The sequence below is a fragment of the Zophobas morio genome, unplaced genomic scaffold (genome assembly GCF_036711695.1).
Source record: "Zophobas morio isolate AGI-343-1 ecotype UQ-CSIRO unplaced genomic scaffold, CSIRO_AGI_Zmor_V1 ptg000006l, whole genome shotgun sequence".
NCBI lineage: Eukaryota > Metazoa > Arthropoda > Insecta > Coleoptera > Tenebrionidae > Zophobas > Zophobas morio.
Genome location: NW_026972111.1, coordinates 8,456,185 through 8,600,363, shown reverse-complemented (window position 1 = coordinate 8,600,363; position 144,179 = coordinate 8,456,185). Strand labels below are relative to the sequence as shown.

Genomic DNA, 144,179 nt, shown 5'->3' with positions numbered 1-144,179 from the left:
CTGACGATTCGAAGATTCCGGTATTCTGTGGATTTGAGGATTATGATGTTCTGAGGATTTGAGGATTCTGGTGTTCTGAGGATTTGAGGATTATGTTGTTCTGAGGATTTGAGGATTCTGGTGTTCTGAGGAAATGAGGATTATAATGTTCTGAGGATTTCAGGATTCTGGTGTACTGAATATTTGAGGATTTTGATGCTCTGAGGATTTGAGGATTATGCTGTTCTGAGGAATAAAAAAAAACATCACAATCGAGGTGGGGTGGGTAGGCGGGTCTTATATCTTTTGACTTTTGTTGTTTCTTAATATTCGTAATCCTCTTTCCACAACAAGAAACTTGAAACATGGTAAAAATGGTAACTTTTTGTACAGAAATATATTTAAAAAAAAGCCAAAATATAAGCCCCGCCCACTCGCCCTCCTCTCAATTCCGATGAATTTTTCATTCGTTATCAGTCCATGGAGCGGAACGTAATTGCAAAACCCATATTTGCTTACAAAAAATTACTACTTTGATCAAGTTTTAGGTCTTCGGTTACGTAAAGAAAGTAAGACAGTACAGTAAGAAAAACAAGGCAAAAGGCAATCCCCGCCCACCCGCCCAATCTCAACTGTGATGATTTTTTTATTCGTAATTTTCTTTTCATAACAATAATGGGAAAATTTTGTAGGAAATACGGACTTTGCAATTAAGCTCTGGCTCACGATGAATGAAAAAATTATCACAATCGGGGTGGGGTGGGTGGACGGGGCTAATCTTTTGACTTTTGTTTCTTTCTTAATATTCGTAATCTTCTTTCCACAACAAAAAACATGATAAAATGGTAAATTTTCGTAGAGAAATATATACAAAGGCAAAATATAAGATTTCCAAATTTAAAAAAATGTCTCAAAAATTTTGAGTCTCAAACCAAATTTTTAATTTTTCCAAAAATTTTAAAGTTACAAGTGACGTTCGAAATCTGCAAAAATTAAAAAAAGATCTTCTGGTACTGCTCCAAAATTTTCTTAACCTTGAGAAGTACAAAAATTCCAAAAAAAGCAACAAATTTTCGAAGTTTAAAAAATTCTCTTATATAAGAATAACTGGATTCTGTTTAATAAAGTAACAAAAAACTCCAAACATTGTTTACACTTTCCAAAATCTCTGGCATACATACCATTTCATTTTTTCCGAAATTGAATTAAGGTAACGTGAAAACTTTAAAATAATGAATAGTTTGTTACATACCATCACTTGAATAAAATTCTAACACCTGTGTTGGGTGTTTTTAGTTGTATTTTCAAAAACAAAAAATTAATCGTGAATAAAATGTAGCGTGGAAATACTACGCTGTGGAGAAAACATGAAATTACCCATTCGCCGGATGGACACTATTATTTATTATAATTAAAATATATACCTATCAATTTTTCGAAATAACACACCTATAAATAGAGAGACTTTTTTCATAACATTAGTATATTTAATAATAATAATAATAATACATATATTTACGGAATTATATCCTTGTACAAGTCAAAAGAGATGAACAATACATACATACATACAGACATTATATATACATTGTACACTTTAGTCAATACATTACTTCGTCAAAAACAAAAAACAAAAAACAAATAAGTTACAAATAATTTACCAGCTCAGGATGGACTTCACATTTGCTTTAAAACATTTAGGTGGTACATTAAAAAGGTCAAGACAGGGATACTCATTTAATAGTTTGCATAATCTGCTAATAGAAAAATGAACCCCATAATTTGTTCGATGATTTGAGACATAGAATAAGTCATTATGTCTTACCGAATAGCTTGGCACGTGTAGATAAAATTGTTCCAATATACTGGGGAGTCAATATGATTGTTTAATAGATTAAAGGCAAAGCATATATCAAGATATTTGTGTCGCGTTTCTATCGCAGGTATACCAAAATATTCTAAAAGTTTTACGTAGTCGCTGTTGTTGTAATCTATGTTAGATTTGAATGCTAGGGTTTTTATTATTTTCATTTGTAAGCGTTCTAATCGCTTTTTAGCAGTCTTATAATAAGGTGTCCATATGACTGACCCATAATCAAGCAACGATCGTATGAAACTAACATATAATATAATGATTGGTCGCGTATTAGAGAACTCTTTAGTAATTCTGGTTATGAAACCTAGACGCTTATTACATTTATTGACAACATCATCCACATGCTGTGAATAACTTAGAGACCTGTCAAAATATACACCTAAATCACAGAAAACATCGACATGCTCCAATTTATTACCTTCAATGATATAGTCAAACAGCATGCGCATTTTTTTGCGTGAAAACCTTAAGATTTTACATTTGCTTATGTTAATTTCTAAACCGTTTATTTTACACCAGGCAACAAATCCATCCAGCTCTTTCTGTAGTAAGGCGCAGTCAGTATCTGTCCTGATAACGCGAAACAGTTTTAGATCGTCCGCGTATAACAGAAATCCCGTCTTATCTATAAACTCTTTAAGATCATTTATACAGGGTTAGTCACGAGAGAATTACTTCTGAAAATTATTTTTACGCAACCCAAAATACGAATACCATGTACCATTTGATACTAACTGAATTTAAAATGAAATGCCTAATCCATGATTGCTTTGACTTTGGCAGTGTCACTTTGACGTTAATTAATTTTTAACATTTTTTTTTCATCGTTGACTCGCCTCTAGAGCCCCATTGGATCGACGACATACAGTCAGATCAATCTGGGCTATACTGAAGCCGTAAGTGCTCTACCAATGTTGTCCGCCGCTAATGTGCATGTGTTAATTCGCCATCTCTGCGTCACCTAGAGCCTCTTCGAAGTGCAAATCTGCAACCTCTGGACTTCTTCGGCCATCCATTTACAAAAAAGCCGTAGCATCCCCCTAAAATGCCCAACATTTTCAACAGATTAGTAGTTAAATTATTTACTTACTTGTTTGAGTTTGTGTTGTAACCTTTGAATAAAATGCCGTAAAAGGAATTTTTAGAAATAATTTTCTCGTGATTAATCGGTTCCAAAAGATCAAGAGGCACACTGACAAATTTATTAGCGGCTCCGGAGGAGATTTCCGACTGGATGCGGTACCACCATGGACACTCGCGTAACCTCCTTTTCCACAATTGTCAAAATAAGATTGTCAAACTCAAAGCAATCATGGATTAAGCATTTCATTTTAAATTCAGTTAGTATCAAATGGTACATGGTATTCGTATTTTGGGTTGCGTAAAAATAATTTTCAGAAGTAATTCTCTCGTGACTAACCCTGTATATATATTGAAAAGTAAAGGTCCCAAATGAGACCCTTGTGGGACGCCTGAGGTTACTTTAATATTTTGTGAAAAAAATCCCTTTACCTTGACAATTTGTTCTCGTTCTAATAAATATGAGGCTATCCATGATAAGAGAGGATCCCTGATACCAGCTGCGTGCAGTTTAGATACTAGTATATTGATATTGACTCTGTCAAACGCTTTGGTTAGGTCTGTGTAGATAGTGTCTACTTCGTTACCATCTTCTAACGCAGTACTTACGAAGTTAACAAATTTGTATAAGTTGGAGCTAGTAGATTTACCCTTACAGAAGCCATGCTGTTCCTCCATTATAAAATTTTTTGTAATTTTCTGCAATTTATCATAAATAATAGCTTCAAATAATTTTGGTATAGCTGAAATAATAGAAACACCCCTGTAATTCTTGACATCTGATTTAGAGTTACCCTTGTGTATTGGAAATACATAAGACTGTTTCCAGACTTTAGGAAATTGTAATAATTGTATAGATTTATTAAACATCACATAAAGGGGATACGCTAACGATTCTGCACACGCTTTCAAAAAAACTACGGGGATTTTATCAGGCCCGGCACTGGTCTTATCATTTAAAGTGCGGATTTTATTTACAATATCTTCAACCGTAATAACAAAATTGCTAACATCTAATAAATAACCCTGGGGTTCTCGTACATAGTCAGAAGTAGCAGAGAGATTAGAATAATTTGACTGAAAGAACGTTGCAAATAAGTTAGCAATGTCCTGACCTTCTGCCGCTTGAACGTCCTCGAGATGAAGTAAAGAAGGCATAGTATGTTTATCATTCTTGGTTTCGTTTACAAAGTGCCAGAAACTTTTACTATCATTTACCACATCATTTTCAACTTTTTTAATGTAAAGCTCTCTGTCGTTTAGAACCGATTTTTTACATGCTTTGCGTAAATTTACAAAAATATTATAATCGGACTGTAGGTTGGAAATTTTAAATTTCTTGTGGGCAAATTTCTTTTGTTTGATTAAACATTTTGATTGATCACTGATTTGATGAGATTTAAAAGAGCTTTGGTAGATTGTTAACCACACAAAATTCGAAAAGGCCAAAATTTGTACGGTCCTTGGAGGACTATACTCTAGAATTATTTTTACGATACACAGTGTTCTGGTTTTAAAGCGTAACAGAAAACTTCGTTTTTTTTAATGAAACATCCTATATATTTTTACATATTTTGATGGGCCTCTTCTCAAGCTCTACAACTAAAGTTTATTTTTGAAATATTGATGCAACGTTGACACGTTATTCCAATTTCCTTGAATTTTTTTAGCAAAGTAAGGGTTCACAAAAAAAATCGCAGTAGGGTTATTTTTTACATTTGTGTTATTACAATTTTCAAATCTCGATATTTCAAATTTTTTTTTTCAAATATAGCACCCTATATTGTATTAGTACATCTTATTCTATATTTAGTTCTCTTTCCTTTTTCTTAATTATTTTCTATACATTAAGTTGACAGTTACTGCCATTTTTTATTTTGTTAAGAGACACATCGACACATTAGAAGAATGAGGACAAAAAATTGAGTACGATACAATAATAAAATACAGGGCTCTATTTGAAAAAATCGAAATATTTGAAAACTGTCAAGTTTAGATTTTTTTAAACACTCTGTATATTAAAATTTTATTTAATATTGATATCAAAACAAAGCGCGTGCCGTTATTTATTCTTCGACAAAATATTGTAAAACATAACCCCAAAACGACTTTTTTGTGAACCCTTCCATTGCCAAAAAATTAAAAAAAAAATTAAATAACATGGCAACGTCGTATCCGAATTCCAAAATAAACTACTGTTATAACACCTAGGAAGAGGCTAATGAGAACATGTAAAATTATACAGGATGTTTCATTAAAAAAACTAAGTTCTGTGTTTTTTCTATCTCTAACAATAATTAATGAGATATCGAGCACCGCGCGCTTAGTAACTCACCCTGTATATATATTTTCATTCAAATTTATATTTATTACTTCGCGAGTGTAAGCTAATTGTCACTTTCATATTTTCTCGACGTGTCATGACCTCTAGAGCACGAAAAAAGTGGTCTTCCGTTCCCGTCTGTCTGGTGTATCCATTATTATTAGACAAGTAATCTCCGAAAGTACCGATTGTTCTCACATTTTGTATGTATATTAAGAATAGTCATCTTTGCTAATCATCCCCACCACCAATGGGATGACGTCATCTCCAAAATTTGTAATAAAAGTTTTTTTTAAATTTCGTAAAATTAGATACTCCGGCACTTGTGGTGCGTTAATCTGCGTCGAATTTTCACCCTAGACATCCAGAATTTTTGGACAAAAATTCAAAACTGAATAAATTTTGATGACTTCACCACATATATTTGGAACGTACTTTAACCTTACATACATATTGTCATGTTAGACAGGTATTTAAAATCAACGTGGGTAAATTCAACAATTTATTTCTTAGTATGTAACTCAAATTTACACGACTAATTACACAGCGATTATGTACAAAATAATTCCGGCGCAACTTGATTGAAATCATTCACTGGACTCGACTCGCTGATTGAATAATAATAATCGTTCCTGTGGCCTCTATTTAAACCCATACTCTCGTTCTAGAGGTTTCGTGATCGAGGTATTTCACGATAAGTCACCCATCATTGCCGTGCATACTAAAAAGCTCTCAAATTTTATAATTTTTCGAAAAAGCTGAATTTGATGAATAACAATTTCTAGTTTCATAAGTTTTGTACTTGATTATGTTTGATTTTTTCGTTTCTCTTTTCTTTTTTTGTGTAATAGTCTGTCTGTCTAAATTGATACTTTATTTTTGTAAGTAAACGTCAAATTTACGCAAAGAATTTTTTAATGTTTTTTTTATAACTTAGACTTGTGAACTTATTTAAGTTTCTATGTTTGTACACTCTCTTATTTTTTTTTTTAACAATTATCCTGTAACTGGGTCAATTATCTCGAAGAGTACCACACTACACCATGTGAAAAAACTGTCTAAAAAATTTCATTAAATACAATAAAACAAGAAATTATTTGAAAATTAAAAACAAAGTTAACTTCTATCATTAAAAATTGCTTTGTTTTTGTCATAACATTATCTTTCGTCTTCGATAAACTTATTTAAACATAACTGCCACTTAATTTTGAAAATATCGCCACTGCCTAGATAATTTTTCCACTCGGATTTATCTTCAAGAAACAGGAATTTATGAAATTAGTAATCATAATTTGCGTGTTTATGTGACACCCGAGGACGAAAGATAAACACTTAATTATAAAATTTTAGGACGATCAAATCTGTGGAAATATCCTGCATATTAAAAACTCGTAAATTAAAGTCTAAAAATTCGATAACGCAAATCCATTTCCAAACAATTTAAAAATAATGTATTGTTTGTAAAGTTGTTTATTGAAAAGTGGTAAGAATATTGAGTGGTCGATTAAAAAATGTGGTACTTACCATTCCAATTATCAATTGAATATATTTTTTTATTTTTAACATTATAGGTACTTGCAACTTGTTTATGTACTGCTATTTATGTCAACCACAACCTATTCACACAATAAAGAAGATTATTTCGTTATTAGAAATCCACATTCTGGACTTGTTCTAGATGCCAGCGAAGACTTCATAACATTACAGGAGTTCACTGGTTTTAGTACACAGAAATGGCGATTAGAACCTACCAAAGATGGATCATTTTACATCATCAACAAAAGCACAGAGTAAAACTTATTTTCAAAAGCTAACAAAATTCACGCTGACACTTCTTATATTTCAGAAAAGTATTAGACATAGACTACAGATATTCCATTAAGAACAGTTGGGTGGTTGTAAGTCATAAGATGGACGATTATTATGTAAATTGTCGGTTTAATAATGGCACCATTACACCTGCTGCTAAGACGATTCATGCCTGTCAGAAATGGTTTGTCCAATATGGAAGTTACATTATTAACGCTTGTGATTACTACGTTGTGGAAATTAAAAACGAAGTTTACAAATCTGGAGTGTATTTGGAAACAGGAGCTGTTGATTGGAAAGCAAATGAAAGATTTAAATTGCAGTATATTTAAATCTTTTGAAGATTTTTGTAGAAATAAAACATTTACATAATAAACTCATACATAATCAAGTTTAAACTTTTGGTCACCATTTCCAGACACACCCCAAGTTTCCAAGTATACACCAGGCTTATAATTGCTGTTTTTAATAGTTATAGCAATATAGCTGCAAACATTAACAAAAACCCCATTATAGTGAATATGCCATTTCTGACAAGCGTCCATATTCATGGTAGTCGTGGGAATTCCATTATTTATCTTACAATTGATATGGTAAGGTCCAAGTCTTTCGCTTACCACAAGCCACGTATTCGCTGGAGAATAATTGTAATCCAGGTCCAACACCTTGCTGCAAAGTCGATAGAGTAACTCAGGAAATGTCTTAAAGCAACAAACTTACTCGTTAGCCTTGTTAACAATGTAATAGGTGCCTCCTCTGGCAACTTCCAGCTTCCAATGTTGTGTACTATTGCCAGTAACAGGTTGAAGAGTCACAAACTTCTCACGAGCATCTAACACCATCCCTGATTGTAGGTTTTTAATGAGAAAATATTCTTCGTCCGATTGGAGTGTTTCAAAAATTCGGGCACAAATTACTATGTAAACAGACAGCAAAAACCTGAAATATTTGTTTATTTGATTGGTGTGTACTATGTTATACCTTACATACTTTGGTTTTTGAAAAAAATGCATTTTGGTGGTAGACAGAGTCAACTAGTTGTACTCAAGTAGGATATTCTTTAAAAATACATTATACCTAACCGGTATCACTTCTTTATGAAGTGATCGATTTTTAATGTGTTATATATTGTTATATGTGATAAATACACAGTGCAACAATTAAAATAGTCAGTCATAGTTCATAAACTGACGCCATTGGCTTGACTATTTCTAAATAACTTTAGCCTAACTTCATTCAGTATCTACATTATCGCAAATTTTTGCGCAGTGGAAAGAAATTTTCAAACCTTCACTGTTACGTACCTACTAGAAAAGCTTGTTGTTTTATAAATTTTGTATTATACTTAATGAATGACGAAACAATACTGTTCAAAATTAAATTTAAACAAAGTAACTTGTTGAAATACAGAATGTGTATTATATCCACTTTCACTGAATGATGCAACCTGTTTAATGATATATCTAAACAAACACTATTTTGTAGATTCTTCAGTGAATAAACCGTTTATTACAGGTAGTTGTTTTGAAGCAAATTTAACGAATCAGTTGAAATGAAACACCTGTGGGCCAGGTGTAGCATACTTCTTTGTGTAAATATTTGCATTATCCAAATATAATGGTTTCTTAAATAGTCACCCTCTACTAGTCGGCTCTAGGGTTTCTCATTGTCCCATCACGTATTTTTTTTTAAATCACGAACCAAGTGGGTGATAAAATAGCCACTAACTGATATTTAACCAACCAAATACAACCATACAATCGCATTTACAGCAATCAAATAACAGATTTATTTATTATATAAAGAACATGGCTAGAAAGTTCAAACGACGACTGTCAGGAGATACCGTCGTATTACAATTGTACAATTTACAGAATTACATTTAGATAATAAGAAACAACAAATGTAATAACATAGTTCAAATTTAATACAAAAGTTATAAATTATTCTATAAAAAAAAAATATCACAAAAACTTACTTCATAAAGGTCAAAATGATTAAACTGAAAACTATCCTGTGCTATTTTATATATCAAACTCAGTTTTTCTCAATTTTAGAATTGCAAATTTTTTTATTATGTATTTCGTCTATTTTAAAATCTATTTCTTTTTCAGGACTAATAATGGCCAGGCTTATCAATTTATCTTGACCGCAGATATATTTTTACTTCCCGAGCGTAAGCAAAGGAAGTATTGCGTAATCGAGTCCGTCGGCCGACTCTCTACTTTTACGTTTTCTCGATCTTTCATGACCCCTAGAAGACGAAGAAATAGGTCTCCCATTTCCGTCTGTCTGTCCGTCTGTCCGTCCGTCTGTCCGTCTGTCCGTCTGTTGTCCCGGATTTTATTAGACAGATAATCTCCGAAAGTACTCGACCGATTGTTGTGAAATTTTGTACTTATATTAAGAATATCATGTAGATGGTAAAACGCTAACCAAAATTTGTCTAATCATCCCCACCACTAATGCGATGACGTCACTTCAAAATTGTACATAGTAAATGGGTTTTCAATTGTATAAAATAACATAGTCCTACACGTGTAGTTTACAACTCTGAATCGACTTTTCACCCGAAACGAACAGATTTTTGGAAAAAAAATCAAAATTATAAAACAACATTTTGAAATTTAATTTTTAATCTGCTAACCAGAATGCTTTGAAATGTTGCAGATGTTTTAAGGCTATAAAGAGCATCATAAATCTTTAGTCAAAAAATATTTGCTTATCCCCTCCAAAAACTTGATGACGTCAGCTCAAAAGTTTGTGGAATAAATCATGTCTAAAATGTACAAAATATGATGAGCCTGTACTTGTGATCTATCACTCCATTCATATTTTTTGGATTTGCATATACAGGGTGACTCAAAAAAATTAATGAATGCGTAAATATATTTTATTGATTTAATCAGGAACTACAGAACCGAATGCTCTGAAATCTTGCAGATGTTTTAAGGTCATAAAGAGCATAATAAATGTTTAGTCAAAATATATTTGCTTATCCCCTCCAAAAACTTGATGACGTCAGCTCGAAAGTTTGCCGAATAAATCATATCTAAAATGTACAAAATATGGTGAGCCTGTACTTGTCATTTATCACTCCATTCATATTTTTTGGATTTGCATATACAGAGTGACTCAAAAAAATTAATGAATGCGTAAATATATTTTATTGATTTAATCAGGAACTACAAAACGGAATGCTCTGACATCTTGCAGATGTTTTAAGGTTATAAAGAGCATAATAAATGTTTAGTCAAAATATATTTGCTTATCCCCTCCAAAAACTTGATGACGTCAGCTCGAAAATTTGCCGAATAAATCATATCTAAAATGTACAAAATATGATCAGTCTGTACTTGTGATCTATCACTCCATTCATATTTTTTTGATTTGCATATACAGGGTGATTCAAGAAAATAAATGAAAGCGTAAATTTATTTTACTGATTTACTCAGGAACTACAAAACCGAATGCTTCGAAATCTTGAAGATATTTTAAAATTATCATAAGCATGGTAAATTTTTGATCAAAACGTATTTGGTCATCCCCCCTAAAAAATTTATGATGTCACCACAAAATTTTGCTGAAAAAATCCTATCTAAAATGTACAAAATATGGTGAGTCTCTTCTTGTGATTTATCATTCCATTCAAATTTTTTCGATTTGCATATACAGGGTGACTCAAAAAAATTAATGAATGCGTAAATTTATTTTATTGATTTAATCAGGAACTAAAAAACCGAATGCTTTGAAATCTTGCAGATGTTTTAAGGGTATAAAGAGCATAATAAATTTTTAGTCAAAATATATTTGGTTATCTTCTACAAAAAACTGATGACGTCAGCTCAAAAGTTTGCCGAATAAATCGTATCTAAAATGTACAAAATATGATGAGTCTGTACTTGTGATTTATCATTCCATTCATATTTTTGTATGCAGGGTGACTCAAAAAAATTAATGAAGGCGTGAATTTATTTTATCGATTTAATCAGGAATTACAAAACCGAATGCTTTGAAATCTTGTGAATATTTTAAAGTTATTATAAGGATGGTAAACTTTTGTTCAAAATGTATTTGTTCATCCCTCCTAAAAAAATTGATGACGTCACCCTTAAATTTTGCTGAATAAATCCTATCTAAAATGCAAAAAATATGATGAGTTTGTACTTGTGATTTATCATTCCATTCATATTTTTTAGATTTTCTTAAGAGGTGGTTCAAAAAAATTAATGAATGCGTAAATATATTTTATTGATTTAATCAGGAACTACAGAACCGAATGCTCTGAAATCTTGCAGATGTTTTAAGGTCATAAAGAGCATAATAAATGTTTAGTCAAAATATATTTGCTTATCCCCTCCAAAAACTTGATGACGTCAGCTCGAAAGTTTGCCGAATAAATCATATCTAAAATGTACAAAATATGGTGAGCCTGTACTTGTCATTTATCACTCCATTCATATTTTTTGGATTTGCATATACAGAGTGACTCAAAAAAATTAATGAATGCGTAAATATATTTTATTGATTTAATCAGGAACTACAAAACGGAATGCTCTGACATCTTGCAGATGTTTTAAGGTTATAAAGAGCATAATAAATGTTTAGTCAAAATATATTTGCTTATCCCCTCCAAAAACTTGATGACGTCAGCTCGAAAATTTGCCGAATAAATCATATCTAAAATGTACAAAATATGATCAGTCTGTACTTGTGATCTATCACTCCATTCATATTTTTTTGATTTGCATATACAGGGTGATTCAAGAAAATAAATGAAAGCGTAAATTTATTTTACTGATTTACTCAGGAACTACAAAACCGAATGCTTCGAAATCTTGAAGATATTTTAAAATTATCATAAGCATGGTAAATTTTTGATCAAAACGTATTTGGTCATCCCCCCTAAAAAATTTATGATGTCACCACAAAATTTTGCTGAAAAAATCCTATCTAAAATGTACAAAATATGGTGAGTCTCTTCTTGTGATTTATCATTCCATTCAAATTTTTTCGATTTGCATATACAGGGTGACTCAAAAAAATTAATGAATGCGTAAATTTATTTTATTGATTTAATCAGGAACTACAAAACCGAATGCTTTGAAATCTTGCAGATGTTTTAAGGGTATAAAGAGCATAATAAATTTTTAGTCAAAATATATTTGGTTATCTTCTACAAAAAACTGATGACGTCAGCTCAAAAGTTTGCCGAATAAATCGTATCTAAAATGTACAAAATATGATGAGTCTGTACTTGTGATTTATCATTCCATTCATATTTTTGGATTTGCATATGCAGGGTGACTCAAAAAAATTAATGAAGGCGTGAATTTATTTTATCGATTTAATCAGGAATTACAAAACCGAATGCTTTGAAATCTTGTGAATATTTTAAAGTTATTATAAGGATGGTAAACTTTTGTTCAAAATGTATTTGTTCATCCCTCCTAAAAAAATTGATGACGTCACCCTTAAATTTTGCTGAATAAATCCTATCTAAAATGCAAAAAATATGATGAGTTTGTACTTGTGATTTATCATTCCATTCATATTTTTTAGATTTTCTTAAGAGGTGGTTCAAAAAAATTAATGAAGTCAATTTATTTTATTGATTAAATTAAAGGCAACACTTATTATTAGTATTACACCCCAACCAACCCAATTTGGTAGACACAAAATTTGTTAAAGGAAAAACTCGGTTGAAACATAAGGGTAGCACGCTTATTTACATCGACTTTAACATTACAGACCTGCATTTGTTTTATGCGCTTACTTGGTTCCGCGAATGTGAAATAGACATGTTTATAATCAACCAATTATGAATTTCACCGTCAAGAATTAAAATAAAACCCAATGTTTTATATAATAAGCGGAAGTCGAAGCAATAAAACCGATGGTCGTTTTGTTTACAGTTTCTCTGTTTGACTCTCACGTATGCTGTTACGCCTGTCATCTTAAATTAAGAATGTTTATACATACACGATTTTCAGTTGCCTCTGATACGTAGGTATACGTGAGTAAATTGTTTCGTTATTTTATTGATTATTACAAATCAATATTCAAAACGACCCAATTCATTTTCCCGAAAATTTGAGAATATAATAATTTTATTCTTAGTATTACACTACATCTATCCCAACTGATATACGTGTCCTTGCAAAAATGTTGATGACGTCATCGCAATTTTTTTTTAAATTCCCACTACAAAAATGTAATGAGAAAAAAAACACAATAGGCATGCAGTCGTCAAGTTTCCGACAGCGAGGGAAGTACTGTCTAAACTCTTTAGACCAATTTTTTTAATTTCAATTTAGAAAATGATTTTTCGCTTTCAGCTATTGTCACTAGAGGAGTTAAATATAATTATATGTCGAGATGTTGAAAGATTTTGGAATACGGATAGTGAATTAGTGGAATATACTCGTATATAACTTAAAGTGTCACGTGGGGTTATGTCCTTATTTATAAAAAATATTGGCAACAATTCTAACTCATGGAATATATCTTCCCCATCTACATCGAATCTATTTCTACTTATAAGTTCATTTCTGTTGTAAGTTGACACACTGTGCTCTTTTGCACTGCCGATTTCCTCCAGTTTTATATATTTTTTAAAAATGAAAAATTATTATTGTGTTCTATCAACAATTCGAATATTTCATTGATTTTTGCAATTGCTGTGTCGAATAAAATAAATAATAATAGACAATTAAAAAAAATTGTTATTTCCAATAAGCTTTTAGCATTATTATTTACCACTAAATTAAAACCGTGGGCCTCACAAAGAACATAAAAAGCACGAGCACTCATGTCTAAAATTTTTTTTGGAGGCCTATATTTTATTATTTCATGTTTGCTCCATTATACTCGTATTATATCTTTGTCCTCTCAAATCATCCAGTGCAGTATTATATGTATTGATTTTAAAAAATCTAGCAAATATGTTGCTAACCCTTGACCAGTCGTATGAGTAATCGGTAAAATCCATAAAAAATGCTTTCTAACTTTAGCAAGCTCTGTGGACGCATGATATAAACAAACCTGGAAGTAACAGTAACAATTCTTTGTGTGAAATATCAAGTGTACAATCTTAAATTATAGAATAATATTTAGATTGTTTTAGAAGATCAACTACAGTTTTAATTTTTTCAGAAATTATATTAATTAACTAATTTTGAATATTATGGCCAAGATAATGGGGCATGAGATGTTGAGCACTTCGAATTCGACAAATGTGTTCTGATAGGGTGTTATGAAAATTAAAAATGTTCATTATTTGATTCATACAACTTTTCAGTAGTTCCCCTTAAAGCTAAATTTTGACGAGCTAAAAAAAATTTAATTATTTATCTCGCTTATTCTTTCCAAAACCGCCGTCCATGTCTTTTTTGCGTTCAACTGCATCTTGATTACCAGCGTCTATCGTGTGCCCTTTTAGTAAGTTATTTTTTAGGTCTAGATATTTTTTTACGAAAAACAAATGACCAGAACTCTTTCCATGTCTTTCTAATGTTCTCGATAAATGCCTCCAGGCTTTGAAACGTGAAAAGATTTGTGAAAAGTTAAAATCCATATAAAATCTTGTTCTTGTCCACGTCCTGATACATTTTACCTGCTCTTTTTAGGAACTCGTTATCATTTCTCTTGTACATTATAGTGAAACAATCATTTCAATTATTGGAACTACCAAAAGACTGGAAAATCGCCTATTCACAAAAATCGAAGTATAGGCTTAATGTTGAAAATTATAGACCTAAAAATTTAACATCGCCAATAGTTAAAATTATGGAATCCATTATTGTAGAATATTTAGATAACTTCCTTAACAAATTTGCAATCATTCCTAGGGAACAATTTGGCGTTATGAAGGGTAGGTCTGTCGAATCAAATTTACTCGCTTGTCTTAATGGTTGGTCCTTAGTTGCAGACAGTCTAAAACGTATCGACGTCATCTACTTAGATTTTGCTAAAGCGTTCGACAAGATACCTCTAAATCAGTTTCTGCTGAAGCTGAAAGCTTATGGAGTTAGTGGACTTCTATTTGCTTGGATAGACATAGAGATAGAGATAGACAAACTTTATGTGTGGCAATAATTTGATGGGAAGATTTCTAGAAAGTAATATAGCTCACTAGAGCTCTACTCAATTACGACCAATAATAATAATAATGACTACCTGAAAAGGAAAATGCCATGGATCCATTATCACGCATTATTACTACACTAAAATAAAAGCGTTTAAAATTGTTGAAAAGTCCTACTGTCGTGTATTTATTAAAATGAACTTACCGTTTTGAAAAAAAGTTTTAATCGATCTAGGCAAGGCAGCTTTTTCATTTTTTCTCTCCAGGTTCCTTTTTCTATTTTGATGGTCTCTTTTTACCATCTGCTAATTTACAACAACCTTATGCCTCCCTTATGGATTTGTTTGCTAGAACAGCCCTTTAAATTCATTGTCAGTTGATATTTCAAGAAGTTCTTGTTTTATCTCTTGTAGCTAAAATTGAGTAGTTTTAAAGAATGAAATCAAGCTGACCACCGAGTGACATTAATTCTTTTAGGAACAAATGTTGATTGCCACTTTTTTCATTTTCTAACATCCCATCGGTAGCCATAGTGGTGTATATTCGACTTACAAATTGTGTCAACAGTGAGAATAAATACATATAAGGAAAAATTTCAATTAAGATAAAACAATCCAACCGATCAAGGAGTATCCCTAAAATTCGAAGAAAAAGACCCTAACGTGGAATACACATCTGGAAAACATCAAAAAGAAAATCATGCCGCTAGTACAATCGCACGCAAATCTTTTGAGCCTATGGGCGGATCGTTTTTGCCTGCCCTCACCGAAGAAAGCGGTCCAAATCTTTCAAGGGCAGAATTTGTAGGTAGGCTCAAACTACAACGAAATTTACATTTGGTAAGAAATATTTATGGCTCACACCAGTTCTCTCGAATTTGTCGGAGAAGATTTAGCTGGTAGTTGTTCCCATAAAATAATGGTCACTTTCGTTCGTGAGTAACGATGGTCCGGACATGAATTATTTTGCTTTATAACATCTTTCGACCAATTGTTCCGTATAAAAAATTTCATCACATTTTCAAATAAAATACTCTTAAAAAAAACGATATTGTCGTTGAGTCACATGTAACTGGCATAATAATAAAAACGTGCCATTTTTGTTAACTGATATTTTTTTCATAAATGTCGCAAATTTATTAAATTTGTCTAACCATCCCCACCAATAATGGTGATGACGTCACTTCAAATTTATGCATAGGAAATGGGTTTTAAATTGTATACAATAACATAGTCCTACACATGTAGTTTATGACTCCGTGTTGAGTTTTTATCCGAAACGTCCAGATTTTTGGAAAAAAAATCAAAATTATAAAACAATATTTTGCAATTTAATTTTAAATTTGCAAAATCGAATAATTTGAAATCTTGCAGATGTTTTAAAGTCATGATAAACATAATACATTTTTAATTAAAATATATTTGCTTATCCCCTCTAAAAAATTTATGACGTCCCCTCAAAATTTTGCAGAATAAATCCTATCTTAAATGTATAAAATATGATTATACTTGTGATTTATCACTGCATTAATATTTTTTAGATTTGGTTATACAGGGTGTCTCAAAAAAGTTAATGACTGAGTCAATTTATTTTATTGAAGAAATCAGAATAGCAAAACTGAATACTTTGAAATATTGTAGATGTTTTGAAGTTTTTGTAAGCATGATAACTTTTTCGAAAATTTGATTAATCAAATATGCGCAAAATCAAAAATCGGAAAAACTGAAATTCACTAATGCAAAAAACAGAAAATCGAAAAATACAAATCGTAAAAATCGAAAATCTAAAAATGGCTAATCAAAAAATCGAAAATTCAATGAATCAAATACCTAAATCGAAAATTGAAAAATGGGAAAACCAAAAATCGAAAAGTCAAAAATTTGTAATATTGAAAATTAAAAAAATCAAAAACAAAAATAAAAAAAATCGGAAATTAAAATAATCAAAATATATAAAGTAGAAAAAAATTGCAAAGCCTAAAAATTGAAACGAACAGAAAAATCGAAAAAGCAAAAAATTAGAAAAACAAAAATTCGAAAAATCTAAAATCGAAAAAGTGGAAAATCGAAAATCTGAATAAAGAAACTTGGAAATTCTGAAAATTGGAAAATCGAAAACAAAAAATCGGGAAGTAAAAAAATTGAAGTCTAACCGTTGAGAATAGAAAAACTGAAAAACCGAAAATTCTAAAAATCGACAATGGACAAATTGAAAATCGCAAAATTTAAATTGAAAAATTGAACATAGAAAAATCGATGAATTGAAAAATTGAAAATTCGACTACTCAAATTTTCTAAAAATCGAAAAATCATAAAACTGAAAAATCCAAAATTTTAATGATCGAAAGTCTGAAAACTGAAAATCGAAAATTCTGAAAAGCGGAAAATAGAGTAACGAAAAATTTAAAAGAAAGAAAATTGAAGTCGAAAAGCCGAAGAATGGAAAAATTAAAAATCAAAAATTCGTAATATCAAAACCGAAAAATTCAAAGATTTAAAAAGAAAATCGAAAAATCAAACATCTGAAATTTGAAACTCGAAAATTTGGAAAATCGAAAAGTAAAAAAATTGAAGTCTAAAAGTTGAAAAATGGAAAACTGAACAATCGAAAATTCGAAAATCAAATATCGAAAAATCGAAAAGCCGAAAAATCGATTTAATACATCAGATATGCGAAAAACAGAAAATCTGAAAATACAAAACTGGAAAATCAAAAATTTAAAAATGGAAAAACCAAAAATCGAAAATTCAATGAATCTAATACTTAGGTCGATCGAAAAACTGGAAATTCACAAATCTGAAAAATCGAAAATTTGCAAGATTGAAAAACCGAGAATTGAAAAATCAAAAAACCGAAAAATGGAAAAATCAAAAATCGAAAAATAGGAAAACCGAAAATTCATAATATTGAAAACTCTATAAGTCGACAATTCAAAAATCAAAAAATTGGAAAGTAAAATAATCGAAAAATCGAAAAGTAAACAAATTGCAAAACCTAAAAACTGACGAACAGAAAAATCGAAAAATCTTAAAATCAAAAAGTGGAAAATCGAAAACTGGAAATTGAAAAATCGAAGATTGGAAAATCGAAAAATCTAAAATCGGAATATCGAGAATCGACAAATTAAAAAACCGAAAAATCGAAAAATTAAACAATCGGAAATCGAAAAATGAAAAAAAACGAAAATTCAAAAATCGAATAATCCGAAACTAAAATAATAGAAAAGTGGAAAAGTAAAAATTGCAAAGTCTCAAAACTGGCGAACAGAAAAATCGAAAAATCAAAAAAAATCGAAAAATATCTCAAAATGGAAAATCGAAAAATCGAAAATCGGAAAATGGAAAAACCGAAAAATCGAAAATCGAAAACTCGAAAAATCGAAAATTCGATGAAACAAATACTCGAAAAAACGAAAAGTAAAAAAATTGCAAGGCCTAAAAATTGAAAAATCAAAAAATCGGAAAAATGAAAATCGAAAAAACGACGATCGAAAAAAAATAAAAAAATCGAAAAGTGGAAAATCGGAAAGTAACAAAATTGAAATCTAAAAGCTGAAGAAGGGAAAATCCTAAAACGCAACAATCGAAAAAAGCAAAATTAAAAATTGAAAATTTGAAAAATGGAAAATCGAAAACTCGAATATCGAGATTTTGAAAAATCGTAAAAATGATAATCTAAAAATCGAAATGCTCAAAAATCGAAAATTCGATTAATCAATATTCTAAAAATCGAAAAAACGGACACAAATCCACAAATCTGAAAAATCGAAAATCGAAATACGAAAAATTAAAAAACCGAAAAATTGAAAAATCCCAAATCGAAAAATGCAAAAAAATTGCAAAATCTAAAAACTGACAAACAGAAAAATCCAAAAATCTAAAAATGGAAAGACGAAAAATCGAAAATTGAAAGAATGGCAAATCAAAAAATCGAAACATCGAAAAATCAAAAAAACGAAAAATTAAAAAATTGAAAAACGAAAAACTAAACACTCGAAAATTCAAAATACCGCAAATTTGAAAAATCAGAAAATTGGAAAGTAATAAAATCGAGAAGTTGATAGAAAAATTGAAACTGAAAAATCTAATTCGATGAAATGGGTGGTCGAAAAAACGAAAAATCGAAAATCGAAGTGACCTTTTTTTGAGACAGGCTGTATAAGTAAATCTAAAAAATATTACTGCAATGATAAATCACAGGTATAGACTCATGATATCAAATTTTACGATGACGTCATGCATTTTTTGGCGAAGATAAGGAAATACATTTTGATCGTAGCTTTGAAAGTATTCTTCGACTTTCGTTCCATTTCAAAATTTACTCTTTGTATATTTTAGTGGTCACAACGAGTTCACTAACTACGCTGAAGTATGCGAAGATTAAATTTGTCACCGAAAAGATGTCGGAAGTAATAAATTATCCTATCGGTCGAAGAGCGTTCGGTCCGGTGTTACACCTCGACTCAAGAGAGACCGCAGTAAAGGATAACAAATGGAACGGATAAAGTAAAGCGTCAAACATGATTGATAAACTTTAAACCAAAATTATGAAGTTTATAAACTGAACATTTTTTTTGTTTTTTGAAATGTAGTACACTTCAAAAAATGTCCGTGACTTATTTTAATATGAATTTTATAACTATGGTTGGCACAATTAGACCTAATATTAGTGTGATTTTGAGCATATTCTCGATTTTATTAGAGCAGAATAGGTTTTTTTTTCTAATTTTATAACTTACGGAAACTAATAGCACATCACAGATATTGCAAAAAAAAATGGGCTCAGGTTCCAACTAATTGACAAGATTTCAAAGTATTCAGTTTTGCAATTCTTGATTTCTTCAATAAAATAAATTTACTCAGTCATTATTTTTTTTGAGTCACCCTGTATGTATAAACAAATCCAAAAAATATAAATGTGATGGTAAATCGCAAGTATAGACTCATCATATTCTGAACATTTTAGATAGGGTATTTATAACATTAAAACTAATTCAGAGTAAGAATTTGGTCAACACGTAAATTTCGTTGTAGTTTGAGCCTACCTACAAATTCTGCCCTTGGACGATTTGGACCGCCTCCTTCGGTGACGATAGGCAAAAATGATCCGCCCATAGGCTCAAAACATTTGCGTGCGATTGTACAAATGCTTCGCCAGTGACTGTATATAATATATATAGTCACTGGCTTCGCCAAATTACTGCAATCTGGTGGAGCCTCATCTCAGATATGTATGAACCTAACATGAGGGCACACGCCCCGAAAAACCAACTAAAACCAATTCAAACTTTAGAAAATCGAGTTCTGACAGCAGTCTTTCAACTATCATAAAGATCTCTACACAAATTATAACATAGCCTATATAAAAAACCATCACATCTCAGTCACATATTTGCATACACAGCTTACATCAAGGAAAAAACTACTAGAAAACAATACTATGTACACTACAATGCGAGATAACGAAGCACCATTCAACAAAATTAGGTTCCCACAACAAAAAATGGAACAAACTCACTACTGAACGAAGGAATTAAAGCATGTAATCACTAACCTCTAAACATCAAAGCAATAGAAACAAAATTTAGAAGGACGGCATCATATAATAGAAGCATTGTTTATAGACGCAATGGATATAGTAACTGATAATAATAATTCATTAAGCATTACTCAACAAAATTAAACCGTACAATTTTGCTCAAAGATGGTTCATAAATCTGGAATTAATGGCACCAAGATTATTTGAGCCAACTACAACTCTGGTCCAAGGGCCTAGGGATTTTATAAGGGCCAGCAATCGAAACACCCTGTCGGGACTTTAGTCGTACTCGTGGAACTTCGACGATGGAAGCCGGGAGGCACTGTAGAAGTGGATTCTACGACAACTGGTCGCAAACAACTGATCGCAAACAACTCGTCGCAGCACAATTGGTCGCACGCGACAATTGATTGCGGCGACAATTGATCGCACGTAAATTGATCGCAGCGACAATTAATCGCACGTAAATTTATCGCAGCGTCAATTGATCGCAAGGTAAAATTCATCGGGAAGTATTTTCTTTTATTAAAACTAAACATTTTGTATTCTGAATTTTAAGTTGCAATAAATTTAGCAATCAGGTAAGGTGTAAATATCGAATTAAAAACAATTTGAATATAGATAAGTGACGAATTTTGTAGTTGCACTTTAAAAATTAAAAAATACGAGCCTAAACACCTTGTTACATAAGATTTTTTGTTAATAAATTGTCACTTTGGTTATTTTTTTTAAGAGATTGTTACCATTTATGTCGTTGCTTATTTTACCTATTATATTATAGGAACTAGCTTCATTATAATAAGTACTCAACATAAAAAAAAAGTGTTTATTGTTCTTAACTAGATTTATTATGCGATTATTTAAAAAATCATATTTTTAACAACCTTCAAGTTTTAACACATTTTGATGCAGAATTGCCTCTATTGTCTGTTCTTGTCTTTATACACATGACCGAACAATAAAATTTATGAACTAATAATACATCTAGGGCCGGTTTATAGAACAGCGAGTTAAATATTTAATCCTCGATTAGTTTAACACATAATTAAAATGTGGAATGTGAGCCCGTGATTGGTTAAAATATGTGCGTTGCCTGGCAACGAACCTCAGTTAAAAGTTAATCGCGAATTAACTTTAACATCGCTTTCTATAAATCGGGTCCTAGAGTATCCATATGCAGCGAATGTAAATTCCACTGGACGGATATAATACTTATTTTAATCCCTTGTAAATTGCAACGGATCTTTTACAGGGTTTGAGAAAGATTTACGTGTATTGTAAATATACATTGCAAAAACTTTTGTTAGAGCGTCAAGAATAATTTTGTGCTACCGGGAAATCTAAGAAATATAGGTACTTACGCAACTAAAAACTTACTTTTTAATTATTATTATGTGACTAGTATTGTACTGAAGAAAAATTCAGTTGTACCATATGTGGGTGTAAAAAATACATATACAGGGTTAGTTACGAGAAAATTACTTCCGAAAATTATTTTTACGCAACCCAAAATACGAATACCGTGTACCACTTGATACTAACTGAATTTAAAATGAAATGCTTAATCCATGATTGCTTTGAGTTTGGCAATGTCATTTTGACAATTCTGGAAAAGTTAATACAATAAGTTTGTCAGGGCTTGCTTCGACTACCTCTTGATCTTTTGCAACCGATTAATCACGAAAAAATTATTTCTAAAAATTCCTTTTACGATAGATATTTCGGTGACGTGTAAAACAGCTCTTAGATCTAAAAAAAAAAGAAGAAATAATTGGTTCGCAGTTGTCCATGAATGACCCTGCTACGGGCTGCTACCTGATTTTTTATTCTTCCCACTTTGCATCTTACAAACATTTGCAACATGGGCTGGAGAAGATTAAAGCCACAGTTTACATCTACCCACCTACATCCGGCAGATTAGGCAAATAATTCTGAGTGAATAGTCGGCCTTCCGAGTGAAATGCCCCTGAATAAACTTTTCAAACTTCCCAAGCTAAAAATTAGTCACGCCATTGCGAATAACCACTACTCAGTGGCGTCGTCATCCTGGTTGTTTCTACATTTTAACGGTATTCACTGTTTGTATTACTTGTTACTCGTGATGTATTGATTGATTTAAATATTTTAAATAATATTAATTAAAAGATAATATAAATCTGTTATGTGCGTTGTTTTATTCAACAATTTTTATTCCATGAACCGCTTCAAAAAAAAAAAACAAACTGTACGTCACTGTCATCGGCAGTATTATCTGGGTAATCAGGGGTACTGTTTATGACACTTTACCGGTTTGGCTCGAAACCATCATTTTAAGTTTGGCACTTCTTCCAGTATGAGTATATTCTATCTATTAAAGCAATTTTTTTTCACTAGTTTAATTGACAAACTTTAAACTTGTGAGAAAAAAAGCATGAATTACTTACTTGAGTGTCTAATTAATAAGACGAATAATCCAAATGAACGTTACAGTAGCATACCGACGAAATATGTGTCAACATTAAAAACATTATTTTACAATATTTTCACTTTTTTGCATTTTGGTTTAGTCGGAAATGAGCCTAATTGTTACCGTTTTTATGGAACTCGTATATATTTATTTTGACACTTTTTTAGAAATAATGAAATTTTTGAGAATATAGCACTTTATTTTATTTTCCTCATTCATAACAATTACTTATTCTCTCTATAAACGCTATCATTTTTCGCTTGCGATCAATTGTCCCATGCGACCAGTTGTACTTGCGGCGAATTGTGTTGCGATGAATTGTAACTGCCACCAGTTGTCGCTGCCACCAATTGACGCTGCGATCAGTTGTCTGCGATCAATTGTCGCGCGACGAATTGTACGCGACGAATTAACGCGGTACCAGGTAAGATATGCCTAAAATGTTTTCAAATTATTTTAATTCTTATTTTTCCCATGTTGCTTTAATAATTGGCATCGCTGTAGCTTGCAGAAAAAAAAACTCACTAACTTGCTCCTAGAAAATGTTAAACATGAAGGGTTGGTTTTCCATATACAAATCCCGAACACCAAAACCAAAATTTCCAGAGAATTTTTATAACGGTTGGTGACATACAGGAACTTGATATGGCGGAAACAATCAGGAAATGTAAGCAGGTTTAGGAGTAAGCCAAAAAACATCGCTACATTTTTTAATTTATCAGGTCCTAAACACTGGGCATTGCTTCAGACGTTCTTCCACTTCGATGCTTGTAGACTCTGGAACAGACCTCTTACTGCCCATTCACAATGGACATAAGAAATAAGAACGAGCGCATAACATAATTTACGTTTTTGGTCTGTGTCTGGCTTATGCTTATCTACGTTCACAGTGGACAGAGTGAACTCTGTAAGAATTGTTAAACTGCGCAAACGCAGAACGGAATAACTCCTGGCTAAACATAGAAACGGCTAACCTCAAACTGAGTCAATCAAAATATCTAACCTACAATTTCATACGATATTCGAACTTGACAACTCGCGGTACAGAACAGACTCGCAGTGTGAAGCTTTGATTATAATTTATATAATATAATCAAAGGTGTGAAGTGCCAAGTGCCAACTGTCAAAGGGAATTCAATAGCAGCATTCAAAAGTCCCTAGATTTTAACATAATTTTGACATAATTCGTGCACAAAGTTGAACTTGTTTCAACTTTGTGTACGCACACAAGGATTACATAAAACGTTCATAAGCATAAGAATTACGTTCGTCCACTGTGAACAGGGGTACACGTTTTCCATCGTTTCAACTTTATGTATTTACTAGCTGACCCCGTGAACTTCGTTTCACCTAAAATTTAATTTTGAATCTGCAAAATCGAATGCTTTGAAATCTTGCAGATGTTTTAAACATATGATAAGCATAATAAATTTTTATTCAAAACATGTATATTTACTTATCCCCTCCAAAAAATTGATGACGTCAGCCCAAAATTTTGCCAAATGAATCCTATCTAAAATGTCCAAAATAGGATGAGACTATACTTGTGATTTATCATTCCATTCATATTTTTTAGTTTTACTTATAGGGGGTGTCTCAAAATTTTAATCACTGAGTCAATATATTATATTGATTGAATCAAGAATTGCAAAACTGAATTTTGAATTATTGCAGAGGTTTTGAAGTTACTGTTTGACATGGTAGGTTTTCAATCAAAATATATCTGTTTATCGGTACCGCGTCAATTCGTCGTGCACAATTCGTCGCGCGACAATTGATCGCAAACAACTGATCGCAGCGTCAATTGGTCGCAGCGACAACTGGTCGCAACGACAACTAGTCGCAGTCACAATTGATCGCAACACAATTCGTCGCAAGTACAACTGGTCGCATGCGACAATTGATCGCAGGCGGAAAATGATAGCGTTTATAGAGAAATAAGTAATTGTTATGAATGAGGAAAATAAATTAATGTGCTATATTCTCAAAAATTTCATTATTTCTAAAAAAAGTGTCAAAATAAATACATACGAGTTCCATAAAAACGGTAACTATTAGGCTCATTTCCGACTAAACCAAAGTGCAAAAAAGTGAAAATATGTATTGTAAAATATTTTTTTTAATGCTGATACATCTCGTCGGTATGCTACTGTAATGTTCATTTGGATTATTGGTCTTATTGATTAGACGCTCAAGTAAGTCATTCAAGCTTTTCTTCTCACAAGTTTAAAGTTTGTCAATTAAACGAGTGAAAAAAATAGCTTTCAAAACGTGTTAGACGTCATTTTTCTTTAATAAAAAATGCTTTTAAAATTATTACAACTGTCAAATTAAAAAGTTATAGATAAATCGTGATAAAACTCTCGTTACAGTTTTAAGGGAAAAAGTATTATTTTCATTACGTTTGATAGTTTAAAAAATGAAATATATATAGTTTTTAATAAATTTGGTGCAAAGAAATTTGAATTTATATATTAACAATTAATCTTGAACTTTATTGCATTCTTTGCAGACAATTTTTTGCTCACTACAAATTAGTTCTGCATTATCTTTAATCCATGATAAAACCAAAGATGTTTATTCATTCAGAACTTTTTTGAACGCTCACACTGTTAATAAGGCGCTTGTAGATACGACAGAATGAATAATTTATCTCGTTCCCTTTGCTAAGTACCTACATACCAATCTCCACTTTTACGCCATTTCTGTAAACAAGATCGTAAAAAGATTAGTTTTGACCATGGAGCAAAGGAATATACTCATACTGGAGGAAGTGCCAGACTTAAAATGATGGTTTCGAGCCAAACCGGTAAAGTGTCATAAACAGTACCCCTCATTACCCAGATAAGACTGCCGATGACAGTGACGTACAGTTTTTTTTTTTTTTGATGCGGCTCATGGAATAAAATTTGTTGAATAAAACAACGCACATAACAGATTTATATTCTCTATTAATTAATATTATTTAAAATATTTAAATCAATCAACACATCACGAGTAACAAGTAATACAAACAGTGAATACCGTTAAAAAGTACAAACAACCAGGATGACGACGCCACTGAGTAGTGGTTATTCGCAATGGCGTGACTAATTTTTAGCTTGGGAAGTTTGAAAAGTTTTCACTCGGACGGCCGACTATTCACTCAGAATGATTTGCCTAATCTGCCGGATGTAGGTGGGCTTCTCCAGCCCATGTTGTAAATTTTTGTAGGATGCAAAGTGCGGAGAAGAATAAAATCAGCTGGCAGCCCGTAGTAGGGTCATTCATGGATAACTGCGAACCAATTATTTCTTCCTTTTTTTTAGATCTGAGAGCTGTTTTACACGTCACAGAAATATCTATCGTAAAAGGAATTTTTAGAAATAATGTTCTCGTCATTAATCGGTTGCAAAAGATCAAGAGGCACTCGAAGCAAGCCCTGACAAACTTATTAGCGGCGCCAGCGGAGATCTCCAATTGGCTGCGGTACCACCATGGACACTCGCGTAACCTCCTTTTCCAGAATTGTCAAAATGACATTGCCAAAGTCAAAGCAATCATGAATTAAGCATTTCATTTTAAATTCAGTTAGTATCAAGTGGTACATGGTATTCGTATTTTGGGTTGCGTAAAAATAATTTTCAGAAATAATTGCGATCAATTGACGCTGCGATAAATTTACGTACGATCTATTGTCGCTGCGATCAATTTACGTGCAATCAATTGTCGCTGCGATCAATTGTCGCCGCGATCAATTGTTGCGTGCGACCAATTGTGCTGCGACGAGTTGCTTGCGATCAATTGTCGCGCGATCAATTGTTTGCGACCAGTTGTCGTAGAATCCTGTTTATCAAGCCCAAAAACTTGAAGACGTCATCTCAAGATTTTGCCGAATAAATCCTATCTAAAATGTGGAAAATATCATGAGTATATTTTCGTAATTTATCATTGCATTCATATTTTTTAGATTTGCTTTTACAGTGACTCAAAAAAATATGTGGATCAGTCAATTTATTTTAGTGAATAACTCAAGATTTGCAAAAATGAATACTTTGAGATCTTGCAGCCGTTTTAAAGTTATTGTAAGCATGGTAAATTGTTAAGAATATTTATCTATTGCTCCCAAAAAATTGATGGAATGGCTCACTCGATTTTCGCAGATAATTTTGGGAATACAATACAGTTATTTTTAGTATTACACTGCACCAATCCAAGGTGGTATACGTATTGATCGTAAATCTTGGTCATCACAAAATTGTGTGAAGAAAATACTCAACTCGAAAATGCTGAATATGTTTCATTATACTTTTGGTGCGAAGGAAGCTCTGTCAAACAACGTTCGATCAATTTTTTGACAATGGTTGATATAAATAAAACTCAATAGATGCTCATACTCGAAATACGAAGTATCTACTCGAATATCAAATCAAAATATTTCTAGTTTTTCTAGATGATATTAATACTTCAGTAGGTAACAGCTGATGCTCAAATAGCATATCGATACAACAAAAAAGGACAACAGTGACAGTGTTCAACCATCAAAGCAAAAATCGAGTCACCAAAATATAAGTTAGTATGGGGTAGACACCTTGAGATGGGAATCTCTATGGCCAGTGTTATAAAAAACGCACTGCACAATTTATGCATAAATAAGAGTTAATTACCTGAAAAGTTTTCGATATTCATGCTCCTAATGTGTTTTTCAAACTGAATGCACCTTTTGACGACGTTCCACGTTCATGAAAGTCGCCATGTTTAGTTAAAATTCACTCTTACAACGATCCTACTCGTTTTCTAAGCTGCTTTACAGACAGCTCAGCTATTTGCCACGCCGATCCTCATTTTTAGATTAAATGCTCACAAAACGCGTAGATGTTCAATTTGTGTCCGGGGATATACAATGTTTCCAAGTAGGTACTCAGTACATAGAGTAGATGCTCAGGTATATAAGAGTAATAATGAAGAATCTGTAAATTTTGTCTTGAGAATTTTAAAATATTGAAAACTTCAAATTAAATCCTCAAATAACGGTAAAGTTTGAGGTTTTGTCGAAACCAACAAAGTGAATATAGGTAAATAGAATGGCAGATCAAAATTAATAAGAAACTTTCGCAATGTTTAATTAAATTCACTTTAACCAAGACTTTTCTTAAAATAAACGACGTTTTTTTGACGAAAAACAAAGAACGATTTGAAATGCAATATACTTTTCACAATTGCACGGAAGAATTAGTTTTGTATGACACGTCAGTTAGACGACAGGTCCGTCAGAAATGCCAACTATTGAAATTAATTCGAAGTGGCGATTCCCATACAAAATTTTTAGATTTTTTTTATTTTTTAACTGTTCTTTTAACTTTTCTTTATTTTTTTTATTTATAAACCATCCCCGTAATATAAAAAATTCTTCAAATCGTGTAAGCCGTTTTTGAGTCTTAGCGAGACTAACAGGAACAGCAATTGATTTTTATTATATAGACGATTAAAAAATGGGGGTTGGTGGTAGAAAGGTGAAAATTTAGGGTTATGTGTATTTTTTGATGCCAATTCTTAAAAAAATAAAAATAAAAAGTGTTGTCCAAAAAATAGACCAACATTTTTTAGGGTGGGCCACCCTTATCACTTAGGGGTTTAAAAAATAGTTTACAACCTATTCTCAGACCTACCGAATATACATAAAAAATTTCATACAAATCGGTCAACCCATTTCGGAGAAATTCGGTTACAAACACTGTGACGCGAGAATTTTACACATAATGCATTATTATTTTAGAACAAATTTCACTACCATAAAAAAGGTTATACTGAGTCGACTTTAAAAGATAGACATATGCTGTCGGGGACTTTTCTCTAGAACTTTTAGAGGGGAACAATTTCGTCATACATGATTTTTACGTAACTTTAACCGTTTAAGCAGCGTACGCAACGGAAGCTCTCAAAGGAGGAATAATTTTCCCGTTTTCCGAATTTTTCATTGCTACTTCGCTCCTAATGATCGTAGCGTGATGTTATATAGCCTATATGTAGATATGATACATAGACTGTCCAACACAAAAAGATTTTTTGAATTTGAACCAGTAGTTTCTGAGATAAACGTGTTCAAATAAACAAAAGCTTCAGCTTTATTATATAAGTATAGATGTAAGCTTTATGTACTTGTTATGCATTATGTCCATTGTGAATGGGCAGTTAACCGTACAGCGCCATGGAGGCTGGAAATTGAAGTCAGTGGCGAAGGGGTACATTGATACATCAAAAGAAAATAAAAAAAGTTGCCACTAAAATTTTAGGAGAAATTATGGCAAATAATTCTTGTAGGAACAATACATCACTACAAAGAGATAGTAAAAACACGGCACAGCTAACCACATCAGCCGGTAGCAATATATCCAATTGCGTTTTATTGCTTGTAATTTACTTGAATAAAATATTCCTACTCAAAATTTATAAATTTATTCTTTCAATGAATTTCATTTCACCCCTAGTGAAATAATATTGAAGATTACATAACTAAAATGGCCGTCATAATAAGTGATTATCATGTAGGTCGCATATACCATAATTCGAGAGTGTTGTTATTATGAACATTTTATTTTTTATTTTATAATTTTCTTATCTTTAATATTAATTTTGAACTTGACTAACTTCAATGCAGCCGGGATGTTATAAATCTGAAGTGTTTATTCGGGGTCAGCGTTTTCTGTCTGTTCTTGCCGCCCTTTGTAGGCTGGTGCCGACTTCGTGGAGGGCTGTGCTGACTCACCCAGTTTTCTAAATAAAACCAAAGAGTAAAGACGTACTTTGTTCTTCTTTCGAGTGCGACACTGGTCCTTCGAGCCCTCAGAATCAAAACACTGAGTGACATGGTGAATCAATAAGTGCGTCAATCATAAGCGAGAACTCAAAACAATAAAAACCGAAGGTTCAAAATCGAAGACTCGAACAATATAGAGAGATTTATTACACTATTTTAAAAATAAATGTTGTCTCCTCTTCTAAATATAGATTATCCTTAAGACTACTTGGTAGCATGATTTGACATTGTTTTTATGCCTTATTCTCCTGACAATAAATTTGTGTAACAAATAAAGGAGCTACCAAGATAATAAATTTGTGAAATCTTAAAATTCCTCATTTTAAGGAAACCTCGTTCTCTTCAATAAGACGCAACCATGACGCTCGACAACAGCCAAATCAAACTTACTTTCAAAAAGCAGACGCTTTTCTTGACTGGAGCAACAGGGTTTCTGGGTAAAGTCATGATGGCAAAACTGCTAACAGACTGTGACGATATTAAAAAGATCTACATACTTCTGCGATCCAAAAAAGGGAAGACCACTGAGCAACGTTTTAAAGAAATTTTTCTGCAGCCTGTGAGTATGGACACTTTTCTTTAAATTGTGTCTATTTTGTTCAGTGTTTTGAGGTTTTAAGATCCAAAACTAGCAAATGGGAGGAAAAAATTTCGTTCATTGCAGGAGACTGCGAAGAACCTTACTTAGGAATAAGCAAGGAGAATTTGAAAATTTTGAAGAATGAAGTTAATTTTGTTATCCATCTTGCGGCGAATGTAAGGTTTGATCAGAGTTTGAAGAAGGCTGCTAGTAGTGTTAAATCTACTGTAGATCTTTTAGAACTGAGTAAAGACATGGTTGATTTAAAGGTAGCACGCTTTTTAGGTATTATTCTGAAAAATGTAACTTTTGAGTTTCAAGTGTTTCGTTCTTGTATCGACAGCTTATTCCAACTGTATAAATTTTCACATTAAGGAAGAGATATACGATCCGCCCATGCAACCCGAACTTTTATTCAGTATGGTGAATGGACTAGACGAAAATATTTTGACAAATCTTACTCCCGCGTAAGTTAATCTATATCTGTTTTAAAACAATTTTCGATCTTATTTAAAAGTAAATTTTTTCAAGGTTATTAAAGAAATGGCCGAACACTTACGTGTACACCAAATGCATCTCTGAACACTTAGTGAAAAGTGCAGTGAAACACTTTCCAGCCACTATAGTTAGGCCATCAATTAGTAAGTAACTTTCCATTATTGAAGCAACCAAATCTTAATTGACCTTGTAGTAATGAATTCAATCAAAGAACCAGTACCAGGATGGATTGATAACACGTATGGACCCATTAGCGTGGTGATAGGAGCAATGCTTGGTATCATTAGAACTATGCATGGCGATAGTAACGTGTTGGGACATGTCGTACCAGTGGATTACGTTTGTAATTGTATTTTAGCTGCTACGTGGAAAACCGCAACTGAAAAAAAATCTAACACTACAGTTTTTAATTATATCGGTTTTAACAGGAAGCAGCTTAATTGGGGTACCTATACCTTAAACCTACACTTGATAAGATATGAGAAATTTGGTTTCAGGACAGTTTTATTCCTATATAAATTCATGTTACTGGAGAATGCCCTTCCAGAACTTAATTTGGTATCAGATTTTCAAATTGAGAGGAAAATTGGGCAACCAAATTTTCACGTTCTTGTTGCACACTATTCCAGCGTACCTTATTGATGCTGTTCTCTATTGTATAGGAAAACCAACCAAGTAAATTTTTCTAAAATAACTACTTAATTCTAGATCTTTCGTGTCATTTTAGAGCTGTCAAAGCCTACGCAAAAATCGATAAAGTTCTCATGCTTATGTCGTATTTTGGTACACACAATTTTGATTTTGATGAAGATAACGTACGATATTTGTGGACGGAGATGAGCGCTGAGGACAGAAAGTTGTTTAATTTCTCAATGGAAGACTTACAGTGGAAAAATTATCTTTACACGTGTACTCTAGGATTCAGGCGCTACCTCACAAAGGATCCACCTATCGTCAGGAAAAAAACATACGTAAAATTATACAGTGTTATGGTAGCCCATTATTTAATTGTTGCAGTTTTCTGTTTTTTGTTGTATAAATTCGTAACAATTTTTTTTAATTCCTTATGGTAAAAGATAGCGATAATGTACTAGTTTCATTGTCTACTATCACCTTTTTTGAGTACTAACTATATATAAATTTTTGAGGGTAATACACATTACTTTGTTAGGTTGGAACGACCTTATATATTTTTTGCTATTCTATTGGACTTGTTTTATAGAATTTAAAAAAATATTTTGTTTTTGAAATTCCAATCCGACGTTGTCACTTATTTCACTAAATACTAGACACGTTGTTGTTATATATTGTATGTACATATATTTGGAATATTATGTAGCTAGTGAAACGATAACTAAAATTTGTTTTTTTATAGAATAAGGTACTCCTCCACTTGTAGTTTATAAATCCGTGTTGAATTTTTTCCCTAGGTATCCAGATTTTTGTAAAAAAATTTATCCGTTTACAACACCCCTAAAATTGATGACCGGTTCACATAAATTTATGTTTCTGTGTGTTGTTTGCGATTAAAAAAAATAAATTTAAAAATTACCCCTCTCTGAAGTGTGCATGTTACGCTACTGACTGACAGTCCGTCTCAGATTCTGATGACTCACCATGTTGAACTTAAAATAATCCATCTCTAACAACCCTTGTCCTTCAACACTAGGTAATAGCAATCTGACGCTCAAGTGTTTATTTATGTTTATACATCGAAAGAATGTCACGTAGAAATTAGTTTGATTTGAATGAGTTTGTCTTCTCAAAACACTGGACTAAAATTATTAATTCAACCACCATCGAACAAAATGTTAATTTGTTTGAGACACCCCGTATAAATCTAAAAAAAATGGCCGAAAGTTATTTCGACAGGACTTCCCTCGCTCCCAAAGTGCAGTGCTTCTTTGAAAACTAAAAATTGATTTTGCGAATTCGTATTCAATAAACATTTTTGAGATGTCATGACATTGATAGGGAGCTTGGGCAAATTTTGGTTACCGTTTTACAATCTACACGGTATTTCTAACATTCCTAACACACATATTAAATACAATGGGTCCGGTAGTTTTGGAGAGTATCTGCCTTATAAAAATCTGAACAGACGGTACACAGACTGACCACGAGACCTAATTTTCCATACTCTATGGGCCATGAAACGTTGTTGGTGTTCTATTTTTGGAAAATTGACCTGACCTGTTTTTGAGTCAATACTGAGACCCCGTTTTTTTTGAAAAATTTTAAACAATCTAGGTATTTCTGCTTGGAAAAAAATTGAAAGTACTTTGGACCCTCTTGTGTCCTTTTATATAATAATTTAATTCATTTTTTTAGACGATACGTCATTTGCTAAAATCAGTCTTACCTTAGCAAATACTAGCCCCGCCCAACCGCCCTCTTTTTTCTTACAGGGATCTCATTTGCCAAAATCACTCTTATCTTAGCAGATACTTACCCCCCCACCCTGCGTTTCTTTTCTTAGAGAGTATGTTATTTGCCAAAATCAGCCTTATCTTAGCAGGTATTAGTAACGCCCACCCTCCCTCACTTTTCTCATCATCAGATTATTGGTGGGGATGATTATACAAATTTTGGTTAGCGTTTTACCATCTTCATGATATCAAAGTAAAAATCCGGGACGGCAGACAGACAGATAGACGGACAGACGGACAGACAGACAGATAGACGGACAGACGGACAGACAGACAGACCGAAAAAACGTAAAAGTAGATACTTCCTTTGCTTATGCTCAGGAAGTAAAAATACAGAATGTTTTTACATTATTACATTTTCGCATTGATCTAGCGTGGGCTTTGTAATTATAGTTTATTTTTGAAAACCCCATGAGAGGTTGCCACGTTGTTCCAGTTTTCTTGAAAATATTTAGCTATGCAAAGCAATCTATTTAAGGAACCAAGGGCAACTACTTAGAGATGCGTAAAATTCAAACATTTTTGGTTAATATTTTTAAATACTTACATTTTTAACTTAAATTTTAAACTGACTGGAACGGATAAATTGCGACATCCCATATTTTGCAAAGTAGACTTATCTGTAAAATGTATAAATGTCATTTTCATACACCACTTAATTTATTATCAAACTTAGCTTTCACCCCATTCTGAAACCTCAGTTAACGCATGAGAAAATCTAGAGCACTGTTATTTGTTCTCATTTGTAGTATTGTATTAAAAATAGAATAGCTGTCAATTAAGGACTACATTTTTTGTTTTAATTGAACATAAAATCAAAATGTCAAATTTTAATATTTTTTAGTTCACTTACCGTCAGGACGTGAATTTATGAGTGTTTCTAATAAAAATCATAGGATAAAACACGTAAAATTCCAATATTTAAATTTTAAACGTTTTGAATAAAGTTTGTACAGAGATGCTATTAAGTGTTAATAAAAAAGTAAATGTACTTTGACTCATTATTAAAGAATGTTTGGCAAATTCTCTATAGACAAATTATTTTAAGAGATAATTATTTTGTTCTCCTGGGCGAACAACCGAAATTTGTTTCGTATTTTCGTCCATCACATTTATTTCTGTGTGTGTTCTTTCAATAGAAATAAAAATAATATGTGAAAGATTTCCCGTAATAATAGAAACAGAAATCGGACTTTCGGTCCACTTAAAATAAATTTAATAATCGATGAACTCGCTTCTATGCCGGCAAAATGTCGCGACTTATATTTAGAATAAAACCCGACAATTACATCAAAGCAAAAAAAGAACCAATTCTATAATCCCGTCGCCGTACAATCCTTAATTAAAAATAGAACCGTTTGTACGACTATTATAAGCCCCCTGTCCTTCCCAGAATTCGGCGCCTATGACCAAAAATAACACAAAAAGTATTTTCCGCCACTATTAACTCCACAGACCCACTTCCAGCATTCCAACAAACAAGAGCTCAAATTTAACGACCCAGCTTGAAAAACCCTTCCCGGCTCGAACGTTGGCAAAGGTCGCGACTCCATCAATGGAGATCGACAATTCGGTCAATTACAACCGCAAAATGTGCTTGCACAAGCCGGCTCTGTGCAGCGGCACGCGGCCTTGAAATGGGCACGTGCCCATCGCCCCAGCCCCTTTCCTTGGTCCCGAAATGAATGAAGCGGGCGCTCGTAGCCGAATGCGACCCACTGGGTGAACGCACTGGGCCCCCTCCCCCTACCAAAAAGAGCTGGCCCCTCGTCCCGCCAAGTAGTATTTCTAGCCCATCTGGCTGTCATATCCCGACTCCCCGTGCCTAAAAAGGTAGACTGACCAGCTTGTAACGCGATTGGCGATTGGTCGCGGGCAAGCACCAACCCGGGAGCTCGACACATTTCAGGATCTGGTTGCCCACATTTATATCTTGTGTCAGAAGCATTTCCTCGTCCAGAACGCCTTTCGAACGTAAGTGAACCACAGCGTCCTAGTGTGTTGCTACCCTTAGGACTACGGACTGTGTGAAGTGGTTTTGTGCATTGTGAACGTGTGTTGTTGCAGTTGTTGCAGTTCCGGACTTGGCCCTAGTGTCATACTAGCGTGCAGTGCCGGATTAGCCCTTTCAGTGGTTTGTGCCCACCCTGTGCTAGTATGACACTTGGGTGTCATCCCCGAGCCTAAATCCGCCGGTCCCCTAACCTAGCCGAAAAGCCCGACTCAAACAGTTACATAACCGAAATCGCCATGCAGCACGTGTGGAACATGTGGCAGCCATGTTGCATTTTTCATCTGTCACACCTTACATGGATGCGTGCTCGGGCTATTTTTGGAACTGGGGCGATGAGGAATCGCGAACGGACTTTGAGTTAATTTGGAAGAATGGAGTTTCTTCGATTTCGGGATTGTTGAGGTGTTACGCAACCAGTGCCGGCTTGTCCAACAATGTTTGGCAGAGCCCCGTTTTCGTATTGGAGCTAATTTTGCTTGCCACAAATTCTTACACTATTTTCGGAACGGACTATATTTAGCACCAGCATGGCTTAGGAGTTTAAAATTGTTTGGCGGAACGGTGTTTGTAGGAATCGGCGGGTGGTCGCGGGGGAGGGGGAGAAACAAAGCTTTAATTGGATAAGAGGACGAGGAAACAAACAAGAGAAAAATTTATCAATTCGAATGAACCGAGAAAGATTGGATTACCTCGACGTGGATAGAAACTAACGGACTTTTTGTAATTTTAAAGTTGTTTGGTCGTCATTAACTACTTATTTCAAATTAGATAAGATTTCGAAGACAATCAACAAAATATTTAATGCTTCACTGAAGTCAAACACGAAGGGCCAATATTTAAATGTAACATTTACAGCAGTTTCTTTTACTATTATATAACTTCAAAAAAAAAAAAACATTTCACTTCTGTTGATTGTCAAAGTGGTCTAAATTTCGTTCAGAATATTTCCTTAAAAACAAAATACGCCAAATTTTCAAAGTGACGGTTTCCAAACAGTATCTGTTGTGTTAGAACCACGTTTTTGCCAAGACCACATTTTCTGTTTTAGTAAAAATACGAACTGCACAAAATTCAAACAATTTGGAATTTTCAAAAATTCGGCCCGCCAACATTTTGACGAACTTATAAACATCACGCCATTCTATTTTTAAAATTACATTAAGAATATCGAGTAACACCTCGTGCTATTTAATTTTCAGACAACACATCTGGTGCCAAATAGTATTACGTAAACTTTCTTTTTTCGAAAGCTGAATAAAAATACTTCGGCAAACGGATTACTCCAAATTTGATCATTTTGAAACCAAACAAAGATTTTTAATCACCGAAGTAGGCTGCTACTGATGAAAAACAATGGCCTAAAGTACGAAATACTGAACATTGAATTGAATTATCAGCTATCAAGTTGATATTTAGAACTATTTTGACTTTTTTTCGGACTCTATCATGACTCTAAGAGCCGGTTTAATTCGAATTAAATACGAATGTTTGATTAACCTGTGGATTTAGAATTTGATTGGTTGAATGTGCCCACGTGATTAGATTAATGGCCCGGTTCAGTGCTTCTACCGAAAGATTTTCAACTTTTCAAATTTTCGGTAATCTGGCAAGACCAAAATTCTATCAAAGACAAGTCTTTAAAAACCCATTGCTACCTTTACATCGCTCTAAAAGATTCCGTTTTATTTGATCCACGGTGCATACGAAAAATAAACTAACTTTACTTTTTCGAACACCTTTTAATGACATTTGAGGACATTTGGAGAACTGTGTAGCAAATGGTTCTCTGGAACGATTTTAGAACGTCGTTTTCTCGATAAAAACGCTTCTCAGTAAAATTTTAGCTTGCTTGTGGATCAGTAGTCAAAAATTCAGCGTAGAAGTGTGTATAATTTGATAAATTTTTCTCTTTACACAATTTTGTTACGTAGCTGTGCGATTTGCTACAGATACCGAGACGCGAGTTAAAGTTAGGCATTTCTATTGGTGACCTTGAAAATACTTAACGCAAAACGTTTCGGCTACTTCGATGGGCACCTTCACCTTGGACATTTATCATTTTGTTCTGACAGATTGTTTCTAAATTGTAAAAACTGTTTGCTTGAACTTGAATTGAAGAAAAAATAAAAGGAAATAGTACATTAAGTGAATTGTCTTCAATATATTTTTAAATAATGTTGATATAGTTTCAGTTTTGTAATATGAAGTGGCATTTTGGAAATATGATTGGATTTTATAGTACAACAGTTTCAATTTAATTAATTAACTCTTGATAGATAATAGTCCGAAACTAGCAAAAACATTGACTGTATTTTATTTTAGTTTAATTGTTTGAAAATATTCTGTTATTTATTTGAGTTTCTTAAATATTAAAGAAAAACTTCAACCTTTTGAAAACATCACTTGTTATATTATCATGGGTACATTATGTCACTGTGGGCTTTATAACTATTAAATTACAATTGGTTATAAGGACTCAATTTTTTTTTTAAATGTCAATTTCATGTGACAGTTCAATAAAGGTACAATTCAAGTTTAAAGATGCACAGCCAACTGCAAACGTGCAACTTTTTGATCAAACCGTTTTGCAGATTTTTTTACCGCACTTTGAATTGTAAATGTAGACTGTAACAAAATTATTGAGATCACACGTGCATAAGTGCAATAACATACATATTGACAACAGTGTTTGCAATGTTGCCAACAATGTATAAATAGCGTTACTTGGGTGATGTAAATTTAGTTCGTCGTTGCACCCGTTTCAGAGCAGTTCGTGGTTATCGACAAATTCATATTTCATTTAACTAAGGTAGATACGTTTTTTATTTTCTAAAATAAAATTAATTGTCAGAAAGTTTTCAAAAAAAAAATCTGTGCCAAGTATTTTTATTTTAGCGTTACGTTAACTTGTAACAGTGAATACACAATTATAGTATACTATATGGACCCAGTTTGGGTTAGGTTGGGTTAATGTTGAGACAAAAATGACGCAAATGCAGACTACTTACACCTCTAAAACTATATTGTCTGAATAACGATGCCATAAAAATCGTTTTCCGTACTATCATCCGACAGACCTCAAAGTCATTTTGCATAAAATTAGAAATTAGAAACAAACGATTTACCATTTTACATTTTGCGTGGTTTTAGAAAAAACTTTGTTGAAGTCTGTCCGGTAAAAATGCACACGTGTTTCCTTTACCTCGGTGTGAATGAGTTCCACTTCGCACAGACCTCTGTCCCTTTGCAACGCTTCTCACTCCGTTTTTGTTACAGGAAGGCTCTAGGGCTGTATTACGTGTCTCGATAGCCCCAGGAACGTCCATTAACAATGCCTAAACCGCCAGCAGCCGATAAGGAGGATCCCGATCCTACCCCATACTTGTTCGTTTCTCTTGAGCAGAAGCGTATTGACCAAACTAAGCCCTATGATGCCAAAAAATCTTGCTGGGTCCCGGACGACAAGGAGGGTTTCTTACTTGGTGAAATCCGAGGAACGAAAGGTGATCTCGTCACCGTTGCGGTCGGCGGTGGAGAGGTAAATTAATTCACGCACAATTTGTCCCCTTATTGCACACACCCCCTACACTCACACTCCCCTAAACCGATCACACATTAAACTATTTTGTGAGAACAGGAGAAACAATTCAAAAAGGATCAAGTTCACCAAGTGAACCCTCCGAAATACGAAAAAGTCGAAGATATGGCCGATTTGACCTATCTGAACGAAGCTGCCGTCTTGCACAACTTGAGGCAGAGATACTACATGAAACTTATTTACGTAAGTGTCGAGAGACGGTTTTAATGCTCTTTTCTTTGCGTACAGGAGAAGAATTTCAAGAAGGAACAAGTAACTCAGGTGAACCCCCCCAAGTACGAAAAATGCGAGGATATGTCCAACTTGACATACCTCAACGACGCTTCCGTATTGCATAATCTCAAGCAAAGATATTATAACCAACTTATTTATGTAAGTCGAGGCCTTCGAGGTCTTGTGCTAACCTTCATCTCTGGGGAACACGGCACACACCGTCCCAGGACCGTTGGACCATCGTTTTCACAAACCAGTACCTTACGTACTTGGTTTTTAGATTAGATCTTGATCCTCTGTACAACAACCGGCACCGACAACGTGCTTGGTCTCTTATCAATGTGTCTAAACTCCCTTATGTACCCACCCAGGAGTCGTACCCGACTCAACCAACCGGCACCAACAACGTGCTTGGTCTATCTATTGTAATTAAGCCCCATTTTTCATACCCCTTTTACTATCTCCAACTAGTTTTGTGTGTAACCCTCTGTAGATTAGCACCAGGAGTGCTAATTTTCTACCTATCTCAGTGTATCGTGTGTAATCCTCCTCAGTATCAGTACCAGGACATTCTGAAAACTGAAAGTTTAAAAACCCGGAGCGCGTCCCTCACAAATCTCATTGTTCGTGTTGTTTTTATAGACTTACTCTGGTCTTTTCTGCGTCGCTATCAACCCCTACAAGCGCTTCCCCGTCTACACGAACCGTTGTGCCAAGTTGTACCGTGGCAAGAGGCGTAATGAAGTGCCACCCCACATCTTCGCCATTTCTGACGGTGCCTACGTTAACATGTTGACTAGTAAGTTATAAAAAACGACTTGCCACGACACAACTAACGCCTCGTTTTCTTTTCCAGACCATGAGAATCAATCTATGTTGATTACGTAAGTACTATCGCTAAAGTTACCTTTATTCGTTACTAATTCCTCAATCAACCCCCAGTGGTGAGTCTGGTGCCGGAAAAACAGAAAACACGAAGAAAGTAATTGCCTACTTCGCCACTGTCGGCGCCTCAACAAAGAAAACTGAAGAGCAGACCAAGAAGGGTAACTTGGAGGATCAAGTCGTCCAAACTAACCCTGTACTTGAAGCCTTCGGTAACGCCAAGACCGTGCGTAATGACAACTCTTCACGTTTCGTAAGTTCGGTCGCACAGGAAAAGAATTAACAACTAAATGGGATTGTTTAGGGTAAATTCATCCGTATCCACTTCGGTCCCACTGGTAAACTGGCCGGTGCCGATATTGAAACTTGTAAGTTTTGCCGTTGACACTTTGAAGTTGTTCTAAATGGTTTGCATGTTTACAGATCTGCTCGAGAAGGCCCGTGTCATCTCTCAACAGCCTCTTGAAAGATCCTACCACATCTTCTACCAAGTCATGTCTGGTGCCGTTAAAGGACTTAAGGGTAAATTTTAAAGCCACTTGCGATATTAATTAATCATTTCAAATATCAAAATCTCTTAAACGTTCTCTTCGTGGTTCTAATTTATTCTCCAATTTAGAAAATTGCTTGCTTTCAAACGACATCTACGAGTATCACTACGTGTCTCAAGGCAAAATTACTATTCCAAATGTCGATGATGCTGAAGAATTGACGTTGACAGATGTAAGTGGGTGAAGGCTCTTAAGCCCCCACGAGCTTTTCTCTTTTTCAGTTTTTCTTCGTACTCACAAGTCGGTTTTAGAGACACCGATTGTATCGGACAAGTTTCATTTGAGACAAACTTTGTCCGCATGTGTAGTAGTATTTAAACCTCCAGTAAAAGAGCGACAAATTCGTTGAGACGTAGTTTGCTCCTTTGTTCCCTAAGGTTAAGAGACCCCAAGGAGGTCGGACAAATACATAGAGACAAATTTGTCCGACCACATCTATGTTTGTATTGTTTTGACTTTTATCCTTTAACCCCCAGAACAATGTTTACTTTCTAACAACATCAGCGAATACTATTTCGTCGCTCAAGGCAAAACTACTATTCCCAATGTCGATGATGCTGAAGAACTTCAAATCACCGACGTAAGTCCCTAACCTTAAAGCCAACCCTCGTCGTGTGACTTGTGTGTGAACGAAAAAACACCTGTAGTGGGAACTAAGGAATTTGTAGTAAAAAACACGTTTCGTTCCCATACAGGTGTATTTTTCTTATTGACTCTTTGTTAACCGCTCACCGAACTTGTATTACTCTGGGAAAAGCTTCGTGCACCTGCAAATTTATCGTTTCTGGCGAATCACAGCAACTCCTAAACTTGAAGCGCAGCTAATATTTTCTTTCCGCTAACCTCCTCGCTTGTTCCACAGAAAACTGCTTGCTTAGCGACAACATTTACGACTACAACAACGTATCCCAGGGTAAAGTTACGATTCCTAACGTCGACGATGCAGAGGAATCAGAACTGACTGATGTAAGTAACGCAAAGAAAAACCCTCTGCACGTGACGTTAAAGTATTCGTTTCGCAAAACCGTCGCTACCGTTAAAAATTAACGTGTTTTTATGTAAACAGCAAGCCTTCGACGTCTTGGGTTTCACCCAAGAAGAGAAGGATAACATCTACAAGATCACAGCCGCCGTAATGCACATGGGTTGCATGAAGTTCAAACAGAGGGGTCGTGAGGAGCAGGCCGAGCCCGACGGTACTACGGTTAGTCTTCGTTTTTCTTGCGAAAGAAACGTTGCAAAAATGAAGGTTGCAGGAAGGTGAGCGCGTCGCTACATTGTTGGGTGTTGAAGCTCCCGCTTTGTACAACGCCTTGTGCAAGCCCAGGATCAAGGTCGGTGCCGAGTTCGTCACCCAGGGCCGTAATGTCAACCAGGTCAACTACTCCGTTGGTGCCATGTCAAAGGCCATGTTTGACAGGTTGTTCAAGTTCCTTGTCAAGAAATGTAACGAAACTCTGGATACCAAACAGAAGAGGCAGCACTTCATTGGTGTACTGGATATCGCCGGTTTCGAAATCTTCGACGTAAGTTTTAAAGAAAACTTGGTTAAAAAGCACTGATATTACACCTCATATTTTGATGAAGGGTGAATCACAACACACACTTTATATTTTATAGCACTCTAGCACTTTCAGGACTGGATGACGAGTTCTGTTTTCACTTTTATTCTAGTTTAACGGCTTTGAGCAGCTTTGCATTAACTTTACTAACGAGAAGCTGCAGCAATTCTTTAACCATCACATGTTCGTTTTGGAACAAGAGGAGTACACCCGTGAGGGAATCACTTGGGCGTTTATCGATTTCGGGATGGATTTGCTTGCTTGCATTGAACTTATCGAAAAGGTTAGCTTAACTCGCTTAGCTCTAGCTTTAGCCTAACGTCTGCATGCAGGGTAAGCTTAGTTTTGCGTTTGGTGTGGTAGGTTTGAGGGTTCCCGGAAATGTCGTTCCACTATGTTAATGTACCTTTTTCCCTCCATCTAGTACAACGGTTTTGAACAGCTGTGTATTAACTTTACCAATGAGAAACTGCAACAATTCTTTAACCATCACATGTTCGTACTCGAGCAAGAAGAGTACAAAATTGAGGGTATCCAATGGACCTTTATTGATTTTGGCATGGATTTGTTAGCCTGTATTGAGTTGATTGAAAAGGTAATTTCAGGCGACGGTTCGACCAAATGAGGTTTGGATTATCGTAGGGTTTTGTTGTACTTTGATCACTGTTGTTCGAGCACTCTGCAGCAGCATCAGCAGCAGCGGAATTGTCTGCTTCTTGTGTAGTATTGTTCCACATGTAGCGGTATTTGTCGATTATTTATGTATGTGTATTATGTAGTTGTGTTGTTGCGATTCCACCCACATAACTGGTGAATTGCTGTGTAGTACGTTGTGTGGCTAATGATTTGTCTCGTTTTGTTACACTTGTGTAGTTCAACGGCTTCGAACAGCTCTGTATCAACTTCACTAATGAAAAGTTGCAACAATTCTTTAACCACCACATGTTCGTACTAGAACAAGAAGAATACCAAAGAGAAGGTATTGAGTGGTCCTTCATTGATTTCGGCATGGACTTGTTAGCCTGTATTGAACTGATTGAAAAGGTAAAAGGAACTGCTGAGGCGATGAAAACAGCATCCCCTCAAAAAATATATCTATTAGAACAGCTTAAAATCGTCCGCGTCTGCTTCATGTAGGTGTCCGAATAGAGCTTCTAATCTTAAAACCTTTAAAGACGAGGTGCTGTAGTTGTAGCTCTCTTTATTATACTAACTTGCAGTATAATGGCTTCAATCAACTGTGCATAAACTACTCGAACGAAAAACTTCAACAATTCTACAATCATCATATGTTCATATTAGAACAAGAAGAGTACGAAAGGGAAGGGATAGCGTGGACCTTTATCGACTTCGGTCTGGATTTGCAACCGTGCATTGACCTAATCGAAAAGGTATCCTCTTCCCTCAAAAAAACCTTTCCTAAAAACACAATAGTCTATGCACAGTTCTTAGCGTAGCTTATTTCGCACCGGCACTCCCAGGTAAAGTAAAATAAAATACCTATTCCGACGTCTCCACGACGAAATGCTAACACAGATTATTCGATATACAGCCTATGGGTATCTTGTCCATCCTTGAAGAAGAGTCTATGTTCCCCAAGGCCACCGATAAGACCTTTGAGGACAAGTTGAACACCAACCACTTGGGCAAATCTCCCAACTACCAGAAGCCCAAACCACCAAAGCCCGGTCAAGTGGCTGCTCACTTCGCCATCGGCCATTATGCCGGCAACGTAAGGAGTAGATCGCTGGGAATTTCGCTTTTATCTAATTGCGGAGTTTAGGTCGGCTACAACATCACTGGCTGGCTTGAGAAGAATAAGGATCCCTTGAACGACACCGTCGTCGATTTGTACAAGAAGGGCTCCAACGCACTCATCGTCGAGATCTTCGCTGACCATCCTGGACAGTCTGGCGGTCCTGATGCTGGTGGCGGCAAGGGTAAAGTCACTCTTTCAATAGTATCATATACACAGTAAACACATTTATGTTTCGTCGTTCTTAAAGAATAGCGAAATACTCTTGAATTAAATCTTTTGCAATCTGATTTAGGTGCCAAGAGAACTAAAGGTTCAGGCTTCCAGACTGTATCAAGTTTATACAGGGTAATTGTCGTCACTGTGAAGCTGATAACATTTACACACAAAAAAAACCGTTGCTAATTGTTGTTGCTCTTGCTTGATGTTGCTATTTGTCTTTTTGTTGTATAGGTCGTGGTAAGAAGGGAGGTGGTTTTGCTACTGTATCCTCAGCCTACAAGGTACGTTTAATTGAACAGCACCTCCATGAAATTTCTAGTCACTTAAACAAAAGACATTTTCCGACGACGGAGTAAATGTTTTTAGATTCACCACCACCAAGATCACTTTGTTAGTTAGTAAATTTGGATTAATTCACCGTATGACCCATTACCTGCACCCATGACTATCACTGTTGTATCCACGAAAAGTCTTCGTAGGAACAACCACATCTCATCCGAACCATTGAATACGTAATGGTGACTTTTACTCGAACACGTTTGTCAAACTAAATCACCTCCACTCAAACCTGGTTATGGTGACGAGATACATTGACGTTTATAACATTTACAAGTAGAAGCTAATTATTATAAAGCACTGCGCCAAAGCTTAACGTAACAATACTAACATGAACTGCCAGCTAAAGAATTTTTGCTGACTTGTGGGGTTCTTTAGGAACAATTGAACAACCTGATGACCACCCTGCGTTCCACCCAACCTCACTTCGTCCGTTGCATCATCCCCAACGAGTTGAAACAACCCGGTCTCATTGACTCCCATCTAGTAATGCACCAGCTGACTTGCAACGGTGTACTTGAAGGTATCCGTATTTGCAGAAAAGGTTTCCCCAACAGGATGGTTTACCCCGACTTCAAACTTCGGTAAGAGTTTATTTGATTTTAAGTTAAAAATACTCGTACAAATAAACCACTTTGGTGCTGTGTAAGTAATAAAGCGAACATCAAAGTGGCTTAAGTTAGATTCCTCTAGTGCTCTAAAAAGATTTAAATATGTTCGTATTATGGTGTAGCTACATGATCTTAGCACCTGCCACTATGGCAGCAGAAAGTGAACCCAAGAACGCAGCCTCGAAATGTCTCGAAGAGATCGGCCTAGACCCAGAATCTTACCGCATAGGACACACCAAGGCAAGGGTTAAATGTTAACCCCTGTCACGTCACAAATGCACGTCGCCCGTTGTTACTTGTTTAATAATACCCCTTTACTCTTTAGTTACAAAATCTTGAACCCGTCTGCCGTCGATAAGGAGTCTGATCCAAAGAAGTCCGCCGGTTTGGTTCTTGAATCCACCGGTCTTGACCCTGACCTTTACCGTTTAGGTCACACCAAGGCATGTTTTCCTTTGTTATTATGTCTTGTATTTTTTCCCTAGTCCGGCGTCAAAAAGTGACCGACGTCCGGTTTTCAGCTGGGTGTCCCTAAACTGGGACCAACAGACACCCCACTAACTCCACTGTGCACTTGTTTTGTTCACTACTAATAGTTCTTGCGATCAAACAGATACAAAATTCTGGCCGCAAGTTCTATTAAAGATGACATGACCCCTGAGAAAGCCAGCCAAATTGTTTTGGAGACTGTGAACCTCGATGCTGAACAGTTCCGTCTCGGTAAAACCAAGGTACTTGTTCGATACGTACATGTACAAATATGGACGCTTCTAGTAGATACTGGCAGCCGTGTAAAAAAGTCGATAACACAGTAGTTCAACGTAGATTTGCTAATCGATAATTTGCAGCATCGCTCCGGACAAAAGATCAAACTCGTAAGATGTTGGGACACCCTCCGTTGTCCATCATCGACGCTTTAGCTTGACTTGTAATCCGGAAAACTCAAGTTTTCTTGGCAACTTTGATCGAAAGTTTAAATCGGACGTTCGTTTCTAGAAAAAAAAAAGCTTCAGCTGTTTGTAAATTATGCTCAAAAAAGTATCACTGCCAAAATTGTAGAAGTAGATAACTCTCTGTCATCTAATGCTGGCTTGATTTACCGCAAACCTCCAAGACTTGCATATTTTCGTGGCTTTAACACTGAAGTTATAAATTCGCTTTTGGAATAATGACGCGTGATGACGTGGCGTCATGTAATTTGCTTGGTTGCGCTTCGGCTCCGCACTAAACGCCCGTTAAGGGAAAACGCTTCGCTTCCAGAGCGTCCATGCCCCGTCTAATATGGTCGCGTTGTATATAGGTCTTCTTCCGCGCCGGTGTCTTGGGTCAGATGGAGGAACTTCGTGACGAACGTCTTGGCAAGATCGTCACCTGGATGCAATCTTGGATCCGTGGTTACTTGTCCAGAAAGGAATTCAAGAAGTTGCAGGAGCAACGCTTGGCCCTCCAAGTGTGCCAGAGAAACTTGCGCAAATACCTCAAGCTCCGCACCTGGCCCTGGTACAAGTTGTGGCAGAAAGTCAAGCCTCTCCTCAACGTCACCCGCATCGAGGATGAGATTGCGGTAAGTTTCGCCATATTTAAGCCGTGTTTATATTACGCATATCATAAATATCGGATTTTACGACTACTTACCTGATGTCCTAAATTTCACGATCTATTTATACGAATTTATCCCTCCTCAATCTGTCAACGTATGAAACATCGCGTACTTTTTTTTAATCTTTCATCGAATCATCTCGTGCCTACGCATTCTATTTTTCCACAAACATGAAAGTTGTACTGACTGCACCAGTCTTAGTCGAGACGCAGCGCGGTGCAGACCCTGAACTGGGCGGGTGTCTTCTGGTTATTTTCATTTGACCGAGCGAATCGAACGAAGTTAACGAATTTTAACAATGGTTGATATCGACCATACGTGCCCTTCTAAGCAAGAGATTTTACAGAAACTGGAAGAAAAAGCTGCCAAGGCACAAGAAGCCTACGAACGCGAAGCCAAAGCCAAGAAAGAATTGGAAGGACTCTACTCCAAACTCTTGGCAGAAAAGACTGACCTTCTCTCCAGTCTTGAGGGAGAAAAGGGATCCCTCTCCGAAATCCAAGAGAAAGCCAACAAACTTTCGGCCCAGAAGAGCGATCTAGAATCACAATTATCCGTAAGTAATGCCGTCTGGAATTTATTCCTGGACTTGATTATTTTCTCAAATATGAAAATATGAGTCTATTTGTTTATGGAATTGGTGAGAAAAGACCACTTCGATATAAATAGTTCTTCCATTTGATGGTGTAAATTGTTTGGATACCTCGCAAAGGTTTATTTTACGACCAAATTATTATTAGATATCAATAGTTTATCTTTGTACATCTGCCAGTTTATTAAATTCTTTAAATGAAAGAATCTTTTCATACCTATCTATAGACGTGCAACCGTTTACTTTCTTCGCTTTCGCACTCTTTGGCTTACGTTCAACTTCTCATGTAGGTGAAGCAATTTATCAAAATTTCTTAATAAGAAAAAAGTGCGAACAACATTTTATTGGATTAGAGCCAGGCTCTAATGATGTTTATCCACCCGTTATTAAATACTCCAATTAATTTAGGAAACCCAAGACCGCCTCAGCCAAGAGGAGGATGCTCGCAACCAACTCATGCAACAGAAGAAGAAACTCGAACAAGAAATCTCCGGATACAAGAAAGACATCGAAGACCTCGAACTCAACGTACAGAAGGCCGAACAAGACAAGGCTACCAAGGACCACCAGATCAGAAACTTGAACGATGAAATCGCCCACCAGGACGAACTCATCAACAAGCTCAACAAGGAGAAGAAACTCTCCGGAGAAAGCAACCAAAAGGTCGCCGAGGAACTCCAAGCCGCCGAAGACAAAGTCAACCACTTGAACAAAGTCAAGGCGAAACTCGAACAGACCCTCGACGAACTCGAGGACTCTCTCGAACGCGAGAAGAAACTTCGCGGTGACGTTGAGAAGTCCAAACGCAAGGTTGAGGGCGACCTCAAGCTCACCCAGGAAGCCGTAGCCGATCTCGAACGCAACAAGAAGGAACTCGAACAGACCATCCAACGCAAAGACAAGGAAATCTCATCTCTCACTGCCAAACTCGAAGACGAACAATCCGTTGTCGGTAAGCTCCAGAAACAGATCAAGGAACTCCAGGCCAGGATCGAGGAACTCGAAGAGGAAGTCGAAGCCGAACGTCAAGCCCGCGCCAAGGCCGAGAAACAACGTGCCGATTTGGCCAGGGAACTCGAAGAATTGGGCGAACGTTTGGAGGAAGCCGGTGGTGCTACCTCTGCCCAGATCGAACTCAACAAGAAACGTGAAGCCGAACTCGCCAAACTAAGAAGGGACTTGGAAGAATCGAACATCCAACACGAAAGCACTCTCGCCAACCTCAGGAAGAAGCACAACGATGCCGTCTCCGAAATGGGTGAACAGATCGACCAACTCAACAAACTTAAGGCCAAGTAAGTACCGCTTTCGCTTCAGCAAGAGCAGAGAAATTAATTCGTCACTATAGGGCTGAAAGAGATCGAGCTAGTATTTTTACCGAGCTTCAGCAAACTCGCAGTGCGGTGGAAGTGATCGGTCGCGAAAAGGTACAAGGGTTCTGAGAACCTTTTGTAGTTTTTGACCCCCACCTGCACTACACCTTTTTTGTTTGTTTCGTTTTGTCACTTTACACGTTTTGTTTCGTCCCCTAGGGCTGAAAAAGAAAAGGCTGCATACTTCGGTGAACTTAACGACCTCCGCGCCTCCGTCGATCATTTGGCTAACGAAAAGGTACTTTGCTGGGTTGAACAAGCGCATTCGCTTTATTTCAGCTAATCGTTAAACTATGCAGCAGCTTCTTTCAGTGTGACCATAATCTTCCGCCCTGTAACAAAAAAATGTGTATAGCTGTACTGTGTCGTTTTTGTGGTTTCTATTAATCTCGAGTGGAGCTTTACGAGCACTTGTTTTAGGCTGCCGTCGAAAAAGTGTCCAAGCAGTTGCAACAGCAACTCAACGACGTCCAGGGCAAACTCGACGAAACCAACCGCACCCTCAACGACTTCGATGCCGCCAAGAAGAAGCTCTCCATCGAAAACTCTGACCTCCTCCGCCAACTCGAAGAAGCCGAATCTCAAGTTTCTCAACTCAGCAAGATCAAGGTCTCCCTCACCACCCAACTGGAAGACACCAAGAGGCTCGCCGACGAAGAAGGTCGCGAACGCGCCACCCTCCTCGGCAAATTCCGCAACTTGGAGCACGATTTGGACAACATCCGTGAACAAGTTGAAGAAGAAGCCGAAGCTAAAGCCGACATCCAGCGCCAACTCAGCAAAGCCAACGCCGAATCCCAACTCTGGCGCCAGAAATACGAATCCGAGGGTATCGCCCGCTCCGAGGAACTCGAGGAAGCCAAGAGGAAACTCCAGGCCCGTCTCGCCGAAGCCGAGGAGACTATCGAGTCCCTCAACCAGAAGGTTGTAGCTCTGGAGAAGACCAAACAGAGGTTGACCACCGAAGTCGAAGATTTGCAAATCGAAGTCGACAGGGCTAACGCCATCGCCAGCGCCGCCGAGAAGAAACAGAAGGCATTCGACAAGATCATTGGAGAATGGAAACTCAAGGTTGATGATTTGGCCGCCGAACTCGACGCCAGCCAGAAGGAATGCCGCAACTACTCCACCGAATTGTTCAGGCTCAAGGGTGCCTACGAAGAGGGACAAGAGCAACTCGAAGCCGTCCGCCGCGAGAACAAGAACTTGGCCGATGAAGTCAAGGATCTCCTCGACCAAATCGGTGAGGGTGGCCGCAACATCCACGAAATCGAGAAGGCCAGGAAACGCTTGGAAGCCGAAAAGGACGAACTCCAAGCCGCTCTGGAAGAAGCCGAAGCCGCTCTGGAACAAGAAGAGAACAAAGTTTTGCGCAGCCAGCTCGAGCTGTCTCAAGTACGCCAAGAAATCGACCGCCGCATCCAAGAGAAGGAAGAGGAATTCGAAAACACCCGCAAGAACCACCAACGCGCCCTCGACTCCATGCAAGCTTCCCTGGAAGCCGAAGCCAAGGGTAAGGCTGAGGCCCTCCGCATGAAGAAGAAGTTGGAAGCCGACATCAACGAGCTCGAAATCGCTTTGGACCACGCCAACAAGGTGAGTGTTTCGTTCGGTGATTAGGAACTAGTGGTCATGGTTTTTGTTTAGGCTAACGCTGAGGCCCAGAAGACCATCAAACGCTACCAGCAACAGCTCAAGGACACCCAGACCGCCCTCGAGGAGGAACAGCGCGCCCGTGACGAAGCCCGCGAACAGCTCGGCATCTCCGAACGTCGCGCCAACGCCCTCCAGAACGAGCTCGAAGAGAGCCGCACTCTTCTCGAACAAGCCGACCGCGCCCGCCGCCAGGCCGAACAGGAACTCGGCGATGCTCACGAACAGCTCAACGACTTGGGAGCCCAGAACTCTTCGCTCTCCGCCGCCAAGAGGAAACTCGAGACCGAACTCCAGACCCTCCACTCCGACCTCGACGAGCTCCTCAACGAGGCCAAGAACTCCGAGGAGAAGGCCAAGAAGGCCATGGTCGATGCCGCTCGCCTCGCCGACGAGCTCCGCGCCGAGCAAGACCACGCCCAGACCCAGGAGAAGCTCCGCAAAGCCCTCGAGACCCAGATCAAGGACTTGCAAGTCCGTCTCGACGAAGCCGAGGCTAACGCCCTCAAAGGAGGCAAGAAACTCATCCAGAAACTCGAACAGCGCGTGAGGGAGTTGGAGAACGAGTTGGACGGCGAACAGAGGAGACACGCCGACGCCCAGAAGAACTTGAGGAAATCCGAGCGCCGCATCAAGGAACTGAGCTTCCAGGCCGAGGAGGACCGCAAGAACCACGAGCGCATGCAGGATCTCGTCGACAAGTTGCAGCAGAAGATCAAGACCTACAAGAGGCAGATCGAAGAGGCTGAAGAGATCGCCGCATTGAACTTGGCCAAATTCCGCAAGGCACAGCAGGAGCTGGAGGAAGCCGAAGAACGCGCCGACCTCGCCGAGCAGGCTATTGCCAAATTCCGCGCGAAGGGACGTGGGGGATCCGCAGCCAGGGGAGGCAGCCCAGCGGTAAGTTCGACTCATTATCGTCAAAGTTCCGTCTCGAAAGTGCGACTCGCGTCGCAATTCCGGGACCGTTGAATCATTTCTCTCATGCTGAATATCTCTTATAGCCGGGAGCAAACAAACCTCGTTTGCCTATTGCGTTGGAGTAACTCGACTCTTGTAAGTGAGGGTTCCCCGCATTAGAACTCCTCGTGTTTAGCAACGCACTTTTTAAAGTGTTTATTTCCCCCAAAAATCTAATTTGTAAACGCGTATTTGTCCACCTAATAATTGTCATGTCTTGTCCCGTTTTGATTTTTTGTTTTTGGCGATTTGGAAGCATTGGTGGTGATGGTGTTTTTGCTTTCAGCCCCCGACACGGCGCCCCCAGTTAGCTGACGGACTTACCTTCCCACCACGATTCGACCTGGCTCCTGAAAACGACTTCTAAATTTTATTTTTTAAGCGCTGTGTTAAATTTTACGAACTTTACGCGGAACAAGATCGAATCCGCTTTTTAATTTATTACAACATTCATTTTTCTTTTATTTTTTATTTTTTGTTTTCACAATTTAGGATTGTATTTTGAATGATTCCGTTGTTCATTATGCATACGAGATAGGGGAATTCTAAGGGACACAGAGACACGTACTTCCATCAACAGCCCTTACAGTCTCCGAGTTCTCAGTGCCATCTTTAATTTTATATTAGGTTCTCAAAAATGTATTGTATGTGTGACATGTATGGCTTAAGGCACCAATAAACAAGTTATATCGTTATGTATTTGTTTACGATTGTTCTTTTGCGTTCTCCTTCCATACATATCCGTTTACAACTTCTGTATTTATTTCGATGTCATTGTTAATTATTATTTATTGTAATATAAACAGATTCTATTGAATATCTAGTTTTATTCTCTCCCCTTTTTTACAACATATAAAAAGTCTACAATAAAAAGAATCACAAAGATTTGAAAGGCTTAAGAGGTCTCGGTGGTTCCGCATTGGGATCAGTCTTGATGAGCTGCCTAAATTGCCCTTTCACTAACTCAATCTGGGAACTCAGTTTCCACTCGATCCCAAAATCGGCACAAGTCTTCAAAAAAGTTGGATATAAGTATTCCAAGAGTCCGTGATCGATGGTCGGAAAGAGGTGATGAAGAGCATGGTCCCCAAAATTAGTCAAGACCAAAAAATGGGATCCTGTTATGTCTTTACGGTCCATCACAGCGTCCAGCTGATGTATTCCCCAGTCCATTTCGTGTTTCGGCCTAGAAATTTTGAAATAGTCACAGATCCCATTTCCTTTTAAATCCCTACCTTGGAGTGTCCCCATCATGAAATATGTCCGGATGGTGATGGGCTGCGTTCAATCCCACAGCCCCAAAGTGCAAGCTCCCGGTAAACTGTATGAACCCGAACATCGTCAAAGGGAAGATCACCTCGCCAGAAACCACCACCATAAGTCCCAAAACCGAGAACGCTAGAAAAATGACGGGGGAGTACTTCTTTTCTTTCAGAAACAGCGAGATGATGCTGCGGGATCGAATTTTAAACAATTTTCGACGACTTTTATGGCAAATTACCTCCTGATGAAGGAACCTAAGAAGAGAAACAGATAGACCCCCGGCGAAATGACGATGTGGAGGAACCGCAGAAGTCCGTGCTTGTTCCCCGGTAAGTATTGCAGGAACGGCTCCAGCGCAGAAATTTCCAGATCGTTTATGGTATTGGTATGCAAATGATGACTGAGTGCGTGACTGATCCTCCACTCTCTGTAAGCGAAAACAGGTGTGTCGGCTCAGATAATTTTAAACATGAACTAATTTCGCTTTCGCGGAGATATTTTCGGCGTGTTTGCTATTCCAGTTGGAGATTCCAGGATTTACCTTTGTACTCGGCGTGATTTAGTGCCTCTGCACTGCACACAGGCGTTAATGTTTCCACGAAACGCAAATTTAAAATTTATCAAAAGCTTGACCGTGAACTTGCTTTTGGCCGCGGAAATTGCGTTCGTGATGACAGATAAGAGTAGGTAAATTTGAGAAAACGTGTTAAATAAGATGTGTAACGATTTTTGGCACTGTATGGCAGTAATTTGTTAACATATTATGTGTTTAGCGCTGGATGTGAGGTCTGGCGGCTCTAAATTGACCATTTGTTTTCTTGACAGTTGGAACACAATAATGTGGGAATGAAAGCGATGTTTACAAACATTCGGGTTTTCCACAAAGCGATTTATTTCAAGTTGTTCGGTTTTTTGATAAGTTTCATTCAAGTTTTCGGAGTATGGTTGGAAATGAAAACTGAAAATAGAAGTGAGTGCTGTCCGGAAATACCCCAATCTTCTGAAGCTTTTTCTGTAGACGGCCACATGTGCTTTTTACGTCAGTAATGTTTGATAGTGCAACTCGAGATTTTACCAAGAACAACACCGTTAAAATGATGCAGTCGTATAAAATAGCTTTACGATGTGCATATGAGCTTTGCAATTACTTTTTATGACATGATTGCTCATAAGTAAACGTTCACAAATACAGGTAATGTATATTTGAGCGTCTTTAAATTTCATTTTGACTACCGGAATCTTTGAGAGTAGTAAGTACATAAACAAGCACTTTAAACACTTGAAAATTTAAAGCGTTCAAACAGAAATTTTCAAATATAATTGTCAACAAATTCATAAATAATGTCAGGGAAGTGATTTATGAAACCGTTGAACAGATGTTTTGTTCAATAAAAGTTTCGATTAATCTCGATCAATTTTTTCGACGAAATCGATTTATCTTGTGTTTATGGGTCAGACGAGACCTGCACAGAACTCTGAAGTTAAAAATGGTTCAATAGGCAAAAATATTTCTAATAGTGACATTTTAGTCTAAAAAGTTGCTCAAACTGTACTCTAAGGGTTATGAAACGTCCAGGCCACGGACCCTGTTTACAATACTTCCTTAATCTACGCTCTGGAAATAAAAAATAGTGTAAGTGTAGTTCTCAAAATTCATTATTCCTCTGTTTTTGACGCAATTTTCAATTTACTTGCGGGATATATTTAGCTTTTCCCCATTTTTAAGTGAAAATTAACTTTAAATAAAGTCTGCTTATTAGCATTGGCACGATTAACTCAACAATCGTTTCTTCGGGCAATAAAATTGTTTAGTTACAAATATTTCACCAAAATGATCAAATTTGCGTTTAAAACATTATCCCCAAAAGTTCAAACTCTTTTTTTATATCGAATCAGAGGGACGTCAGAGTGGCGTTGATCCCTAAAATGAAAAGAAGACCTCCCAAAGAGGTTAAATCATACCGCCTATTAGTCTTACCTCCTTTTTCTTAAAAACCATGGAGAAAATTGTTGACAATTATATTAAAGAAGGAGATCTGAAGAAAACCTCTCTATATGGAAACCAGTTTGCCTACTAGCCAGGCCATTGACTATCTATTAACGGTTTACGTATGTGGGGAAAGAAGTGGCCCTGGGAATATTCATTGAGGTAAAAGATGCATTTTAATAATTTAAAATGAAAAAAAATCGAAAGCAAGAATTAAAAAATACGGAAAATTGAAAAATAGAAATATCAACGAACTGAAAAATCGAAACATCGAAAAAACTGGAAAGTTGAAAAATCAAAAAGCTGAAAAGCTAAAAATCTGAAAAATGGAGAAATCGAAAAATCGAAAAATTGAGAATTCGGAATAGATAATTTTGATCTATCGAAAAGTTAAAAACTTAAAAAAATCGATAAATCGATAAATTGAAAAATTGAAAAGTCGAAAAAATGAGAAGTCAAGCAATCAAAAATCGAAAAACCTAGAAATTAAATAATAAAACGATCGAAATATCGAAATTTTGATAAATCAAAAAATTAAAAATTTTAAAAATCGAAAAATCTAAAACCGAAACGCCGAAAAATCGAAAGACCGAGACATCAAAACATCAAAAAACTGAAAAATTGAAAATTTGAAAATTCGAAAAATTGCAAGAAACAGAAATTTTGAAGAATTGAAAAATAGAAAAACTGAAAAATCGAGAAATCAAAAAATTGAAACATCGGAATATCGATAAATCGAGAAATTGAGAAAAGAAAACATTTTAAATATCAAAAAACCGACATATTTAAAAATCGAAAAGGCAAAAAATCCAAAGATCGAGCCATCGAAACAGCAAAAAATCGAAAAATTGATAAATCCAGAAACTGAAAAGTTTACAAACTTGAAATACTGAAAAATTGGGAAATTGAAAGTTTGAAAATTCCAGGTATCTGAAAATCCAAAAATTGTAGAAAATTTTTAAAAACCGAAAAAACGAGATGTCAAGAACTTGCAACTAAAAAATCATAAAATCGAAAAACTGAAAAACAAAAATTTTAAAATTCGAAAAATTGAAAATTAAAAATTTACAAAAAATATCGAATAAGAAATCGAGAAATTGAAAAAAATCAAAAAGTCCAGAAGTCGAAAAAGCAAAAAATTGAAAAATCGAAAATTAAAAATTTAAAAATTAAAAAAAAGTTGTCAATAATCGAAAAATTAAAAAAAATACAAATCGAAAAAACGAGAAACTGAACAATCAAAAAATCGAAACATCGAAATCTCGAAAAATCGAGAAACCAAAAATTTGAAAATTCGAAAAATCAAACATTTTAAAAACCGAAAAATCGAAAGATCAGAAAATTAAAAAATATAAAATTAAAAATTCTAAAAATAAAATAATAGAAAAATTGGGAAATCGAGAAATCGAAAAATAGAAAAATAGATAGGTACATGAAAAAATCTAAAAATTGAAAAATCTAAAAGTTAAAATTTGAGAAACGAAAAAATCGAAAAGTCGAAAACCGGAAAATGGAAGAATCGTAACACTGAGAAAATCCAAAACTAAAATATAGAAAAATCGAAAACCTCTAAGAAAAATTGAAGAAGGAAAATGGAAAAATCCCAAAACTGAAACATTGGAAAATCGAAAAATAGAGAAATCGAAGTCGAAACATTTGAAAAATAAAAAACCTGCAAAATCCAAAAAATAAAAAAACGAAAAATTGAAGAATTAAAAAACTGAAAAATCGGAAAAGCAAAAAATCGAGAAATCAAACTAGGCCAAAATCGAAAAATCGAAAAGTTAAAAATTCGAAAATTCAAAAATTTAACAATAAAAAAAGTCGATAACCCAAAAATCAAAAAACTAACAAATTGAAAAATCCAGAAATTAAATAATCAAAAAATCGAAACACGGAAATGTCGATGAATCGAGAAATCGAAAAATTAAACATTTTAAAAACCGAAAAACCTAAAACCTGAAAATCGAAATGGCGAATGATCCAGAAAAAGAACCATCAAAAAACTGAAAAACCTAAAATTTAAAAATGCAAAAAATAAAAAAAATAGAAATACTTACCGAAGAAGAAATGAAAAACCGAAAAAGCGAGAAATCCAAAAAACTAAAATTTTAAAAATTGAAAAATCAAAATCCATCGAAAAATTGAGAAAGGAAAAAATATATAGAAACATCAAAAAATCGAAAAACTGAACAATCGAAAAATTAAAATTTGAGAAACAAAAATATCAAAAGTCGAAATATTAAAAAATTGAAGAACCGAAATACTACCCAAAACTGAAACATTGAAAAATGGAGGCAAAATTGAATAATGGAAAAATGAAAGAAAAACTAAAGCATCGAAAAACTAGGAAATCGAAAAATTGAAAATTTAGAAATCGATGTCGGAAAATCGGAGTCCAAAAATTGAAAATTGAAAATATCGAATAATCAAAAATCTGAAAAATCGAACAATTGAAAAACCGAAAAATCGAAGAATCGAGAAATTGAGAAACTGAAAAACTGAAATTTTAGAAGCGTCAAAAGTTGATACCTTAAAAAATCAAAAAAATTAAAAATCGAACAATCAAAAATTTCGAAAAACTGAAAAAACCAGAAATTGAGAAGTTCCCAAAATTGAAATGTTGAAAAATTAGGAAATCCAACACTTGAAAAATTATCTAATTTAAAAAAAATTAAAACAAAATAATCGTAAGTTCGAAAAACTGAAAAATCGTAAAAACGAAAAATCGAAAAATCAAAACGTTGAAAAATCGAAAAAGCAAAAACTTAGAAATCGAAATAGGCCAAAATCACATTGAACTCGAGGTATCGAAACTTCAAGCATTTTAAAAACCAAAAAATTAAAATATCGAAAAACTGAGAAATAGAGAAACAAAAAAATCTGAAAATTAAAAATTAAAGTGGAAGAATCGAAAAATTGAAAACAACCCAAAACTGAAATACCGAAAAATCTCAAAATTGAAGAACAATTGAAAAAAGGAAAAATAGAAAAATCCCAAAACTGAAGCATCGAAAAATTGAAAATTTGAGAAATTGAAGTCACACAATCAAAGTAGAAAAATCGAAAATTTAAAATATCGAAAAATCAAAAATTCGAAAAATTGAAAAATTGAACAATTGAAAAACTAAAAATCACAACATTGAAAAGTCGAGAAATCGAGAAATGGGAAAAATAAAAAATCAATTAGTTGAGAAATTGAAAAACTGAAAATTTAGAAACGTCAAAAATTGATGCATTGAAAAATCGAGAAATTGATAAATTAAAAAATCGGACATTAAAATCTGGATATATCGAGAAATCGAAAAATTGAAAAAACGAAAAATCAAAAAATACAAAAATTAAAAAATAAAAAATTGAAAAATCGGAATATACAAAATTTTCAAAAATGAAAAATTAAAATATCAAAAAATTGAGAAATAGAGAGACAAACACAAAAAAAGATCTGAAAGTAAAAAATTTGAGAAACAAAAAAATCGAAAAACCTTAAAAATCCAAAAATTCAAGAGTTGAAAAACTGAAAAAGCGAAATAGGAAAGTCGAGATATCGAGAAATGGAAAAAATAAAAAAATCGGTTAATCTAAACAATGAGAAATTCAAATGTTCAAAAACGCCAAAAATTGTCACATTGAAAAATCGAAAAACTGAAGAGTGGGAAAGTGGAAAAATCGTGAGACTGGAAAGTGAAGAATTTAAAAATTCGAAAAATTAAAAAATAAAAAATCGATAACCGAAAAGTCAGAAAATTGACAAACAGAAAAATCGTGAAATTGAACAACCAAGAAATCTAAAACCCAAGTCGAAAAATCGAAAGATCGAGAAAATGAACCATCAAAAAACTGAAAAATCGAAAATTTCAAAATTCGAAAAATTAAGAAACAGAAAAATCAAGAAATCGAGAAATCAAAAAATCTAAAACTTTAAAAATTGAGAAATAGAGAAATAGAAACACCAAAAAATGTAAAAATTGGAAAATAGAAAAGCTGAAAAAACCCAAAACTGAAATGTCAAAAAATCGAAAAATGGAAGAAAAACTGAAGAAGGGAAAAATAGAAAAATTCCAAAACTGAAGCATCAAAAATTGAGAATTCGAAAAATGGAAAAATCGAGATCTCGAATTCGAAAATTCGAAAAATCAAAAACCTGGAAAATTGAAGAATTGAAAAATTAGAAAATCGAAATACTGAAGTCGAGGAATAGGAAAAATCAAAAATCTATTAATCCAGAAATTCAGAAATTGCAAAAGTAAAAATTCAGAAGCTTCAAAAATTGTTTCATTGAACAATCGAAAGATTTAATCGAAAAACTGACAAGCGGAAAAATGAAAAAATCGAAAAACTGAAAACATCGGGAATTGATAAATCGAAGAATGAATAAATCAGGAAATCCAAAATTAGAAGAATCGAAAATTGAAGACTAAAAAAATATTGGATAATGCCTGTAGGAGATTACCAGATAAATTTCAATTAACGATTTACCATATTTCCGATAACTTTAAGACCTTTGTAAGACTTCAAAGTATTCGATTTGGCAATTTTAAAGTTAAATTGTAAAATTTTGTTATGCGATTTAGATTTTTTTCCCCAAAATCTGGTAAAGGTAAAACTCAACACGTACGTCATTCTTGTTGGTGGAGATGAAGAGACAAATTTTGATTAGCGTTTTACCACCTACCTGATATTCTTAACATACCTACATACAAAGTTTGACAACAGTCGGTTCAGTATTTTCTGAGATATAATAAAAATCCGGACAGATGAGACGGCAGACAGACAGACAGACGGATAGGCAGACGCTCGGAAAGTAAAAATTGTCAAATAAATTTCCGTCGTCTTCACTGGTGGATTTATATCATTGACATACTGTGTTTTCAAAAAAATATAGTGCCATTTTTATAAGCAAGTAATATATAAACTTTTATAAAGGTTTTTCATAGCTTTCGTTCTCTCTTTCTTTCTTTCTGTATTTATTAACGTAAAAATAAATTTGATTTTTTCAGCAACACTTCAAAAAACAAGCAGAATGAGAGATTTTTGGGTACATTGCGACATTTTTGAAAATTTCTGAAACATACAAAAACCTAAATATGTTGTTGTCGATTCTTGTGGAAAGTCATGCTCGAAAATCATCTTGCACCATTAAAACTTGAATCATTTATGCTTAGTTAAACCAGCGATTACATCTTTTGCCAAATTATTACGAAAATATGTTTATCATACATTTGTCACGAGGAAAATTGCCAAAATGTGCAAAATTTGCAGGAATAGTTTTAGATTTTTTAGAATATTCCTATGTAAGTAAAATTACACCTATACAGAAAAGGTTTAAATTCAAGATATTTAAAAAGTTTTGTGGTCTAATTTTCTTCGTTACGCAGGTATTTTTCTAATATTGCTCCAACATACTACAGGTTTTAGTGTTGTGTAACACTAAAACCTTGAACGAAATTACACATTTAGAGGCTTCATTAGGTACATTCCTATAGCATTAATCAGTGCGAATGATTTTTCACATTTATTATATTTTTTTTAATTATAACTACGGTACATTAATCTTATTAAAAAAATAAACCGCCTGCCTTAGCTAAAGTGTACCGTAAAATATTTGTTCCGAACTTAATAAATTTAATTATTTAAGGAAAATGTGTATGTATACTTACGAATAATCCATTAACGTAAAATTGAAATAATACATCCTAATATTATCTTTTTGGTGGAAAAAATTATGTGCTGCAATACACGTTAGACTCAAGAAAATCCCAGACAGCATCCCACAAGTGAAACTCTTCCAAATCACAGCTAAAAGTGCTAAACCTATATAACTAGCAACCAACAAATCGGCAATCGTTTTAGAGCGATCTGCTGGTCTTTTTGGAATCTCCGCCAATTTTTTGGTAATATTAGTTTTCAACTTTCTGTAGAAGCCATCATTTTTAAACGTGAAGGGTGAATTCCGGGGACTCTTAGCATCCCTGATATAAAATTTGTTGAGCATATTTTCCGGAGCTACCGTTAAATGATGTGTTTCGAAGGCCTCTGTAATATCAGTGCCCTAAAACATAGCGTCATTTTTATTTTTTACTATTGTTATTTTTTTAAAGTACCTTGGTCAGTTCCAACCACTCCGGTCCTCCAGGATGCCTCTCGATAAAGTCAGTCAGCTCGTACAACTTATCGTGAATCCTCCACAGCCCTTCCGCCCCATCGTCGGCCCTTTTCCCCGCCAGCCATCGCAGGCCTGTCCTTAAAGGGTCATCTCGTAGACTCGGATAGTTGATACCCAGACTAGATTTAAATTTCGTCGCTTTCACAGTCATCTTCTTCTAAAATTATGGCATTGAATCATCCAAGACGAACAGAGGATTGCACAAGTCTGAAATTATTTTTACCAAGTTATTATTCATGTTTTTCAAAGTGCGTTTGTGCGTTTAATCAACTATAAACAATTAGAAAGTGCTTCATCAGCGCTGAAAGGTCGACTTTATTTTTATCAAAGCGAATTTTATTTTGTTATGATGAGAATGTGACAACGGTTTTGTGGGATTTAGAGCGTGGAAAAAATATGTGGAGGACACGTCTGGTCGGGCCTCCCACGAGATTGTAACCAGAAATATGTGTGTTTTTATTATTTTGTGTAAATTGAATCGGGTTTTGTAGACGGCGAAACTTGTTTGTACCTGATTTGGAAAATTCACATGGAATTGTCAAGATCAACAATGAAATAATTACAAATTAAAATTAAAGTCAATGGACACAATGACACCATTTCAAATTAAGTTAATCCTCAAACTTGTCTTTTTTTACACATTATAATGAGCTCATTCATAAAAAGCTGAAATTCATTATGATAATTTCGGACGCAATATTTCCAAAACAATCCAATCATGAAACAATAACGATACAATAGTACAATAAATTAATCCTTATCTAATATGAAAGGATCAATCTAGGTATGTTAAACGAATCAGAATAATTCATAACAAAAAAAAATCAAAATTATTCCTTGCTACCAACCTAAACATATTAGTATATCATCCTACAGCTCTAAAAAAAAGAATAAAATTTTCATCTGCCAAAATAAATAATAATCAGAATAGATTCGTTTGTGTGAAACTGACTGCGAATTGGATTATTCACACGAAGAAAGATGCCCCGCCCACCCACCCAAACTCCGCCTTAATATAGCAGTCTTTAGCGTTGAAAGTAAGGGCAGAATAATAAACTTCAGGGAGACATTAGAGTTTTAAATTAGAGAAAAACAGAAATTGTCTAATAAAACAGCCTCACCTTTGTTAAAAAGATTACGAAAACTATTAGCAAAATCGATCTATTTCCATGACGTCAATAGAAACGCATTTAAATTTACATTAACTTGTTTCAGGTGTTTGTCAGTTAGTGTACATATTTATCACTCTGGCGGATTATAATTTTTAATTACTTATACGCCGTTTAAAACCGACACTTAAACCTTGTCAACAACATAACGTAAATTTTAATTAACTCTGACAAGACTTTTGCAGTAAATTTAAATAAACGCAATAGTTTTTCCTTTAGCAAAGTTGTAAAAGGGAAAGTTGTAAAGAATTCAAAAAGGCTTCCAAAACCACTTTACCTTGTTTCTATCTTAATTCAGTTCTTAAAAAAGTCAAGAATAAGAGGTTTATTAGCTAGTTACTGTCAGATACTGTCAGGCAATAAAAAATTGTCGTATTGGGTGTTAGTCACATTAAAATAAATAAATACTTGGAGAAATAATTTCACTTTGACACAATTACATACGTATTTATTAATTATCAAACATACCGGGTGTCCCAGCGTACCCGTTCCACTCAAATATCTCAATTATATTTTAAAACATCAAAATTTGAAATTTGTATGTTCAATATATGTAATACAATCTATTAAATGAGTAGACCATTGGCATCGAATTAGCTGCAGTTTCCTCGGAAATGACACAAACTTTTTTTCTAGACCTAAAATAGTACAGTTTGTAGTACAATAAAAGAGAGTATTTTTTCTCTTTTCAATTATATCTGACTCGGTATAACAGTATTCATCAAGAAGCTTTAAAAATATTGTAAACGAACTTCCTGTGTTATTAGTACTTACTAGAAGATGTTCCATTCGTCGTGAGAGAAAGAATGTATTTTTAGAAAGATGGTGCACCACCACACAACGCGCGAATAATAACAGATTATTTGAATGATACATTTCCTCGTAGATGGATTGGCAAAAATGAAGCAAATCGGTGGCCTGTGAGATCTCCAGATCTAACACCTCTCGATTTTTTTGTGGGGTTATTTATAAGCTAGGGTGTATCAAAAACCTCTAAGAGAAGACCTTGAGCAAATAATTAGGGTAGAATGTGACAGGATTAACTCAGAACTGTTACAAGTAGTAACAAGTCAGGGTCTACTTCATGCAGCAGAATGTTGTTTAAAAGTATAAGGTCGTCAATTTGAATATTTAATTTAAAGTTGTTTTTGTATCATTTTATTTTGGCTTGAACTTTGATTTTTAATCGTTTTAAATTTCTTTTTTTTTTATTTTAAGGACGTTTTAAAACATTCAAGTAAACAACATCGTTTCATGTGATATATCATTGAAAAGACAAAAAAGGGCACTATTTAATGTATTGAAAAATTATACCCTCTTGTATTAAAAAAAGAAAATTAATGTCATTTCTTCTAGAACCGTTGAAGTTGCCGTTGATAGTAACTTCGATGGTCAACTTTTGTGGTATTTAAAGGGGTTGTAGAAAAAAGTGGAGAATTACTTTTTTCTTGTTGTCGAAATAAGTTTACACATATTAAGAAAAAAAAGGCCAAATGTAGCCCCGCCCACCCGCCCTGTCTCAATTGTGATGATTTTTTTTATTCGTCGTGAACCAAGAAGGCGGAGCTTAACTGCAAAATCCTACGAGAAATTAAAACATGTTTTTGAGTATCGTGTTATTCAAATAATACTGTGTATATTAAGAAAAAAATAAAGCCAAAGATTAGGCCCCACTCATACCTGCCCCGATCTCAATTCTCAATTGTAATGAATTTTTCATTCGTTGTCAGTTCGAGGGGCGGGGCCTAATTGCAAGATCCATATTTGTCTACAAGAATTTTATCTTTGTTGTATGAATGTTTTAAGTTTCTTGTTCTGAAAAGACGACTAGGTATATTAAGAAAAAAGACAACATATAAGCTCCGCCCACCCGCCCTATCTCAATTGTAATGATTTTTTTTTTAATCGAAAAACTGAACAGTTGCAAAACTAAAAATCGAAACATTGAAAAGTCGAGAAACCGAGAAATGGGAAAAATAAAAAATCAATTAGTTGAGAAATTGAGGAATTCAAAAACTGACAATTTAGAAACGTCAAAAATTGATGCATTGAAAAATCGAAAAATTGAAAAATTAAGAAATCGGACATTAAAATTTTGGTATTTCGAGAAATCGAAAAATTGAAAAATCGAAAAATTGAAAAATTAAAATATCGAAAAATTGATAAGTAGTAAATAGAGAAACGAAAACAAAAAAATCTGAAAATTAAAGATTAAAATTTGAGAAACAAAAAAATCGAAAAATTGAAGAGTTAAAAAATTGAAAAAACGAAACATTGAAAAGTCGAGAAATCGAGAAATGTTAAAAATAAAAAAATCGATTAATCTAAACAGAGAGAAATTCAAATGTTCAAAAACGGCAAAAATAGTCACATTGAAAAATCGAAAAATTTAAAAATCGAAAAACTGAAGAGTGGGAAAATGGAAAAATCGTAAGTCTGGAAAGTCAAAAATTTAAAAATTTGAAAAATTAAAAATCAAAAATTTCGAAAAACTGAAAAAGGACAAATCGAAAAGTGAAAAATTTAAAAACAAAAAATCTATAACCGAATAATCAGAAAATTGACAAAATAGAAAAATCGAGAAATTGAACATTCAAAAAATCGTAACATCGAAATCTCGATAAATCGAGAAATCGAAAAATCAAACATTTTAAAAAAGAAACAATCTAAAACCCAAGTCGAAAAATCGAAAGATCGAGAAAATGATACCATAAAAAAAGTGACAAATATCGAAAATTTCAAAATTCGAAAAATAAAGAAATACAAAAATCAAGAAATCGCGAAATCAGAAAATCTAAAATTTTAAAAATTGAGAAATAGGAACACCAAAAAAATGTAAAAACTGAAATATGAAAAAATCGAAAAATGGAAGAAAAACTGAAGAAGGGAAAAATTCCAAAACTGAAGCATAAAAAAAATTGAGAATTCGAAAAATTGAAAAATCAAGAAATCGAATTCGGAAAATCGAAAAATCTAAAACCTGACAAATTGAAGAATTGAAAAACTAAAAAATCGAAACACTGAAAAGTCGAGAAATCGAGGAATAGGAAAAATCAAAAAATCCTTTAACCCAGAAATTGGGGAATTGAAAAACTAAAAATTCAGCAACGTCAAAAATTGTTTCTTTGAAAAATCGAAAAATTTAAAAATCGAAAAACTGAGAAGCGGAAAATTAAAAAATCGTAAAAATTATCCAAAGAAATTTCTAAGCCGTAATTTATTTTATTGATATACTGTGTTTTCAAAAAAGCGTGGTGCCATTTTTACAAGCAAGTAATATATAAACCAATTAAAATTCCTCTTCCATCCTACTTGATATAACTTGAAAATTTTCCATAGCTTTCGTTCTCTTTTTCTTTCTTTATTTCTTTCTGTATTTATTAATTTTTTCTTCCTTTTTTTACACATATTAACAAAAAAAGGAAATATGTAGCCCCGCCCACCCGCCCTATTTCAATTGTATAATTTTTTTTATTCGTCGTGAATCAAGAAGGCGGCGGAGCTTAACTGCAAAATCCTTATGTCTCTACGAGAAATTAAAACATGTTTTTGAGTATCGTGTTATTCAAAGAATACTATGTACATATATTAAGAAAAAATTAAAGCCAAAGATTAAGTCCTACCCATAGGGGAGACCGGGGCTAGTTGGCTACAGGGGTAAGTTGACTCGGTGGCAATAATTAAAAAACATCGTAACAGAATTCTTTTAAAATTGCACTGTGTCATGCTGACATCTGCTTCCAACTGTATAAAACTCTATAGCATCGTAGAGTCGGTAAGTTAGAAAACACAGCAACTTCTTTGTGTTTGTAGTCAGTGAGTAAATTTCGTCTTCCTTAGAAAAGTTGCTAAATTTTAAGATCTAACGGTATTTGTTTAAATAATTTTAATCAGGTAAGTAGTTCAAAGTGTTCTCAATGTGATACATTGATACAGTATGCAATAATTTTTCAATTGTTGCTGTAAATTAGTCTTCAATGTAGTAAATACTCCAGGGGTTAGTTGGCTAAGTCATTAAGGGGCTAGTTGACTCATTGAGCCAAGTTACCCCAGGAGGTTTAAAACATAGTCAGGTTTAAAAAACCTTGTTGAAGTGAACATCTTTGATTGGCAGACATGCGTAACAACAAAAGAAAGACACAACTAGCAAATGTTCCACCGGATATTGTAGCACAAGCCGTAAAAATAATCAAAAATGAGAAACGATCAATTAGAAGTGTAGCAAAAGACTTTGATATTCCTCCTAGAACATTAACAAGGTACTGCAAACAAGCCACACTAGGTCACGTTCTTCAGCCTGGTTATAAAAAAGTTAGACAGGTAAGAAATTTTTTAAACACCTAGGTAGGCATATACATACACACATACCTACCCACTCTTCTGCTTCTACAGGTGTTCAGTTTAGAACAAGAAAATAACTTGAAAAAATACTTGCAAAAAGCGTCGGATATTTATTATGGACTCACTCCAAAAGAAGTTCGACAGTTTGCCTTCCAATATGCAACTGCGTTAAAAATAAAAATACCTGAATCTTGGAAAACAAATAAATTAGCAGGAGAAGACTGGCTCTCCGGGTATTTGAAAAGAAATGTGGAGCTTAGCATAAGAAAACCAGAGGCTACCAGCTTGGCAAGAGCTTCAAATTTTAATAGAACAAATGTTAACCGATTTTTCGAAAATTTAAAGACAGTGCTGGATCGTCTTAAGCTTGAGTCCGGGGATATATGGAACATGGACGAGACGGGAATAACGACTGTGCAAAAACCGGACAGAGTGATTGGCCGGCGTGGGTATAAACAAATTGGAAAGATTGTCTCGGCTGAACGAGGAACGTTAGTGACATTGGCTTTAGCAGTTTCCGCTACGGAAAATTCTATTCCACCTTTTTTTATTTTCCCTCGAGTACACTTTAGAGATCACTTTTTAAGAAATGCACCACCACCAAGCAGTGCAGGAAGTGCAAATCCGTCAGGCTGGATGAACGCCGAACATTTTTTTGCTTTTGTTAAACATTTTGTTAAACATTCAAAAACATCTAGGGAAAGGCCTTCCCTGCTTATACTGGATAACCACGACTCACATCTGTCCATAGATGCTTTAAATTATTGCAAAGAAAATGGAGTCACGGTTTTATCCTTTCCACCTCACTGTAGCCATAAACTACAACCATTAGACAGAAGTGTTTATGGGCCGTTAAAGAAATATGTGAATTCTTCTTGCGATGCATGGATGACCAATCACCCTGGCCATACGATGACTATTTATGACATTCCTGAAATTGTAAACTCTTGTTTGCCTCTTGCTGCTTCTCCTGCTAACATAAAAGCCGGATTTGCAGTAACAGGAATTTTTCCATATAATGCGCATGTGTTTCAAGATGAAGAGTATATGCCTGGATATGTCACAGACAGACCGAACCCAGAAAATGTTCAAGATGTTCCAGCTAACGTGACCATTGAAGAAGATCCAGCTGAAATAAACTTTAGCGAGCCACAACCTGGTCCCTCATCTCGCAGATCTCCATCGAATACCCCCCCCACCTCCTACACCAGAAAATATACGACCGCTACCAAAAGCAGCACCAGAAAAGCTAAAAAGTACTAGCAGAAAAAGACGAGTAACAGCCATATTAACAGATACGCCAATTAAAGACACATTAGAAGAAGAGCAGAAAAACAAAAGGAAAAAAAACAATAGTGGAGCCAAAGAAAAAGGAATAAAGAGAAATGTCTTTCAAAAAAAAAAAAAATGAAAAGCGTTAACACTAAGAAGCATATAGTTGCTGACGAGGAAACTGATTCCGATGAAGAAGATACTTTCTGTCTTGTATGTTTAGATAGGTTTTCTAACAGCGCTTCAAAAGAGAAATGGATCCAGTGTACTGAATGCCATATGTGGGTTCATGAAAAGTGCACCGATGGTGATAATCATTATGTGTGCCATAATTGCACATCTGACGAAGATTGACATTTTCAGTCAGTAAATTAGAAAAAATTTTGTGTTTTGCTGCTTTTGCTTTTTTTACCAAAGAATAAACCTTGGTTTTTGTTTTATCTATTAATAAATTTTCTGTGACTTAATTATCTATCAATTTAGTCATATGCCAACATGCCTCTTAACATGCGCCTACTTGCCCCGACAATGGGGTAATTTGGCGCAATTGCAAGGCGTTTTAAAAAAAATCAAAACAAATTTTTACATAAATGTAGACGTGGTTTAGCAGTGTCTAAATGTTGCTGGATCTTCCACCTTTCTTCTAACACTGATAAACCTTCCATAAACGGTTTCAAAACGGAAATAAAAGATCTAAAGTAAAAAGTGCGCCAACTAGCCCCGGTCTCCCCTACCCGTCCTGATCTAAATAGTAATGAAGTTTTCATTCGTTGGCAAGACCTAGAGGCGGCTACCACTTTAAATGTGTTTTAAGTTCCTAAGAATAAAAAAATCATCACAATTGAGATGGGGTGGGTGGGCGGGGTTTATATTTTGCCTTTTATATTAATATACATAGTATTCTTTGAACAATATGATACTTTAAAACATGTTTTTAATTTCTTGTAAAGAAATAACTATTTTACAGTTGGCTCCGCCCCTTTGGTTCACGGTGAATAAAAAAAATCATCAGAATTGAGATAGGGCGGGTGGGCGGGCCTACATTTTGCCTGTTTGTTTCAATATGTGTAGACTTATTTTCACAACATGAAACTTAAAACATGTTCAAAATGGAAAATTTGTATTAAGAAATATCGATTTTGTAATTAGGCTGCAACGCGTAATTGCAAAATCCAAAAAAAATGTATCATTTTAACAATGTTCTAAGTTTTTTGTTCTGAAAAGTTGGTTATGTATATAAAAGAAAAGGCAAACTATAAGCCCCGCCCACCCGTCCTCTCAATTCTGATGATTTTTTTTATTCGTCGTAGACCGAGGGACGGAGGTTAATTGTAAAATCCTTACTTTTCTACCAGACATTACCATGTGAAATTGTTCTTAAGTAATCGTGTTACAAAGAAAACTAAGACCCGGTTTATAGAAAGCGAAATTAAAGTTTATTAATTAAAAAACAAAACCAAAAGTGAAGCCCCACCCATCCGTCTCGATCTCAATAGTGATGAATTTTTCATTGGTTGTCAGACCGAGGGGTGGAGCGTAATGGCAAAATCGATATTTTCCTATACAAATTTACCATTTTAAACATGTTTTAAGTGTCTTGTTGTGAAAAGATGACTACACATTTTAAGAAAAAAAGGCAACCTCAATAATGGAACTGCAGTAGTTTTACATTTGTAACAGAGACAGCGACAGCGTAGGAGTTTCAGCGCATTTTGTCGGTTATTTTCGTTTGAGAAGAGTCACGTAGACATTTTGAGGTTATGTAAATCAATGACAATGATAACTTTGTGGAACAGCAAACGAATTAATTTTTATTTGAAAGTACTATTCTGTAGTTAAAAATGTATCATTTTTTCTCCGCATCTACACATAGATGAAGTACTTTGCGCAATAAAGGTGCTAAGGTGGCAGGCCAAAGTCTACACTGATTAAGATATAATTTACGACGCTTTATCAGTGCAGTTGAAATTCAGAGAGCATTAATTAAATTGACAAAAAAAATGGGTTTTTTAAGACGAATCAGGAATGAATTGTCGATGTTTAGTTCCTTAAGGCTCCTCGTTACAGTCACTAAAATCTGCCGAATTACGGCAAAACGCCACTTGCAATATCATCCTTACTATAGCACTTGAAGACTTGTGCGACATATCTACTTGTTCGTGATACAAAAATCTTCATGGAAGTAGTTTTTATATTGCATTAAAGGCTTTCGTTTTTTTAATAAAAAATAAAAACAGAAAAACTTATTTTTCTCTTTGAGCCAAAACTATAACGTATTTTGGCTTAAAAAAATCTGACAGTGTAGATAATATTATTGCTCACCTGGGGCCAATAATTATTTTTTCGTTAAACTATCCATTTTTTAGTTATTGTTGATTAAAACAAGACCTAAAAAGGGCATTTTTTGTAAATGTAGGCAACCAAACATCTTCTTTCGTCAAGAACGAGCCAAGAAAGTGTATGATTTACGATAGGGGTTGGCCACTTTGAGAGATTAGACGGATTTAAAACCCTTGTTGAGAAAGTATGCAAATGAGGTGACCGTAGTGTGTTCTACCTGAAGGTTGTGGAATCGTACAATTATGTAGGAGTATTATATTAATCTAATTTCAGAATAACAAATAAATAACCGAGTTTGGATTTTTTACAAAACTGCCTAACTTGTTTCAACAGCTATAATTACTGCTGATCCCAAGTTAGACAAATTTCAAAATTATCATGAATCAGATGATGTAGCATCAATACCAGATATGGTTCCAAAAGTGTATGAAGAAAAAAAATCCGATTTTTTAAAAATCTTATCACAGTGTAATGTTGTGACAATTGAAAAAACAACTCGTGGCCAGCGACTTAGTAATGACTGGAAAAAAGAAAGATCAATTCGTTTGACAGCTAGCAAGTTTGGAAAAATTTGCAAAATGAAAAATACCACGAACACTGCAAATAAAGTTAAGGAAATTGTAGATTCAAATACCCGACGCTATACAGTTCGGAATAGTTCATGAGGAACAAGCCAGAATTAAATTTGAGTGTTTGACAGGTTTAAAGGTGTTACCATGCGGCTTATTCATAGATAACGCAAAAAAATTTTGGGAGCGTCTCCAGACGGAGTAATTAATAATGATACAATTATAGAAATTAAGTGTGCTTTTTCTGCCCGAAATAAAAAAATTAAAGATGCCATAAAAGACGGTACCATTAAATTTTGTGTCATCAATGAAACTTACGACTCGATTGTACTAAAATATAAAAATGGTGTTATTTCATCATATATACTGAGGTTGATTTACAATATTTTTTAATTGAAAGAAATGACGATTTTTGGGAGAAAGAAATGGAAAATTATTTGGAAAAATTTTATTTAAAAGCCATGCTCCCAGAAATTATTGATTCACGATGAAGTCGAAATCAGCAGCTTCGTCCTATAATAAAAAAAAAATTTATGATTTACAGACCATTATCCATTATTTATTTTGATATCATTATATTTATTGTATTCTATCTCAGTCAATGTTTAAATTTAGAAGAGGCTGTAATATGTATAAAGATATTAAGTAATTCAACACATACATTCGATTATTATTAGTGTCACATATAATCGAATCTTCATAGTGTGCTTTGGAAAAAGTTGTTCTATTCTTTTCTTTTTCAGTGATTGATAATTTTAAAATTTGTCTAATTTATCTCACATTTGGGATCAGCAGTAATTATAGCTGTTGAAACATGTTAGGCAGTTTTGTAAAAAATCCAAACTCGGTTATTTATTTGTTATTCTGAAATTAGATTAATATAATACTCCTACATAATTGTACGATTCCACAACCTTCAGGTAGAACACACTACGGTCACCTCATTTGCATACTTTCTCAACAAGGGTTTTAAATAATCTAATAGTCTAATCTCTCAATAGTGGCCAACCCTTATCGTAAATCATACACTTTCTTGGCTCGTTCTTGACGAAAGAAGATGTTTGGTTGCCTACATTTACAAAAAATGCCCTTTTTAGGTCTTGTTTTAATCAACAATAACTAAAAAATGGATAGTTTAATGAAAAAATAATTATTGGCCCCAGGTGAGCAATAATATTATCTACACTGTCAGATTTTTTTAAGCCAAAATACGTTATAGTTTTGGCTCAAAGAGAAAAATAAGTTTTTCTGTTTTTATTTTTTATTAAAAAAACGAAAGCCTTTAATGCAATATAAAAACTATTTCCATGAAGATTTTTGTATCACGAACAAGTAGATATGTCGCACAAGTCTTCAAGTGCTATAGTAAGGATGATATTGCAAGTGGCGTTTTGCCGTATTTCGGCAGATTTTAATGACTGTAAGGAGGAGCCTCAACAATATACAAAACGTTTGTATTACCACATTAATCCTTCGCGGAAATTAATAGTTATAAACTTTGTTTAAACTAATTAATATTTTTAGTAATACTTTACAATATAATTCTTTATTTGTTTACTTTATATTTAGGATACATTCATCCCTTATTATTGCCTTCTTGTGTTCACTTTATGTATAGTATAGTTACTTAAATAGTATTAAGCTCCTATGTACAAATTGTAGCTTTAGCTAACTAAATACCTTATTATTAGAGGGCCAAAAATTGAAAAATTGGAAAAATTAAAAATTTCGAAAAACTCAAAAATCGCAAAAGGAGAAATCGAGGAATCAAAAAGTCAGGAAGTCGAAAAAGCAAAAAGTCGAAATATCGTAAGTCTGGAAAGTCAAAAATTTAAAAATTTGAAAAATTAAAAATTAAAAATTTCGAAAAACTGAAAAATCGCAAAAGGACAAATCGAAAAATCGAAAGTTAAAAATTGAAAAATTGAAAAATTGAAAAATAAAAAGTCGATAACCGCAAAATCAGAAAATTGACACAATAGAAAAATCGTGAAATTGAACAATCAGAAAATCGTAACATCGAAATCTCCAGAAATCAAAAATCAAACATTTTAAAAATCAAAAAATCTAGAACCGAAGTCGAAAAATCGAAAGATCGAGAAAATGAACCATCAAAAACTGAAAAATCGAAAATTTCAAAATTCGAAAAATTAAGAAATAGAAAAATCAAGAAATCGTGAAATCAAAAAATCTAAAATTTTAAAAAGTGAGAAATAGGAACACCAAAAAAATGTTAAAACTGATATATGAAAAAATCGAAAAATGGAAGAAAAACTGAAGAAGGGAAAAATAGAGAAATTCCAAAACTGAAGCATAAAAAAATTGAGAATTCGAAAAATTGAAAAATCGAGAAATCGAATTCGGAAAATCGAAAAATCAAAAACCTGACAAATTGAAGAATTGAAAAACTAAAAACCGAAACACTAAAATGTCGAGAAATCGAGGAATAGGAAAAATCAAAAAATCCATTAATCCAGAAATTGGGAAATTGAAAAACTAAAAATTCAGCAACGTCAAAAATTGTTTCATTGGAAAATCTAAAGATTTAAAAAGCGAAAAACTGAGAAGCGAAAAATGAAATATCGTAAAAATTGTCAAAGAAATTTCAGCCGTAATTTATTTTATTGATATACTGTGTAGGGGAGGCAGAGCTTAATTGCAAAATCCGTATTTTCTTTCAAAAATTTACCATTTTAAATGTGTTTTAAGTTTCTAAGAATAAAAAAATCATCACAACTGAGGTGGGATGGGGTATATATTTTGCCTTTTATATTAATATAGATAGTATTCTTTGAACAATATGATACTTTAAAACATGTTTTTAATTTCTTTTTTAAAAAAGAAAACAAAAAGAGAAGCTCCACCCATCCGTCTCGATCTCAATAGTGATGAATTTTTCATTGGTTGTCAGACCGAGGGGTGGAGCGTAATGGCAAAATCGATATTTTCCTATACAAATTTACCATTTTAAACATGTTTTAAGTGTCTTGTTGTGAAAAGATGACTACACATTTTAAGAAGAAAAGGCAACCTCAATAATGGAACTTCAGTAGTTTTACATTTGTAACAGAGATAGCGACAGCGTAGGAGTTTCAGCGCATTTTGTAGTGTTAGGTTGCTGCGGGACTACTATAGAGTATTCTGTTTAAAAAAAGTAGAGTACATATATGTTTTTCTGTACTGTCTGGGGTGAATCTTCTTGTAGTGAATTAATCAAACTAAAAAATGAGAAGATAAATTGTATTATAAATAATCTGTCATATACCATTACACCATAAATATTATGTAAACAATACATACATTAGGGATTAAATAATTCGTAATGGAGTAATTGTCGTAAATACCGTAAATAAGGGTAATAAATGAAGTAATTGTTTAGTGAATGTAATAAATATGGTAAATATAGTGTAGAAAAATTTCCTAGATGGTTAACCCTCACAGGTCTTATTTTTCCTGTTCGTCGAAAGATACGACATCATCGAAAAAAACTTATCCAAGTATGCTTTGGGATTTATTTCTTTTTTAAATTATAGTACTCTAGCATTGGCGATGTCGGTTATTTTCGTTTGAGAAGAGTCACGTATACATTTTAAGGTTATGTAAATCAATGACAATGATAACTTTGTGGAACAGCAAACGAATTCATTTTTATTTAAAAGTACTATTCTGTAGTTAAAAATGTATCATTTTTTCTTCGCATCTACACATAGATGAAGTACTTTGCGCAATAAAGGTGCTAAGGTGGCAGGCCAAAGTCTACACTGATTAAGATATAATTTACGACGCTTTATCAGTGCTAGATAGTAATATACTTGAAAAACCGATCACTCGCTTTGAAATTTGTAGCATTAAATATCTTGAGAGATTTAAGACCGTTTTTTTTATAACAGCAGTATGGTCAACCTTCTTCTTCAGCAAATTTTTTGTGTTGATAATTCTAAATTATTGGCAACGATGTTAACATGTCAGTCTACAGTTGTCAACTTTGACAGGAGCAGGCACAACCACAAACGCTCTGAGAAGATGACTTGGTGTCCTAAATTTCATTTTGACAATCAGGTATAATTTTAAATATGTCGCCAACATGACAAAAAAAAATCACAATCATTATCAGTCACCCGGTGTATGCATGAGTGAAGTTGTAGATATCTATGACGTGTATCTCTGAGGAAATGTATAATTACTACGAGAAAGAAGCTATCAATTACTAACTGCTGATGAAGAATATGATAAAAATAAGAAACGAAATTGGACGAGAAAACTACACACCGATGAACCTCGAGACAGCGATGTTGAACTGACTGGCAGAGATCAATTCAACTTTGAACGATCAAATCTATATGGAATTAAAAAAGAGCAACTTATAAAAAATTATTGCACATTGAAAATTACACAGTATAATTTCTGACTGTCATAAAGCATAGATCTAATGATATAAGTAAAGCTCAGATTCTATGCAAACGCATATTCCTTAAAATGCCAAAAGTGTCCACGACACGATAAAAATGTATCCCGAATTAATGTTAGATGAAAATTCTCAGTCCGCGTTTTTGGGTAAGGTATCCACATTTTTATCATTGCTATATTTGTGAATTTCGAATTGTCTAAAGCATTTCTCAGTTCCGATAATCCAAAAAAGACTGAATATTAGGAAACTGTGATAGATGGAAATAAATATAATTAAAAAACAATGTGGAAAACTCTCAAAACATTATTAGGATCAAGTAAGTGTAATGCAGACATAAGTGAAATAAATTTTTCAGGAAATATAATACATAAAAAAGAAATAATAGCAAAAAAGTTAAATGATTTTTATGTAAATAGCATTGATGAACTATCCAATAGCATTCCGCAATCAAGACAAACACGGGAAATTCAAGAGTCCAATATCAAAATCAATAACTTCAAAATACTTGACATGCGAGAACTAAAAAATATTGTTACATCCTTAAAAAGCACAGGTAGTCCGGATAATATTAGTATAGACATTACAAAAAATTGCTTTGATGCAGTTGCAGAACCATTATTAAATATAGTAAACATATCTTTATTGGAATGTGTGATACTAAAAAAACTGAAATTATCAACAATTGTACCTATAAGAAAAGTAGGAACAATCAAATATAATGAGTTTAGACCTATAAATATCTTACCAACAATTAAAAAAATAATTGAGATGGCAGTGTATAATCAGTCACTAGAATTTATCGAGAACAACAAAATTCTAGTTGCAAATCAATATAGCTTTAGGAAAAAACACAAGTGTGAAACAGCACTACAAAATATAATAGCAGATATGAAGGAACAAATAGAAAACACCAGAACCACAGTTGCAGTTTTCTTAGATTTCAGTAGAGCTTTCGAAACAATAGACAGAAAAATTTTATTGCAAAAGTTAAAAAAATTAGAAATAAACGGAAATGTAATAAAATTGATAGAAAATTATTTGACAAACAGAACACAAAGAGTAAAATGTGATAATATTCTTTCTGAATCAGTAGATGTAAAATATGAGGTCCCCCAAGGAAGCGTTCTAGGTCCAATATTATTCGTATCGTAAATTAATGACATAATAAACGCTGTAGACAAATGCACTATCCATCTATTTGCAGATGATACCTTAGTCCTCCTGTCAGGCGAAGATTTAAATAAAATATATGATCATAAGCAACAAAAATTATACAGATTATCCGTGACATGTAAAAATAGGAAACCAAAATATAAATCGTGTTAAAATAATTAAATATTTAGGAATACAAACAGACGATGAGTTGAAATTCAGAGAGCATTAATTAAATTGACAAAAAAAAATGGATTTTTTAATACGAATCAGGAATGAACTGTCGATGTTTAGTTCCTTAACAATATACCAAACGATTGTATTACCACATTTTATGTATTGCCCGACCATTTTGTATCTCCTATGCCAAACGGACATGGAAAGCTTGCAAGAATATCTGACATGAGGAGAGTCTTGGAGTGGTTGGATGTATCTGATATCATTAAACTGCAGACCTTATTTTTAGTACATAAATTAATTAATCATATGGGACCTGAGTATTTGAACAACAAAAATCAAAATATGAAGGCAAAACATAGCTATAATACGAGATAAAAAGGAAATTTGTATCTAACGTCAAAAACCAAACAGTCTTCAATAAATTCATTGTTTTACAAGGGCATGAGACTATATAACACGTTACCAGACCAACCAACTTTAAACAATTTCAAGCGTCTCAGGTAAGGGAATTACTATACAACAAATCCTTCGAGGAAATTAATAGTTATAAACTTTGTTTAAACTAATTAATATTTTTAGTAATAATTTACAATATAATTCTTTATTTCTTTATTTTATATATATTTTTCTACCGCCCACGTTTTTTGATTTTCTAATAGAGCTATTAACGCACGCAAATGACGTCACAGCAGTTCGTTAATAGCGGAAAGGCGTTCTTTAATAGATCTGGTGTAATTTAGATCGGTAAGATTGGTAGCAATGACGAGAAATGTCAGGTGAATGTCAGTGGCAAATCTAAACTTAAAATTTCCCATGTTTCCGGACGCGTAACTTCTTCGCAAGACATTTTAACCAATTTTAAATTGCAAAAACTCGAATTGGTTCGAATTACAATTGTTGTTATGAAAATTCGAACCTCAAATATTTCGTGGTTAGTGTCAGACCGACCCATCACCAACCACGACAAAAGTCCCCAGATTAAAAAAAATGCAAATTTCAATTAAATTTTTGGGAAAAAACGTGTGCGGTAGAAAAAATAGTATAAATAACTCGTTCATAAGGCCATTGAGGCACTCATCCTTTATATAACTCGCGGCTTCGTCGGTCGTTCTATAAACTTGGATTCGTGCCTCAATATTTGCCTTATGAAACTCGTTCTTTAATATACTATTAGGATACATTCATCCCTTATTATTGCCTTCTTGTGTTCATTTTATGTATAGTATAGTTACTTAAATAGTATTAAGCTCCTATGTACAAATTGTAGCTTTAGCTAACTAAATACCTTGTTATTATTATTTCTTAAAAAGCGTACTATAAAGTCACGTCCCGATGGGAGTACCAAAAAACTACGTGGACAAAGTGTTTCAAAAAGCAAAGCAGGCTATTCATCAAGTTATCTAATTTAGTATGTCGCTGAAACAACCGATTCATGTGGACGTTACGTCGCAAATTTGTTAATTGGAACTTTGACCAGTGAAAAAAGTGACACTTCATATTTGATTGGCAGAAAAGCTTTGGAAAAGATAAATAATAATACCATTGCAAGATTTATTCATGAAGGTTTAATGAACTTTTTTCTTCCGGAACCAGTTCCGGTTGAAAAAATCATATTAGTGTCATCAGATGCTACTACGTACATGTACAAAACTTTATTTAAAAAAATTAGTTTTCTTACTTAATCCGTATTACAAGCAATAATTTCTAATGTAAAATTTTGAAAAACATTTAATCAATTGGTTTAATAAAAATTATAACAAAAAAAATACAAATACTGTGTAAACAGCATTTTTTTACATACTTAATTTAGTTATGACTTGACTTCTTATATTGCAAATAAACGTTACAAGGCCTGGACTTTAGCAACAAATAATTAAAAATGTCATTTGTTTTATTGGACATTCATATTAAGTATTTGCATATGCGTGTTTTGCATATTTAACTGCGTACTAAGTTACACTCTTCATCGCAATGTTTTTACAAAATTAGATCATAAAACTTGCTGAACAATGAAGGTAACTGTTAAGTTGCAAGAGTTGCAGTATGAAAATGATTAATTTTTAGAAAAATGTTATTTAAACTTTATTTTGCAATATTAACGACAGGATCTCAACAAAGGATAGAAAGATTTGTTTCCAACAGCACACTAAATTGAAAAATCTCCCAAATTTGTCTCGAATTGCTTAAACAACTACACGAAGATAAAGAAAATGTAAGAACAGTTTTGAAAACAAATTTTAATTCTTTACGACTTTGTTTTGTTTATTTAAATTTATGTGCAAATGTATCACTAACGAATTTCCACCCGACCAAAGTTCTAAACCAAGCTGTAAAATTATATTTTTATATACACGTTACTGTTACACTTTCGACAAAATGTATTTAGTCTATTTTATTATGCAAAAAACTTGGAGTGGACTTTATTGTACTTATTTATATGTGCGTCGAAACATACCTGTGATTATAAACACGGTAAGACTGATATATGTATGTATATTGACCTTCAACAAAATTATTTTAAAATGGTGTTTCCCTGGAAATTGTATGCAGTTTTCGGTGTTTAAATAAGTTTACTTAAACATTCTTTATTACCACTTGTTTCATGTAAATCAGTAATAAATATAAACAAAAAATATTACCTCCGAAATCAGTTGTCTTTATTTAAATATTTTCATGTTTCCGAAAATCGAGTCACTTATTTTTTCTTTTTTAAAAGCCTCACCAGACACGGCTCTATTTATTCAAAATAGCCGAAGGTGTTTATTTAGCAAAATTTCGTAAAAACATATTAAATTGTCAAGAATTTATTATAAACTGATTTTGTTTACGAATGTAAACGCTGAATGGTAAATTCCAAATAAACAAAACCAGAAGCTTATATAATTTTATTCACGTTAAAAAAAGTCAAACGTTATCCGTTTTAACAACAGTTGTAATTAAATAAAACCAAACAGTTTGCACTATTCATTATTCGCTAATTGATTTTTTTCATAAAGTTTATCGTCCTCACAGCTATTTCGTAAATATTATTTACTCCAGTGTTTTACTCGAATTTTCCTTTAAAATTCTTCGTGCCAATTTCGTTACGGAAAAGCCGAAATAGTGTAGGCTAGCCATGCAAACCTACTTCAACTTAAGTCTGTCTTTTTATAAATGTGTACACGAGAAGCAAATAAAAATAAATTGGAAATGTTTGTGTCAATTAATCACCAAATTTATTTTGGCCAAGCGCACGCACGTTTCAAAATCGTCGAGGAGAATCCAAATGTTTTACTACTCACCTAGATTTTATATTAGGATACGTTGTATACACTTGCACGATTAAACTTACAAACCACATGAACACCTTGTACCTAACACCTTGTACCTTGTAGGGGAATTTTTAAAGACGATAACGTCAACAAACAACTGCGGGTTCCTACAAAACAAGTTTGTCAAGGATTTTGATCGAATTAAAATGTGATCACCGTGGGGCAACGACGGATAATGTGGTAGACTCGTTCCGGAATTAATTAAAATTGAATCATGAATTTAGAAATTTAAAACAGTTGAAACCGGAACCTGGGAAGGTTACGATAACGTGCTAAATCTATTATTACTATAAAACTTTGCGTCAATTTATTAATCAATCTCGTCCTGAATTTAACAACGTCCCTTTTTTAACATTAAAAACAGTGATTTTCAGAAGTTCTTTTGTGTATTAATTTAAGTGCCATTCCGATTAGAGCAGCAAACATTTTTGATTGAATGATTAGGTCGTATTTTGGAAATGGACGAAAGGTAAACGGTGTGTGGGAGTACTCAATTCAAGCGGCTTGGAATGAATTCCGGGAAGAATTTCCAACAACATCGTCCACTGCCATTTTTGCAACGCATGTCTCACAAACTTCTAATTTTCTCCTAATTTTAGATTTTTGCTACAAAAACTTCTAATATTTATTATAGATCTGTATCATATGTATCTTATGGTCTGTTTAATTACAGATATGTATACAAATAAAGATTATGGTGTGTTTGTTTACTAGTTAGTAATTAAAACATACTGACTATACCACGGCTTCAACTTACAATCTGGAAAGAACCAGATTGCATAACAAATTAAACAAATAATTTTAGTAAAAAAAACCTCTTTTGTTTGCATTTTCTTTTGTTTCTGTATGAATTTAATGCGTCACTTTTGTGTAAGAACTTCAGGCAAGCCGAAAGATTTTTCGGAGAAACAACGAAGTTCAAGTTTTCGTATGCATTTTATGCGTCACGTTTATGTAAGAACTTCATGCAAGCCGAAAGATTTTTCAGAGATAAGACTAAGTCCAAGAGTTCATGTTTAGTTCAGCTTGCATTCACTACTACTTAATACCGGGTGATTTTTTAAATTCACGTCAGGGCCAACTAGAGCAGACATTTAAAACATCACTCGATATACAGCGCACGGGGGTCTCATTATCTCATTAATTATATTGGAGAGAGAAAAAAGTCAAAGATCAAAGTTGTACGGTTCTTTAAGGACTATATTCTAAAATTACTTTTAACTATACAGAAAGAATGTTCTGTTTTTAAAGCACAACTTAGTTTTTTTCAATTAAACACCCTACATATTTCGACTGACATTTTCTTAGCCTCTACAATCAGTTTTTTTTGCGTTCGAAGGGTTCACAAAAAAATTGAAACTTCTTTTTAAATTCTGTTATGCAATATTTTGTGGAAGAATAAACAAAGATAAGCGTTTTGTTGTGCTAGCAATTAAAAAAAATATATATACAGAGTGTTTATAAAAAATCTAAAGCTCCTATTTTAGTTTTATCAAACAGACAAACAGACCACTAATATGATAAATAAGATGCAGTAATAAAATATACGGTGTTCCATTTGAAAAAACTGTGGGCGATAAGGGAACAAGAATAATAAATAAAGAAAAGGGAGAGAAAAGAGGATCAAAAGATAAAGCAAATAACAAAGAAGGGAAAATATTGTGGCAGATAAGAGAAGAAATGGGATGGGAAATTTTGAATGGAAACAAAGAAGGAGATGAAGAAGGAGAATGGACGTACGTAGGAGCTAAGGGAGAATCAATTATAAACTATGGGATTGTTAACGAAGAGGAGTGGGAAGAAATAGAGAGCTTCAAAGTGGGGGAAAGGGTAGAATCAGACCATATACCACTAGAAATAAAAATCAAAGGAAAAGAGCAAGATTACGAAAAACATGAGAGAAGAAACGAAAGAAAAGAAATAGGAAAAAGAATATGGGATGAAGAGGAAATTCAAAGATACAGAAGTAGACTAAAAAAAAAGAAATTCGAAGTGAAAGAAGACATAGAAGTTATGATAGCAGAACTGAGCAACCTAATTGTAGAAGCTACGGAAAAAAGGAAGACATACATATGGCAAGGGAGCAATAATGGATGGAACGGAGAATGTAGTGAGTTGAAGAGAAAAGCAAGGGAAAATTTAAGAAAATGGAAGAATAACAAGGGAAAGAAAGAAGAGTACCTAAAAGCAAGAGACAATTATAGGAAAAAATGGGAAGAAAGAAAAAGAGAAAAGCGAGAAGAAGAAGAGAAGACAATAAAGTCCCTAAAAACAAAAGAAGAAGTATGGAGATATATAAACAAAGAACGAAGAGGGAAGACTGAAGTCACTAGGAAAATTAAAATACATGAATGGAAAAGACACTTTATAGAATTATTGGGAGGTTGTGAGGAAAAATGCTGCAAAATAAATAAAGGAATCACAACGACGGAAGAAATGTGGAGAGGTATTCGGAAATAACAGAAGATGAAATAGGAAGACGGATTGAAAGACTGAAAAAAGGAAAGGCACCAGGAGGGGATCGAATCCAGAACGAAGCGTGGATGTTCGGGACAGAAGGAGTGAAAGAAAGGATATGGGAAGTGGTAGATGGAGTTTAGAAGGGAAAAGGGTTTCCTCGACAGTGTAGAGAAGGTATAATAATCTCATTATTTAAAAAGGGACAAAAAAGTGATGTGAAGAACTACCCAGGGATCACCTTGCTCAATACGGCGTACAAGATATACGCAATCATACAGATGAGAGGTTACGAAAGGAGATGAAAGCAAGGGGTATGTTACCAGACGGTCAGGAAGGGTTTAGGAAAGGAAGAGGTACTATGTACAATGTGTACATCCTGCGGCATTTACTGGGAAGAGAAATAAGGAGAGAGGGTGGACGAATGTACGCATTGTTCATAGATTTCAAAGCAGCGTTTGATAGCGTGAATAGAGAGAAAATGTGGGAGTATTTGAGGAGAAAGGGAGTAGATGGAAGAAATATATGAAGAAACAGTAAGTAAGGCGAGAGTAAATGGAATAGAGAGCGAAAGTTTTTATACAAATAGAGGAGTGAGACAGGTATGCCCCCTCAGCCCCGCATTGTTTGCAGCTTATCTAGGAGATATAGATGAAATGTTCAGAAAAGCACAGACAGGAGGGGTGGTAGTGGGCAAAGAGAAAATGTGCTCGTTGGCGTACGCAGATAATTTGGTGATTGTGGCAAAGAAAAGAGAAGAAATGAAAACAGTGATTAAAAGTTTCGAGAAGTATGTAAAAAAAAGGAATTGGAAGTGAATGTTGAAAAAACAAAAATCGTGGTGTTTGGGAAAAAAGTAAGAAAGAAGAGTGGGCATGGAGAGGGAAGAACACTGAACAGGTGAAAGAATTCCAGTACTTAGGATATATAAAGAGCAATAACTCAGATAGAACGCATATTCAAGAACTGGTCTGAAAAGCGAACAAAGTGATAGGGAATAGGAGAGAGAAAATTTGAACATGATTTTAAGAGAAGAATGATGATGTTTGATAGTTTGATCAAAAGTGTATTTATGTACGGAGCTGAGATTTGGGGATGGAGGGAATATGAAGAAATAGAGAGAGTGCAAGAAAAATACTTGAAATGGACATTAGGTTTGGAAAAGTATACGCCGAAGTATATAGTGAGCGAAGAAACAAAAAGGGAGAAAATGAGAGTGGAAGCGGGTAAAAAAGCGGTTTGATTTGAAGAGAAGTTTAGTGAGAGAGGTGATTGCAAAATATCGCAAGAATGTTAGAAATAAATAAGAAAGGAAGGGGGAAAACATGTTTGACAGGAAAGAGGCAAGTATTATGAAGGAAAGGGATATGCATGTGAAGAAATAGAGAGAATGAGAGAAATGGGAAGGGATATGAAAGAAGAACTGAGTGTAAGAGATAACGATATAGATAAGCAAGAACGCAGATTGAGAACATCGGAGTCTAGATATAATGCAGAGTATAGAAAAGTAGTAAAGGATGAAGTACCAAAGTACACACAGAGAGAGAATATAAAGGAGAAAAGAATGATGGCGAGCTTTAGGTGTGGAAATGAAGAGAAAGAGAATAATTTTTGGATGGATGAACCTGACAGAAGTTGTAGGATATGTTGGAGAGAGGGAGAAACAATAGAGTATATGCTGGAATGATGTGAAGGATTGAGAGAATTGGAGGAAAGTAGGGAAGAAGTGCTAAACGAGGATGGAAGAGGACTAGACTGGATGAAACAAGTACGAAAGATAAGGGAACTATGGCAAGGGGTGGGCAAGCAGAAAGAATAAAACAATTATTACATAAAACTCGAATATTTATTTTATTTTATTTATTTTATTGATTTATCTGTATTATGTAGATTAAGTTAATTTGTACCCATACTGGGAATATTATTAAGCCTGTAAGACAAATAATAAATTCATACTACTATTTGAAAAAACTGAAACGTCGATATTTGAAGATTGTAATAATTAAAATATTTTTGTAAACACTCTGTTATGCAAACTGAATCTCATTTATACTACAACAAAGCGGGTACCTTTCTTTATTTCTCTACAAAATGTGATGAACCCTTCGATTATCTAAAAATTTCAACAAAATTGGAACGTGGCAACGTCGCATAATAATTTCAAAAATAAACTGTGGTTGTAAAGCCTAAGAGGAGGTCAATCAAAATATGTAAAGATATAGGGTGTTTCATTAAAAAAAAATAGTGTTACGCCTTAAAAACAAAACATTCTGTATAGTTAAAAATAATTTTAGAGTAGTCCTCAAAAAAATGCTGAAAATATTCACAGAGCATATACAAAGGAATTTCTAAATATGTATACGTTCGGTCAAAGTGCACATCAGAAATCAAACGTGAACTAAATTAAGTAAACAATATACAAATTAAATTTATGGAACCAGAAGACGCTTTTAAAAAAAGTAAGTGAATTAATAGAAGCCCACGAAAAGAGAAAAAGAAAAATGACAATAGAATTGACGAAAGACAAAAAACTGAAATTTCATAAAACACAAAAAAGCGGTAAAGGAAGAAAACAACAGAAATAAAAAAAAACAGAAAATATAAGCGATCCGAAGAAGATAATGGAAAATTTTTGAGAATGTATAACTGGAAATCCAAGTGAAGGAAGCATAAAAATTAGAACCAAAAACAGGTAAGATGGAACTATCTAGATACTGCCAACATAAACAAAAGGTAAAAACAACGAACTAAGGACAGATGGAATCAAGATAAAAGAAAAAATAAATGAAATAGCAGGAAACCAGAGAGATTCAGGAAAAATATCAAAAAATGGTTACCAACGGATTACCATAGATGGATAAGAAGAAAAGGAAAATAATAGGAAAATATAATTCTACAGGAAAGAAAAGTACTATTTTAAAACACTACGAGGAGGTACATAAAGATGATGAAAGCAAAGATCAAGGATATTTGGAACCTGAGGGATTTAAAAATGTGGAAAAAGTAGAATTATCAAATGGAATTTTAAAAGATAATCTAGGTGACAGAAACAAAAAAAGAGAAGAAGCAACAGATAAAACATTGATAAATAAGCAGAAGAAGCGCAGAAGCAGGAGTGGTCATATTAACAAAAAAGGAAGATATAAAAGATAATATAGAAGTTAGATACATTAGTCAACAAAATAATGACAGTGGAATTGTTGATAGGACAAAAGAGATATAATTATATGGCTACGTGGAGTCTACGAAAGACCCTACGAACAAATAGATGAAACACAAAACAACAGAATGATAAATATGGGAGATTTTGATAGTAGAGTTAGGAATAGAAGAAGAAGAAGAAGAAGGAGAAGAATTACACACAGAAGAAGAATGGAAAGATCAATTGTGGAATGTTGTCTGGAACCAAATACAGAAGAACGATAGGAAAATTTGAAAAACAGAGTAAAGAAAATAAATGATAATAGAACGATAAATAAAAGTTGTGGCAATGAAAAAGAAAAATAAACAGAAGAAATATTTAACAACAAGTCAACAGAAACATAAAAATGGAATACTTAACTAATAAAAGTAGAAGATTATGCAAAGATGGCTAGAGCATTTTGACGAAGTACAAGATGAAGCTGGGATGACATAGTTAAAGAAAATCCCAATAAAAGTAGAACAAACAAAAAAGAATAAAATCAGGATAATATCGGGGAAAAACAACAAAGAAGTGTGAAATTACTGTGAAAATGATTAAATATTTAAATAAAAAAGAAAATGAAGAACTATTACAAATTAAAAAATTGGTCTAAAGAGTTTAGACAGTACTTCCCTCGCTGTCGGAAACATGACGACTTCATGCCTATTATGTTTTTTCTCATTACATTTTTGTAGCGGGACAATTAAAAAAAAATCTGATGACGTCATCAACATTTTTGTAAGGACACGTATATCAGTTTGGATAGATGTAGTGTAATACTAAAAACAAAAGTACTGTATTCCCAAATTTTCGGGAAAATGAATTGGGTCGTCTTGAATATTCATTTATAATCAATAAAATAACGAAACAGTTTACTCACGTATGCCGCGTGTATTCGCAGAGGAGACTCAAAATCATTTATGTATAAGCATTTTTAATTTAAGACAACAAGCAATAACACTTGTTGAGATTGTACACGTGAGAGTCAAACAGAGAAACTATAAACAATACCGATGGTCACCCAGACTTTTTTATTGCTTCGACTTCCGCTTATTATATAAACATTGGATTTTGTTTTAATTTTTGATGGTGTAATTCACAATTGGTTGATTATAATTTGTCTATACTACATTCACAGAACCTGGTTAGCGCAAGAAAACAAATGCACGTCTGCAACAAATGCAAATCTAAAAAAATATGAATGGAATGATAAATCACAAGTATTGACTCATCATACTTTACACATTTTAGATAGAACTTATTCGGCAAACTTTTGAGATGACGTCATCAATTTTTTGGAAGGGACAAGTAAATATATTGTTGTTTCATATTTTTTTTTTTCAAAAAACCTGGACGTTTCAAGTAAAAACTCAATTCGGAGTCATAAACTCCTGCACGTACAATTTTGAAAAGACGTCATCACATTATTGGTGGGGATGATTAGGCAAATTTTGGTTAGAGTTTTACCGTCTACATGATATTCCTAATATAAATACAAAGCTTCACAACAATCGGTCCAGTAATTTCGGAGATTATCTGTCTAATAAAAATCCGGGATGGCAGACAGACTGACAAACAGACAGACAGACGGACAGACAGACGGAAACGGGAGACCTATTTCTTCGTCTTCTAAGGGTCATGAAAGGTTGAGAAAATGTAAAAGTAGAGAGTCGGCCGACGGACTCGAACACAATACTTCCTTTGCTTACGCTCGAGAAGTAAAAAGGTATAGAAAATAATTACAGAGTCATAACAAGTGTATCAGAAAAATAAAATCTGGAAACAAGACTGGGAGTGGATTTAGAAAGAATCAAGGAACTCAAGATCCAATACTGACAAGTCAAAAACAATGATAATTGGGAATATAAAAAAGCACGACATAAAAAAAGAGACAGAAGTATGGAATAGTTGGCAAAAAAGGAGACATATAAAATTAAAAATGAGATATTTAGCAACAACAACCAACGTAGAATAGACATCTCGAGACTGAGGCAAGAAATACCTGAAATAAGAATAATAATTTTTTAACTCAACAGGTAACCTGCTAATAAAATCTGGAACTGGTGAACAAAAAGCTGTAAAGACAATGAGGCACCAAAATTCGAGTTCTATAATGAAATCTATTAAATAACAAAAACAAAAATATCATCTAGGAACCAATTTCTCAAAATTCGCAAAGTATTGTGTATCATAATAAATTGTACTTATTTACAACTTTACTTTTTATACATTTAATAAATTGATATAATTTCTTGTTTGTTTGTTTCAGAACTTTATTACATAGTAGTCTTGGAAAATACAATTCATAGGATGACTATTTTTATAATTCAGACTTTTATTAGCAAACTCGATTTATGTTGCTCTAAGGAAATACCACTCGTTGCTTCACAGCTCGTGGTATTTCCATCGCAACATAAATTTCCTTGGATAATAAATCTTGTCCGGATTATCACAAATATTCGTCTTACTCATGGTGTTGCAAATGGAAGTACCTACCCAAAAGGTCCCGAGTGTCCACAACTGGTCACAACGAACAATGTAAATAATAAGAAAACAGAATAAGGTTACTATTGAAAAAAATATAAATGACGTACATACAACACAAGAATTGTTTTTTTTAATATAGACTAATAATGCAGAGCTTTTATCAGATTGGAATTCTGACAGTGACACTTCCAATAACCCTGTTCTAATTTGGGCGCCTTCAGTGTATGTGTAAGTGAAGTGAGTCACGTCGATTTATTATTATTACTTTTAACTTTTATGATTGCGTAATTTCTGCACTTGGGATCATATTTTTGTTATCTGAAGTTTAATTAGTTAAACTAAAAGTTAAAGTTAAATAAGCGACTACACACCTGACTTCACAAAATAATTAAAACATTTGTTTAGTAAAATATGACTGCTCATTTTAATAACAGCAAAACAAAAAAAATTGTATTGTAACATTTCACATGGTTTAAATTTACCGAGTGGTTGAATACACAGCATGTATAAGATAGATATCGAGGACGCTTCAGAAGGAATGTGAGGTAAATTATACTGTGAGAAAAGTTGCAAATTTGAATACTTTAAGAGAAAATCAAAGAAACTACGTTGTGGTTGTACAAAAACAAACTGCGACACAAATAAAGCAACAAAAAATATACAGCAAACAAAAGAATAAAAACAGTGATACATAAAAATATCTCTTTCGTTGAAACTTTTCCGCAATAGCTATCTTTCATCAAACTCGCAGCACAAAGTCGACTTTTCTTTGAATTTTTATAAATAACCACCAAAAAAATATTTTAAGCGCAATTATGATTTGAAGCAGACAGATACTTGTCAAAGTCAATTAAACATGACCATCAACCAATTAGCTGTACTTCCGTTACCCACAACTGCTTATTATTCTAACCTGATGTGTAATATTAGCATCAAAGTCTATACTTCTACGCACTTAGAAACAATATTTTGGTACCCACTCACGCGTTATTTTAACGTTAAAATAATCTCACAATGGACAAACGCACTCACTGTTTGAAATTGGAGGCAGGCAACAACCGACTGTGGTTTTTGGTGGTAATCAATCCACTATAATTATTCGATAACGGGAAACCAGTTCATTTTTTAATAAGCTGGAGAAAGCGTTTAAATGCATGTTGATATGTTATTAATTATTATGAAAGGAATTGCCTAAACAGGTTCTGGCGGGTGGAGTGAGTCAAGGATTCTTTCCAGGTTCTTTAATTTTCATTTTGAAGCTGGATCATAATCTCATCCGCTAAAATCGAGTCCGACAATTTTGTCACTTGATTAAATCTGTATTAATATTTATTGGAAGCGGTCCAAGAATGCATCTATTAAAGTATTTTTTATTTTCGGTGTAATATCAGTGACAGACGTAACAACTGGACGACGACGTCCGAACTTTAAACTACCTGATTTATCCAGTTTTAATAACTGTGGAAAGATTTCAGACTACTTTTTTTGTAATAAATATGCAATTATAACCAGTTTAGTAAATTATAATGGTAATATCGTAAATAACTGTGTAACTTACTGTCAGTTTGAACACGAGCCAGCACTTATCGATCTCGATATCGATCCACTTTTAAACTGAACGGTTATCTTTGAACAACAACCTTTAAACAAGTTTTGCGATAATTAAGACACAAGATAGCAACTTTTTTTGTTTATTGTACAACACATCGATAAAGCAACAAAATCTCAGGCAACCAGCTTACAATGGCAATCATTTACGACTACGCACATTTAGATTTTTTAAAGAATGCTGTATCATTATCATTCAGACTTAATTAACCTAGTTTTATCATGATAAAGTAGCTGGTAGTTCGTACCCATATATTAATTTCAAACTACGATAAAACCTTGAGAACTATATGCAACCAATTATACACTGTGGTTTCTATTTGACTATGCATCGGTTTTATTTTTTAATATTTTTTAAGTAAATCTGGTGGATTGGGGTTTGGTTGAGTCCTCGTCACCTGCAAGAAAGACCCCTTGAGAAGTTCCCACTGCGATGTCATTCTTAAATCGACCTTGAATTGTTCACAAACTTTCTTCAGTGTTGGATACAGGAGTTCCAGAGTACCATGGTCCAAAGTAGGGAACATGTGGTGAAGGGCATGGTCTCCGAAGTTAGTCAGGACCAAGAAATGGGATCCTGTGATGTCTACACGATCCATTATGGCGTCCAGTTGGCTTAAGCCCCAATCGTAGTCACTGTCAGATCTACAAAGTGAAAATTAGAAAAGTTTTAATTACAATTGTAACTTATTGAGTGTTTTTGTCTCTTCATGAAGTAATAAATTGTAACCCAAAATTTTCACTTAACGAGTAAGCTAAAAACTAATACTGTTGCTAATTATTTAGGTTTATAGATTAAAACGGATTAAAACTTGGTTATAGGCAACATCTTTAACACTGCAAGGAATATCGTACAATAGAAAGTTCTGGAGTTGGAAGAGAGCATAACATACGCTGTGTGGTTGGCATCACTGATGATATTTTGTTATGTTTTGTTAATCCTAAAGTGAAGTCGTTGAAATGTTATACACAACGTACACACTATTAGGTTGGTAGTTTATGGATTGGAATGGAGAGAACATAGCACAGAGTTTATTTTACCAGAGGTTAAGTTTAAACCTCCTCAACAGGTATCATTAATATATTAAGTAATTATTAAGTATTATTAACGATTTTCTAAGCAGAAATCTTAAATTTTGACAGTCCCTTCTACCGGAATAATTTTTAAATTCACTGTTCATGGTAGGATTTTTAACCGTTCCAATTTTTAGTGACAATGTATTTAAAATTCTGGAAGTTTTTATTGAAATTGTTATATTATTCACACGTCATTAACTTCTCAGTTCTCGTTCCACACAATTATAGCATTTAAAGTAAACTAATCTTATTCCTTGATCCATTTGGAAAAAATGGCCTTGAAAATTATCATCATGGACTCATATTAAAAAGTGGAATTCTGTCCACGATGTGGTCTTTGTGAACTTATTTTGATTTAATCGATAACTGGAATTAATACATAATTTATTTTTTGTTGTTTAAAATTATTGATAGAATGTAGCATATTTGGAGTTTGCTTGTTTCTTCCCTTGTACTTAATCACAATATTTATTGTGTTATCGTCAAAATTCAGGAAATTTGAACTTAATAGGAGCCGGAGTGACGAAACCACAAACTCAAATTGAGAGTTTTTCTCGCCTTGTCATTGTTCATATGAATGTTTATCTGTAATGCCAGATTTTCACCGTCAGTGAATCAGGTCGTCTAGTTACTTGCTTTGCTAGGATGGAGGTAAGACACAGGAATGGGAGTGTTTAATCGCACGTAGGGTGTTGTAGCTGTGATTAATGCAAACAGACATTAATGAGAAAATAGCCTTTGAGCCGCTGTCGCTGTGTATCACCACCCTGGGGAGTTTTTCTTTCAAAAATATCTTAAAAAACATCTAATTTTAATTTTCTCTTTCCAGTTGTTACTTAAAGAATTTTCAAGCATTTTAATCAAGAAAATACAAATATATCAGACAGTTGTTTTGAGAAAAGCAAAAATATATAATAATAATAACAGTGAATCGCTTTTAGAGAATTTTTATTTCCTAAGTGTAAGCTAAAATAGTTTATTCCTCTGTTCTGGAGAGAGAAAAGTTGTTGAACCAGGCTGTACGGAACTTACAAATTGATACAAATTTTGAACATCAAATATTTAAACACGTAAAGAAAAAAAGAAAAATCGTTATTAAAGTAAGTGGTTGGTAATACACTAATACTTTGAAATAAATTTAAATATGAACAATCAAACAGGAAAAAACAACGATGAGTGAAAAGCATGGTAACGTATAGTGACAGCGGTACGAAGGGCGTCATCTCGTAAAGGTCTGTTTGCCCTAACCACGGCTAGAGCAAGCGATGTGCGTTTAAACACTCGCATTCCTCGCAAAGGCGGCAGCCAGCTAGACGGTCTGATTCACTGAAACCGGAGAAATCCGGCTTTGCAGATAAATATTCACGTGAACAATGTTAAAGAGAAAAATTCTAAGCCTGAGTGTGTGGTCCCGTTATTCCGCTTCTGTCACGCAACCTGTGCGTTAATTTGGGTAAAAGTTAAAATCTCCTACATTTTGACTATAGCAAACTGAGTAGCAACATTACAAGAAATGAAACAAGTAAAATTTAATTATGTTACACTCAATGAAAAATGAGGTCAAATTATGCATTAATTCAAATTAATGATAAAACCAAAATTAATTCATCAATACTACATCGTCGTGGACTCAATAAATTCCAGTAACACATAAAACAAAGCACAAAACACATATGAAGTAAACACAACAAGGTACATACTAAATGCTGTCAAAATCATAGTAATAATTCGAGAATAAATGTTCAAATTCAAGGTGTGGGAAAATAATTAGGATTAAAAAAATGCACCTGCTATTTTGAGGGAACGATTATAATAATTTAACTCATGATAATTCTCCAGGTCCTTTCTCTCAAAATAGGTCAACCCTTGAAATTATGTAGTTTATTTGCAGTAAAAGAACTATTATATTATAAATCTCAAATGAGAAGTTTTGAAGTGTGAATAATGTGATAGCTTAAGTAAAGACATTTAGATTTTAGATATATTTAACAAAATGTGTTAAGCCTGAATAGTGTTTTTACGGGATTATTTTAGTTAAATTGTATTAAAACAATGCGTACAATAAAACAAAAAAAACACATACTTATTGATGAATTCTACAAAGTTTCACAACATTTTAAACTGGAAAATCGCTAATTAACTGGCCTTTCATTAATTACACTAGTGTCGAATGCGATTCATTTTAAACAATTGCGGAATGCGTTCAGATGCAAGTGATGGACCCCAAGGTTGGAAAAGTACCGATAAGTAAAATACAAAATATATGGAGGACACAAAACGTTTATTCCTCCACAGACAAAAAAAAAAGAAAAAAAAAAGCGGTGACTAAGTTGCGCAGGTTGAAGATCTCTTAGTTCTCAGCTACAAAAAAAAACTTATCTAACTTGGAATGAATTTTATAAAAACAAAAAAAATCTGAATTAAAGTAACTGAATGCAAATACTCAAGTTATCACAGACGTGTGGAGGCGAATTAAAATTATGGCAGTCAATAAGAGAACTAAATTTTAATAAAACTCCATGCAGAGCGCCTCCTTGTGAATGCCTATGACTCCATAGTTGAGGAGGCACCCAGGTCGTTATAAGAGTGTGGCAATCGAACTATATCATTTTCATTTCAGAACATAGCAAATACCCACAGGTGGTGTTGTAGCATGAGCCGAGTTTGGGGCTCCAGGTTGCGGCTGTTCTCCCACCACGACGGTGATTTTATTCTATCGGCAAGTACATGCCGCCCAGTACCCCTCTATCTAACGAAGAAACGTGCCGCGCTAACAGTCCGTTACGGTGGCAATCTCGTGGTTATAAATCTTGGCTGCCAGCCCGACTAGGAACCGCGCCCTTCGCTTCTGCCACGTGTTTCTGTGTAGTTTACCCCAATTCTCTTTTAAATGTTCACTTTCTATAACTCTGATATTAACCTACAACCGAATAAGTGTTTAAGTTTCAAAAGAGCAATAAACAACATTTAAACTCGCCATACACTCTCGCGAATTTTTAAACAGCAAAGAATTCTTGTCTGAGATTAAGATTGGACCTCAGGCAATTTATATGATGAAAACATTCATCAACAAAATATTTACGAGGTCAAAAAACTAGCAAAGATTTATAAAAACCAAAAAAAGTATGGTGTGAAATCAGATTTATGCAGACAAAAAAATTACGTGAGGTTAGGAACTGCAGAGCATGAAAATTTACATTCAATTTAAATTATACAGCGAAGAAAATTACTGAGGCTAAAATTATGAGAAGAATTGCAAAGCTAACAAAATTACATGGAGCTAATATTTTCCACACGTTAATATCGATTCAAAGAAAAAATTGACATTATTATTATTATTAATATTATTATTATTGGTTATGTTGGCCAACAGGTGTGAACCCAATTACAGACCAACAATAAAATTGCAAACATAATCAACAGCTAATTAATTACTGCTTTACTCAGATAAGAATAGTTAAGCAATTCAAACGCAGGTATAATATTAAATTTATCTATTGTATGCAGAAAAACAAAGGGACAGGTAGAAAGAGAAATGGGAGAGCCAGAAAGAGGAGAAATATTATTATTTTTATCTAAATATATCAAAGGAATTCTGAAGTAGGTTATATTGATTACACATCTCATAAATAGGAGAGTATTTTTCTATATTAAGACGAGGTGTTCGCAGATAAAAACAGGGGTGAGAACGAGCAGACGATCTAGGAACGAAGAACGATAATTTGCTGAGAAGATCAGAACAGTCAATATCAAAATTTATTAACTTTTTAAGAAAGATTAACAAAGCCTTTATTCGTCTTGTATTCAGATCCTCCAACTCAAATCTTGAAAGAAGTGCCGAATGAGGAGATCCTCTGGCTGGGTAAACACCATCCTCCCTATATGCCAAGTATTTTAGAAAACGACGCTGAACTTTTTCCACTGCCTGGATATGACATTGTGTAAACGGTGACCATACTATACTAGCATACTCCAGCTTCGATCGAACATAAGCAAAATATAAAACTCGCATGCAACCAATGTCCTTAAAATTCCTGCTGCATCTAATAATAAAGCCTAGTGACTTTAGGGCTTTTGAACACATGTTGCTAATATGATTCTCAAATGTCAATTTGGAATTAAAGAAGACTCCTAAATCATAATGTGTCTCCACTCTGGTTATAAGTGAATTGCTTAAGCTATAATTAAACATTATTTGCATGCTTTTATTAGTGATGGACAAGATTTTGCATTTACTGTAATTTACAGGAAGGAAATGGGAAGAACTATAGCTTAGAAAAATATCAAGATCATTCTGCAAAATAATACAATCTTCAACTGATGTAATTTGTCTGTAAATTTTTAAGTCATCAGCATAAATTAAAACATTTGACTTAATGTTCTTAACGATATCATTGATGTATATGACAAACAACAGAGGTCCCAATACTGAGCCTTGAGGCACACCAGAGGGTACAACAGTAATTATCGACTCATGACCTTGATATTTGAAACGCTGTAATCTACTACACAAATAAGAACCAATTAGCTTAATGAGAGAATCAGAAAAGCCAAAGTTACACAATTTTGCTAACAGGATATTATGATTAAGTTTGTCAAAAGCTTTAGAATAATCGGTGTAAACTACATCAACCTGAAGTTTTGCATCAAGTTGGTCAGCTGCAAACTGCGTAAAAGCACACAAATTTGTAACAGTAGACCGGCCAATGACAAATCCATGCTGAGAATCACTAATTAAACTGCGAATATTGAAAAAGAAAGATTTATGCAACACCGTTTCAAAGATCTTGGCGAAGTTACATATCAAAGATATAGGTCTGTAATTTTCCACAGCAGTTCGTTCGCCACATTTAAATACGGGAGAAATTATGGACAATTTCCATACATCAGGGAAAGTGCACGTCTTTAAGATTAGATTAAATAATATGGAAAGAGGATAAGCCAACACAGCTGCACAATCTGACAATAAGAAAGCAGGAATATTGTCATGACCCGATGTATTATTCGCTTTTATTTGCTTAAGAGCACAAAGGACCTCGGATTCAGAAATAGATGTTAAGTTGAAACTTGTGTTTGAAGCTCCGTCAAGAAAATTATCAATATTATCAATATTACAAGTATTATAGTTGCTAGAAAAATGTTCTGCAAAGGCATTAACGATGTCAACAGGTTTTGTTAATAACTTATCAGAGTACATCATCTGCGAAGGAATGGCATTAGAACTATTTAAATTATTAACGTAAGACCAAAACCTGCGAGGTTCAAACTTGATTTTAGCTTCAAGATTAGATGTGTAGTTGACAAAAGCAGCTTTTATATCCCGTTTAAGTTCAGATCTAACTCTTTTAAAACGACTATATGTTCCCACACTTTTCCTTAATCTGAAATTACGAAGCAGCCTCCATTTAAGTTTTAAATTGCTGATGATTGCAGCCGTGAACCAAGGAGGAAAAGATGATTTCCGTAAGCGATGGGTTTTCGGAACATGCAATTCAAGTGCCATGTTAATCTGATCATAAAAAAGAGAGCAAGCCTGATTGACATCATTAATGTTATTAAGGAACTCCCAATTGGAATCTGTCAAATATTTATATAAACCAGGATAATCAGCTCTTCGAAAATTCCACTGTTTATGAGCAGATCTATTATTATTTATGGATTTCTGTCTTGGTTTCTGCCGCTTTATAGTGATCAAAAGGGATGGGTGATGAAGATCCTCATTAACCAGAGAATCAGAAGCCTTTTCATCTAAACAGTGGAATCCTGAAATCACTAAATCGAGACACCGCCCATTAGCATTGATGATATTGTTAAACTGTCGGTAATCACAAAAATACAAAAAGTTATATAAAGATGACAGAGGACTATTACCCGTTACAAAACCAGATAAACTGTATTGATAATAATTAGAAATATTAAAATCCCCAATTAGGAGAACTCGCTGATTATATAATTCAGTTGTGGCAGAGATTAAATGAAATAACAATTCATATTCCTCGACATTGGCTTTAGGTTGTATGTAAATTACGAAAATATAGATAATGAAACTGGCTGCAGAACATTTGACACAAACTAAATCCGTGAATTGCAACGATCCAAATCCTCGAGACTGTAAATCTATCTGAGATACTGTATATTCACAAGTAGCAGCTAACAGGACGCCTCCCCCTTTTGAAACATTCATTTTTTCAAAGTTCCTATCAGATCTAATAACTTGGAAATGATCTGGACAAAATTCAGAGTCAAAAATCGAAGAGCTAAGCCAAGTCTCCGTAATGCAGACAAAATCAAAATCACAACAAATCATTGAATTACGTAAGTCAACCAGTTTGGAATTTAAACCTCTAGCATTTTGATAGTAAACTAGAATATTAGGAGAGCGAGTATGAGAAGAAGAATATACAGATACTGATCGTGTAGAAGAAGTCAGGGAAGCGTTGATGTTAATGTGTGAAGCTAAGCTTTCCCAGGAAGAACTTAAATCCTGATTTGTTGTGAAGAAGAAAGGTACATCCTCGGATAATATGGAAGTTGATTGCTATGCCGATAGTCGAAAGAGATCTTGTTTTATTTTGTTGATGGCCGTGTTATATGCATGACAACTATCGCGGTCCCATGCAGCATGATCGGTATTAATAAGCTCAGAAGTACCAGTACCTTTTATGTTTTTACAATTAATACAGCAAAGAGTCTCTGCTTTACACTCACTTAACTCATGCTTATCAGTACAACGAGGACAACATAAATTATTTTTGCAGTATTTAGACGAATGATTGAAACCATTGCACTTAAAACAGCGGGAAATATCGATACCACAAAAAATTGAACAGCTATTTAAACCAATTAAGCAATGACCAATGCTAACCGCTTTTTTATAAGTGGGAATATCTACTTCGATAACTGCTTGGAAGCGATCAGACTTATTTTTTACAGGAGAGTATTTTAATAACTTGTATTCGTTACTGTTATCAAAGATAAATTCATTCTGTTTAGTCAAATAATTTATAACACTGTCTTTATCAACATCATCAGATAAACCAGCTATTCTAATTCGAGGACGCAGCGTTTTAATTTCGCGAATATCATAGGCAGAAGAAAGTTTATTTTTCGCTAATTGTGTAAATCGCTTAACATCATCACAACCTAGTAGCACACAGCCATCTTTAAGGTTCTTCACTTTACCAATGTTAACCGAAGATTCAACAGGGTCCACGCTAGTCATAATATCAGACTTAGTTTTGTTAACTGTTTGAGTCTTATCCTTTGGTTTGATAATAACAGTTTGCTGAGAATTTTTAGCGATAGCCTCAGCATAAGACGTTTTAGTGGTCACATCAATAGGTGTTAAATTATTTTCAGTAACTGGACGAGAATGTGAATCTTTGGTTAATTTTACGACTTCATTGCGTAGTTGAGAATTCTCCAAGCATAGATTACGAATTTCTGTTTGTAAAATATCAATTTTATCCACGAAAGGCTGCAATTCACTTTTAACAATGCCTGCCACTAATTCTCTAAACTGGTCAGTGGAGAGGTACCAACCTTGCCTATCCAAAGAAACTGTATTACCAGATTTAATGCAAACTCCAGAGATCACACCAGGTTTCGATTTACAAGATGTACAACAAAAGCTAGTAAGGAGTCCTGCATCCTGCATATTATCAAATGCAGTATCTGATACACCAGCGCATGAAACGTGATAATTATGGGAACAATCTTTACAGGAGATGTAATTATCCGTACGTCCGATTGTACGCAAACATTTATGACACTTGACCGCCATTAGGTGATAATTTGCAAATAGCCAAATATAAAGCAACAACTAGAAAAATAAAGAAAACACCGCCTCCACAAGGGAGGCAGTGAAAAACACAAATCAGCGCCTATCTATTATGCAGAATGTAAAAACAAGTGATTAAAATATACTACTAGGTCACTGCAGATAATAAACCTGACAATTTTCGCTAATTTACCACAAACCCTTTAACTTATGGATGCACTAATCCCCCAAGAGGATCAGACCTTTCATTCTTGTACAATGAACCAAAAATTTAGAATAGTTTCACTGAAAAACCACTATAAAACCAATCAATTACGACGAGCTCACAGCACACACCACAGCGTGATGTGACATGATATTAAATTATGCCACACTTTATCAACGATTCAAATGAAGAATTTACATGACGTTAAATTATGCCCCGCTTTATCAGCGATTCACACAAAGAATTTACCTGATGTTAAATTATGCCATATTTTATCAACGACTCAAACAAAGAATTTACATTATGTTAAATTATGCCACACTTTATCAGCGATTCACATAAAGAATTTACATTATGTGAAATTATGCCTTGATTCCAGTGACTGGTTAGTTAAAAAACATTTAGCTTTGAGAGTTTATATCGTGGACTGTCCCTACCTTATCCCAAACAAACACATGATAAATAAACACAAGCTGCATCCCTCGTTGCGAGAAATCTGTCTCCGTAATGTGATGATGATAATTGTCTAAGGGGAAAAATTTTAATCCCCCCGTCTCTCAGTCCACGATATTATGAATTCTACCGCACTTTCCACGATCCTTTTCTCAGAGTGGGACCACGTTAGGTTGATTTAACTGCCGTAAATGAACTATTAACAAACTTGTGTGAGGAATCAGGAAGTGTTATAATGTAACACTTGAGTGTAAGCATCCAGAAACCTTATTTATTACTTGATAAACATCTAGGGTGAGTCCTGACTACGTGAATTGCATGAAATCTCGTAGCAAGTGCTTTATCTGAACAATCCCATGACTGTTAAATCATGTTAGAACCAGTTAACGACTAAAGTCCTAACATGAACTGTGAATTTACAAGCAATAAAACAAATTTACACCACGCGTTGGCGTCCTTCGAAAATTCGCGTATTTCCGCTTGGAAAAACAACAATAATTAGCTACGCTTGTGCTGGAAACTGTGACGTCGTCGTAGATAACGATTAATTTTCGTTAACCAAAGGCTTCCCCCTTTTTTTAACTACTAAACCAACTAAACTTAAGACCTGACCTGATCTGACCTGACCTGACCTTATCGCGTCCTCTCACTCACAACAAACAATAGTGACGCTAAGCAATAAATTCCCTAGGAGAGCTAACAACTATCAGAAAAGAGCTAAAGTTGCACATGGTTGCCTTTGTTTAACGATTTTCTTCATTACATTTTTTTTTCAATTCAAATTTTTCAAATGCGATTTCGAGCCGTTGTTTTCTTTTCAGCGCGAAATTTTAATTTTAAACGTATTTACACAACACCAAAACAAGAAATGACGCACAAAAAAGGAAGTCAAATTAAGGGTAAATTTTTTACGCTATTCTCGCAGACAAACTAAAATATGGGTGATTGCCTACGCTATTGAAAAATTTTTTTCTCAGCGAAAAATTTAATTATTCAAATCAGGACACCACATTACGCTTTTCGTGTTGTCACAGAAATATCTTTTTCATATTTTTGAAACTTCCTTATAATTAAGACTGCGTAGATAACGAAATATTACCAAGTTTGTTTATAAAACTCTAATAAATAACTCTAAATAACTTTAATGAAAAATGTTCGAGCAACTCGGTGAGCTGGTGCTGAAAAATTAAAAAACAATTCTGCCGTCCTGTTAGACGATTATTTATTTGACAGATAAACACGTTAGTACTTCATATATTATGGTTTTCATATCAACGGTGGCAACTAAGCAGCGTATGTCAAGGTCCACTATAACTCAAAAAGTGTTCAATCTCAAGGTACAACAATTATTATTACTACATTAAATATTATTAAATTCATATTAATTTGAAATCACAATGAATTCTTTTCATTTCATGTATTCGGAATAATATAATATGAAAACAAAATTCCAAGGTAAAAAATTCGAAACACTGTGGTGACCGCATTTGAATCAAATTTTCGCGGTGAAATTAATTAACATCGGCGCGAAATCACATTTGAATAATTTGAATTTGAGAAAAATAACAATAAAAAAAATCGTTAAACATAGGCAACCATGTGCACGTTAGCGATTTGTGGATAGTTGGTAGCTCGTTAGGGGATGTTTTAGTTAGAGGGTGGTAGAGTAGACAAGATAGCGGCATGGTATTAAATTAGTTGGTTTGGTAGTTAATAAAAGGGAGGAAGCCTCTGTTTAACGAAAATTAATCGTAACAATGGCGCTCAGTTTTCCCCAACCCGCGCAGCTAATTCTTGCGGCTTTCTAATCGGAAAAAGTGCTAATTTTCGACCGACGCTGCACCTGCTGTAAATTTGTTTTATTGTTTGTAAATTCACCGATCAGGTTAGAATTTATTCGTTAACTGGTTCTAACACAACGTAACAGACATTTACTAGGAGGTTTCATGAAATTCACTTACGGGCCAATTTCAAGTTGGTTTGCAATTAATTGCAAGCTGCGTTGCTATGGTAACCTCGCAAAAATATAATGGTTTGTATTAAGAGTTCTACGAGATCACCATAGCAACGGCGCTTGCAGTTAATTGTAAACCAACTTGAAATTGGCCCGTTAGTCAGATTCAGAACGTTGAATTGATTTTATTCCAAGTCATTCAAAGTTTTTTTTTTGAACCTGATTGTCAAAGTCACATTTATGACAGCTGCCATCGTCTCAAACCATCAACACGTTTGAACTGATCTAGTAGCAGGAATCCCAATAATTCACAATTGCCACCACAAAAATTTGCTTCAAATATAAATAGTCACTCGGTACTTTAGGTTGCATACTTTCTTGATACCATAAAAAATTATGCATTTGTATTGTATTTTTTTTAAGATCGTCTTGTAATAATAATTTAAATCTTTTCTGTAATAACATTCAGGCAACCTACCTTGGCGCATCCCCATCATGGAAAATATCCGGATGATGATGGGCAGCATTGTATCCAACTGCCGAGAAATGGAAACTCCCAACCAAAATGATGACCGTCCACATCCACAAAGTGGCCAACAGTGACTGATCGCCAAATACATACATCGCTAACGGTAGCGTATATGGTACCCAGTCGTACCACTGGATTAGATGGGTGTCACCCTTTATAATATAAACAACCCTTTTCAGAAAATTGACATGGAACGCAATAATCCAGTATATGGGGAAGAGCACGTAGTACCCATACTTAGCGAGTGCGGGCTTTTCATGAGGGAGGAATGGTATTATGGGTTCATTCATGGTAATTTCCATATCGTCTATAGTATTCGTGTGAAGATGGTGGCTGAGCACGTGGCTGATCCTCCATTCTCTGTGAAGAAAGATATGACATTTTTAGCAAATCGTGTGCAAATTGTCGACTGATAGTCACTGACCCGCAGTGTGATTTTCCACTATTTTGTTTTGATTTTTGGTGTTATCGGAATTAATTTCGTGTTTTATTTTTGTTTTAGAAGATTGGCGCCGCAGCGATATCGTAAAAACGTTGTTCAATTGGGTGTATAAGTACCTTATTAACTAGCCTTGAGCATGTGTTATGAAATAGTAAATAAAAATATTTGGTGTTAAAGAATGAATCTAAGATATAAAAACATTTAATTAGCTAATTTCATTCAAAATAATGGGCAATAAAATAGATACTACTCGTTACATAACAGAGAAATTATATTTATCGTACCAACTGATATGGCTACTGTGATTTCAAATACAGGAATATGTATGGAGTAAAATGGTGCAAAAGTGGATGTTAGCGTTAGCAAAAATTGAGAAATCAAAAGAAACTTAAGAAAAACGAAATAAGCAAAACGCCAAATTCGGGTCGGAAAAAAGTGTGAATGTAAAGAAAATTTGGACAAAACACAAAGAGTAGAATAAAGGATCGGAAATTGTGCTTATATTGTTAGTGTTCTGTGAACAAATACTTTGAGAGTAAAAAAATGTAATATCTATACTCATTGCAAACAGAGATATTTTTGTTAAATTATGTTTCCGTTATGCAAGAGTTAGACTGTTAAATAATGTTTTGGTCACGAGCAATTGTGTAAAAAACCCAACTGGAGCGTATTGAATTAATTAGTATTAATTTATGACAAATTACCGTTCCTTTACGCTAATTAATTCCAGCACGTGCAGTATCTGTTAAACCGAATCACTAAATCAATCTATGGAAAGCTATTCATTGTCTTCACCAGCTGTTTACATAATCGTATCACAACACTATACATAATTTATCAATTAAATTAACCCATCGACTTACCTTGTCTGCATAAGGGAAAAGTTAAAATAAAGCATCCTGTAGTTATCCTTCTTGTGGAAATAATTGTGGGCGGCAATCGTCAAACACCCAAGGAAGAGACCCCCCAGGACTGCAATCTTATAGCTCCAAAAACTGTTTGCAATAATAGCAAAAACAAACGTCCCAGCTAGAAGAAAATCCGTGAAAACAGCCGAAGTGTTAACCGGTTGTTTGGGCAAAGTCTTCAAAACTTCCATAACTTCTCCTTTCAGCGTCCTGTAAAAACCGTCATCTTTGAAAGTAAACGGTGAGTTCCTTTTGGACCGGGCATTGCGTACGAAGTGTTTTTCTAGTTGCTGTTCGGGGAGCTTAGTAAGGTGGTGTACCTCAAACGCCTCGGTTATGTCAGTTCCCTAAGAAAAGCTCAGAAATGACCGGATCAGAGTACGAGTCAAACTTACTTTCGTGAGTTCTAGCCATTCGGACCCCCCTGGATGGTTTTTGAGAAACTTGCTTAAGTCGTAGAGTTTGTCGTGGACCCGCCATAAGCCCTCAGCTCCGTCCGTTTCGTGCTTGTCTTTCAACCATAAGGTGCCATTTTGGGCGGGACTGCGATTTGGGGGCGGTTTGATTTTGAGGGTTGAAACGGCTACGGTTTCTGACCTTGGAGGCATTTTGATTAATGGCAAGAATTTTCTCTTAGCTCTTAAATAATGTGGAACTGGAGATAACCTTTGGTTGTTTTAATACTATTAATATGTTTTCTTTGTGTGATATTACTTATTATATCGGAGCATTTAGATTTTGCGTGTTAGTTTTGTTTGGACGTACCTTATCGACAAATAAATAATAAATAAGGGGAGTGATAACAGAGAAGATGCATTTGGTTAAGCAATTTACATGGTTGTTGAAGGTTTAATCTGTTGATATGAATGTGGGTTAATGTTTCAGTATCGATATTTTTGTGTATTATGGGTTGTCTAAGCATGACGTACATTTTTTGAAGTCAGATTTGCAGAGGTTGAAGGTAAAAAGTGCTGTTATATGGATGTTTGGGATACCATAGACGTTGTCTTTAGGACCACAGCATTCTAGAAAATTACATTTGAAAAATGTAACTTACAAATCAAATACCCTGTATATTTGAAAATGCATAATGCACGTGATGGTATTTAAATTTTGAACTTTAGACTTGGTATCAGCATCTTATAATCTTTCTTTTTTACTATTTTAATTATAACTTCATTGTTTTAACCTACTTTAACTTTTTATAAAATTTATTAATATAAATTTATTAATATAAATTTTATGCATTGTGTGGGGACCAGATTTGAATTTTTCGAGAATAAATGTTCAAATTCAAGGTGTAAATAGGATTAAAAAATACACCTCCTATTTTGAGGGCACGATTATAATAATTTAACTCATGATAATTCTCCAGGTCCTTTCTCTCAAAATGGGTCAACGCTTGAGATTAGTTTATTTGCCATAAATGAACTATTGTACATCTCAAATGACAAGTTTTGAAGTGTGAATAATGTGACAATTTAAGTAAAAACATTTAGATTGTGGTGACCAGATTTGAATTAAAATTTCGGGCTGAAACAAATTAACTTAATTTCCTCCACTTTAACAATTCTCGGATATATATAATTTTACATCTTAGGGGTCATGATAAAAAGAAAATAAAATTCTCAAAGTTAAATTTGATAACTTTTCGAAGTTGTATTTGTTCGATTGTACTTCAGGCGCGTGGGAACTTCTGTCGAAATAACCTTTGGCAATCCGTTTTAATTTATAAACACTCAAATCTCTAGAAGCTTTTTTTTGCAGCATCTAGAACCTGCGAAACTTTGCAGATTATCTAGAATATAATATGGGTACCAGAATAATAATAATAATAATAAATGGACTGGTCAAGTTCTAAGGTCTCTAGATCGCCAAAGATTGTAACATATTCAGGTTTTTCGAAATTTGTAGAATCTCTAAATGTATGTATATTACGTATACCACATATAGATGGTTAAAGGCTAACTAAAACTTGCCTAATCATCCCCACCACCAATAGGATGACGTCATCTCCAAAATTTATAATAAAAAGTTTTTTACATTTTATAAAATACGATACTCCTGCACTTGTGGTGTGTGAATTCGTATCGAATTTTATAAATATCTTAAGGTTATCGTAATCATTTTAAATTGTTAAGCAAAATGTATTCGTTTATCCCCTCCGAAAAAATTGATGACGTCATATTAGAATTTTGCCGAATAAATTCTTTCCAAAATGTGCAAAATACGATCTTGTGCATTATCATTGCATTAAAAGTTTTTAAATTTCTTATACAGGGTGACTCATACAAATTAATGTAATTATTTTATTGATTAAATCGGGAACAGCTCACTCCGTTTTCCCGAAAATTTTGGAATGCGGTACTGTTATCATTAGTGTTACACTGCACCTATTCAAAGGGATATGTGACTTTGCAAAAATTTCATAATTTTTCGAAAAAGTTGAATTTGTTTTATTGTATTTCAGGGGCGAGGGAAGTTCTGTTGAAATAACCTTCGACCTATTTTTTTATTTCTAAGAACTCCCGAACATTTAACGTTTTAGACTCTCTTGAATATCTAAATTTCTGAAAAAAAAAAATCATTTGAAAGCCGCAATATTTTTAGAATCTTGAAAACGTATAAATTTTCCTAAATACAGAAAGATTGAAAAATAAATTAGTGAAAGTTGGCCATGCACGAAAAGACGTTTGTCTTGGTTTAAAATAAGTAATAACAAAAGTAATTTGCAATGTTATCAAACGAAATTAAAGCTTTTTCTGTTAGAGTATTACTTCAGAAATGGGTCAAAATTGGAAAATGGTGAATCGCAATATTCGTATATGGCTTGTTTTGAAGAATTTGTGGAAAATTTTCCAATAGAAGCAGCCAATCATACATTCTAATACTAAACTGTCAATCTGACATTTAATAAAAAAATTTAAATTACGACAAACGGCTTGTCGTGCATGGCCAACTTTGACTAATTTCTTTTTCGACCTCTCTGTATAATAATGCAGAATCTCCAAAATATGTACAATTTTTAAAAGTTTATGACTTGTAGACATTCTAGGGTTAGTCAAATTTGTATAATCTTAAAATTTCTAAAAATCTTCAAAATGTCTAAAATCTGGTTCTAGAATATGAAAGTCTTCAAGATTCTAAAAGTTTCAGGGTATGTACTCTAAAATTTTGAGAATAATATTTAGAATTTTCGATATTTTCAAATTGTGAATTCCTTTAACTGTTTAAATTTAAGACGTTTAAAATCTCAAGAACCTCTAAAATTTTAGAAATATCCGACAAAAATTTCAGAAAATTCTAAAACGCTGAAAATATGTACTTCTTTCAAAATTTAGAGAAGTTCTAGAATCCCTGTAACTTCTATGATCTCCAAAATCTAAAAATCGTTGGAATTTGTAGAACGTCTAAATTCTAATCTGCTGGAAATTCTGTCATACTCAAAATTTTTCTAAAATCTTTTAAATATATATAGGTGTAGATTATCTAGACCTTCCTATGACATCTAACACACACAATTGATTTACCTTAAAAAATCTGCATAATTTAAAAGTTTTGTAGGTGAAATACTTGTATTTTGTCAAACCAAAATTTTTATTCCTTTGACTTTCTTTTGTAAATGGACACACTATAGACGGTGCGTCACTAAACGTGCAGTTCTCAAAATTTTATTAGCCATTATTAAAAATAGAACAAAAAGTTAAAGACTGAAGGACCATATACTAAAATTAACTTAAACTGTACAGAGTGTTCTGTTTTTAACACCTAACAACAACTTCATTTTTCAAATCGACTACCTTAGAAGTTTCTACGTTAATTTTTGAAATTCTGATGTGTTATTTCAACTTCCTTGAAATTTTTTGGCAACGAGGGAGGTTCATAAAAAAATTCGAAATAGGATTATTTAAAGACTTGTATTACAATATTTTGTGGGGATATAAATGAAGGTACGCGCTTTGTTGTGGAATGAATACAACTGAGCCTTAACGTACAGAGTATTTATTCAAAAATTAAAATATTATAATTTCTTTCAAATTGGACATTTTGGATTTTATTAGTGCCCCTTATTCTGTTTTTTGTTATTTTTCTTTTTACTTATCAAGCGTAAGCTAAGGAATTATTGCTGCAATAGAGTCAGTTCGGCGACTGAACACTTTCATATTTTCTCGAAGTTTCACGACCCCTTGAGTACGAAAAAATAAGTTTCCCGTTTCTGTTCGTCTGTCTCCCTGATGACGTGACTTCAAAATTTTCATAGCAAGTGTGTTTTCGTAACATCTTGCGTTCGAATCACAGGCACTGGCGGAGTATGGGTATTTAAAGTATGAAACATTAATGAATTCAGAAAACTAAGCTCTATATGAATCTCTAAAAAAATATATATATATTACGTCATTAAAAAACAAAGTTTGTTGTTGTGTGGTCCCAAAATACATTTAAAGGGGAAGAAAAAAAACGTAAAGTGTCATTGAGTTTCTTACATTGTTACTGGTACCATTATCTTTATGTATAGAGATTATCAGAAACAAAAGTTCGTACAATCAAATTTTACAATTTTTCAAAGAAGTAGGGTTTGCTGAACTGTACTTCAGGGGCGAGGGATGTCCTGTCGAAATAATCTTCAACCATTTTTTTTTATATGTATTGCTCAATTCCTTTTTCACTCCATATTCAAATCGTCTGTTTGATACCGCCAAAATTCTCATAAAAATCCATCAAAATACTCAAGATATTTTGTTTCCAGGACAATAGGAGGTCAAACTTTCTAAGGAATTCACCGAAAGTCAGCTTGAAATGAGTTTAACGTCAATACTCAAGACTCGAAAATGAAATACGACGATAAATAAAACTAAATTTATTTCATGTGCCTACACATTTTTTCGATATTTATTTTAGAAATACAAAAAAAAAAACAAAGCAAGCTATATGAAACACAGACAGGTTACTACACTGAAAAACTGAAGAATAATCTTAGAAAAATTTGATTTAAAGAGTTTGCTTAACATTTGAAATCTGTAGCAGTTTACAACTGTTTGAAATTAAAATGTGATTTTTTTCAAAAAAATTGAAATAAATACACCATATGAACACGTACAGGTACTTAAAACAATAATAGAATCAATAGAAACGGAAGAGATTAATGCTTGTTGGTTGCTAACTGGAAAAGTGTTGCTAAGAGAAGTATCACTTTTCTTTATCATTTTCTATAAAACAAAGACGCACTTTTCTATTGAGTACACGAAAAACATACATATTATTACAGCAATATCACAATAATGAAATAAAATCCAATTAAATGACGTAAATCTGGGGTCTGGAACGTCTGACACCGGTCATAAATGTTCAAGGCTGACTAAAACCAGTAGTTGTATAAACCGCCTCAAAATTAACTGGGCTGGTACACGTTAGTTTCATAATTTCTAGAAGACATCTCTTTATCAATCCATTTCCTCAAAACCGAAACATCCGCATACACTCCAGGAACCCCTTCCATATTACATTCAATACCCCAGGCCACTACCCCTATTTGTTGGAACCTATTCTCCTGATCCTCAATAGGGCAAAACAAAGGACCACCCCCATCTCCAGTACACGCATCTTTATCCTTCTCCCCTCCCGCACAGATGAAGCTTTCGTGAAGATTAAAATACTGCCCCACTCTTGTCTTTCTCAAGGCTTTCTGACAATCAGGTCTCCCAATCAAAGGCAGATCAACCTTCTTCAAAATGGTCGAAGAACTCTGATTTGGAGCAAATTTAGGCTTCCCCCAACCAGTCGTGTAGCATCTGGTATTCGTGGAAATACCCCCTGATGGTGCCAAACACGCGAGGTTGATGTGTGGCTTAAGCTGCAAAGGTTCGCTCAAAAACACCAAGGCGATGTCATTGTAGTAAATTTTTTCTCTGAATCCTTCATGGGCCTTGATGGAGGACACGTCACGGTCTTGGTGCTTCATAATTTCGTTGGTACCTGAGGTGTCATATTCGCCGGCCCGTACAGTGTAGGTTCTGTTGTGGGAGAACCTGACGCAATGAGCAGCCGTCAGGACGACGGAAGGGTGGATCAAGGAGCCCCCGCATCGGTAGGCTCCGTCTTCGTACAGTTGTACCATCCATGGAAATTCTCCGAAGAGGGATTCGCTGCCTTCGGCGCTCACGCGACCGATGCCATCGGGGTTGCTGTAGCCACAAGATGTCAAGTTATCGGGTTGGCGAGGGCCAACGGTGTCGTTCTTGGGGAGGAGGCAGCAAATCTCGATGCCATCGCATTTGCAGTTTTGGCATGAATCACCAAGTCTGTAAAAAATGTGTCTTAATAGATTGCAAAAAGTAATAAGTATATTAATTGCTATATTTAAGAGCGATTGGCGTTTAAATATGTATATATAATGGGTTTCGCAGGAGGTTGTATGTAGAACTGCCTAATTAGTTGATATGCCGGTAGGTCATATAGAAGGTCGTGGTTCTGTTCTTGTTGTTAACATTCCAGATACGAAAATCAAAAAGGCTAGAGTATTTACCGTTGTCGATGACGAGAGCAAGAACACACGTTGTTTACAATTATACAGGATGTATAAAAACCTAAGATCAAAGAACGTGCCACACAACAGATTTTTTATTAATTACAAGCGTAACAAATGCACTGTACAAGCGTTGGGAAAAATACGTTCTCTAAATTTCCTAAGCTGAGAGCCTTACAGTTACCAGATTCTGCTCTATACACAGGACATTGCTTCCGCCGCTCCTCAGCGTCATTTTTAGTTGACGACGGTGGAGATCTACTAACTTCCAAGAGTCACGGTAGATGGAAGTCCTTTACTGTTCCGGGGGGCTAGATGGACGAATCATTGAGCAAAAAAGTTTGTAAGAAGATTTTTCTTGTATTGATGAAGCAGAAGCAAATACTTCAAAAAATACACTCATTATAAGCGAAGTCACTAGAGCTACTATACTGCGTACGGTGAGAGATTGAGTGACAGAAAGGTCACTAAATCTACGCGAAGAAAAGTGTACCATCCGCGCGAAATTTGAAATTTCAAAATCATTCTAATCTTAAGCTTTACAAAACATAAGTGTAAGTACGTATCCCCTGGAGAGCAACTCTCACGAGAGTTCTGGTTTTGATTTTATACCATCTTTAGTCTTAAGTTGTCATTTCCAATTTCAGAGGTCTATTATTGCAATAAATTAAGTTATTACCAAAAAAATATACGTAAAACAGACTTATGGGAGATTATTGTCGTACTCGAAATGTGTTCGTATTGTTAGAGTCGCTCACAAACTCGGAGAAACCAGGTAGAAACCCTGGGCAAGCGATACGCTTATCCAGTTGAAGGCCGGCCCGAGCATGGCCTTACGGGCTGATCTTGGAATTATTTTTCGTAAGCGCCGTCTCAAATGGACACGTACCTTAAAGAAGCACTGAAGATGAGAGTCAGAAAAGTGGCCTAACCTTAGTAATGGAACTTTCAGTAGTTTTACATTTGTAACAGAGACAGTGACAGCCAGCTGTGAGTGACAGGGTAGGAATTTCAGTGTATTTTATAGTGTTAGGTTGCTGAAAACTTACATGTCAACTGTCAAAATATCCCAATCTCTCGCCGGAACCACTATAGTAACATTAAACTCCCAAAATTGAATGATTTAAAGAGTAACGATTATTTACGGCGATAATGACGCATCGTGGATGACGTCACCCAGAGAGCGCTCGCCGAGGGGTAAACCGCCGACCATCAAGTGTACAATTGATTTCCTTTTGACAATGATTTCCTGTTGATTTCCCCCGATTTCTTTTGATTTCCTCTGATTTCCTTTGATTTCCTATGATTTCCTTTGATTTCCTGTGATTTCCTTTTGATTTCCTCAAAATTTGTTTACATAATGTACTACAGGGCGATTGTTAACTTTTGTTTAACTTGACTTTTTTGTTTTGCCGATAATGATGTTGAATTTAAACCTTTTTTTACCAAGTGTTTACTAACGTACGGTGACTAGCTAAGCTGAAGTGCTTTCCCTTTAGACGATAAAAATAAATAAATAAAATGTATTGTGCTGCTAAGCAACAAACTGAAATGTTTAAGAAAAAAAATCTGATTTTACTTACAAAAAGAACGCTACTCTAAAATCGAGGTTTCAGATGTCTAAATCAATAGAGTAAGTATACGTTCGAATTTTACACTTTCTTGGGTCAAATGTTTGTTCTAAAAGTGAACATATGCAATATTCTAGATTTTTTGCACATTCAGTCTATTTTAATTTTGAAATTAAAAATGTCTGCTGTGTACAAATTAGTTCGTTTAAATCACTCAAAGATTTAATAAATTATATTATATATTATTATTAATTTTTTAATAAATTATATTTTGAAATTTTGCTTTTGACTTTACGAAATTAAAAGTACATAAGGCCAAGGATATTTTAAGTTACGTCAGCAGTTTTTACTTATCAGTGACTCATAAGGCAACAACGACTGGCTGATACGTTCACAGAGGTAATTAATGAATACCAAATAGTCCAAAATCATTCTATTAGGTTTATCTCTGTGTTGTGCATACAAGATCATGTTAAAGTTTGACCTACTAAATCAAACTTACAATAATAACTTAAGTCATTAATTTTTAAAAATTGGGTTTATTCATTTATTATGGTAGCATAAACAGAAAAAACAAGTAGTTTCATTTATTTTATTAAATGTTAAAAAAAACGGTAACTCTAAACATAAAAGTAAAGCATTTCTGTTGGATCAAAATATCACAAAATAAAACAACTTCTTAAAAAATACTTATCCCATAACCTGGGTCGAGATTTGTGTATATATTGTAGATGATGTTAAAGTAAAAAACTGTACTAAATTCTAGCTACCCATAAATACAGATGATAACACTTTTAATTTTTTGTTCACAACTTTCAAATAAAGCATATTAGAAAAAAACTTTTGAAATGCTAAATTTAACACGTAACAATTTTTTTTGCACAATAAAGGAGTGGATAAACCCACTTGATAAATTTTCAGAGGTAATTTTCCCCTTTAAAAGTGTTCATGGGCACCTAGAATTTTGCACAGTTTCTTACTTTAGTATTCTCTACGATATATACTTCTACAAATCTCGACCCAGGTTGAGGTTACATTATCACAAATTTTAATCACATCACTTAAAAAAAAAACTAGAATTAAATCAAATATTTTTTCAATAACTTTTATTCAAAAACTAAACTGCCTCTTCTGAGTACCTGAGGTGGAGGTAGTTTCATTATATATCAATTTTCTTGGATCTGCCCCTGATCTTTAATGTCCGGAAACATAAAAGCATCCGGAATTTTTGGATTCCTTTTAAAAAAATCACAAAAAATAGGGTTAACTGATAACACTTTACCAATATAACATTTTTTGTTTTGTTTTTGAGCTGTTAATTGTACTATAATATAATCGTCTATATTTAAGTCTGGTTTAGAACGATGAGTCTTACTATTTTCAGCCTTGAGATTCAAACGAGGATTCAAATCATCAGAATAATTGGAAGAATTCAAACTTTTGGTGTCCGTGTTGTCATCATATTCGATACTACTTGGGTTGTCTAGATCAGATGAGTCACTTGATATATTATAGCGTCTTTTTTGTTTTCCAATTTGGTCTGGTTTTTGAATTTGAGATACATCTTTATGTTGAAGGCAGGTATCTGTTTCTGAGTTAACTCTACTACTATCACATTTCTTATTTTGAATAAATCTTTGGAGACGATCCACACTGACGCGATCCTTTTCATTGTCTAACAGCCAGTAAAGCGAAGACTTTTTTATAACTTTTGTTGTATTATCTAAGCGTATTCTGACTAGATCACTGTTCTCAACAAAAATATCGTCACTATCAAAACTTCTGAGGTGTATGTCTCTGTCAAATTTCTTAGATTCGTACGAAACTGTGCAAAGATCATTCAGTAAATCTTCATCTTGGTCAACTGGATCGTTTTCCAAACTTTGAAAACAGTTACGTTTCATGGCTATTTGAGAATTGTTGTAATTTTCAATGTGATCGCATTGTTCTTCACTAAACATTTCATCTTCAGCTTCGTGATTGCATTCATTGTCTTTACACGGAGGGAAAAATACATAGTTGAAATCTATTACATTTCATTCCTAAATCTTCAGTGTCACGCAGACAATCCCGTAAAGCTGATTCTACGGTGATTTGTATATATATCTTTATCTGAAACGTTTCCTAAGTCACATTTTTCACAAAATCTCTCTTCATGATTGAACTTTTTTTCCTGATTTCTCTAGGAAAAACGAATTTTTTATCCAAATCGTTTTTAATGTTGTTTATAGTTTGCAGTCTGTTACTTCGATGCAACATATCTCTTATACTAAAATTAACAACTGTGCTAAAAGTTTAGGTCATTGATTTAAGGCTTCTAAACATACTCCCAGAAGTTTGAGAGCTAAACTTCCAAGGTATGAACATATCATCAGTAAGATTTTTGCACGACCCGAACTTAATGAATTTGGTACCTCATATCATAAACTCAATTTTTAAAAACTAATTTGGGGTGAAATTATAAATTTGGTTTGTAGGTATAAAGAAATATAATCTATCATTTCTCATCGGAACTGCACTTCATTAACTACAACTTTAATATTTGTCAAGTTGAAATATCATGCTGTCAATTATTAATATATGCTGAAATTTTCTATAATTATGCCCTTAAAAGGTTATTTATTCTCCACTTTTAAGATTAAATTGATATTTTCTTTCTTATGATGAATGCTATGACTTATGTCGTACATGTTACGTTTATTAGTTCTAGAAAATATCTAGTTTAACTGGATTTGCTATGATGATTTTGGATTTCCTTTGTTTTCTTGTTGATTTCTCGTTAATTTCTCATTGATTTCCTCTTGATTTCTCGTTGATTTCCTCTTGATTTCCTTTTGATTTCCTTTGATTTCCTTTGATTTCCTTTGATTTCCTTTGATTTCCTTTGATTCCCTGTGATTTCCTGTGATTTCCTTTGATTTCTTCTGATTCCCTTTTATATTTCCTGTGTTTTCCTTTGATATCCTCTAGCGTGTACAATTGATTTCCTCTGCGGTTTACCCCTCGGCGCTCGCACAAAAACAAGCCTCGAGCGGATTACCGGAAGTCTCGAATGCGGCGTCCAGAAAAACGCTCGAAGCGGCGTTCGCTAAAAAAAGGCCTAGAAACGGAAGTCGCGATGGATTCCAGAAATACCTCGATTGGGAAACATCGAGAAGGGAATACGAGTCTAAATAGAGACCACCGTCGGGAGCGGACATTATTCAGTCGAACTACGAGTCCAGCGAATGTTAAGTCAGCAAGTCGAGTGAATCACGGAGTTATTCTGTACATAATTGTTGTAATAGTTAGTCGTGTAATTCGAGCTATTAACAAATAAATTGTTAAGTTTTACCTGCGACTATTTAATTCACCGAACATCGTAACAGTATGTAATATGTAATCATTTTCAAACTATTGATGAAGCGATTACCAATTCTCTTCCAGAAAATAAAAAAAAGCAAAGGAATCTGCGTGGAGACAGTTTAACGCCTTTTTTCAGGAGAAAAATTATGTATTGGACCATCAGAAATCCATTGAAGAAATCGCCAACATTTTGGAAGATTAGATTACAATATGTGAGGCTCGATGTGAGGTTAGAATGGTGAGGAATGTAAGAAGTGTGTAGTACACTCAGGCGTTTTTTGATAGCACCCATAATTATAATAACTATACCTACTATTAATTCTGACAGTCCAAAATAAACCAACAACGTTTTAAGTGATTTGAATTTTGACATAAAAAAATTATCTGATTGGTCGAATTTTTAAAAATAAAGCGTTCTTTTTGTGTAAAACTACCTGAGGTAAATTCTCAAAATTATGTTTGTTCCATGTTCTGGAATAACAAATTATTTTTGGGGTATGTTACAACTACAAAAAATAAACATACAGTGTTTTTAGTTGTCACGGAACCTCAAATTTGAAAGAATCCAATAGTGTGAGTAAGATTTAGCAGAAAAAAGAACAAATATTCAGAAGCCTCCAAAATGTTTTACACTTTATTTGCAAATACAGGGTTATGATAAAAATAAGGCACAAAATTCATAAAAAGTGCAGCATTTGTTAAAAAAAAATGCACATTGACATATCTAAAAAAAATTTAGGTCAAAGTTATAAAAGCTATGACTCCTTCGGTGATTTTTTTAAATAATAAGGTACAGGGTCATCATAAAATATTGTATTATTATTTGTTTTTCAACGCCACATTGGTGGATGCACTGTTTCGGCGCTAACGCTTCATCAGATTCTGTCGGATATTAATAATTTTTTCGTTTTTACTGATTACTGGTGCGTTTTCCCACACTTTGTGCGTTAATTGACTTGTCTTGTTGTTTTCGTTTGCTGTCTTCCCCTTTGTTCGAACGTGTCTCAAAACACAATTTTTATCAAAAACTTTAGATCATTGCGGAATAATCTCAGGTAATGAACACCGAGGAATGGGTCCGGTCAGTGTTACAAATAACTTTTTTAGGTTAGGATGGGTTATTCTTTGGAGCAAAACACGTTCATCATCATGTCCTATTACCGCAATGGGGTGTTAGATGAGGATGGAGACTGGATGTACTCTGTGGATTTGTGTAAAGACGAATGTCTGGTGAAATATCCTGTTGTCATTCAAGAAGAATCTTTGAAGACGCACATACGTCGAATTGTGGCCAGATTTAACGACACATTTGGATGGATGAAGGACAGCGTTTATAAGAACAGAGTCCACACATTGGAAGAACTAATGGATAAAACATTTTTGTAACGAAAATCTCAATGAAGAAGTGTTGCAAGACATTTTTGAAAATAAAAAAAGAAGAGTGGCTTTGTATTTACGGGAAAATGGACAAAAGTTTCAACATCAACATTTTACATTTCATTACATTTGTGCTAAGTAAATGAATGTGATCAATAAATAAAATTGTATGTAAAAGGTGTATGTAGGTACCGCAATAAAGTTTTTTTATCTTCAGTAACTTTCAGTTTTCTTTCTGTGGTAGTTGCATTCTCTTAATTTAAAACTTACTTCAACTTACTGTTTAGTAATAATTCTAACATTACTACTAGGAAAGTGAAAAATCTTCATTAAACATTCTGTTATTTTAAGAGGTCTCGTAATCATCTACAGAACTCTTAACACTATGCTCCTGAAATTTTATTGTTTTTTTCATCTTTTTTATTATAGAAATTTTGAAAAATCTTGATGTTAAGATGGCCATATGGGCGTGTTTTGAGTAGAATTTCTTTGACATTGTTTTTACACAGATATCTACAAATTGCAAATTTGAAGGTAGTGCTTGGACATGGCGGTTTTCACCTAGATCAAGGCTTTCAGTTGGGATTTTTCAAGAGAGAAGCACCGGTTACAAATCACATTTGTACAATGTTTTGACAAGTCCTTAGAATCTACAAACTGAACATTCGCGGGATCACAACTTTAGCAAAATTATATAATGCAAAAACTACTCATTGCCATTTTAAAACAGTGGTACTGTTGCTTAATTGTGACAAGACTTGCTCTGTCATTGTCCATTACGTGATTTTTCACAATTTTTACCTTCTAAGTGCCTACAAAAATGTAATTTTTTAATTAATTACCGTGTTCATTGGTTTCGACAAATTTAACTTTACATTTTGGATTTCATTATTTGAAAAATTATTGTTTCTTTGCAGAACAGACCAGATGATTTATTATGTTGAACTCTAATCTACTTCCAAGGTGTAATTCATGACGAAGCCCTTAAACGCTTTTCTGGTAATTTACAATTTTTGAAGGTCAAATGTATTGCAGTAGCGTTCACAGATGCTCGATAACACATTTGACAGATTTGTTTTGACGTTCGTGACATTTCAAAAGAGTTCAAATCACTTTGGTGATTAGTGGCACAAGAAAAATTTCACTTGTTATTCATTGGTGGGTTGACTACAGCATTTTATGATGACCTGTATAATATTTATTGCATTATTTGATAAAGCTTATTTTTCTGCATATGTAATTTGATGTAAATTGAGAAAATTAATATCAAACAAAATAAACTTGATTATAATGATTAATATTAAATAAACAAAACAATACGTTGGAACAAAAATGTATGCTACAGAAATTGTTCAAACTGCTGTTCCTCATTCATTCATACTGTGGAGATTTATACGAGTCATTTCATGACGAATTCATACCTTAAAATCGTCTAAGAAATTATCGGGGTGTTCATGTACACGACTTTTTAAATGTCCCCATAAAACAATCAAGGTGTGTCAGATCCGGAACCCTAGGTGGCCATTCTATTGGTCCACGCCTTCCAATCCACCTTCCATCAAATTGTTTATCCAAAAAAAAAAAAACTTTACATTTACGCTACAATGTCCCAAGCAGCAGACTGTCGTCTAATTCACGTCAATTTTTGGTCATAACTCTTCGGCGACGTCATTCGCCCAAAAAATCACGTGATAATGACGAGATTTTTATGACTTACTTCTGACGTCAATTAATGACGTCAAAAGGCCGTCTTTTCTTCGTCATTTTTTATAGATTATATGATCAATTAGATGTGGGTCGTCGTATTCTTTAAAAAAGTGGCCTTCATCATGCTTAATTATATTTAGAGCAAAAAATACAACGGCTTTATTAGAAATACACCAAAGACAAATTTTTTCATTCTAATAATTTCTAATAAAATCATTATTTCTGAAAACTTGTTTACTCTGGAAGTGTTATTTTGTAAGTACCTGCTTGGCACATTATAAATAGAACATCCGGGGTTGAGCGTATAATAGTGAAAAGACCCTATGACACAAACAAAGTCACAAAAATTCTTTGTCCATTGTTCCCAAAACGGAAGAAGGTTTTGAAGAATTCCTTGGTCGAATTTTGATTTTATAAAGACGTTTATAAAGTAATGATGGTTAAAAAAAAATTAGAGAGTGATTTAAAATTTAGTTTTATTAAATTTATTTCATCTAATGAAAAAATAATGCTCAACTTCCGTATTTACTATACAATACATCAGATGTTTGAGGCGTGCATTCGGACTTCCCCTTTTTTCGGTATTTATGGTTATTGCACTTCACAATGAAGCATTCCAATATTTCCAGTTGGTTCTCAACCACCGAACCTTTCTCGTGTATCCGTTACTCACTTCATTTTTAACGCAGTTTTGTGAAAATTTCTGCCATTTAGTGTGGGTTGTACTTATTTACACTAGGTAAATTAATATCTAATAAAATAATAATTTTAATTTTTACGCGTTTCTGTTATTTTTGTTAACTGTACGTAGATAACAAAAGCAGTTTTTTCAGATAAGCTGGAAAGACCACCATTAATTACTGAAGATACTCCCACTGATTATGAAGAACTTACGGTGATTGTTTTTGAAAATGAGGCGCCATAAAATATTGCAAAGGTATGTTACTGCAATTTTTTGTGAACTAATGCTAATGAACATAATTTTTTTCTAGATTTGAAACAAATACAAAACACATGTGCGAAACGAAAGAAATGCTAAAGAAAACGAGTGAAAAAATCTCCAACATGGAAACATCATCAAATTTGACAACTGAAAAAGAAAACTAAAATAGAAGTTATGCCGCCAAGACCACACCTAAACAAATTTTGACGAATTACAAGATTATCTTTTCCTATTAGAACAAGCAGATTTCTTTGTAAGTTAAAAAAATACAAGTAATTCACATATACATATAACATAATATTGGATATTATATACAGGTATAAATGCCTGTAATACTACATTAATGTGATTGTTAAAACAGAATTAATTCTTAATGGTACTTTTTTGTGTGTTGGGGACAGTCAAGTAGAAAGTTTTATAGTGCATTTTTAAATCAAGTAACTTCCAGAATGCCATTCAATTGTGTTTTCCCTTTATTGCAGGTTTTTTTTTTTAATAGTTTTTGTAAATAGATTTGTTTGTATTTTTAACACTGATTTATATTTTATTATAGTTTTCTTTTAATATTCTTTGTAACTAAATAGATTTCTTTGTGTTTTTAAAACTGATTTTTCTTTAAATAGCATATTTTATAGCAACGTTTATTTTTGATTATATATTGTATACTATCCTTTTTTTTGTTTATACTAATTATACTCGTAATTACCTGTATGTAGATTTGTTTGTGTTCTTAGGAGTGGTTTATCTTTAATTTGTTTAATTGACATATATTTTTTTATTTGTTTATTGAAGTTCATTGTTGGTTGTACAGAATTGTAGTAAATTGAACTTTTTTACACCAATTTGTTTTAACTTTAATTAATATATATTTTGCTTTGGGGTTTACCTGGTGATTATAACGAATTATATTTTATTTAAGGGAAACAATATAAAAATATAAAATTATTTCAGCGTTTTATTTATTGCATATTTTTTTCTAAAAATCAAAATATAGAAAACGTCTTAAAATGGACAATAAATGCCGTCTCTAAGACGTCAGTACATCACGTCAATAGTTCGTTAGAAAATGACGTCATCTGGACGAGACATTTGACCGTCATTGGTACGTCAATATCACGTGAAATCTTTGGTCATTATGACATAATTGATGACCATTTATTCACGTGAAAAAGACGACATCATGTTGCCTGGGGTGGTGGTGCTCCATCCTGTTGGAACCAAATCCTGCGATTTAAATTTTGTAGATGATCTAAATACCGATCTGCTATTAAATTTCCGTGAAAAAGGTAGAGGCCAATGAATCTTGTGTTTATTATTCGCAACCAAAACATTAATTTTTGGGGACGTTGGGTGTGTGCCGCTTGAACCCAATGAGGTTGTTCTCCTGCCCAATAAGGACAATTGTGTCTATTTACGGTACCATTTAAGTAAAAAAGTTCAGGGAATTTTTATTCTTCTGCATCGAATACCAACAAACTCACTATATTTTCATGGCCAACCCTACTATATTTGTTTACAAGCCACAAACTACCAGATTACATACAGCCAAAAAGTATTCTTTATTTTATTAAACCAACTTAAGAAACTAACAAAAGCGATTCTCTTCCACAAATTTTTGTTTTAATTTGTAGTTATTTGGATTTCATTTTGTTTCCTGTTCATATCATGTTTATTTCCTTTGTTATTAATTTTCTCCATTTTTTTGTTATGCAACCACTACATCAAGCTACGTTATGATATGTAGAAAAATAAGCTTTATCAAATAATTTGATCAAAATTACAGCGTCTCATATAAAAAAATCACTGATGACGTCGTAACTTTTACAAATTTGAGGTAAAATTTTTTTGACACATATCAAAAAATGGAGAGTAAAATGAAAGGCTTTTTTTCTAAAAGCAAATTCTGCACTTTTTGTGATGACGAATCTCTCAGAATTATCGTAAAAATAACAAAAATGTTTTAAAGAACATAATTACTGAAGACAGATTTTCTTTACTATCTTCTATTATTTGGATTGGAATAATGAAATTTACAGGTGTGAGGATATTTCAAATATTGTATAAACCTTTTCACATTCAAAATCAAAAGAATAGAAATTAGTGTATTAGAAACGATTTTAATAGTATTTTAATATATGTTCGAACTGTAATATAGGAGTCATCAAATTTAGATTAGATTACTATGCCATTGATTTCAATAGAATGACTTACGTATATATTTTTTTTAAATGACTACTCGTTAACGTTTCCTTCTATAGTGTTTTTTTAATTTTTAATAAAAAAAAAACATGAGCGCTGTCAATAAAACAAACAAATTGTGAAAAATGAAAACAAAAAATTTACAAAATACACCTAGGTATTCATAAAATAATTTAATAGCTGTGGGGCACTGATGGCCGTGACTTTTAATATTAAGTCATCAAAACAGTCAACACAACAAAGTGATTTCTTCTAAAGGATGTAATCATGTTTTATTTAAAGAATCCTAATCATTGTTTATCGCAAAATTGTGAAACAACAAGTACTTTTAAGTACAAATAAAAATGCACAGAAATACTGACCTTTCATCGAGTAGTCCTTCTCCATCGGTAATGACTGTCCCATTGGCTCTGCATTGATAATATGGTACACAAACACAATCACCTGCAGTTTGCGAATACACCGTATAAAGTAAAACCGAACAAAGGACAGCGATTTGACTCCACATCTTGAAGATTCCTTGAGTAAACTAGCGATTATTACAGGACTTATTTATATATACTGGTAACTGGTTCACGAAGATAAAACTTGAACGACTCACGTGTAGGGGAAAACCAGTAACATCGAAGTAGTAGATTAAATTTCACAATCCCTATCATTAGTGTCAAACGTACAAATGCACAATGTATTATTTACCGCACAACTTATTTTGGATATATATTTTGGTGTTTCATCCGGCCAAAAAGACATTTTTTTTGTTTAAACTAGGAGTATAAACTCTCCTCTACACTATGTTTTGGGAAATACGCACAAGAATACCATACGAGTCCATGGAATTTCAATTGCTAATTTCTTGTAAAACAAGTAACTGGTAAGCCCCAACAATGAGTGAAAGCATTTTTGATATAGTTCAAGTTACTTAGTTTTGTACGTAAGTGAAGGTCACAGATATACATGGTGTATTGTTTCTATGTGGTGCCAGTAGGTTGTTGTCCTGTATAAAAAACACTAACTATGCTTTTCTTGAACAATTTTTACCTGCTCTGTGATGAATGATGATGAAACATAAATCAGACTTAAATGTGTCTGAAGACACGAGTTGCTTTGTTTCGTTGTGGCTTTAAATATAGTTTCGAATTTATTTATAGAAAAGAAGACGAAAAAATATTATATCTATCTTATGTTTTTTAAGTAAGTATTTTATTTTTATTTTTATATACATATACCCCCAGAAGTTTTCAGAAAAAATTGTTTGCCCTATTTACACAAAAATGTTTTAAATAAAATTAAGAAAATTATAGACAATAGCTGTAAATTAAATGAAAATAAATAGAAAAAATTATTAAAGTTGTCAGATGCGGTAAACTGATTTATCTTAATTTAGTTCAGGTATTTTGTTTAGCATACAAAATGAATCGAGTGGCAGGGGAGATTAGGTATCAGTTTACTAATAGCCTCATTAGTATGTAAACAAGGTTTTCATAAAATGTCCATTATGAATTTAATCGTTTTGAGAAAAAATGTCTTAAACACACTTGTCGTCTAAAACTAGTTCTAAGCAGATGAGGTATTTCACTGGAAGCGCAATATTAAATGAAGGGCTTTCATTAATGTTTGACATTTAGTAGGCGGTGCATTTTGTTTGTAAGTTGACACTAGTGACAAACTGTCAAGTTCAATTTGAAATTTTTTAGAATTTTAGGTTTCTAATTATACTTATTTTTCATTTATTCGATTTTTCAGTTTTTAGATATTTTCCAATTCTTAATTTTTCAGTTTCTCGATACCAACCTGTATCACAAAAGCAGCAAATTCTTATAAAAAATGCGGTGACACATTTCTTGACGTACGATATTTTATAGTCGCTCTGTATAAAAGACATTACTCGAGCGTAAGCTAAGGAAGTATTGTAATAGTGTCCATCCGACGATTTAAATTTTATAAGAAAATATACTCCTGTACTTGTGGTTTATGAACACGTTTTAAATTTTTTACCCTGGACATCACAATTTTCGCAAAAAATATAATCCACTATACATGTCTTATGTATAGATGTTATCACAAATAAAATGTCAAAATCAGATAATTTTCCAAAGAAACAAATTTTCGATTTGCAATTTTTCGTTTCGGATTTTAAATTTTTTTATTGTTGTAATTTTTCTGTTTTTCAATGATTTTATAATTTCTTTTTTCAATACGAAAATTTTCAATTTTTGCATTTTTGAATTTTTCGATTTACAATTTTCCGGATTTTCAAATCTTACATTTTTTATGTTTAGTTTTTCCAATTTTAGATTTTTCAGTTTCATGATTATTCAATTTTTCATTTTTAAATTTTTGATTTTCAATATTTTTAGTTTTTATTTTATATATGTAATAATCATAATAATAATTATTTTTTTTTACTTTTTTAATTTTAGGATTTTAGAATTTCTCCATTTTTCAATTATTGGATTTTAAAACAATTTCATTTATTGGACTTTTCACTTTATCAGTTTTTAGTATTTCAATTTCTCGATTCTTTGATTTTTCATTTCTCCAAATTTTCGATTTGCAATTTTTCGTTTCGGTTTTTTATTATCTTTTTTTACAGTTTTTCGATTTTTTCAATTATTCGTTTCCTCAATTTTTGGATTTGCAAGTTTTCAAATTTTTCATTTCTTTCTTGTTCAATTTTATGTAAAACAATAATAGTTCAGTTTCCATTTTTTAATTTTTAAGTTTTTCGATTTTCCAACTTTTGGATGTTTCAAGTTTTAGATTTTACATTTTTTCTATTTCACGAGTTTTCACTATTTGGCACTTTCAATTGTATGATTTTAGAATGTTCCCATTTTTCGATTATTGCTCTTTTCAGTTTTCCCATTTTTAATTTTTCAGTTTTTCGATTCTTCAATTTTTCATTTCTTCAAATTTTCGATTTGCAATTCGAATTGTTCGGGTCTTTTATTTTATTTATTGCTTCAATTTGTCGATTTTAGAGTTTTTCCATTTTTCAGTAATTGGATTTTAAAACTTTTCCATTTATTTGATTTTTCAATTTTAGTTTTTCAATGTTTCAATTATTTGTTTCTTCATTTCTTTGATTTGCAATTTTTCGATTTTCCACTTTTTTCAATTTGGCAACTGTTGATTTTTTTAGTTTTTAAATTTTTCATTTGTCTGATCTTTTAGATCTAAGATTTTTAATTTTTTTTTTTACAATTTTTCGATTTTTTAATGTTCCGATTTTATAAAATAATAATATTGAAAAATCAAAAATGAAAAAGCTCAGAAGCCTTTGAAAAATCCGAAAACTAGAAATCAAGGGCTTGAAAAATTGAAGAAACGAAAAACTGAAAAATTGAAAATCTACAAAATCGAGAATTTGGATGTTTCAACTTTTTAATTTTTCAACTTTTCATTTCTTCAGTTTTTCATTTCAGTTTTTAGATTTGCAATTTTTGGTTTGGGTTTTTAAATTTTTCTGTTTTGTAATGTCCCGATTTTACAATTTTTCATGAGAAATTTTTCAATTTTTGGATTTTTCAATTGTTTCTTTTGTAATTTTTCGATTTCTCAATTTTTCGTTTCTAATTTCTGATTTGTAGTTTTTCTAGTTATCATTTTAAATATGTAATAATAATTATAATTTTTAAAAATTTTCAGTTTTCAGTTTTACGATTGTAGAATTTTTCGGTTTCTCAATTTTTCGAATTTTAATTTTTTAGCTTCTTGAAATTTAATTTTTCAATTTTTCGATGTTTTTACAGTGTTTAGAACTTACAGTTTTGACGTTCTATAATTTTTCGATTTTACAATTTTTGAGTTTTCCAATTTTCGATTCGATTCGTTCTTTCTTCATCCCAGTTTTGCGAATCATTAATATTTTTCGAGTCTCCCGATTTTTGGTTTTTTAATGTTTCCGTTTTTCGTTCCTTCAGTTCTGCGCTTTTCCACTTTTTTGTTTTTACAGTTTTTGGATTTTCCAAGTTCTTCCAATTTTTTGCTTTTATGATTTTTAATTTTTCGATTTTTCAACTTTTCGGAACAAAAAAGTGGAGAATTTACAAAATTGTAAAATTGAAAAATCAAAAATGAAAATGCATAATATGAAAACTTTGAAAAATCCAAAAACTGGAAATCAAGAATATGAAAAACTGAAGAAACAAAAATTGAAAAATCGAAAGATTAAAAATTGAGAAACTTAACAGAGAAGTTTTATATGTATTGTATTTTCGGAAAATCGTGCAGATGGGAAAACGCCAACCAAAATTTGTTTAATCTTACTCACTAACAATGTGGTGACGTCGCCTCAAAATTTTGCGCAGTTAAAATCTTTTTGTTTTCACCTTAGACGTTCAGATTTTTACCTTCCGAGCGTAAGTCCACGGGCCGAATTTCCACTTTCATATTTTCTCGACGTGTCATGACTTCTACAGTACGAAAAAAGTGGTCTCTCGTTTCCGTCTGTCTGTCTGTTTGTTTGTCTGTCTGTCTGTCCGTCCGTCTGCCGTCCCGGATTTTCGTTAGACAAGTCATCTCCGAACCTACTGGACCTATTGTTGTCACATTTTGTATGTATATTACAAATATCATGTAGATGGTTAAACGCTAACTAAAATGTGGATAGTCACTCCCACCACCAATGGGATGACGTCATCTCCAAAATTTATAATAAAAAGTCTTTTTTAAATTTTATAAATTAAAATACTCCTGCGTGGTGTGTGAAACAGTGTCGAATTTTCACCATATACATCCAGAATTTTTGGAAAAAACTCAAAACTGAATAACAATATTTTGCAATATAACTTTGAAACTGCAAAACCTGTTGCCTTGAAATCTTGTAAATATTTTAAGGTTGTCATAATCATTGTAAATCGTTAAGCAAAATTTATTCGTTTTCCCTTCCCAAAAATTTGATGACGTCATCTCAAAATTTTGTGGAATAAATCCTATCCAAAATGTGCAAAATATGATGAGTCTACTTGTGTCTCATAAAAATTAATGAATGAGTCAGTTTATTTTATTGATTAAATCGGGAACGGCTCACTCCGTTTTCCCGAAAATTTGGGAATACAATACTGTTGTCATTAGTAGTACACTGCACCTACCCAAAGTCATATACGTGTCTTTGCAAAAATGTTGATGATGTCATAGAATTCTAGAAAAGAGATGCTCATAAAGATTAGAAAAAACATTGGAAGAAATACAAAGTAGCTTTGGGAAGAACCAGGGAATTCAAGATCAGATATTGATAATGATAAGTCAGTGATAATTGGTAATATAAAGAAGACGCACGACGTCAAAAAAAGAGGCAGATGTACGGAACAGATAGAACAAATTAACTGTTTAGGACCCAATGCCAAACTTAACATTTGAGAGTGAATAAATAAATATGGATAACGAAAGATAGATAGAAATCAAAAATAAATATCAAAGGAAAAAATAGACGTAATAAAATTAGAAATAGAGCGTTTAGGAACAACAACGAACGCAGTAAGTATAGAAGATAATATATTAATAAAACAGATAAACGAAGCAAATAACCGAGGAAAAGAAAAAGTGGGAGCCAGAGAAAAACTTGGAAAGAAGCAAAAATTTTATTCATTTTGTGACACCTTATGATATTGAAAGAAATATGATTCGTTTGAAACAATTGAAATAAATTTTCCATATTAACACGCACAGGTACCTAAAACAATAAGAATTATTTTATTACCTGTTTGCATTCAATATCGATTCATATCAGTTATCAAACTTACAAATTATCATTAAAGGATATCACCATAATTAAATTAAATCGAATTAAATTACGTAAGTCTGGGGCCTGAAACGTCTGACGCTGGTCATAAATGTTCAATGTTGACTAAAACCAGTAGTTATGCGAATCGTCTCAAAATTAACTTGGCTGGTAGATATTAGTTTCCAAATTTCTAGAAGACATCTCTTTATCAATCCATTTCCTCAAAACCGAGACATCTGCATACACTCCAGGAATTCCTTCCGTATTACAATCAATACCCCAGGCCACTATCCCCACTTGCTGGAACCTATTCTCTTGACCTTCAATAGGGCAAAACAAAGGACCGCCCCCATCTCCAGTACACGCATCTTTATCCTTCTCCCCTCCCGCACAGATGAAACTTTCGTGGAGATTAAAATACTGTCCGACCCTTGTTGTTCTCAAGGCTTTCTGACAATCAGGTCTCCCAATCAAAGGCAGATCAATTTTCTTCAAAATGGTTGAATCATTCTGATTTGGAGCAATTTTAGGCTTTCCCCAACCAATCGTAAAACATCTGGTATTCGTCGAAATACCCTCTGCTGGTGCTAAACATGCGACGTTGATGTGTGGCTTAAGGTTGAAAGCTTCGGACAAAAACACCAAGGCGACGTCATTATAGTAAATTTTGTCTCTGAATCCTTCATGGGACTTGATGGCGAACACGCCACGATCTTCGTGCTTCATAATTTCGTTGGTGCTTGAGGTGTCCCATTCCCCAGCTCGTACAGTGTAGGTCCTGTTGTTGAAGAACTTGACGCAATGGGCAGCCGTTAGGACGACGGAAGGGTGGATCAAGGAACCTCCACATCGGTACTTTGAGTCTTCGAAAATTTGTACCATCCATGGGAATTCTCCGAAGACGGATTCGTTGCCGAGGGAGGTTGTGCTGTCTCCGGCGTTGGAGTTACCGATGCCGTTTGAGTTGCTGTAGCCACAAGCTGGCAAGGTTTCGGGTTGACGGGAGACCACGGTTTCGTTTTTGGGGAGGAGGCAGCAGACGTCGGTGCCTTGACAGTTGCAGTTGTTGCATGAATCACCAAGTCTGTAAAAAATTTGTCTCCTTAATAGATTGCGAAAGAGATACCTATACCTATTAACTGTTATAATTAAGTGTGCTACTGTCCGAAATGGTTATGGAGCAATCTCACGATCCTTCATTCAATAAAGTGAATTCACAGTTTCACAACATAACTTGGACTTATCTGTAGCTGAACTTAGAAAGCTAGGTTATGTTATGTTTAGAGAGCGGATTTCTAGGTTTAATGCTTTTTGTGAAAAATGTAAGCACTTCAAAACTTTTTTATATCTGTAACTATGATACAATTTGGAGTCATTTGACACATTTTTTTTATGCTTATTTGTTTTTTTTTTCAATTTTATGCATATTAAAACTTATATGCTTATTTAATGCTTTTTTCGACGAATATGAGTTTTAATGCATATTTTGTTCAAATGCCGGCCTTGTCGGGATGACATATACTTTTTAGTCAGCCGTATCGTATCGTATGCACTTTACCTAGACTTGACCATTGAAGTACACTTACTCAAGACCCTTTCTGTGAATAGGTTCCGATCGTTTGGGTAATGAAATTTTATTATAGGATTGGAAAAATACTCCATGGATTTTATGACTTTAAATCCTTACTTCCACTGATAATGAATTAAGGCTTTTAACCAGATGTTCTTTTTCGGCATTTTGCGGCAAGACCGTTGAAGATTTTCTAGAAAAAAGGATTATTGTACCCAACTACCTACCTTAAAATTTTTCTAATGGAAACTTTTAAGTAAATGAACCGTTTATTTCACAACCATCAGTCTATCGCATCTGTCGTAGTAGTGTTATATATGGTTCTCCCTTGTTAAATGTTGAGTTCTTTTTGGTAATATTACTAATATTTTAAAAGAATGCCGAAAGTAAAATCGACGCCGGATGAGTGGATAAGGGATTTTCCAGAATTAAAATTAGAAAACAACAAAATATTCTGCAGAGCTTGTGTGAAAACCGTAAGCCCACTAATTTTTTTTTATCTATTTTCCTTTATTTATCCTGTATATGTCCGTTGTTTTAGATTCAAAGTGATAAAAAATATAACGTGACGCAACATGTCAGAACGACTCTTCATGTAGAAAGGAAGAAAATGTTTGAAGTTTCTAAAATTAAACAGCAGACCATACATGAATCTGTTGCATCTACTTCCACAAAAGATGAGCAGTTTCAGTTTAATTTCGATTTATGTAAAATGATGATCCAATCCAATATACCTTTAAAAAAAAATGGAGAAAGGCCCTCTTCAAGAATTCCTTGAAAAACACTGCAATCGACATATTCCGGTTGAAAGTACTCTCCGAAAAAATTATGTAGGCCCAGTGTTTCAGCAAGTTTACAACGAAATTAAACATCGCATTGGAGATAAATATTTATGGTTCGCTGTCGATGAAACAACCGATTGTTGTGGAAGATATGTAGCAAATTTAATTGTTGGAATCTTAAATGAAAATTTCCCTAGTCGAGGGTATGTAGTAAGTTTGAAAATGTTAGATAAAATAAATGGAAATACGATTACCAGATTTGTAAATAACAGTCTTACGTCACTATTTTTACCAATAAAATTTTATTGATGATCTCGGATGCAGCTCGTTATATGTTGAAAGCAGGGAATAATCTAAAAATATTATACCCCAATTTAATTCACTCTACTTGCATTGCCCACGGTTTAAACAGAGTGGCTGAAGGAATACGTTTGCAGTTTCCTACTGTTAATAAATTAGTGGCAAATGGTAAAAAGATTTCTGTTAAAGCCCCACTAAGAGTGCAACATTTTAAGGAAAAATTTCCAAACATACCATTGCCCCTAGAGCCGATTATAACGAGGTGGGGAACATGGTTACTGGCCACATTTTATTATGACAAATATATCAAAGAATTTGAGGAAGTAGTTGGGAAGTTTAGCGAAGATTCTTCTCAATCGATTAAAGATTGCATAAATATTTTGGAAAACAAAGATTTCCGACAAGATCTACCTTTTCTAAGAAGCAATTATCAATTCGTATGTGAGGTAATAGAAAAGTTAGAAAAACCCAACATGTTGTTGGTAGATGCCATAAACTGAGTGAAAGAATTTAAACAACAAGCAAACGCAGTAAGGGGTGATATTGATACTAGAGTATCTCAAAAACTTGACGAAGTGTTAAATAAAAATGCAGGTTTCGGTGTTCTTTCCGACGTTGCTCGTGTTTTATAAGGCCAGAAGGTGGAAAATTTGGAGGTAGATTCAACATTAGTTGCAAAATTCAAATTTGCGCCAACAACGAGTGTGGATGTTGAACGCACATTCTCCAATTTTAAACACATTTTAAATGCTCGGCGAAAAAATTTTACAGTGGACAACTTGGAACATATTACAATCATAAATTGTTTTAAAGAAAACTGAAATACGTGTGTAAAATATAAAGTCTAGGATTATTGTAATAATATTTTATCCAAAGTTCTAAGAAGTGTTCTTTGATTTTAATATGATTATGTTTTTAATGCTTTTTTGCTTAAAATAAAACTTTTTTATTCAAAATGTTGTGCTTATTTAAGCGCTTATTCTTAATTTCTTAATTTTTTTGTGCTTATAAATCCGCTCTCTAGTTATGTTAACAAGAATTAAACTCTAGTTGGATTTAAAATGATTTGTTTATAATAAGTAACATAGTTAATGTTATGTAGGAGATTTCTCACTCATTATTGCACCTTGTTAACGACTCATTACTCTATTAAGTACCTATGTGTTGTTAAAAATAATTAAAAATACTGTTTGTAATAGAATTATACTATCTGGTGCAAAAAATTACTTTCTTCTTCTCAACATGGGTCTAGACATAGTACAAGAAGACATGGTATGATACTGCTCATTTTGTGTGACGTCATGTCTTCTTGTACCATGGGTCTAGACAACAGAAACAGCAACCTTCTATTTTGTTGATTTCATTAATAAACAGATGCTTTTGACATAGTGAATTATGATTTGATTGTTTCTTTTAATATTGACCACACACTTATAATCTAGTAGTATATCTCAGGACTCCATCATTGGTCCACTCATCTTTTCGGTTTTCATCAATGAAATGGAAGAAAGTGTAAAAAAGATTCTTTGATTGTCTACGCAGACCAATAGCGAATTCATGTTAATTGAAGGAAGAATGAAAGGTTTTCATGAACGAGGCAGTATTGGAAATGTTATAAAATTGTGGAAAAAATAACCTAATTTTAAATGAAGAGAAAAGTGTATTAATGTGTTTCAGTAGAATAGATCTTGTAATTAAAGAGTGTTGGGGCTAAACGTGTAAGAGTATTATTGTTATATATATATATTAATCAAGTTACAATGTTGAAAAACAAAGACATTATTGTTCTTATGTTTTAGAATAATTTTCAATTATGACATTTCGTTGAAATAAAGAATGTTATAAAAAATATCTAAAACTGTTAAATACACAACAGTTTTAGGCGACAATTGATTAAAAAAACATGGCGGAAGATTTATTAGCATTAGTAACGGCCCTTAGTGGATTGGTGTCTACATTACAAAAACAATGAACATCGACTGCAAGTGTACAAGAACTTTTGCAAACCCAGGCTATAACTTTCGACGGACTTGATGAAAGCGTTGAAAATTTTGAGAGTTACAGTCAAAGACTCGAAAATTTTTTCAAATTAAGAGGTTTGCATAAAAACGACAAAGAAACTAGTGATGTCAAAGTTATGGTATTAATAAATTGTTTGGGCAGCAGAGATTACAAATTACTTGCAAGTTTGACCTCTCCAGAACTACTAGCTACAAGAACCTACCAAGAATTAATTGATTTTCTAAGAAATCATCTTGCACCGAAGAAAAATGTTTTAGCTGAATAACATAAATTCTTTTTAAGAGTTCAACAACCAGGTGAATCAATTTCTACATTCGTTGCAGGATTAAAAAAATTAATTAAAAATTGTGAATTCAAGACGGAATGTAAAGTAAATGAACCTCCTTGTTTTACTTGTTCGAAATTTGTGATCGACATGTTACTACGAGCTCAGTTTATTCGAGGACTACAAGATGCCAGCATTAGATAAAGAATTCTTCAATTAGTAAATGTCTCCTTTGATAAAACATTAGAAACAGCATTGGCAATCGAAGTTTCAAGAATTCAAAATCGAGAAGTTTATAACAACTCATCACATGCGTCAAATAATGTTCATAAAATTGGTTTTACTGGTTTTATCAAAATATAATCAAAATAGATCTTCACGTCAAAAATCTTCAAAAATAAGAGGTCGAAGCAGAAATTTACAAGAATTGGGTCTATCCGGATTGTGTTTACATTGTGGAAAAAAGAATCATCAAACTGACAACTGTCGCATCAAAGAAAAACTTCACCCACAAATAAAGTAGGTATGTATTTCTACTTTACTCCAAAAAAACGACAAACTGTCAAAAACGGCGACATCGGTTCAAATTCCTCTGTTGATGAATTTCAAATAAATGATATTATCGACAACTTCAATACTTCTTCGTCAGCTTATGAACCAAGAATGTTCATTACAGTACAAATTCTTGCCAAACCAGTTAAATTTGAGTGTGATACCGGCAGTCCAGGCAGCATCATTTCAAAGAAAATCTTCGATGCGTTGAATTTTAAAGTGACTCTTTGAAGTACAAACATTCAATTTCGTTCTTATACTTACAAAACAAATATTTAAACCTCTGGGTTACATACGAATACCTGTTACATATAAAAAGAAGAAGTTCATGGGAGATTTATTTGTCGTTTCTGATTGTGGTAAAGTCATTATGGGAAGAAGATGGATTCGAAACCTACAGATAAGTCTTCATGACTTTTATTCTATTTCTACTTGTCAACCATCAATGTCAGAAATTTTCAATCAATTCAGCGACATTTTTCAACCAAAAGTTGGTGAAATTCCAAACTATCAATGCTCTTTATCTCTTCGAGTTAATACACAACAAATTTTTATAAAGCCTCGTCGAGTTCTCCTTACGCCCTCCAAGAGAAAGTTGAACAGGAATTAGATGACTTAGAAAATCGAGGTATTATTAAGAAAACTGATCACTCCGAGTGGGGAACACCTTTGGTTATTGTGCCGAAGAAGAATGCTGTCATTAGACTGTGTGCTGATTACAAAGTAACTATCAACAATCAACTTCCAAGATAATCGTTATCCTATTCTCAGAATAGAAGATATTTTCAATAAAATGACAAATGGTAAATATTTCTGCACATTAGACGTCTTTAAAGCATATTTATATGTTCCTGTTGATGATGAAAGTGTACGAATACAAACAATTTCAACTTATCGAGGTACCTATTTAGCTAAACGACTCTTCTTTGGTATCACAACAGCTCCAAATGAATTTCATAAAGTCATCGATCAAATTGTTCACGATTTAGAAGGTACCACAGCGTATTTTGATGATATAATGGTTCAAGGTTCTTCAATTGAAAAATGTAAATTTCGTTTAATTAAAGTTCTTGAACGATTACGTAAATATAATCTGCATCTGAATCGAGAAAGATGTAAATTTTTCAAAAAGAGAATTCAATATTTGGGTCATGTCATTTCAGAAAAAGGATTCGAAAATCTGAAGACAAAATCAAAGCGATCATAGAAGCACCAAGGCCGAACTCTTTAGAAGAACTTCAATGTTTTCTTGGAATGGTGATGCATTATGCAAAATTTATTCCCAGTGCATCCATCATGTTATATTCGTTAAACCGTCTGTTAAGAAAAGACACAAATTTTAAGTGGTCTATCGAATGTGAAACAGCGTTCAAAAAAGCCAAAACTGAAATAGCCAGTGAACGAGTTCTCATGTCTTTTACACCTGATTTAGACATAACACATGCCACAGACGCCAGCCTGTATGGATTTTCAGGTGTTTTGTCACATCGTTTTCCAGATGGATCTGAAAAACCAGTTGCTTTTTCATCCAGGTCGTTCACAAAAGCTGAACGTAGTTATAGTCAATTAGATAAACAGGTAAGAGCCATTTATTGGAGTTTCAAAAGTTTTTTTCATTATATTTATGGAAGGAAATTTATTCTAATTGTGCATAATAAACCACTGAGTATTATTTTCAATCCTCAAAAACAACTTCCAGCCTTATCTGCAACCAGAATGTTAAGGTATGCAGAATTTTTATCCGGTTTCAATTATTCCATCGAATGTCGAAAATCCAGTGAACATGTAAATGTTGATTATTTCTCCAGAAGTCCATTGAAATTATCACCAAAAGAAGAAAAACAAACTGATGATGAATACGTGTTAAATACTATTTTACACGTATTCATATTACACACAGCTCATGAAATTGAAAAAGAAACAAGAACACATCAAGAATGATGTAAAATGAAGAAAGAAATTCTAAATGGAACCAGAAGAGATCTAGAATTTTCACTGCACGATAGAATAATATTTAGAGGACATCGTCTGGTAATTCCAAAAAAATTACAACACATTATTCTGCAAGAACTTCATTCAACACACCTAGGAATGATTAAAATGAAATATCTGGCAAGAAACTATTGCTACTGGAAAACTGTCAATTGTGACATCGAAAATATGGTTAAAAGTTGTCAAGCTTGTTGCGATGTTAAGAAGAATCCTACAAAGGCATCGATTCATCAATGGGAAATACCAGAAAAGAATTATCAACGTGTATACATGGATTACGCAGGCCCATTTTGCAACCATCATTTTCTAATTCTTGTTCATACCAAATACAAATGGCCAGAAGTAATTATGGTTAAAAATTCTCCTACATCAGCAAACACCACGTATCATTTACGACAAATCTTTAGCCGGTATGGATTACCAGAAATATTAGTTAGTGACAATGCAACCATCTCCAAATCAAATGAATTTAGAGCATTTTGTGAACGGAATGGTATTAAACAACGGATGATTGCACCAGAACATTCAGCCACAAATGGTCAAGCAGAACGATACTGTCAAACATTAAAAACAAAATTTAAATGCATGATGAATGCACCCGGTGATTTACACGCGAAACTTTGTAAGTTCTTCCTCGGTATCGAGTTACTCCGTTATCTTCTAGACAGACACCTTCTGAACTTTTTTTTGAAAGAAATGTATGAATCAAGTTAGATTTTATGAGACCATCTGATCATCAAAAAAGAAAAACAAATCGAGTTTCGAGAAGCATTTTCAAGTGGGCAATAGAGTTCAATCCAGAAATTATTCAAGACATGGATAATGGAAGTATGGAATAATTACAAAATGTATTGGTAGTCTACACTATTTAGTAGAACTACTAGATGATGGTTATGTAATTAAGCGTCATTACAATCAACTTTGTTCCTCTAATGTGGAGAAGAAAATGAATATCAACACTGAAACAGGTTTTGGCACTACCTTGGATCTAGAAGTTGATTGTAAGAATTCCCCAAACACCAACATTCTGATTCAATCAACACAAAATACACTAAATCAAGAGCTCATTCAAGAGAATGAAATTAGGTCAACAGAAGAACATATCGTACCGGCAGGTGTCGAGTCACTACCAGTTATTGTTCAAAAAGATGATCAACTTGAACAACAATTAATGGGTCCAGAAACAAGCGCACAGTCCGCGATACGTCGATCTACTAGAATTAAGAAACCAGTTCAGCGGTTAAATTTGTAATCTAAGTATTCTACTGATTGAACTATGAAATTAGGGAGGCAAGACTGTTATATACATTAATCAAGTTACAATTTTGAAAAACAAACACATTATTGTTATTGTTTTAGAATAATTTTCAATTATGACATTTCAATGAAATAAAGAATAATATTAAAAATATCTAAACTGTTAAATACACAACAATTATTATTATTATTATTATTGTGCCTAACCTAAATTAAAGTAACTATAATTACTAGAAATTTTTCAAACTGCTTCACTAGCTTCTACTATTATTTGGACTGAAATAATGAAAAGTACCAGTTGTGTGCAGATATTTCCAATAATTGTATCAACTTTTGCGCATTCAAAAGTGAAAACTCAGAATTTGGAGATAAAAAAGTTTAGTTTTTTATTTGCTGATATCTGAAATTGATTGTAGATACTTACACGTACACATTTCACTTTGTTTTTGTTAAGTCTTAATTAGTGGTATCAGAAACGATTTTAATGTTATTTTAATGTGCGTTAAAACTACAATACATTTATCAAATTTAGAGTAGATTGCTACGCCACTTTAATTTTTTTAATGCAAATGTCTTGAAATATCAGATTAATAAATTCCAAAAACATAAAATGGCCAGTCGTGTTAAACGTAGGTACTGTATCATTACTGCGTTAAAATAAAGATTATTATTAATGAGAAACAAATTAGAAGCAATTAAAGTCAAAAATTTACGAAATATACCTAGAAATTGATAAAATAATTTAATTAGTATTGACTGTGATTTTAATATTAATTAGGTAATCAAAACAATTAACACAACAAATCGATTTCTTCTAAAGGATGCATTGAAAGAATAATAATCACTGTTTACCACTAAACTGCGAAACAACAACTATACTTTTAAATACAAAGAAAAGTGCATAAAACCACTAACCTTTCACCAAGTAGTCCATCTCCATCAGTAATTACTGTACCATTGACACTGCATTGATAATATTGTACACATACACAATCATCTGTATTTTGCGAGTACACCGTATAAAGTAAAAACGAACAAAGGACAGCGATTTGACTCCACATCTTGAAGATTCTTGCGTAAACTAACCATTATTACAAGACTTATTAGTTATATATGCTACTAACTGGTTCAAGAAGATGAAATTCTCATGTAGGGGAAAACCGATAACACCGATGTAATAAGTAGTTTGCATGTCACAATTCCCTATTATTAGGGTCAGCCGCACAACTGCACAATGTATTCATTATTATTTGCTGCACAATTTATTTTGGGTATTGTTTTTTGTTGTCGTCTGGCCAAAAATACATTTGTTTTGTCTGAACCGAGAGTACAAACTCTCCCCTACACTCCCTTTCGGGAAATACACACAAGAATAATATATGCTACCATGGAATTTCAACTGCTAATTTTCTGGTAAGCCCCAACATTGAACGAAAGCATGTTTCATAGAGTTCAAGTTACAGTTTTGTACCTAAGTGAAGGTCACAGACATACATAGTGTACAGCAGGTTGTTGTCTTCTATAGAAATTATGCTTTCTTGAACATTTGTTACCTGCTCTGCGTTGATTTGCATTGGGATACGCTACCTGTTGTGGTGCAATTTTTTGAAACTTTTTTAACAAAATTATATCTAATTATATGGAGGGAAATCCACCTTTTCATTTGGGTATGGTGATAAAAACGGGATCCTTTAAATGGACGGTCGTTACTGAGAATAAAATTTTAATTTGGTGTGTCGCTAACATATTTTATGTCAAATTCATATCACTCATTCATAAACCAAAAGTACAGAGGTATATGTTTTTTCATAAAATTTAAATAGATTTACCAGGCAAAATTTTGAGGTGATTATTGGTGATCAACAAATTTTCGTTAGCGTTTCGTTGTTTACACGACACTTTGACAACAATCAGTCTACTGGTTTTAGAGTTATGTCTTTACTAAATTCTGCTTTTGTGCTTTTTGTTTTGGTTGTGGACTATAAGGTACCGAAAACTCCAGAAGAGTGCCTTTATTTCTAGATTTGCTTTATCATTAGTTTTTAATATTATTTGTTACCATAACCTCTGTTTCGGGTTCAGAGGTTTTATTTACTTTTTACTTGCGATTTTTCTGCACTCTTTTTTGTTAAAGTTCTTAATCGAACGATAAAGAAGTGTTCCCCTCTAGGGGGGGCAGTGTATTTCTGGCTCTGTTCTTTACTTTTTTTATCATTGAATAAAACTAACTTGAGAATGGCTATTAAATGCGGCAAATGTAACCGCACAATTAGTCGGTATGAGGCTTATATTGCTTGCACCAGAAGTTGTTATTCGAATTATCATTTAACGTGTGTAGGTGTAGATGATGAGTCATTCGATAAATTACAACAGGACGGAAAATTTTCATCGTGAAGTTGCAGTTTTTGTGAAATAAGTAAGACTTCTAAGCCTCTTGGCGCTGTTTATCAGTCTGCCATACCATTTTCTCAGAATGTTAATCTGCCTGTTGCAGAATTTAAGCGTTTAATTGAAGATGTTATTAAAACTCACACCAAACCTCTAGCTGATCAAATTGGAGAACTAACTACAGAAATTCAGATATTATCTACAGAAAAATTTGTAAACGCGTAATCTTTTAGGGAAGGAATTGAGTCAAGATGAAATAAATGCCAAAACTTCATATGCACAGACTCTAGTAAAAAATTCACAAAGTACAATCATTGTTAAACTATACGATAAGAATCAGTCCATCTCTAAAACTAAAGTTGATATTATCACTAGCGTCAATCCATTAGCATCTTCTTTAAATATTGGTAAAGTCAAAAATATGAAAGACGGTGGTATATTACTTGGTTGCGATAATATTGGTAAGCTTAAAGAAATTGCAAAGGATAAGCTGTCTAATGATTATGACATTCAAGCAACTAAATCATTGCGTCTTAAAATTAGAATTTCAGGCTTCTCAGAGAACATCCAAGAGGACAATCTACTAACCTATCTCAGGGTTGGGCAAAATACACTTTCCACTGTAATTGAAATACAAAATACCAAATACTTCAATTTAATGTATTTGAAATACAAATTACAAAATACATTTATGTCTTGTAGTTGAAATACAAAATACAAAATAGTATTTCAAATACATACTTTTAAAAATACAAAATATGTTCAGGACAGTGGCAAAAATAAAATTTTGATAGAAGCTCGTTCCTAAAAATTTTAAAGTTAACTGTCAGAATTCTTTCACTATCTTTATAAGTTGGTCCTGTATGTTACATTCCATGTCCATCTAGTGTCAATTTGTCGAAAGTAAAACGCGTCGTTAAAAATATTATGACATTTCTTCTAGTTAATTTTATTCCTAGTTAGAACCAAACACTGCTGCCAACATAAATTGCGAAGTCCTCAACCGTCATTTAATTTCAACTATGGCGCTTCTCTATGTTCTCTGTTACAACCGTAGAATATCCTGTCACTTCTCGAAGTACACGAACATATACGAATTAACACGATCGCAAAATTGTTGTAATGAGCGCGCCGTAGTTTGATAAAATGTATTTCAAGTAATTGAAAATACAAAAATACAAGTTAAAATGTATTTGAAATACAAAATACAAAATACAATTGTGTCATGTATTTGAAATACAAATTACAAAATACAATTGTATTTCAAATACTGTATTTCAATTACAAGTAGTTCAAATAGTGCCCAACCCTGACCTATCTTAAAAATCAAAACGAGTTCATTTTTGACGAAAGTTCTGAATGTAAGCTTTTAAAAATCTATCCGACTAAGAAAAATGTAAAAATCTTCCAAGCATTAATTGAACTTGATCTTTCTTCTTACAAAAAAGTTCTAAATATTGGTCATTGCCTTATTGGATTAGATCCCTGCTCAATCTTTTATGCTCTTAAAGCTCCGCGGTGTTTTAACTGCAACGGTTACAATCATTCATCTAAGTCCTGCAAGAGCAAAATCTCCTGTCATCGATGTGGTGAAGACGAGGGGTTAATCACTTCTAAAATTTGTATACACCAAATTCAGATTTCATAAATTCGTAAGAAGAATTCAGAAAAAAAATCATGATTCGGAAACTCAAATGAATTCAAACCCAATTCACATGAATTCATGGCGAATTCACATGACTTCATGGCGAGTTCACACGAATTCACGTTGAATTCAAATGAATTCATGGAATTCATGTTGCATTCAAATAAATTTCTGCCGGTCCAAGCGAGTTCACAGCTTAATATTATTTTATAGCAATGAGTTGGTTGGATTTTGGGTTATCCTGAGGGTTAACTTTGTGTTAACTCCAAGGTCCATTATACCCAGTTTTTATTTTTTCTTGCAGTATAATTTCTAGACCTGGATTACAGTTAAAGAATAATACGCAAGAGACGAATTAAAAAAAATATATATATACTAAAGAAAAACAATCAAACATAAACAATAAAATATTCATATAAATATTAGTACCAAAAAAACCTTGAATTCTTTAAACAAAGAACAAAAATAATATAAAAACTCTTAACAAAATACAAACGAGAATTTTATTTTCCGATAATTCTTCGTAACCTATCAGTGCTTTGATGGCAATTGGAGTTTTGCAGTAACCAACAATAAGTACTCTTTTTTATTTCAACAGTTTTATTGCCATCTTGCACAGTAACTGTTGAATTGTCTAGAGTCACTTCGGAGATTTCTTCTACCCCATTCGGGTCGTTCTAAGGATTCTCTTCAAAATCAGTCTGTTCCGTTTCGGTATCAAAATCACTAATATCACTTTCATTACTGTCATGTCTAGTCCTAGTTTTTTTTTTCTAGAGTTTCAACACGCCGAATTTGTGATAAAAAATCATTCTCTATTACAACAATATTCAAGTCCTTGAAAATGGTTGCCACTTGCTGTTTCGTGTTTTCAATTACTGCGATAATTTCTGAGTCATTCGGCAAAGGCGCTGTTTCGTTGTATTCTACATGTTTTTTCGAGGGAAAATGAAAACCATGCAATTCATCTTCAGAATTCATGATCTCATTTTGAACTTGTAATCTCTTTAGCCTATGCAATATTTCCAAAATGCTGAAGTTTACCATTGTACAATGTGTTGACGTCATTGATCTCATTATACGGAAAAAATTTTCACAAGTTTGGCTACTATATAAAACTGGAATGAAATATGCTGATGGCGTGTTGTTTTGTTTGAGGATTCGAGTCAGACTTACAATTGCATGAGCATTAATTTCTATACATGAGTATGCATTCGAACTTACGAAAACGTCCATTTTCAGATTAGGCGATTTTTTAATATATGACCTCCATACTCGAAAGAAAAAAACGGCTACCCATATTTTGAAAATTCTTTCCATCGGGGTTAGGTCTTTACTGATATATGAAGTTACACAATTCTGAATCATTTCGAGATATTAGGCTGTAGCCTGAGCATAACGTTCCTTTAATAAATTAATTATATTGGATGTAATGATCTTTTCTACACTCTTATAATTCATCTTGTCTCTAACATCTAAATCTGACTTGCTAAGCAGATGTTTAGATTTAGGGAAATCTTCTACTAGACTGAACAAATCTTCAACAGTAATTTCGTTCTGTTCTAATATCATTTTTTGCTCTTTCTTCTTGTCAAATCTTTTAGCACTGGTTTTCAATAGGCGATTTCTCAATTTAGTAGCAATGTGGATGATATCTTGAACACACACACCACCAGCTTGAAGCAAAGGGCATGCCAAATATTTACAAAACTCATCACAATGCTCGCCCATTTTCATTTGATACAACATCGTCTTCAGAAGTCGTGTGTCACCATCACTAGATGCACCCAAGATTGTAATATCATATTTTGCAGCTTCTTGCAAAAGAAAGTTCCATCTCTGCATTGCGTCTTTACTGGTAAATTTATTGTCTGTTCCATACAGACATAAACAATATGGTGGGGTCTTTTCTTGTAAGGGCTGCATCATAATAACATATAAAAATCTTGAAACCTTTTCATTGTCAAAATAACTTTTTATAGTTGCCGCATCTAAGGCTGGAAAATTTTTAATAACAGGAAATCCATTTTCTGCCAAAGGAGAAACAAATCCAACCACTTGGTTGGTGGTAGGTTCAAACTGAATTCTTCCTGTAACTCCAGTAGCATCTTCACTCATCCACAACACTCGAGGCAGCTTATATTTTGTCAAGTATTCGCTTAGTTTTTGTAACCTTACTTCACCCTCTAAGACAAAATTATCACTGTCTCGAATTGATCTTAAGACAGTTGGTACAGATGGAAGAGGCAAATTGGCTGATAACGTTTGATAAGCAGATCGTCTAGCAATTATAAACAAATATGTGGAAAAAAGTTTTAGAGAATTTTCATAGCGGTTACTTTTGCAATGAGACTGTCTCTCTGCAGATTTTTTCAAGAGTTTCAAAAATGTTGACGTTGAACTGGACTCTTTTTCTTGGTTGTGAGCTCTACTTTTATTAACAGTAACACGTTCCACGCAAATTATAATTTTCCTTTAAAAGCATACCCATTTTATTTTCGATTTTATGTACAATTATCCCAAAGGAATCTAATGTTTGATAGTTTTGAGCAGCTTTTTCTAACACTCGCGCTCTTCTTTCTCTACGAGAATACTTTGGAGCTTTCCATTTTTGCGTGATGCCATTGTTAAAAGGAACATGTAGGATTGCATATTTATTGCACTGAACAATCCTACTTAGTTCAGTGCAATTTGCCCTTCCCCCGATTACTGAGGAATACAGTCGTCACTGTTATTGCGAGCATACTTTTTCAAAGGTTCATCATCGTCATCAGTCTCGTTTAAATTTGTAACTTTCATTATTACATTATTATTATTAATATTATTCTTATGCAGGTTATTGGCTAGGCTATTACAAGTAGTTTCGTTGTCTTTAACACCATTCGGATCTTCATTGACCGAAGACAGTGTTTCGAACGTAGATGAACACGATGAAGGAGATATTAATGATGTTTCACAAGACGACATAAATGAGTTGTTATCTATTTTGAAAGGTGAAGTTCGTTCAAAGGTTTCTTCTTCTGGAACACGGGTAATAGTACATGGCTTATTTGTAGATTTAACAACGATATGTTGCAAAATTGAAATCTGCTTCTTTTCTTCTTTTTTATTTTCTATCAGCTTGTTTTTATCCCCACTTTTATTACTGTTATTCATCTCAATATGATGTAGTGTTACATGCCGCACGAAATTAGAAATAATCCTACTCCTTCCATTTTTCAACAGTGAGCTTACTATCGTGACAAAACTTCCATTTTTACTTCGATTTTTGCACATATCGCATTTAATTTTTGCATTATTTCCCTCAAGTACAATATCCAAAGAGGATAATGAAAGAAGTTCTTGTATTTTCTGCATGGTGTTATTCTTATCGCTCTTCAATGTGTTTGTGACCCAAGTATGAATTTGTTTTACAATTCTTTCTTTTTCATCAATTGTCTCCTCAGTTGTTTTCTCAGACAAAATTTGACTTGTAGTGTATACCTTCCTTGGTGCTTTCTCACTCTTGTCATTAGGGATACATCTGGAAAAATCTTCTTTAGGGTTGGATAGCAGGTAGTTCTTCATTGAAAAAATTATTTTCACATGGCCCGGAAGTATTTTGAACTTGTCCTTACTATGCTGATATATGCCGTAAAAGTCAGACATACAAGAATTTTCTTCAATAATGGACTGCATGTCTGACCGTGCAAGCTTTTCCATATCATGAATATCTGACATTTCAATTTGGGTTATTGCAATTGAATTATCAAATCCACAAAGACTCATTATGTTAATTAAGTATGTTGGAAACTCACATTTTAAACAGTTTTGCATTTTTGCCCAAAATGCATTTTTTGAGACATTTTTGTCAACGGTTACATGAGTTGGAGAGTTTAAATTTTCACTACCAACTAAGTTTACCTGAAAATAGAATACCAAGAATAATAGTTTAGATAATAAAAGCCGGAAGATGTTTCATTTAATTTTTAATAGTACATATATTACTCAGCCAGTGAGCGATTCAGAATTTTAATCACAGGTGGATCCAATTAACTCACGAGCTGTAGGCGAGTGAGGTAAGGTCCACGAGTGATTAACATTCAGTTCCCTCACGCGTGAAGTAAGTAGGGGAACGAGGGGCTTGTTGTAACAGTTTTTAGGAAAACGAATATAATTTGGTATCTATTAGCTGTTTGACCATTATAAAAGTATCTATCGGTAGTCTAACTATTCCCCTATTGGACTGAACAGGCAAAAGGTCAAAATTTTTCATCTTCACTTCACACCAGGCATTTTCTTAAAAAAAGTGCAGTGTTACAACTTGCCCCGTGGTTGGGGCTAGTTGTAACAGCCATGAGACAGGTAGTACCAGTAAAAATAAAGCTGATGTTGATACATATTTAGACTTTATTTTTCAAAAATCAACACAACACTTCATTATATACAATTTTTTTTCAGTAAAACTGAACTAAACTTTTAGAAGAAGAGTCAACATTAAAGATTTGAGTTTTGTCTTCCTTTTTCTTAATATATCTGGAAAGCAATATATGGCATAGGTCAAAATTTTGGCTCGCTTTTCGTAAGCTAGGTAAGAAATTTGTAGAAGTGAATTTGGGATAAGTTGTAACATGTTACAACTTGCCCCAAGCGTATTGTTACAACATGCCCCGTAGTACAATTTTCTACATTTAATTACATTTCGACAAAATTATGTGGCTTAGCGTCAAAATGTGTAAGGAGTATTAAAGTTGAGTAATTTTTTAGCTACATGCAAAACTAAACGTTTTAAATTAATTAATAACTGATACGAAAAACCAAATTTTACTAAAGCAATATTTTACATTACTTGGCCAAAACGAAGCACGTGCACACATCCACTCACTGCGTTGGCTGGAGGAACAGTGGTTGTGATGACATGATGTCTTATGGTGCAAAAATTAAATTCAGTAAAAAACCTGACGTTAAAGAGTTTAAATTCTGGGAAAAAATTTAGTGTTACAACTTACCCCTGTTACAACAAGCCCCTCGTTCCCCTATACCATTTTTTCCAATTTTGAAAGTTAAAATAAAAAACAACAATTTTAAAAGTAAAATAAAAAAACAACAATTTTTAAAAGTTTCGTTCATATCAAAGATCGTCGAATGCACATAGTTGCCGGAGATAAATTTAATATCTATAGTGACGGCGACAAATAAATCAACAATTTTACTCGAATGGTCTGATTCCGTTTACGTGGTGTTTTTGAGTTGAAAGTATGGAAGAACTGGTAGAAGAAATGGATACAACGCCTCCAGATGTTGAAGAAGAAGCCCAGTTTGCAGCTGGATAGTTGCTGACTACAAAATTTAAAGAAATATATCGTAAAGAATACGATACTTTTGACCAATGATCAAAGTTTTTACATCACTTATGATTAAAATTTTTT

The 144,179-nt window shown here is 33.6% G+C and overlaps 8 protein-coding genes across 30 annotated transcripts; 4 read left to right on the top strand and 4 right to left on the bottom strand.

Moving 5' to 3' along the window:
- Positions 1 to 30,158: 30,158 nt before the first annotated feature.
- LOC135123805 (fatty acyl-CoA reductase wat-like) lies at positions 30,159 to 32,084 on the top strand. The gene is made up of 7 exons (XM_064048681.1): positions 30,159 to 30,492; positions 30,537 to 30,782; positions 30,835 to 30,980; positions 31,045 to 31,154; positions 31,205 to 31,456; positions 31,509 to 31,686; positions 31,739 to 32,084. Exons 1-7 carry the CDS (start codon positions 30,292 to 30,294, stop codon positions 32,082 to 32,084), a joined length of 1,479 nt encoding a protein of 492 aa, XP_063904751.1. The 5' UTR covers positions 30,159 to 30,291.
- A 6,628-nt stretch (positions 32,085 to 38,712) lies between these two features.
- Mhc (Myosin heavy chain) lies at positions 38,713 to 52,061 on the top strand. 21 transcript variants are annotated; one of them, XM_064048184.1, is made up of 24 exons: positions 38,713 to 38,992; positions 39,281 to 39,424; positions 39,908 to 40,064; positions 40,122 to 40,149; positions 40,208 to 40,403; positions 40,455 to 40,518; positions 40,574 to 40,672; positions 40,770 to 40,873; positions 41,768 to 41,905; positions 41,958 to 42,227; positions 42,688 to 42,858; positions 43,816 to 43,995; positions 44,047 to 44,203; positions 44,315 to 44,367; positions 44,956 to 45,161; positions 45,514 to 45,631; positions 46,489 to 46,752; positions 47,135 to 47,344; positions 47,789 to 48,675; positions 48,913 to 48,991; positions 49,174 to 50,349; positions 50,401 to 51,306; positions 51,411 to 51,462; positions 51,653 to 51,745. In XM_064048184.1, the coding sequence occupies exons 1-23, from the start codon at positions 38,786 to 38,788 to the stop codon at positions 51,450 to 51,452; spliced, it is 5,856 nt and encodes a 1,951-aa protein (XP_063904254.1). In that variant the 5' UTR covers positions 38,713 to 38,785; the 3' UTR covers positions 51,453 to 51,462; positions 51,653 to 51,745. The 21 variants fall into 21 exon arrangements, with proteins under 21 accessions (XP_063904254.1, XP_063904248.1, XP_063904245.1 ...); XM_064048178.1 differs by lacking the exons at positions 40,770 to 40,873; positions 42,688 to 42,858; positions 44,315 to 44,367; positions 51,411 to 51,462 and adding exons at positions 41,178 to 41,281; positions 43,137 to 43,307; positions 44,473 to 44,522 and having other exon boundaries at positions 51,653 to 52,061; XM_064048175.1 differs by lacking the exons at positions 40,770 to 40,873; positions 44,315 to 44,367; positions 51,411 to 51,462 and adding exons at positions 41,178 to 41,281; positions 44,473 to 44,522 and having other exon boundaries at positions 51,653 to 52,061.
- Positions 52,062 to 52,173: 112 nt separating this feature from the next.
- LOC135123492 (cytochrome b5-related protein-like) lies at positions 52,174 to 89,319 on the bottom strand. Of its 3 annotated transcripts, none has more exons than XM_064048188.1 (6): positions 89,211 to 89,319; positions 60,721 to 60,989; positions 60,277 to 60,668; positions 52,868 to 53,056; positions 52,602 to 52,817; positions 52,174 to 52,552 (listed from the first exon to the last, which is right to left on the bottom strand). In XM_064048188.1, exons 2-6 carry the CDS (start codon positions 60,931 to 60,933, stop codon positions 52,243 to 52,245), a joined length of 1,320 nt encoding a protein of 439 aa, XP_063904258.1. In that variant the 5' UTR covers positions 60,934 to 60,989; positions 89,211 to 89,319; the 3' UTR covers positions 52,174 to 52,242. The 3 variants fall into 3 exon arrangements, with proteins under 3 accessions (XP_063904258.1, XP_063904260.1, XP_063904259.1); XM_064048190.1 differs by lacking the exon at positions 89,211 to 89,319 and adding an exon at positions 88,566 to 88,699; XM_064048189.1 differs by lacking the exon at positions 89,211 to 89,319 and adding an exon at positions 79,495 to 79,599.
- LOC135123804 (uncharacterized) lies at positions 66,068 to 67,555 on the top strand. The gene is made up of 2 exons (XM_064048680.1): positions 66,068 to 66,271; positions 66,344 to 67,555. Exons 1-2 carry the CDS (start codon positions 66,068 to 66,070, stop codon positions 67,553 to 67,555), a joined length of 1,416 nt encoding a protein of 471 aa, XP_063904750.1.
- LOC135123802 (golgin subfamily A member 6-like protein 1) lies at positions 81,205 to 83,668 on the top strand. Its single transcript, XM_064048679.1, has 4 exons — positions 81,205 to 81,907; positions 82,615 to 82,751; positions 83,318 to 83,511; positions 83,563 to 83,668. The coding sequence occupies exons 1-4, from the start codon at positions 81,205 to 81,207 to the stop codon at positions 83,666 to 83,668; spliced, it is 1,140 nt and encodes a 379-aa protein (XP_063904749.1).
- A 10-nt stretch (positions 89,320 to 89,329) lies between the features above and the next one.
- On the bottom strand, positions 89,330 to 103,274 carry LOC135123493 (cytochrome b5-related protein-like). Its single transcript, XM_064048192.1, has 4 exons — positions 103,004 to 103,274; positions 102,564 to 102,955; positions 101,208 to 101,618; positions 89,330 to 89,905 (listed from the first exon to the last, which is right to left on the bottom strand). Exons 1-4 carry the CDS (start codon positions 103,214 to 103,216, stop codon positions 89,605 to 89,607), a joined length of 1,317 nt encoding a protein of 438 aa, XP_063904262.1. The 5' UTR covers positions 103,217 to 103,274; the 3' UTR covers positions 89,330 to 89,604.
- A 4,280-nt stretch (positions 103,275 to 107,554) lies between these two features.
- LOC135123489 (phenoloxidase-activating factor 2-like) lies at positions 107,555 to 120,861 on the bottom strand. Its single transcript, XM_064048164.1, has 2 exons — positions 120,636 to 120,861; positions 107,555 to 108,907 (listed from the first exon to the last, which is right to left on the bottom strand). Exons 1-2 carry the CDS (start codon positions 120,779 to 120,781, stop codon positions 107,998 to 108,000), a joined length of 1,056 nt encoding a protein of 351 aa, XP_063904234.1. The 5' UTR covers positions 120,782 to 120,861; the 3' UTR covers positions 107,555 to 107,997.
- Positions 120,862 to 125,841: 4,980 nt separating this feature from the next.
- LOC135123058 (phenoloxidase-activating factor 2-like) lies at positions 125,842 to 135,837 on the bottom strand. The gene is made up of 2 exons (XM_064047554.1): positions 135,654 to 135,837; positions 125,842 to 127,082 (listed from the first exon to the last, which is right to left on the bottom strand). The coding sequence occupies exons 1-2, from the start codon at positions 135,797 to 135,799 to the stop codon at positions 126,155 to 126,157; spliced, it is 1,074 nt and encodes a 357-aa protein (XP_063903624.1). The 5' UTR covers positions 135,800 to 135,837; the 3' UTR covers positions 125,842 to 126,154.
- Positions 135,838 to 144,179: the final 8,342 nt, after the last annotated feature.

Bases quoted from the DNA above. Each gene is read 5' to 3' on its own strand.
- LOC135123802 (XM_064048679.1), top strand. From the start codon at position 81,205: ATGGGATGGGAAATTTTGAATGGAAACAAAGAAGGAGATGAAGAAGGA. The intron at 82,752-83,317 runs GTGATTAAAAGT...CATGTTTGACAG, and splicing joins AAAGAGAAGAAATGAAAACA to GAAAGAGGCAAGTATTATGA. The intron at 83,512-83,562 runs GTACACACAGAG...GGCGAGCTTTAG, and splicing joins GTAAAGGATGAAGTACCAAA to GTGTGGAAATGAAGAGAAAG.
- LOC135123492 (XM_064048188.1), bottom strand. From the start codon at position 60,933: ATGACTGTGAAAGCGACGAAATTTAAATCTAGTCTGGGTATCAACTAT. The intron at 60,669-60,720 runs GTACTTTAAAAA...GCTATGTTTTAG, and splicing joins AGTGGTTGGAACTGACCAAG to GGCACTGATATTACAGAGGC. The intron at 52,818-52,867 runs GTAATTTGCCAT...TCGATCCCGCAG, and splicing joins TTAGGTTCCTTCATCAGGAG to CATCATCTCGCTGTTTCTGA.
- Mhc (XM_064048166.1), top strand. From the start codon at position 38,786: ATGCCTAAACCGCCAGCAGCCGATAAGGAGGATCCCGATCCTACCCCA. The intron at 40,065-40,121 runs GTAAGTTATAAA...TTTCTTTTCCAG, and splicing joins CTACGTTAACATGTTGACTA to ACCATGAGAATCAATCTATG. The intron at 41,906-41,957 runs GTTAGTCTTCGT...TGAAGGTTGCAG, and splicing joins CCGAGCCCGACGGTACTACG to GAAGGTGAGCGCGTCGCTAC.
- LOC135123058 (XM_064047554.1), bottom strand. From the start codon at position 135,799: ATGTGGAGTCAAATCGCTGTCCTTTGTTCGTTTTTACTTTATACGGTG. The intron at 127,083-135,653 runs GTTAGTGGTTTT...AATTTTTTACAG, and splicing joins GATGGACTACTTGGTGAAAG to ACTTGGTGATTCATGCAACA.
- LOC135123489 (XM_064048164.1), bottom strand. From the start codon at position 120,781: ATGTGGAGTCAAATCGCTGTCCTTTGTTCGGTTTTACTTTATACGGTG. The intron at 108,908-120,635 runs GTCAGTATTTCT...CATTTTTTACAG, and splicing joins GAAGGACTACTCGATGAAAG to ACTTGGTGATTCATGCCAAA.
- LOC135123804 (XM_064048680.1), top strand. From the start codon at position 66,068: ATGCGTAACAACAAAAGAAAGACACAACTAGCAAATGTTCCACCGGAT. The intron at 66,272-66,343 runs GTAAGAAATTTT...CTGCTTCTACAG, and splicing joins GTTATAAAAAAGTTAGACAG to GTGTTCAGTTTAGAACAAGA.
- LOC135123493 (XM_064048192.1), bottom strand. From the start codon at position 103,216: ATGCCTCCAAGGTCAGAAACCGTAGCCGTTTCAACCCTCAAAATCAAA. The intron at 101,619-102,563 runs GTAAGTCGATGG...CTTTCTTCACAG, and splicing joins TTTTCCCTTATGCAGACAAG to AGAATGGAGGATCAGCCACG. The intron at 89,906-101,207 runs GTAGGTTGCCTG...TTCACTTTGTAG, and splicing joins CATGATGGGGATGCGCCAAG to ATCTGACAGTGACTACGATT.
- LOC135123805 (XM_064048681.1), top strand. From the start codon at position 30,292: ATGACGCTCGACAACAGCCAAATCAAACTTACTTTCAAAAAGCAGACG. The intron at 31,155-31,204 runs GTAAGTAACTTT...TTGACCTTGTAG, and splicing joins TATAGTTAGGCCATCAATTA to TAATGAATTCAATCAAAGAA. The intron at 31,457-31,508 runs GTACCTATACCT...ATTTGGTTTCAG, and splicing joins CAGGAAGCAGCTTAATTGGG to GACAGTTTTATTCCTATATA.